Source organism: Dasypus novemcinctus, chromosome 12, assembly GCF_030445035.2.
Source record: "Dasypus novemcinctus isolate mDasNov1 chromosome 12, mDasNov1.1.hap2, whole genome shotgun sequence".
NCBI classification, from domain to species: domain Eukaryota; kingdom Metazoa; phylum Chordata; class Mammalia; order Cingulata; family Dasypodidae; genus Dasypus; species Dasypus novemcinctus.
Window position 1 is genome coordinate 36,313,739 of NC_080684.1, and position 123,793 is coordinate 36,437,531.

The 123,793-nt window shown below is 39.9% G+C and overlaps 1 protein-coding gene and 2 pseudogenes across 6 annotated transcripts; 2 read left to right on the forward strand and 1 right to left on the reverse strand.

The window, feature by feature from the left end:
* Positions 1–3,288: 3,288 nt before the first annotated feature.
* Positions 3,289–4,838, reverse strand: LOC139440102 (E3 SUMO-protein ligase KIAA1586-like; annotated as a pseudogene).
* Positions 4,839–17,613: 12,775 nt separating this feature from the next.
* LIMA1 (LIM domain and actin binding 1) lies at positions 17,614–120,701 on the forward strand. Of its 6 annotated transcripts, XM_071218899.1 has the most exons (13): positions 17,614–17,775; positions 46,308–46,439; positions 48,218–48,359; positions 65,019–65,096; positions 65,735–65,780; positions 83,459–83,908; positions 97,550–97,634; positions 98,472–98,620; positions 101,371–101,478; positions 107,031–107,088; positions 108,766–108,875; positions 116,141–116,274; positions 118,432–120,701. In XM_071218899.1, the coding sequence occupies exons 5-13, from the start codon at positions 65,763–65,765 to the stop codon at positions 119,432–119,434; spliced, it is 2,115 nt and encodes a 704-aa protein (XP_071075000.1). In that variant the 5' UTR covers positions 17,614–17,775; positions 46,308–46,439; positions 48,218–48,359; positions 65,019–65,096; positions 65,735–65,762; the 3' UTR covers positions 119,435–120,701. The 6 variants fall into 6 exon arrangements, with proteins under 6 accessions (XP_071075000.1, XP_004453712.2, XP_004453711.2 ...); XM_004453655.5 differs by lacking the exons at positions 46,308–46,439; positions 65,019–65,096 and adding an exon at positions 18,139–18,309; XM_004453653.4 differs by lacking the exon at positions 65,019–65,096 and having other exon boundaries at positions 17,650–17,775.
* On the forward strand, positions 74,220–74,674 carry LOC131280593 (SS18-like protein 2 pseudogene; annotated as a pseudogene).
* Positions 120,702–123,793: the final 3,092 nt, after the last annotated feature.

Genomic DNA, 123,793 nt, shown 5'->3' on the forward strand with positions numbered 1-123,793 from the left:
CTTGTGTGCGGCAGCACTGAGCATGGGCCAACTTACTACATGGGTGAAGAGGCCCCGGGTTTTGAACCCTGGACCTTCCATATGATAGATGGACACTCTATCAGTTGAGCCATGTCTGCTTCCCTCTATTGTAATTTTAATCTCACTAATTTTCTTCATTTCCATAAACTGTTATTTTTCTATCCAAGATTTCAAATTTTTCTTTGTGCTCACCCAGTGTCTTCTTAATATCTTTTATTTCTTTATGCATGTTGTTCTTCAAACCCCATGATTTGATTTAGGAGACTTGTATGAACCATTCCTTAGCTATTTCAAGTCCTGTGTCTCATTTGGAGCTTTGATTTCTTCCTTTGCCTGAGTCATATTGCCCTTTTTCTTAGTATGGTTTGTAATTTTTTTGCTGACATCTAGGCATTTGATTCTGATGCTGAGTTTACTCTGATGTTCTGTTTCTCTATCTTGCCTAGGGATTTCCTGTTAAATAGCTGTATGCTACCACTGTTCTTTGACTCTTGGTTCAACTCATTTTAGATATATAGGATTGACCCTGTTTTTTTGTTTTGTTTTGTTTTTAAAGATTTATTTATTTCTCTCCCTTCCCCCCCCCCCCACTCTGGTTGTCTGCTCTCTGTGTCTATTTGCTGTGTCTTCTTTGTCCGCTTCTGTTGTTGTCAGCAGCATAGGAATCTGTGTTTCTTTTTGTTGTGTCATCTTGTTGTGTCAGCTCTCCATGTGTGCGGCACCATTCCTGGGCAGGCTGTACTTTCCTTCACGCTGGGTGGCTCTCCTTACAGGGCACGCTCCTTGCGCATGGGGCTCCCCTACGCGGGACCCCCGCATGGCAGGGCACTCCTTGTGTGCATCAGCACTGTGCATGGGCCAGCTGCACACGGGTCAAGGATGCCCGGGGTTTGAACCATGGACCTCCCATGTGGTAGATGGACGCCCTAACCACTGGGCCAAGTCCGCCGCCAATTGACCCTCTTTAACCACTCAAACTAGGGCTAAGTACCCAGTAATGGATAGGAAGCAGCTGTAGCTTTCCATATATAAGGTTCTGGGTTCAATATCTGGCACCCCCTAAAACAAGGAACCAGTAATGGGGTGCAGGCCAGTTTCCAAATGCCTTGGAAAGGGGTCCAGTAAAAGCACCCCTTTTATTTACTTTATTATTTGCCTCTTTTATTTACTTTATTATTTTTTCCCTTTTTGTGCACTTTTCTGGTCTAACCAGAAGATGCCGCTCTTTGGAAGACTGCTCAATTAGACCCAGGTGCTAGAGGAGAATGCATTCAGTGTAACTCCTCCAGTGTGCAGGCAGTTGGTGCAGAAGCAATGTTCTCAAGATTGGCCAAGCCTCACAAACAATCAGAAGCTATTCTCACTTGTCCAGCCATACCCTCCCTTCCTCTACCTCCTCAGCAATCAGTCCAGGACAGTAGGGAAGGTGTTCAAGAAGGCAGATTATATTTAGTTTGCTGCCAACCCTCAGTGCAATGCCATAGCCCCACCCAGCCTGAATGTATATGACTCCTCCAATGTAGAAGACCAAGTTCATTGGTCAAAATCTGAATTTGCTGTAGGCTGGGTCCCTCCTTCTCTCCTTTCTTGGGAAAGAAGACCCTTGCAATCTCCTCAGTCCACAGTCAATGTAGTCCACAGACTATTTGCTCCAAAGGTGCAGGGATGGGTGCCCACTGCTGGTTTTGCAGCTTTACTCATGGGATTTTTCAGCCAGCTGGGACTCCTATCCTTCACCCCTCTTTTTTCTGGGTGGGATCTTGCCTTCCCCAGGTGTCCTTAGTCCCAGAGTAGCCCTCTAGTCAGTCTGTGCCTTTCCTGTAGCTATTTTTTTTCTGGGAGAAGTGATCCTCTGCCTCTCCAATCTCACGATGTTGTTTTTTACCACTGTAGCTAGGTAATATGATTTAAAGTCTGAAAGTGAGGGTCCTCCAACTTTGTTCTTCTTTTTTAAGATGTTCTGGCTATTTTGGGCCCCTTACCCTTCCAAAATAAATTTGATAATTGTGTTTTCCAACTCTTTAAAAAAAAGGCTGTTGGAATTATTTTTTTCCTCAGGATTGCATTGAATCTGTATGTCAATTTGGGTAGAACTGATTTTCTTGTGTTGAACCGCCTTTGCATGCCTGGTATAAAACCCACTTGATCATGATGAATAATTCTTTTAATGTGTTGTTGGATTTGATTAGCAAGTATTTTGTTGAGGATTTTTGCATCCACAGTCATTAGGGAAATGGGTTTCTCATTTTCTTTCTTTTTTCTTCTTCCTTTTTTTGGTTATACCTTTACCAGGCTCAATTTTTTGGAAGAATTTGAGTAAGACCGGTATTAAATATTCTTTGAATGCTTGGTTGGATTCACCAGTGGAAGCCATCTGGTCCTGGGCTTTTCATTTCTGAAAGTTGTTTGATGACTGTTTCAATCTCTTTATTTGTGATTGATTTATTGAGATCGGCTATTTCTTCTGGAGTCAGTGTAGAAATGAACTAATTCCCATTAAGAAACTGTGGTTGAAAAGGTTAAGAATGGGAAGCTGATGTGGCTCAAGTGACTGAGTTCCCACCTACCACATGGGAGGTCCCAGGTTCAGTTCCTGGTCCCTCCTGGAGAAGACAAGCAAGACAACAAGCTAGAGTGGTGAGCTGATGCAACAAGGAGACACAATAAGAGAGACAACAAAGCAGAGGTAGCTCAAGCAATGTGAGTGCCTCTCTCCCACATATGAGGTCCCAGGTTTGGTTCCCAGTGCCTCCTAAAGAGAAGACAAGCAGACACAGAGAGCACATAGCAAATGGACACAGAGAGCAGACAGTGAGCACAAACAACAAGGGGGGAGGCATTAATAAATAAAATCTTAAAAAAAAAGGTTAAGCAAGTAGTCCAAGAATACACTTGTCCAAGAAAGACAAAGGAAGCAGGGATAGAAAGTGGAACCACAACTAGCCATTATCAATTCTGCAGTAGGTAATACCAAATATTTTATATACACTCTTTTATTTGAGTTTCACATCATCCCTAAAACAGGTACAACTTATTGGTGTGCTGGTAAATAACTGGCCTTCTAGGGAAGAAAAATACGTGCATATCTATACACATATAATTTATTTAAAATTTTACTGATATAAACTAAAGGAAGTATAGCATACAACTTACAAATAATATACAATACTCTTATTTTGAAATCCATGTACCCAGTTAATTCTCACAGAATGTTTTCATTCATTTTTGGCAGAACTCTTGTATCTATAGCCTACCTATGGTTGTAATTCAACCATTATTTAACAATCCTAATCTGCTAACTTTTTCCAATAAATTTACTGTTAATAAATCTGATATGTAATTTGTTAAATTACCATTTCTCACCCTCATACGAATTACATTCATTAAACTGAAACCTCCTTCAGCTTTAGCACTACCAATAGTGTTACCTATCTTTTCAGCTTTTTGTCTAGTTGTAGGGATTGGAATGTTTGATTTTATATTACTCTATGCAAAATTCTGAAAATTAAATCAATTTCATTTTTTAAAATTTCACTTAAATGGTATGATATTTTTCCTACCAGCTATCCATGGTAAAATCAATTCATTAGGCCAAGTAGGTGATTCTAACAAATAAAATAATTAAAAATGCTTTCACAATTGTTTTGTCTAATAAAATCCATAAATTCATTATTTTCTAGTCACATTTTCCTAGGAAGAACTTTAAATTTTTTTCATTTAATGGAATGTCTTTAAACTTATCTGACTTAATCAAATATTCAGCTTGAGATTCATGCCTTCCAATACTACCCTTTAATTTCCCGAAACTTTTATAGTACATTTGACTTTTTTTGCTTTTTGGGTGCTATTTGATCTTGACTGCAATGCAATAAAAAGTAATGAAAATTCTTCAAGAATGCCAATTATTAAAGCAAGATCTTCCAAGAAATGAATGTTAGCTAATTTCTTTCAAATCATAATAAGAACAAAGAGAAAAGTGTACATATAATGCAGGATATGAATGCCATACAACAGCAGCAGCTCATTAACTACATGCCACCATCTTGATCTCAGGGCTTGACCAATTTTAACAATTTCAAGTTTTTTAGCTACAGTTTCTAGGTCAGCTTTACTTTATTAGAAGGGTGATAAACAGAATAAACTTTATCCAGAATATTCTAAACAATTACCTTGTTTTATTTCAGATACTGAATTGCAATTGATGATTTAAACAGTGCCAAATGATTTTAGGAGAGTTTTCTAACAACTTTGTAGCTACTCCACACTTCCTTCCCAGTATTGTACCAGCACTATTAAAACAATTTGCTTTAAAATATTCATTATTAAAGCCACAATCATTTACAGTAGACAATAATGTATTGGAAATATATTCTGTTCTGGCTGATGACAATTATTTTAAAGCAACAAATATTACCAGTACAGACGCTAACTTAACTATGTACTGGAGATTAATCACTAAGGGTTTTTCTTTCAAACTGTAGTTGCCTTATCAATTATGGCACATTTTTTTTTGCATTTTCTTCTATAATATTAAATATTTTCATATTAATTTATTTTGCAGTACATTCTGCTATTCTTGTTGTGCCACACCATTTATGTAAACAATTGCCTAGATCTAATTGTCTTTTTCTTTTAATTCTATTGGCCACCCTCACCATCAATAAAGACCTATTATGTTTTACTAAACTGTAAACAGTATTAAAAACGATTTTAAGAGTGTGAATATTTTTATTGTTTTGTTTCAACACCAAATTGGAAATAGAGTCAGTTGATTCTTGAAACAAATCTTGAATTAGTAAAGCTTTTAGTGATATCATGGGCGGCAGACTTGGCCCAGTGTTTAGGGCGTCTATCTACCACATGGGAGGCCCATGGTTCAAACCCTGGGCCTCCTTGACCCGTGTGGAGCTGGTCCATGCACAGTGCTGATTCGCACAAGGAGTGCCATGCCACGTAGGGGTATCCCCCGCGTAGGGGAGCCCCACGCACAAGGAGTGCGCCCCATAAGGAGAGCTGCCCAGCGCAAAAGAAAGTGCAGCCTGCCAGGAATGGCTCCGCCCACACGGAGAAGTGACACAACAAGATGACACAACAAAAAGAAACACGTGCCGCTCACAACAACAGAAGCGAACAAAGAAGACGCAGCAAACAGACACAGAGAACAGACAAACAGGGTGGGGGGTGGAGAAAGGGGAGAGAAATAAATAAATAAATAAATATTAAAAAAAAAAAAAAGAAATATCATGTTCCCTAATTTTATTGTTGTTAACAAGTTTGCCTAGTAATTTTTTTAATTTTAAAAATGTTTTTATTAGAGAAGTGATGAACTTACAAAACAATCATGCAGATGTGTGGAATTCCCATACAATGCCCCTCCACCAACACTCTACATTGTTGTGGAAAATTTCATAGATTATGAGATAATATCATCAGACTATTACCACTAACTATGAGCTATAGCATACATACCTCCCTCCTTCCCCCCCCTCCATTTTTAACACAGTACATCTTTGGCATTGATGCAAGAATAGTATAATAATGCTGGCAACTATAGACTATAGGTTTCATTAATTATGTTTTTCCCATGCTTCTCCACATTCTTACCACCTTGCAATAGTGATGTACATTTGTTATAGTTCATAGATGGACATTCTTGTATTTGTACAATTAACCACAATTCTCATCCACCTCCAGATTCACTGTTATTCAGTTCCTAGTTTATTCTCTTTCTTTCTTTATATTTTTAAAAAGGTATTTAGATTACATAAATGTTACATTAAAAATACAGGGTATTCCCATATGCCCTGCTCCCACACCACCCACATTTACCCACATTAACAACAACCTTCATTAGCATGGTACATTTGCTACAATTTGATGAACCTGCCACTCTGCTGAATTCTTTAACTAGCTCTAGTAGCTTTGGTGTAGTTCTTTGGGACTTTCTAGGTATAGGATCATATCATCTATGAATAGCTAAAGTTTTACTTCTTCCTTTCCAGTTTGGATGCCTTTTATTTCTTTTTCTTGCTTGATTGCTCTAGCTAAAACCTCTAGCACTATATTTAGCAACAGTGGTGACAGTGGGCAACATTATCTTGTTCCCAATCTCAACAGGGAATGCTTTCAGGCTTTCACCATTGAATACAATGTTCTCTGTGGGATTTTTATATATGCCCTTTGTCATGTTGGGAAAGTTTCCTTCAATTACTATCTTTTTGAGTATTTTTATTATGAAAGGATGCTGTATTTTGTTGAATGCCTTTTTTTTGTGTCAATTGAGATGATCATGTGATTTTTTTCTTTGATTTATTAATGTGTTGTATTATACGATTGATTTCCTTGTGTTGAACACTCTTACAAGCCTGTTATAAAACCCACCTAATCATGATAAATAATTATTTTAATGTATCTTTGGATTCACTGAGGATTTTTGAGGATTTTTACATCCATATTCATTAGGGAAATGGTCCTGTAATTTTTTTTTTTTTTTTTTTTGAGGTACTGGGGGCTGGAGATTGAACCTGGGACCTCGTACGTGGGAAGCCAGCACTCAACCACTGAACCACATTGGCTTCTCTGAGTTGTTTTTTTCCCCACTTGTTTAGCTTGTTGTTTGTTTTTGTTTTTTTTCAGGAGGCAACAGAAATGAACCTGAGAACTCCCATGTGGGAAGCAGGTGCTCAACTGCTTGAGCCACATCTGCTCCCTCCCTGTAATTTTCTTTTTTCATAATATCTTTAACTGACTTTGGTATTAGGGTGATATTGGCTTCATAGAATGAGTTTGGTAGCATTCCTTCTTGTTAATTTTTTTGGAATATTTTGAGTAAGATTGGTATTAAATCTTCTTTGAATGCTTGGTAGAAAGCACCTATGAAACTACCTGGCCCTGCCTTTTTATTTTTTGGGGATTTGTTTAGTAACTGTTTCAATCTCTTTACCTCTGATTGGTTTGTTGAGGTCTTCTATTTCCTCTAAGGTCGGTGTAGGCTGTTTGTACATCTTAGGAATTTTTTCATTTCATCTATATGGTCTAGTTTGTTGGCATACAATTATTAATCTTCTTGAAGAACCAATTTTTGGTTTTTTAAATTCTATTAATATATTATTTTTTGTTCTTAATTTCATTTATTTCTACTCTGGTCTTTGTTATTTCATTCCTTCTGCTTGCTTTGGGAATAATTTGCTGTTCTTTTTCTAGTTCCTCCAGCAGTATAGTCATTGATTTTAGCTCTTTTTTTTTTTAATATAAGTATTGAGGGCTATCAGTTTCCCTCTCAGCACTGCCTTCACAGCATGCCATAGGTTCTGATATGTTGTGTTCTCATTTTCATTTGTCTTGAGATATTTATTGATTCCTCTCACAATTTCTTCAATCCAGTGATTACTTAATAGTGTGTTGTTCAATCTCCATACATTTGTGAATAACACCACTATGGACATAGGTGTGCAGATGTCTATTCTGCTCTGTCACTGCTCTCAGTTCTTCTGGGTACATATATCCAGTAATGGTATTGCACGGTCACATGGAAGTCTATATTCAACTTTTTTAGGAACTGCCAAACAATCTGCCACAGTGGCTGTACCATTCTACATAGTCAGAAACAGTGAATGAGTGTTCCCATCTGTCTACATCCTCTCCAACACCGGAAGTTCTCCGCCTTTTTAATAGTGACCATTCTGATATATATGAAATGGTATCTCACTGTAGTTTTTTGGGGTTTTTTTTTTTAAAGATTATTTTATTTCTCTCTCCTTCCCCTACATTGCCTGCTCTCTGTGTCCATTTGCTGTGTGTTCTTCTGTGTCTGCTGGCATTCTTGTCATGTGGCACTGGGGAAATGTGTCGCTTTTTTTTGCTGTGTCATCTTTTTTTTTTAATTATTTATTTATTTTTTTAATTACATTATGAAAAATGCTGTGTCATCTTGTTGCGTCAGCTCTCCATGTGTGCAGCGCCACTCCTGGATGGGCTGCGTTTTTTTTTGCGCAGGGTGGCTCTCCTTATGGGGTGCACTCCTTGCACATGGGGCACTCCTACATGGAGACACCCCTGTGTGGCACAGCACTCCTTGTGCACAGCAGCACTGCACATGGGCCAGCTCACCATATGGGTCAGGAGGCCCTGGGTATTGAACCCTGGACCCTCCGTATGGTAAGTGGACACTATCAGTTGAGCCACAACCGCTTCCCCTTATTGTAGTTTTGATTTGCATTTCTCTAATCATGAGTGATGCTGAACATTTTTTTATGTTTTTTTTTTTTGTTGTTGTTGTTTGCCATTTGTATTTCTTATTTGGACAAGTGCCAAGTCTTGACCAATTATTAATTGGGTCATTTGTCTTTTTACTGTTGAGTTGTAACATCTCTTTATATATCCTAGATATTAAACCCTTATCAGACATGTGATTTCCAAATATTTTCTCCCACTGAGTCTGCTGCCTTTCCACGGTTTTGACAAAGTTCTGTGAAGTGCAAAAGTGTTTATTTTTGAGGTGGTCCCATTTATCTTTTTTCTTTTGTTGCGTGTGCTTTGGGTATAAGGTCAAAGAAACCACCACCGGGAAACGGACTTGGCCCAGTGGTTAGGGCATCCGTCTACCACATGGGAGGTGCACGGTTCAAACCCCGGGCCTCCTTGACCTGTGTGGAGCTGGCCCATGTGCAGTGCTGATGCGCACAAGGAGTGCCCTGCCATGCAGGGGTGTCCCCCACGTAGGGGAGCCCCACGCGCAAGGAGTGTGCCCCGTAAGGAGAGCCGCCCAGCGCGAAAGAAAGTGCAGCCTGCCCAGGAATGGCGCCGCCCACACTTCCTGCACCGCTGAAGACAACAGAAGCAGACAAAGAAACAAGATGCAGCAAATAGACACAGAGAACAGACAACCGGGGGAGGGGGGGAATAAATAAATAAATAAATCTTAAAAAAAAACAAACCACCACCTACTACAAGGTCTTGAGGATGTTTCCCTACATTTTCTCTAGTAGTTTTATGGTCCTGGCTTTTATATTTAGATCTTTGATCCACTTTGAGTTGATTCTTGTATAAGTAGTGAGATAGGGGTCCTCTTCCATTCTTTTCATTATAGATATCCAGTTCTACCAGGACCATTTGCTGAAGAGTCTGTTTTGTTAACATAGACTTGATAGGTTTGTCAAAAACCAGTTGACCATATAGGTGAGAGTTTATTTCTGGACTCTCAATTCTATTCCACTGACCAATTGTTCTATCTTTATGGCAGTACCATGCTGTTTTGACTATTGTAGCTTTGTAATATGTTTCAAGGTCAAGCAGTGAGATTCCTCCCATGCCATTCTTCTATTTTAGAATGCTTTTGGCTATTTGGGTGCACTTTCCCTTCCAAATAAATTTGGTAATTGTCTTTTCTAATTCTGTAAAGTAGGCTGTTGGAATTTTGATTGGTATTGCATTGAATCTATAAATCAGTTTGGGTAAAATTGACACTTTCATGATGTTTAGTCTTCCAATCCATGTTTTTCCATTTGTTCGGGTCTTCATTGATTATTTTTAGCATGGTTTTTTAGTTTTCTGCATATAGGTCCTGTACTTCTTTGGTTAAAAGTATTTGAGTCTTTTTGTTGCTATTGTAAATGGAAAATTTCCCATTTTCTTCCTCAGATTGTTCCATACTAGTGTACAAAAGCATTACTGATTTTTGCATGTTGATCTTGTATCCTGCCTCTTTGCTAAACTCACTTATTAGCTCAAGTAGCTTTGTCATGGATACTCCAGAATTTTCTAAATATAGGGTCATGTCATCTGCAAATAGTGAGTTACACTTCCATTTTTCCTATTTGGATACCTTAAATTTTTTTTGTCTAATTGCTCTAGCTAGAACATCTAATACAATATTGAATAACAATGTTGATAGTGGGCATCCTTGTCTTGTTCCCAATCTTAGAGGGAAAGCTTTCAACCTTTCCCCATTGAGTATGATGTTGGATTTGGATTTTTCATATATGCTTTTTATCATTTTTAGGAACTTTACTTCTAGTCCTATCTTTTGAAGTGTTTTTATCAAAAAAAGATGTTGGATTTTGTCGAATGCCTTTTCTGCATAGACAGATTATCATGTGCTTTTTTTCCTTCAATTTGTTAATGTGGTGTATTACATTAATTGATATTTCATGTTGAGCCAGTCTTATGTTGAGCCAGTGGGTCAAAGAAGAATTGCAAGTTAAATGGGATTTATACCAGGAATAAATTGCACTTGGTCATGACGTATTTTTTTTGATATGCTGGTGGACTCAACTTGCAAGTATTTTCTTGAGAATTTTTGCATCCATGTTCATTAGAGAGATAAGTTGGTAATTTTCTTTTCTTGTAGTATCTTTATCTGGCTTTGGTTTTAGGGTGATGTTGGCTTCATAAAATGTGTTGAGTAATTTTCCTTCCTCTTTAATTTTTTGGAAGAGTTTAAACAGAATTTGTGTTAATTCTTTCTGAAATGCTTGGTAGAATTCACCTGTGAAGCCATCTTATCCTCAACTTTTCACTGTTGGTAGATTTTTGGTGATGGATTCAATCTCTTTAAATGTGATTGGTTTGTTAAATTCTTGTATTTCTTGTAGTGTCTGTGTAGGTTGTTTGTGCATTTCTAGGAATTTGTCCATTTCATCTAGGTTGTCACATTTGTTGGCATAGAGTTTCTCATAATATCCTGTTATGATCCATTTTATTTCTGTGAGGTCATTCGTAACTTCCCCCCTTTTGTTTCTGATTGCATTTATTTGCATCTTTTTTTTCTTTGTTAGTCTAGCTAGGGGTTTGTCAACTTTATTTATCTTCTCCAAAAACCAGCTTCTGGTTTTGCTGATTTCTCTCCCCCTTTTTTTTTTTTTTGTTCTCAATTACATTTATTTCTGCTCTAATCTTTATTATTTCTTTCTTTCTGCTTACTTTGGAATTGGTTTGATGTTCTTTTTCTGGTTTCTCTAGTTGCTCATTAAATTTGCATTTAACTCTTTCTTCTTTTTTAAACATAGGCATTTAGGGCTATAAATTTTCCTCTCAAGAGCTGTATCCCAGCAGCAGACTTGGCCCAGTGGTTAGGGCGTCCGTCAATCACATGGGGCGGTCCATGGTTCAAACCACGGGCCTCCTTGACCCGTATGGAGCTGGCCTATGCACAGCACTGATGCCCGCAAGGAGTGCCCTGCCACGCAGGGATGTCCTTCGTGTAGGGGAGCCCCACGTGCAAGGAGTGCACCCCATAAGGAGAGCCACCCAGCACGAAAGAAAGTGCAGCCTGCCCAGGAATGGTGCCACACACATGGAGAGCTGGTGCAGCAAGATGATGCAACAAAAAGAAATACAGATTCCCGTGCCGCTGATAACAACAGAAGCGGACAAAGAAGACGCAGCAAATAGACACAGAGAACAGACAACGGGGGGGAGGGGGTGGGGGTGAAGGAAGGGGAGAGAAATAAATAAATCTTAAAAAAAAAAAGAGCTGTATCCCATAAATGTTGGTAAGTTTTGTTCTCATTTTCATTTGTCTGAATGTATTTACTGATTTAACTTGCAATTCTTCTTTGACCCACTGATTTTTTTTAAGAGGACAAAGGTGAATTTTATTCTTACTCATCTATTTGACCTGATATATCCAAAATAAATTTTATTCTTACTGATATACTGATATCCAAAATACTATCATTTCAGCAGGCAGTGAGCATACCAAGATTATTAATGGGAATTTTACATTCTTTTATTCATACTATGTCTTCCAAATGGACATTGAATGATAAATTAAGAATGTTGAAATAACATTATATATATATATATAGTCCTAAATACAATATATTTTTAAGATGAAATTCTTTTTAAAATTTATTTTTCTCCTTAGTATTCCAGCATGACATGATAAAAGTTCAATTATTCAATAATATATATAGCAATTTTAAACATTTATGACTATATTTTTAAAAACTAAAAAGTCATAGGATGACAGGGAAAACTAGATAGGTCTAGCTTTTAACAAAAACTTCCAATAATTGATAGATTAAGCAAACAAATTAATAAATATCTAGAAAATTGAAGTACATTGAAAATCTTGACCCATTGATTATTTAGCCTCCACAGATTTGCAAATTTACTTTTTTCCTGTTACTGATTTCCAGTTTCATTCCATTATGACCTAAGAAGGTGTTTTGTATAATTTCAATATTTTTATATTTATTGAGAGCTGCATTTTGCCCTAATATGTGAAAGATCCACAGGCACTTGAGAAGAATGTATAATCCACTGAGCTTGGATGCAGTGTTCTGTGTATGTCTGCTAGGTCTAACTCACTTATCATATTGTTCAAGTTCTGTTTCCTTATTGATCATTCTGTCTAGTTGTTCTACCTAATGATGTGAGTGTGGTGTTGAAGTCCATAACAATTATTGTTGAGATGTCTATTTCTCCCTTCAGTTTTGCAGAGTTTGTCTCATGTATTTTGGGGCACCCTGGTTAGGTGCATAGATATTTATGATTGTTTTCTCTTCCTGGTGGATTGGCCCTTTTATTAATATATAATGGCCTGGGAAGCTGATTTGGCTCAACAGATAGAGTGTCCACCAACCACATGGGAGGCCCAGGGTTCAAACTCAGGGCCTCCTGATCCATGTGGTGAGCTGGCCCACACACAGCGCTGATGTGTGCAAGGAGTGCTGTGTCATGCAGGGATGTCCCCTGTGTAGGGGAGCCACACACACAAGAGTGTGCCCCATAAGGAGAGCCGCCCTGCATGAAAAACGTGCAGCCTGCCCAGGAGTGGTGCCACCGAGAACTGACACAGCAAGATGATGCAACAAAAAGAGACAGTATTCCTGACAAGAATACAAGTGGATTGAGAAAGCAGACAATTGGGGGGATGAGGGGAGATAAATTATATATATATATAATGACCTTCTGTATCTCTAATACCTTTTTTGCATTTAAAGTCTGTTTTATCTGCTATCAGTCTAGATACCCCTGCTCTTTTTTGGTAACTATTCGCATAGAGTATCTTTTTCCAATCTTTCACTTTCAGCTGATTTGTATCCCCTAGTCTAAGGTGAGTTTCTTGTAAGCAGCATATAGATGGCTCATGTTCTTTTATCCTTCTGTCAGTCTGTATCTTTTGATTGGGGGAGTTTAATCCATTTACATTCAATGATATTACTGTAAATGCATTATTTTCTTCCACTATTTTATTCTTTGGTTTTCATGTCATATATTTTTATCTTTTTACTCTTTTGGTAATCTTTCTGCTATTCTCTCTCTCCTGTCTTTTTCTTTCAGGTTTAAGGATTTCTTTAACATTTCCTGCAAAGGTGGATTTTTTCTTTTTTGTTTTGCAAACTGTCTTAGTTTCTGTTTGTGAATATTTTATACTCATCTTCATATTTGAAGGACAGTTTTGCAGGATAAAGAATTCTCAGCTGGCAGCTTTTCTCTTTTAGTATCCTAATTGTATCATACCACTGTCTTCTGACCTCCCTGGTTTCTGATGAGAAATCTGAGCTAAGTCTTACTGGGCATCTCTTATATGTGATGGTTTTCTTCTCCCTTGCTATTCTGAGAATTTTATCTTTATCTTTGACATTTGACATTCTGAGTATTATGTGTCTTGGAGTATGTCTATTCAGATTTATTCTGATTGGGATATGGTGCACTTCTTGGACGTGTAAGTTCTTTTCTTTTGAGCAAATTGGGAAATTTTCTGCTATTATTTCCTCAAGTTCTCTTTCTCCTCCTCTTCCCTTCTATTCTCCTTCTGCAACTCTGGAACTCCCATGACATGTATATTGTTGCATTCCGTGTTGTCCTTCAACTCTCTGAGCCCCTGCTCAATTTTTCCCCTTCTTTTCTCTCTTCAATATCAGCTGTTCTGTCTTCAGTATCACTTCTTCTTTCTTCTGTAATTTTGAGTCTGCTGTTGTATGTCTCTAATTTTTTTTTTTATCTCACCTATTTTGTCTTTCATTCCCATGAGCTCTGTTACTTTTCTATTCAGGATTTCAAATTCTTCTTTGTGCTCACTCAATGTCTTCTTGATGTCATTTATCTCTTTAGCCATACTGTCTTTCTTGGAAATTTCTGTGCATCTCACTAATTAGTTCCATCAAATTGTGCATCTCTTCTGGGGATTTGAGATATTCCATTTCCTGGGCCATGTCTTCCATTTTCTTAGTACGACTTCTAATTTTTTGCTCATGTCTGGGCATCTGATTAGGATGTAGTTTACTCAGATGCTCAATTTCTTTCTCTTTTGTGGGGATTTAGTCTGCTTTTTGATTCCTGGCTTGACCTGGATCATTAAGATTGTCCCTGCTAGTTGCTTAAAACTGGGCTCTGGACCTAGTAAATGGTTGCTAACCCACTTTCTAGGGTCTTGGGGAGGGAGGCTGTAGGCTGGAAAAGGCCTCTCATTTATTTTTAATTTTCTCTTGTGCACGTCCTTGTTCTGCCAGCAGATGGCGCTCTTCAGTAGCCCTTTTGGTTCAATGCCCAGTCAGAATGTTTTTGTTGCAACACAGATGGGATCAATGTGTGTAGAGCTTCCTGCCTGGAGGCTAAGGGCTATGTAATTCAAACTTTCTCAGAGACAGTTCTCCAGCAGATTTTTGAGCCCTCAACAACCTGTCCAGGTTAGTAGAGATTGGGAGGGCCGTATATCTTGAGCCCCTTCCCAGCTCCAAGGCCAACAATGGTGTGGCCCCACGCAGCTCCTGGGACACAACAAACCAAATTTGTAAGTCAGAAGCTGAGTCGCCCTTTGGATGTGTCCCTCTCTCTCCCGTCTTGGGATCCCTGGAAGCCCCTTTACAGCTGCAGACCTAGAGTCCTGAGTATTCTAAAGTGTCTTTAGTGTAGGGGAGGGTGCAGGCAGCAGCAGTGCGAGCTTGAACTCACAGTTCTGTGGTTGTGATTCCCCTCCTTTGTCCCTCTCTCCTCTAGGCATTGTCTAGCCTTAGCCTGGTGTCCTAAACCCTAGAAGATCCTTTTCCAGGTTGTTTCATCCCGTCCTATGGCTGTTTTTCTGGAGAAGAGAGTTCATGTCTTTTTAGTCTGCCATCTTCCTGGAAGTCCCACTACTGGTTTTGATCATTCTTCTTCCAATAATATGCCACAAAATAAGACTAGGAATAAATGATTGATCACTATTTGATTCATCTAAGAAGTGATTTGCTTCACTGTCAAAGGAGTATAGTTCAAACATGAATCTTGGTTTGATACGTTCCATTAATATAATAAAATGAAAATTAAATAATGAAGAGGTACTTTGGAACTTCACTCCTTTGTCAATGACATGAGCTACTTCTTTGCTGAACTGGATAATAGTGTTTACAAACATTGGAAGAATATTTCCTCAATTTCTTGTACTATTCACAAAGTAAAGGCCACAGATGGTACTCTCAATTTTAATAGGCTTTATTAATATTTTCTTCCAACAGCCTGCCGCCTGTGTTTGTAAAACAAGTCTATTGGAACACAGTCACACCCATTTGTTTATGTACTGTCTATGGTTGCTTTTCTTCTGCAATGGAAGAGTTGGGTAGTTATGACAGAGACCTTATTTCCTGCACAGTCTAAAATATTAACTATTGGACCAATTACAGAAAAAAGTTTGCTGACAGTCTAGAAAATCATCAAAACAATATATCAAGCCCTTATTTGTGGTATTTCCCAATTTCCTTGATGTGAGTACTCCCACTTACAGCCAATTTCCTACTATCAAGATGGCAGTGGAACCTCTAAACACAGAATTGGGAAGCAATGGAAACATTATATGGTATTTCTACAACACAGATAAAATAGACATAAATAACCTCAAGAGCTAAGCTATCGGGAAAATGAAATTTTTAAAAATCATGAAGTGATGAGTTTTGAGGATTTATTATTGTTTTTAATTGTAAGTTCACATAATTGAATTTTTAATAATGGTTGTGCTTAACAAACTGGCTCACGAAATTACTGAAAATTTAGCAAATGACCCTGCAAACTGGTAAAAGCCACTGCTGAGTACTACTAGCTTTATTTTCAAAAACACATTAAGGGAGGGAAGTGGACTTGGCCCTGTGGTTAGGGCATCCGCCTACCACACGGGAGGTCCGTGGTTCAAACCCCGGGCCTCCTTGACCCGTGTGGAGCTGGTCCATGCACAGTGCTGATGCGCGCAAGGAGTGCCTTGCCATACAGGGGTGTCCCCCACGTAGGGGAGCCCCACGTGCAAGGAGAGCGCCCCGTAAGGAAAGCCACCCAGTGCCAAAGAAAGTGCAGCCTGCCCAAGAATGGCACCACACACACGGAGAGCTGACACAAGAAGACGCAACAAAAAGAAACAGATTCCCGATGCTGCTGAGGGGGATAGAAGCGGTCACAGAAGAACACAAAGCGAATGGACACAGAGAACAGACAACATAGGGGAGAAAAATAAATCTTAAAAAAAAAGGCATTAAGGGAGGCTTTGGGAGAACAAGTAATTTGCCTATTTGGTAAACGGCTGAGTCAAGATTCAAGTCTAAGTACAAAATTCTGATCCATGTTAGATTCCTTAATCTCAATGAAGAGTAGGGGCCCTATTAGCTTAAAAAAAAAATTAGGAGACATCTATTGAGGGACCTCAACACATAAGGGAAAGTGTTTTCTGGACTATCATCCTCTACTGATATTGCATGCTCTTTTACATTCTCACACTGCTGCCGGTTTTCGTAGCGTCTTGATGAGGGACATTTGGAGGAAGGGAAGAGCCAGTTGGCCTATTCATCAGCCACTGCTGGAAATTTCTTATCTCCTTAAAAATTTCCCTCAACTGTTTTAAGATGTGTAATACAGGAGTTTACCACTACCAGTCCCTTACAGTACTTACCAAGCTGCATGCACTCCGAAAAACTTCAGAAAACTTGTGATCTGAAACCTTACTATCCTTGGAGTACAGGAAAGGGAAAGGAGGTTGGCAAAGGTAACACACAGCTGCACGGCAGTGGCGCAGGATCTGGGGGCAGGATGGCTAAGTGCTAGGCCTCTCTCTCGATGTTCTCTAAACCTTTCTACAGCAAGATACAGCTCCTATTCTGAGTGTTCCCACTCAGAATATGGGTTAGAGAGGTTGGAGATTAGCTGCCCTCGTTCAATCCCTTCATTCTTATGAGGAAACTTAGATCCCGTCAAATGAAACGACTCGATGAAAATCAAATGACCAAGGCAGGATTAATGTATAGCTCTTTCCACTACACCACACTGTCTCCTCTAAAACACCTTCCCCTGCACAGAACCTACACGGAAGGCGCCAGGAACCTAACTGGGGGATGGCCTAGCTGAACTTAGAATAAACCTCCCAGTCGCTCCTGAGCCAAAATGGTGGTGTCAGAGCCAGAGTAGAGACGCACAAAGTCCGAGACTGCTGAAGTACACGGATTCTTCACAGAGTAGCTAGAGGAGAAGACAGGCCTCAAAGGAAGAACCGAGGCTCCCTGCACGCCAGCGCAGCGCTCGGCAGAGGAAAGCGACCAGCCGCAAAGCGGTCGCACGCAGCCGTCAGCGCGCACGCTCGCCGACGCCGCGTGGAGGCGGGCTGGCGTGCGCGTCCCCGCGGCGGGGGGCGGGGCCCGGGGCGGGGCCGGGAGCCGGGGCGGGGCCGGGAGCCGGGGCGGGGCCGCCGGAGCTTTAGGTGCCGCGGCTTGGGCACGACAGGTGCGCGCGGTAGAGCGCCGGGACCCGCTTCAGGGCTGGTAGCAGCGCAGAGAAACGACAGCTGTTGGCCAGGTAAGGGCCTTCTCTTTCCACAGTCTCCACAGCCGGAGAGTGCGCGGAGACCTCTTTCTCCCGCGATTTCTGGGGCCGAGGGAGTACGAGGAGCTTGCGCCCCTCCCCTCGGGAGCGGTGGGCGATGCCCCTCTGCTCTTTTCTTCACTTCTGGGCCCCGCTCTGCCTCTGGGAGGAATTGTGTAGGGCTGAGCATTTGCTGCCGAAGGGCGGGAGCTGAGGGGACTCCCTCCTTGGCCACCGGGAACGCGCCTTTCTAACTATATACTTGTGGTGTGTGGAAGGAAGGTGGCGGTTCGTCAAAATTCAAAATACCCTCCCAGAGAAATACTCTAATTGCGCCTCTCCCTTCTTCGTTTTCAGCCATTCTCTCCCTTTTCGATTTTTCTTTCCTTCCTCTCCTCCGGCTGAACTCCCACCCTTTGAGGTGTGTTGGGAACTTAGCAGTCCTTGCAGCTGGGTGTGTCATCTCCGAATCGCTGTCGTGCGTGTATCGTTGGCACTTGTCACCGCCGTACATAGTGTTAATATAAGGTAACTGTACACCCCTGGCTACACCTATTTAAGCTTGAAGTTGTAGGTCCTTGGAGTGAACCATCTGGCACCCCTCCCTTGCTTCCTTACTGGTGCTTACAACAACGTTTAACTGATCCTGGTGAGAGATATTTAAACTACTATTGTATTGCACCTAATTTCCACCTTTTAGAAGTCTGCCCTCCCCCCCTCCAAAATATAGTGTCTAAATGAAATGCTTTTCATCAGCATAAATACTTTTGCTATTTACAAATGGTAAACATTTCAAGAACCACGAAATAACACTTTCTTCTGAGGTCTGATATAGACATAAAAGAAGACCCTCAACAAACGTTTTCTAAGTTCCTTTAGCATTATAGCTTGATGAAGAATGAACAAATTTTAGTAGGTCTCCCAAAAATTACAGAGTTACAGGAGAGAAGATTAAAAAAATATGTATGTACATATATATACTTTCTTGTTTTGCATTGACAGAACAACACAAAAACATGGTACTAGATAATTACTTTAAGTATTTAATTCATTCATTGGCCAATACATTTGACTGCCTCTTGTTGTACCAATGCTCCTCTGGATTTGAAGTTCCCAACATCCTACCATTAAAAAAAGCTTAAAATCAAAGGGTAAACAAATCCATAGATAAAATTTGTAGTATTAGTGTGGTCAGTGCTGTACCAAAGTTCAGCTTAGAATGCCCTAGGAGCACAGAGAATATAGGTGTTTCCCTACACATCTCTGCTTTTCCTTAAAAATAAAAAACAAATCAACAACAAGAACAAAAAGAATAACAACAACAAGCAAAAAAAGCCTTGAGTAACTGTGAGTAGTTAGTTCTCTTAAGTCTGTGTTTTTATCACTTATATTTCTTATCTTGTCTTCTGCCAACTCAATGGTCTTTTGAAGATGGAATTGATCTTTGTTAAATTCTGAGGCTGTTCAGTAAATAGTGATGGAGCTGTTATCACAGTGATAATAGCCCAAAGCATTGTTATCAGGTAGACCTAGAAGTGTAGAGCTTCTGGGAAGAGAACAGTGTATTGACAGCATTAGCAAAGCAGTGCCATTTTGTACAGATTGCTTCATTGTGTAACTTTGTTTAGCTTGGTATTCTCAAGCTTTCTCCAGACTCTGGTTAAAGGTGAGGCCAAATTTCAACCTTCTAATAGTTTATCCTAGGCAAGAGAAAGCTTCAGAAGTGAAAACAATTCTGTTGACAGCACATCTTGCTGTTAATGGGTGACAGAGAATATGTTTTCCTGCTAAGGTGCTCTGAAAATGTCTTTTTCTTTCTATTTTTGGGAAGATGGAGTGGGCTGGAAAGGGTCGTAAATCTTTAAAGGGGAGCACATGTGGCTTGAGTGATTGAGCACCTGCTTCCCACATGGGAGGTCCAGGGTTCAATCCCAACCCCAGTACCTGAAAAAAAAAAAGTAAAATTCCTTATAGGGGTATTTTGGACTCAAGTCTACAGTAGTCTTCAGTGCTCTTTGTAAAACCGCAGGCTATTAGAGTAATTGTCTACTGTGTGCCAGATACATAGAGAGGATGAACATGACATGGCAACCTTGTATATTATTATGTTTTCATTTGTAATAGAGGTTTTGAGTTAACAATACAACAGGTAGTTGTTTCTTTTGATAATTTGAGCAATAGTATTTGAACACATTTCTATGACATTGCTTGTCTCCTTTCTTTCTGTTTATACTCCAGGGCAGTGATCTCCACCAGGAATTTTTGGAAAGGTAGCAGGTATATTTGCATGTATACAAAGATTAAGTTATTTTCTTAGAATATTTTCAAATACATTTTTTTTTTTGAGGTACCAGGGCTGGAGATTGAACCTGGGACCTTGTATGTGGGAAGCTGGCACTTAACCATGGAGTCACATTGGCTCCTCTTAGTTGGTTTTTTCATTTGCTTGTTTTTCCGTTTGTGGGGTTTTTTGTTTTTAGGAGGCACTGGGAACCGAACCTGGGATCTCCCATGTGGGAAGCAGGCACTTAACCTCTTGAACCACATCCACTCCCCTTCAAGTACAATTTTAATTACCGTTTCTCTTACTTAAGGCTTTAAATTCTTGGCTTTCTTCTGGTAGTTTTCACCAATCAACTGTAATTAACTTAAAACCTCTATACCAGAAAGGTTTATCAAAGATGTATACACATAAACATAAAAGAATATTGAGAGTGTGAGATCATTAGACATCTCTGCCATAAAAGTCCACCTAGCCATAAATTTGGAGAACTTATCATTAAGTTGATGATGAAACTATTTTTGACACATTCTAATTCCATACCCTCCTAGAGAAATGATTTTCATTTAGATTGAGATTATACCTTTTCTGCAGATGGTAAAATGGTTCCAAAGATAAGAATTTTCATTTTTTAAAAAAGACCATTTTTTTAAAAGTTGCTCTGGTCTTTCACTGAATGATTTTTGATATGAAGTTAAAGTACTTCGTTTTGCAGTATGTACAGGAATCTTCAGGTGATGTTACATTCCACAGACTCTCAAGGTTCTTTAGTAACAAATGAGTGGGTATGAATTAATTTCTCCTTCATGATTGTGGAATTGGAATTCTATGGTAAATGATACTCTTGGTAGGACCTTATTAATGTGTTTATTCTGTGGCTGGATGTGAAGTCCTTGAGACTCAGTTAAATTAATATGCTAACACAAACATCTTTTCATAAAAAGGATGAGGATTACCAAGTAAGCAAGCCATTATTTGACATGTCAAAGGATTACTATCCATACTTGAAAACATTTCTAGAGATTTCACCTGTCTACCCACAGGAAGTTAACATAGGAGACCATGGAAATTTATATTCTTATGTTCTTTTAAAGAATATTTCTTAATAATGCTACCATAACATTTTTAAAAAGATTTATTTTATTTATTTCCCCCCTCCCCTTGTTGTTTGCCCTCGCTGTCTGCTCTCTGTGTCCACCTGCTATGTACTCTGTTTGTCTTCTCTTTAGGAGGCACCAGGAACCAAACCTGGGACCTCCCATGTAGGAGAGAGGTGCTCAATTGCTTGAGCCATCTCAGTTCCCTGGTTTGTTGTGCCTCTCATTGTCTTTCCTCTTTGTGTCTCTTTGTTACGTCATCTTGTATCAGCTCATTGTGCCTGCCTTTCGCACCAGCTTGCTGTCTTGCATATCTTCTCTAGGATGCACTGGGTACCTAGGACCTCTTGTGTGGTATGTAGGAGCTCAATCACTTGAGCCACATCCACTTCCCTACCATAACATTTTAAAAACTAAAACTAAGAACGTTCAACTTTGGGGGGGAAAGATGCAACTTTTTTGTACTTTTGATAACAAGTGTGAAGCAATGCTTTTCCCTTCTTTAGTCCATAACACAGCTTATGATACAGAAAACTTAGACCCCATCAAACATGTTTAGTTTTGCAAGCCAATTTTGCCAATTTTTGTTTCATTAACCATAGATTAATCTGATATGCTTTCACTTGGTTTTACATTTCCCATACAGGTAACGTTTGCTCAGATTTGGCTTCCACCTCCAGAGCTAGGGGAAACCCATGTGTCTACGCGTAGTATCCAGTGATTTCCTATTTGCTACCTCTAAAGGACTTTTCCCTGTCCTCCTCCTCACCATATGGCAGCATTTGACCAAGTAGATGCTTTTTCTGGTACTTCTTTCATTTGACTTCCTTGACAGGACTTTACCTGGCTCTCCATCTTCCAGTCTAACCACTTACTCCTGTGTTCCTTTACTAACTCACAGTCTTTACCTTAAATGTGGACAGAGGCCCTGTCCAGTATTTTCTTCATAGTATACTCTTTCTTATGAAATCTAATCTGTTCCCATGACTTCAACTAACACCTCTGTATGAGTGACTTGCAAATTTATCTTAAAAACTTTTTTCCATGTTATGTATATAATTCTTGTTTTATTTTCATTTATACAAACACACTTATGTATACATTTTAAAAATAAGAATTGTATGTGTTTATTATAGAAAATTTGGGAAAAAATTATAAAGAAGACAAAATAATTTATAATTCCATAATCTCTAGAGAGAACTACCATTTGGTTTAATTTCCTTTCCCCGTTTTTTTCTTCTTGATATACACATACACGTAAGTAATTGTGCTCATGCTATTACAGTAGATGTAATATTATATATACTTTTTTCACTTTATATTAAATTTTCAATACCATCAAGAATTATTTGAAATAGCACCTATATGTGCAGTAGGAGAAACAGAGATTGAGAGGTGAGAATTTTCTTGTTTATTTGTGTTTTTTATTTATTATTAGTATTGAAATAATGAAAATGCTGTAATAGTGATTGAAGTGATGAATGCACAACTATGGATTATACTGAATACCACTGATTGTACATCTTGGATGAATTGTATGCTTAATTAATATGTATCAATAAAATTGATTTACTGAAAGAATTATTTGAAAACAATTTGAATGGATGTTTAATGCCTTAATATATAGATGTTTGGTAATTCAACCATACACTTAGGTTTTTATATTGTTACAACATTACTAATAAAAGAAAAAAATTGAGAACAAATTTATGTATAAATCTTTGTACAAATTGCTCATTATTCCCTTAGGTTAGATTCCTAGAAGTTGAATTACTGGGTCAAAGAGCATGAAAATTTAAAAATTACTAAACCTGTTATCAATTGATTTTCATAAAGATTAGATTAACATTCTCACCTACAGTAATTATGAGTACCCATTTTTAGTGTATCTTTGGTAATACTAAGTATTATATTTTTTAATCTCTACTACTCTGATAAGCAGAAAAGATTTGATTTGTATTTAATTACTACAGAATGAACGTTTTTCATACATTTAATTTCCTATTTCTTTTTCTGTGAATTGTCTTTTGCTTAATACCATTCCCGTTTTTATTTAGGTCTTACTCTAATAAATATGTTGTTTTGGGGGCTCTTTTGCTTATTAGGGACTTTTGAGGGGAAGTTTAATAAGTGGAGTGATAAAGTAGAAAGTGTACAAAAGATGAAATTGTGGTGGTTTTTATTTTTCATTTTATTTTACTTTTTAGCAGGCACCAGGGATTGAACCCCAGAAGCAGGCACTCAACCACTGAACTACACCCACTTCCCATAAATTGTGGTATTTTAAATGCCTGTTGTTAGGAGGGGCGAGAGCTTGGGACTGATGAAGCAGCACTGCTAAATTGAAAGGGTCCTGGCTTGAGAGTCAAGATTCCCAACTTGGTGTTATCATCAGCCCCTTAGGTGATGTTGGGCAAGTCATTCATCCTCTCCGCCTCATCTGTAAAAGGAGAAGGATGGGCTGTTGATCAACCTTTGTACTGAAAGGATGATTTTCAAGCTGCTGCTCTCTTGGGCATTCTGAGAGAATTACTTTCTGTCCAATCCCTAACCCTTCACCCATTTTAAGTAGATGGAGTCTGAAGAAAGACAGTGCATTAAAGACGATTTCCACTGGAGTAGCAAAGCTTAATGGAACAAGGGGCAATTTAACGTGTTTTTACCCTTTCCTTCTCAGGACAAGAGAAGTTGCAAAGATTGGTATTTTTTTAGGTACCCCCTAGACTGATACTTGGGAACCTAGCAAAGTCAGTCATAAGACCCCTGCTGGGCTATGCCACAGCCCCATCATCTCTAATGGACGTTATGAAGCAGGTCTTATTTTATGGCAAAAGGTTTAAGTTGCCAAGACAAGTTATTTAACAACATCCACTGTTCCATATAGTTACCAATCTGAGTCTTTTCCTTTGTAATTTGTATGAGCTTTTCATTTTTAAGAATATTAATTATTTTGTCCTGGGGTCAGATATTTAGCCAGTTGTTTACCTTTTAATTTTGTAAATGGTATGTTATTACTTAATATATACATCTTTTTCTTTGGAATTTCTTTTGTGGCTTTTATGTTTAAAAGGTCTTTGCCACCAGAGATGGGTTAAATATTCACTTTTCATTTCCTTCTATTTTTTATGGTTTTACTTTTTTTAAGATTTCCTTATTTCTTTTCTCCCCTTCCCCTCCTCCCATCCTGCTGTCTATACTGTCTTCTCTTCTCATTTTCTCTCCTCTAGGATTCACTGGGATTCGATCCTGGAGACCTTTGTTGAGGAGAGAGGTTGCCTGTGGATTGCGCCACCTCAGTTCCTGGTTTCTGCTGCGCTTCACCTTGACTCTCCCCTTGTCTCTCTTTTGATGCGTGACTCACTTGCGCCGGGTCCTGGCTCACCGTGCAGGCACTCGTGCAGGCACTGACTCACCATGCAGGCACTCACGTGGACACTGGCTTGCCATGCAGGCCCACTTTCTCTTATTTTCCACCAGGAGGCCCCAGGGATCGAACCCAGGTCCTCCCATATGGTAGGCGGAAGCTCTAGCACTTGAACCACATCCTCTTCCCTTACTTTCCATATTTAACTCTTTAACTAGTCTTGAATTTACGCTGGAGTACAAAGCCAGTAAGTTCAGTACCTTTGCATGTCTTCTATGCTACAGATACATATTTCCAACTACGTGTTAGACCATGTGGATGGTCCCTATGCACTATTCATCTGCATCCACCTCGTTTCCCTAAGGAAAAAGCTTGACATTGTTTAACCTTCAGTCGTTCTCTCCTCCTATATTTAATCAATCATCAGATTTGGTCGATTCTACTCCTACAGTAGTTAATAGCTCATTAATTAGTATTCCAAGTCATATCCTTCTTATTTGCCAGAGTCCTTAAGTAATCCTCCCAGTTGGCTTTAGTTTTCCCATTTTAGTCCAGAGTTGTGAGCTATGGTTCCTTTAACTGCCTGCATCAGAATCACCTGTCGTGTTGGTTAAAAAGGTAGTTCCCAGGTCCCACCTAGATCTACACATCAGTATATTTGGGTGTACAGTGGGGCTTGGGAATCCACAAGTACTTCAAGAGATTCATATCATGCTTAAAGTGAACCAGCATCCAAGTAAATTAAGTCCAAATTTCTCTGCATGCCATTCAAGACCCCCACACCCTGATAGCCTATTTTTCCAGGCTTATCTCCCAGGACACCACCCCACCCACTCTGCACTGTAGCCATACTATGAGTCAGTGTTTCCTGGACCCACCCTGCCCTTTCCTGCCTCTGTGCCTTTGCTCATGCAGTTCCCATAGGCTAATGCTTCTTCCCCCTTCCCCCGCACACACACTCCTGTTGAAATACTTATCCTTAAGAGCCCAAATCAAATGCTACCTTTTAAATTAAGCTTTTTCTAAGTTCTCCTGTTTGAATGAATGGCTCCCTCCCCAGTCTTCACTTAGCACTTTATTTTTACTTCATTTTTTATCTTAATGCTGTCATATTTATGAATTATTGCTTCCTTGGGAGATTATAGCCTTCATAGTCTGGGAACCATGCCGTTCCTTTTCATTTCATAGTCATTATAAGCAAGTAAATACTCTTAAAAGTATATGAAACATATCTGATCTTGCAAGCACACTATCGTATAACAATGTTTGGCTTTGCAGCACACTTAGAATGAAATTTAAATCTTTTGCTATTGCTTCTAAGTCCTTATTTAATCTGGCTGCCGCTCATCTCTATATCTTCATCTCATCACTCCCTAGCCATATCATTCCTACCACAGGGCCTTTGCTTTTACTGTTTCCTTGGCCTGGAGAACTCTTTCCCCCATCTCTTCTCTTTCCCCCATCTCTTGGCTTCTTTCCTCCTCATTATTCAGGTTTCAGGTTAAATGTCATTCCCTGACTACTACCTCAATTAGCTACCCCATTCCTACTACCTCTCCAGTATATTTGTATTTCCTTCACAGCACTAATCAAGAATGGAAGTTTCATGAGAGCAGAGGACCTGTCTGTTAACGTTATATCCTTAATACATAGAGCACTGCTTATCACATGGTAAATGCTCATAATATTTGTTGAATTAATAAAATCTTAGCGATACGGACTTCTCATTTTAACAAGTCTTGTTTTGGTTTGCAACCCAATGTTTTTTGTTTTGTTTGGGTTTTGTTTTGTTTTTGCAGTTTAAATGCATTTATTACTTGCTAATATTAATGCAGCAAAGAGGAGACAAAAAGCTCACAAATGCTTTGTAATTTCATAAGAGTCACTACAGGAAAAAGGAACTAAGAAGGAGATCAATATTCTACCGTCTTGGTGCATTCATTCTTGCAGGAAATGGACCTTGAGTTACTGGTGGAGGGGGTGTCATTCCTGGAGGGGACATGTCTGCTAGCCTCTCTTGAGCAATGGAGAGCTTTGTTGTTATTTTTTTAATGGACAAGACCTAGGGTAGTTCCTTTAAGTTTCAAATAAAACAGTCTCTGAGGGTTTCTGAAGGTAGGAGGACAAAGGTTTGGATATTGTAATAACCCGGGATTCATTTCCATTTGTGACAACCCAGGATTCATTTCCATCGGAGTGCAGGGACTCCCAGGATGCAGGCCACTATTTTACTGCTACTGATGGCATCTCTCTGCAAGTTCATTACTGTGGGGGCCATGCTAGTTTATTGGTTCTCATTACATTTTTTAAAAATTTATTTCTTTTTAAAGATTTATTATTTATTTATTTATTGCCACCACCACCCTCATTGTTTTGAGCTCGCTGTCTGCTCTGTCTGCTTATCTTCTCAAGGAACCAGACACTGAACCTGGGACCACCCATGTGAAAGACAGGTGCTCAATAGCTAGATCCACCTCAGTTCCCTGGTTTGTTGTGTCTCTCACTGTCCTTCCTCTTTGTTGCACCATCTTGTTGCATCAGCTCACCACGCAAGCTTCCCTTCTCCAGGAGGCTTTAGGAACCAGACCCAGGACCTCCCGTGTGGTAGGTGGAAGCCAAATCAGTTGAGCCATCTCTGCTTCCCTCTCATTACATTTTTAAAAACAGGAGTAGCAAAACTAGGATCCAGCTGACTTGAATCCCCAAGCAACCTGAATTTGCTTCTGCTCTTCCCTAGGAAAAATATACATAAGAAAGCCACCTAGAATCCTCAAGGAAAAATGAAATTATTTTCCTTTTACTGCACTCCCTGAAATAGGACAGTTTACTGATTAGAGAGATTTTCAGCAACAGCTTTAAACAAGGGGTTTCTTGTTAACATCTAATTGAATCAGACAATGTCGCTAATCAGCTCTAATTTCTTTCTATTTTTTCTTTATTGGGTAACCCTATTTTAAAATTCCATTACTTCCTTGAAACTGGCTTAATATTTTATAAGTAATATTAATGCTTACTTTTAATAGCAGCTTATAGTTTTCAAAATACTTATACTTTTATTCCTAATTTAATTCTCACAACCATGCCATTTTTTGAGATGAAGAAACTAAGCCCCAAAGAAGTTGGTCAGCTTTCCCATGGCAACTAAGACCAATAAATGCTTCTTAATAACTTTTTTACAGTATCACAAGTTGATGTAGTTTTAAGGATGTATGCATTAAAAATCAATAAAAACATTAGCATAAAAATGTTTGTGAATGATCTTTAAGAAATAAGATGCACAGAAGTGGTCCAGGTATGTAGCAAAATTTTATCACTTCGGCGTGACTTGGTAATTCTCTTTGTGGCCAGCCTCAGCTTTTCTTGTCCTTGATTAAAGTATTATTCTGTGTTAGCTTCTCAGATTTTTACAGCAAGGAAAGATAAGAGAACTTGGGTAGAGAAGAGTCACTTTTCAGTAAACTCATTTTAATTCTCCTGATTGAAGGGATTGGTTAAACTGATCTGAACTGGCTCTTCAGATTGAGCAAGGCTTGAAAAAAAGAAAACACATCATCTAAAATTTCAGATAAGATGAATGGAAGCCAGGCCCTTCCTGGAAATGGACATGCGTGAAACTAAGAAGCCCTGTTTTGGAGAAAAGTTCATTAATTATTAAGGACAAAGGGCTGGTATAAGAATGTTATATCTTTAAGGGAAGCAATGTTCTTAAAATAAATGTAAAAGCTGTAAAGAAGAAACTTAAATTAGCTACTTTGTCTTAATTGAGTGTGGAATTGGCCAGACCTGTGAATGTGTAATTTACAAGCAAGTACTTTAATTGGCACTTTGTTGAGATGAGGTAACTGAGCATAGAATTTTTTCATTTACATATGAGCTATCTTTTGAGCTCCAGCACTATAGCAGGTACTGATATTTAATGCCTCTAATGTTAAACTTTGGAACAGTACAGAGGTTAAAGAAGAAGGATGTTCAGAATAAATCTAAGCTTTGTGTCAAGATCTCAGTCAAGTATAAATTTTTACATTCTTTTTTCCAGTTAACTGTGTTTTTCTCTACTGTTCACTTTAAACTTCAAATTACTGACATAATTATCTGCTTTCTTACTGAAAGGGATATTCCTTACTTTGTGTAAAAAAAAAAAAAAAAGTGTGGAAAAAACCCACTCCATTGGATTATGTTTCCCCTTACAATGAGTTAATTAGCAATTGGGGGGAAAACAGGTAAATAAATAACACATTAGATTATTTGTGGACAAGTTAGCGTTAAAACAAACATGGATTAGACCTGGTAATTTTTTTACTTAAAAGATGGGAAAAAACCAAAAGATTAGAAAGTTTCTTGGGTAGTTCTTCATGACAAATTTTAGAACAAAGTCAGTTTTGTTTGTTTTTTTGAATTATTTATTTATTTTTCCTCCACCACCACCACCACCATCTCATGGTCTGTTCTCTGTGTCCATTCGGTGTGTGTTGTTCCGTGTCTGCTTTTCTTCTCTTTAGGCGGCACTGGGACTCGATCCTAGGACCTTCCAGAGTGGGAGAGAGGTGCTCTATCCCTTGCACCACCTCAGCTTCCAAATCTGCTACGTCTCTTATTGTCTCTCCTCTGTGTCTCTTTTTGTTGTGTCATCTTGCTGTGCTAGCTGTCCATGTGCACCAGCACTCTTGTGTGGGCCAGCTCGCCGTGTAGGCCAGCTCACCACACAGGCCAGCTTGCTTTCACCAGGAAGCGCCAGAAATCGAACCCTGGACCTCCTATGTTGTAGTTGGGAGCCCAATGACTTGAGCCACATCTGTTTTCCCTAAATCAGTGTTGAAAACTGTAATTGGAAATTACTCTTCTACCTGTCCAAAGATTTGTGACGATTACCACAATTATGTAGAAAATTAATTTCAGTTTCAAAAGTGCAAGAAGAAAGATATTCAAGTGAATCAATAAAGTAATGGAAACTGTGTAGGAAGTTTGTAGTTAACATCATTTTCAATTTAGACTTTTTACAGAAATATTGGTAACACCTGAAATCTGACCTTTAGAAGGTATAATCTGACAGAGATTCAGACTTTTTTGGAGCAGAGACATGGTATCAGGGTTTTGAGCAGGTCTGTTGTCCTGGCAATCACTGCCAGTTTTCAGAGATGACATTATAAATACTTGTTTTTCTAATCTCTGATTTAATGGAAATATGTTGACCCTGAAATACAGCGTACACTGGCACTGCTTTTCTGGTTTTTTCTTTCGCTTTGTTTCCAGCTCAGCCTCCTAAAATATCAATAAGAACCAACATTTACTTAACCTCTCTGGACCTCAGATTCTTCATCTGTAAAGTGAGAATAATAATAATTAATATCTACTTCTCAGTGTGATACTGTGAGGATAAATAAGTTTATATATACAGAGCAATTAAAACAGTATCTGCCACGTGGTGAACACACCATAACTGTTAGCTTTTTTTATTACCATCACTATTGTCATTTTTATTAATCCCTGAGCTAAAAGAACATTTCATTGATGATGAAACTGAGGTTTAGAGTGATTTTCCTAAGGTTACTCAGTAATTTAGGCCCAAGAGACAGCTTACCTGAGGAGCAGGCTGGGCATCTGTTCTAGCTGATACCATTTCTAGTTTAGCGACCCTTAACAGGATAAAAATGACCCAGATCACTTCTAGGTATCGGGAAGATAATAGTTTGCAGTAAATTGTTAGAGCATGGACATTAAGAGTCTTTCAGACTGTTTCAAATCCTTGGCTTTGCCACTTACTACCTGTGTGTCCTTGAGCAAGTTATTTAATCTTTCTGAGGATTAGTTTCTTCCTCTGTAAAATGAGAATAATAATATTTGCTTCATGATACGATAAAGATTAAGTGAATAAGATCAGAGGACATGAAATAACATATGAGAAGCACCTGGCATATGACCAGTGCTCCATAATCGATCCCCAGGCTTAGGCTAATGTGGCCCAAACATTTTAACTGATTCTGACACAGTCCCATCAAGATTTTGGGTGATCAGGGTCTGCCTCTGCCACCTGCTCTGGCTGGTTTTGTGTTGGAATCATAGGAGCGCCTTTTCAGAAAAATCAGGGTATTTGGACTCCACATGGTAACTTCGGATTCCATAGGTCATCCTGACATTGAAGCACCCCAGCCCAAATGAGAAGCATTAGACTGACCAATAGAGGGTAGTGGAGGAAGCAGAAGCCACAACAGCATTCTTAATGCCTGGGATGTCACGTAGTGTCTGTTAGACTTCTCAAGGCTACCCCCTGATAGGAATACTCATGAACATCAAGGGAAGGGTGCCTACAAAGGGGACCTCTGCAGTACGAAGGTCTCATCTGTACAGTTGAGCAGCACTTCTAGTTGGAAAGAATATTAATGAGATCTGGATAAGAATCAGACACCAGGAAAGGACAGCTGCTGTGAGAGGCAGTTTTAATTGTTCAAGGAGTTACACATGATATTCAGAAAGTCCATATGCAATTAAAAAATTAAGTTGTGGAGATAATAATTTATAAATGACATTTATGAGATAAATGTAGTCTCAAAAAGTAAATGTATGGAGAGGTCAATAAACATTTGAAAATATGCTCAACCCCACTCATAGTTAAAGGAATGAAAATTAAAACTATAAATGTACCATTTTTCATCTCCTGTCAGACTGAAAAAAATGAAAATGATTGTGTTAGTCAGCCAAAGGGGTGCTGATACAAAATACTGGGAATTGGTTGGTTTTTATAAAGGGTATTTATTTGGGGTAGGAACTTACAGATACCAGGCCGTAAACGTAAGTTAGTTCCTTCACCAAAGTCTATTTTCACGTGCTGGAGCAAGATGGCTGCCAGCGGCTGTGAGGGTTCAGGCTTCCTGGGCTCCTCCCTTCCAGGGTCTTGCTTCTCTCTGGGTTCAAGGTTCCTTTCTCCCAGGGGCTTGCTTCTGTTTCCTCTGTGAGCTTACTTCCCTGGGCTCCAGCTTAAGGTTTCAGCATCAAACTCCAACATCAAAACCCCAAAATCAAAAACCCTCAACTCTGTCCTTTGCCTTGTCTTTTATCTATGAGTCCCCATCCACCAAAGGATGGGGACTCAGTGCCTTAATGACGTGGCCCAATCAAAGCCCTAATCATAACTTAATCACACCCAGGTACAGACCAAATTACAGACATAACCCAATATCTGTTTTTGGAAATTATAACCATATCAAACTGCTATAATGATTACTAATCCACAATATTGACAAGGGTATGAAGAATAGGCTTCCTCACATAGATGATAGTTCAAACATAAATTGATACAAAAATATATAAGTTGAGGCAACTTTTTAAGGAGAATTTGGGGAATGTCTATTAAAAATGTAATTGAATAGGACTTTTGAACTAGAAATGCCACTTCTAGGAATTTACACCACAGATACACACCTCCATGTTGGCAGAAGTATAGAGATCCTCATTGCATTCTTGTTCATGGTAATGAAGAACCTATAGTAATCTAAAGGATCATGGACAGGGCCCTGGCTAAATAAGCTGTAGAAATTACAGTGAGATATTATGTTGTACTGAAAGGTTGATGCAGAAAGATGTCCAAGTGGAAAAAAGTAATGGCTACATAGCACATTAACATAAAACCATTGTATTTTTTCAAAATGCAAGTGTTAACATGTGATGTGTGTTAACTTTTGTGTGCCTCGGTGTCCTAGTCTGTGAAATAAGAATCCTGAGAGTGTATCTCCCTTATGTTGTGAAGATAAAATGAGATAATAGACGTAAAGTACTCAGAGCAGCAACTGATACATATCTATGTGTTTGCTGTTATTATTATCATGCATAAACACTGTAAGAAGATTTATACTCCAAACTGTGGCAGAGGTTACTTTTGGGAAGTGGAATTGGCTTGGGTGAAGGAATGGACAAGAACAGGCAAGCACTTTGATTTATTGTACTGTGTATTGCCACATAATTGTTTATAATGAGCAGACCCATTCTTTGACCAGTCACTCTCACCAGGAGGCTAGACAGTGAAGAAACTGGCAGTTCCACTTTAGAACGTTAGTTAAGACGTGAGGGGGAGAGATTTTCCCAAAGGGAAGAGGGAAAGTGAAAAAGGACAGTAGAGTGGGGTGCCGGGAACATGCTGATGGATTCCACATGGGCTGCTGAGGCTCTGTTTTGAAAAGACACTGACCTAATTAAAGATTCAAAGTTTAAAAATTCTACAAGAACCTTAGGATAGCTCAATATTTATATCTGGGCTCATTATTTCTGAGTGAAATCTACAAAAAGTAAATTGCCTAAAATCAACATATAAAAAGAGGTGAGGGGGTGGGGTATATGGGAAACCCCTATAATTTTGATGTAACATTTATGTAATCTAAAGCTTTTTTAAAAATATAATAACGGGTTGAGATGTTTAATAATTATGAAATAAAATTTTTGATGTTTTAAAGAAGCCACTCATTTCAACTATTGTTACTGTCTCCATTTTGTAATATTGAGTCATCTGTGCAATAAAAAGTCACAGTTTAAGTAAATATTTATTCCTTTTTTTTTTTTTTAAAGATTTATTTTTTATTTATTTCCCTCCCCCCTCCCATCTGCTCTCTGTGTCCTTTTGTTGCGTGTTCTTCTGTGACCGCTTCTATCCTTATCAGTGGCACTGGGAATCTGTGTTTCTTTTTGTTGCATCATCTTGCTGCGTCAGCTCTCCGTGTGTGCAGCACCATTCCTGGGCAGGCTGCACTTTCTTTCGTGCTGGGCAACTCTCCTTACGGGGCACACTCCTTGTGTGTAGGGTTCCCCTACGCTGGGGACACCCCTGTGTGGCATGGCACTCCTTGGACGCATCAGCACTGCGCATGGGCCAGCTGCACACAGGTCAAGGAGGCCTGGGGTTTGAACCACGGACCTCCCATGTGGTAGGCAGACGCCCTATCCATTGGGCCAAGTCCGCTTCCCTATATATTCCTTTTAATCAGAGGCTTATGACATGGGCCTTGTTAAGAGAGTATTGCACACAAAGTAAGCTAAACCGCATTAAGTGTTGTTAACTAGATCTTTAGAATAATGATTAATGAATGTGTCTTAAGACAGAGAGGCATATGTAGACTGATAATATCTGTCTCTGACCTCAAGTAATGTGCCAGACATTGTTTTGCATTTATTATCTCTTTTCAGATTTAAAACAACCCTGTAGATTAAGTTTATCATCCCCATTTTACACAGAAGGAAAGCCAAGTATGGAAAGGGTGTAATGTATCTGGTAAGCAATGGAATCAGAATTGGAACCGATTGGTGTTTCCATTATGTTGCCCGGCCTCCAAATACTGCATACACCTGAAACAAATCTTTATAAAAGAATATTGAGGACTTCCTGGAAGATGGCAGACTAGAAAGAAATGAGACTCCTACTCTCTCAGAAAAATATCTAGAGGAAAGGGCAGAAATGGCCTGGAAAAAAAGTCTTCTAAGGTTTAGGACACCAGGGGAAGGCTGGTTATAGCCCAGAAGAGAGAAGAACGAAGGAAAAGAATTGGTGAGGGCAAGAATGTGAGTTAAAAGCTGCAGCTGCTACTGCTGGCACCCTCCTCCACACTAAAGACACTTTTGAATATGCAGCTCTTGGGGGCAGCTACAAACAAAGAGGGCCCCAGGGATCCACCTCTCCGGGATAGGGAGAGAGAGAGCCACCAAGCTAGGCTGACTCAGCTTTTGACCCACACACTTGGTCTTGGGTCCCAGGAGCCCTTCCAGGCTCAATAGGGCTGAGCCATTGTTTGCCTTGGGAGCTGGCAAGGGGCTAAAGAGCTCCCCTCTCAATCTCCCTCTCTACTAGCTGGGACTGATTGTTGAGGATGCAGAAGGGAGTGGAATTATTTCCAATCCAGAAAGAGAGAGGGGGCTGCCAGTAAAGGTTGGAGAACTGTCTCTGAGAAAGTCTGAATTACAAGGCTCTTATTCTCCAGGCAGTAGCCTCTATCACATTGATCCAGTCCATGTTGCAGCAAACACACTCAGACCAGGCTTTGAACTGAGAGGGCTGCCAAAGTGGTCATTTGCTGGCAGAACAAGGAAGTGCACATGAGGAAATTAAAAGTAAATTAAGAGAGGATTTTTCAGCCTTTATAACCTTCCTCCTCAAGGCTCTAGGAAGCTGGTCTGCAAGCCATTACTAAGTCTAGAACCCAGTTTTTAGCAACTGACGGACAGGTTGAACCAAGAATCAAAGACCAGCAGCAACAGATAGTCTCCTACCACTAAATCCCTACGAAAGAGAGAGAAATTGAGCATCTGAGTAAATTCACCATCCTAGATGCCTAGACATCAGCAAAAAATTATGAACCAAACTAAGAAAATGGAGGACATGGCCCAAGAAAAGGAATATATCGAAGCTCCAGAAAAGACCCAGGATTGGAAACAACTAAATGAGATGCATACAAATTTCCAAAATCAGATTAATGAATTGAAAGACAATATGGGGAAGCAGTTGTGGCTCAACTGATAGAGCATCCGCCTAAAATATGGAGAATCTGCGGTTCAGTACCTCAGTCCTCCTGACCTGTGTGGTAAGCTGGTCCACGTGCAGTGCTGCCGCGCACAAGGAGTGCTGTGTCACGTAGGGGTGTCCCCTGTGTAGGAGAACCCCATGCACAAGGAGTGCGCCCTGCAAGGAGAGCCACCTGCATGAAAAAAGCACAGCCCGTGCAGGAGTGGCACTGCACACACGGAGAGTTGACGCAGCAAGATGACACAACAAAAAAGCGACAGTTTCCTGGTCCCTCATGACAAGAATGCAAGTGGACACAGAAGAACACACAGCGAATGGACACAAAGAGCAGACAACAGGGGGGAAGGGGAGAGAAATAAATAAAATAAATCTTTTTTTTAAAAAAGGAAAGACAATATGGCTAAAGAAATCAGTGACATCAAGAAGACATCAAGTGAGCACGAAGAATTCAAAAACCTGAATAGAAAAGTAACAGAGTTCATGGGAATGAAAGACAAGAAAGGTGAGATCAAAAACACATCAGGGTGGTGGACTTGGCCAGAGGTTAGGGCGTCCATCCACCACATGGGAGATCCGCGGTTCAAACCTCGGGCCTCCTTGACCCGTGTGGAGCTGGCGCATGCGCAGTGCTGATGTGCGCAAGGAGTGCCAAGCCACGCAGGGGTACCCCCGTGTAGGGGTGTCCCCCATGCAAGGAGTGCGCCCCATAAGGAGAGCCACCCAGGGCGAAAGAAAGTGCATCCTGTCCAGGAATGGTGCCGCACACACGGAGAGCTGACACAGCAAGATGATGCAACAAAAAGAAACACAGATTCCTGTGCTGCTGACAACAACAGAAGTGGACAAAGAAGACGCAGCAAATAGATGCAGAGAACAGACAACTGGGGTGGGTGAGGGAAGGGAAGAAAAATAAACAAACAAATCTTAAAGAAAAAAACACATTAGAAGCATACAACAGCAGACTGGAAATGATAGAAAAAAGAATAAGTGATAAGGAAGACAAAACAGCTAAAATCAGAGAGAATAGAGAAAAGATTTATACTTATACTTTGTATGATGCACTCTGGTATTTTCTATTACATTCTGTTATTAAAAAAACAAAAATACTGATTCTGACTAAAATTTATTTCACAACTCACTAATTATGACCTCCAATTAGAAAAATGCTAAATTATTCCAATCCCTTCATTTTATACAAGAGGCTCAGAAAGTGTGACTAATTGAGGGTCACATTGCTAATAGAGGCAGATTAAAGGTTAGAGACCAGACCTGTTGACTCCTTCCTTTACTTTGACATCTCAATAAATTATAGTTTTCTTCATATTTAGTAGATAAAGATATAATAGTTTCTGTTTAGACACAATGGTTTTAGCCTGTGTGTACTTTTCTAAAGCAGCATTTTAAAGTCAGCAACAAACCAGATGAGAGGAAAAAAAAAAAGAATTCTGTTTTATTATTTTACATTGGTCTGCACAACGAATTTGTGCAGTCTGGGCAGGGAAGTTCTAGGTGAACCTAGATGATGGGCATCAGATTAGGCAGATCAAATTTATCAGTTCAGTGTCCCAGATTCAATTTTGTCCAAACCTCAATCTACCCTTAAAGGGCAGCCATTTTTGTTACACTGCAAAATTTGAATGGAACTGAAGTGGGCAATAAAAAAATATTTTATGCTGTTGTTTGTCTAGTTTTCTTGGAATACATGTAGGCCTTAAAGCTTTTAAATTAGTGTTTTCCAATGTATGATGAGGAAACCACCTGCACTAGAATCACTTCAAGGTGCTAGTTAAAAATGTGAACTTCCTGGACCCTACACCAGACATAAAGAATCAGAATTTTGGGATGGAACCTGGAAATCAATATTTTAAGCACGCTTCCTAGGTGATACTTACACTAAAGTTTGCGACCTGTTGCATTAAGTTTTTTTCTCCTTTTTAGGTCTCATTACTCCCTTTTGATTTCTAAAATTACCATTTGGCTTTATTGCCTAAAGAGCCAAATAGTTATTCATTGGCATTTGCAAGAAAACACTTGAATTATACGAACAGGGGGAGTTAGTTAAAAAATCTGGATGGATGGGATTCAGTTTTTATTCTACTTGAATTTAGTGCGGAAAACCACTGTTTTCCCATCATTTGAAATTATTTATTTTGGAATAAACACAGCCCACTATTTTGTTTTATTTTCTTTTTCTCAAAGCATAGTCTATAAAAGCAGCCCATTCTAAAAAACTGTTTGATACCCGGGATCCCTCCCTATATTTAGCACATTTTTTAAAAAAGATTTATTTTTTATTTCTCCCTCCCCCCCACCGTGTTGTCTGCTCTCTGTGTCCATTCATTGTGTGTTCTTCTGTGTCCACTTGGATTCTTGTCAGCAGCACTGGGAATCTGTCTCTCTTTGTTGCGTCATCTTGCTGTGTCAGCTCACCATGTGTGCGGCACCACACCTGGGTAGACTGCGCTTTCTTCGCGCAGGGCAGCTCTCCTTACAGGGCGCACTCTTTGCGCGTGGTGCTTCCCTGTGCCGGGGACACTCCTGTGTGGCACGGCAGTCCTTGCACGCATCAGCACTGTGAGTAGGCCAGCTTACCCCACAGGTCAGGAGGCCCTGGGTTTGAACCCTGGACCTCCCATGTGGTAAGTGGACGCTCTATCCATTGAACCAAATCCGCTTCCCCTAGCACATGTTTGAGTGCACACCATGTGGTAGGCACTATTTTGAGAGGTAAAATACCGTGTAGTCAGTGTTAGGGAAAGGGCTAGTACTTCAGATGTTTGAGAGGAACCTCCTTGCCCAGGGAAAGAGGAAAATGACATCTAAGCTGGCACCTGTAGCATAAGGCCAGAAGGGACATTTTCAGATAGGAAGACAGCATTGTAGAGAAAACTCTAGGACCAAGAAAAATCAATTGGACCTGCCTAAATATTTGAGGAAAATCCGCACAAAGTCCACATATGAAAGAAAATAAGTGGGGATAGTGGAGAGGGATAAGAACTTACATTGATTAACAATAACAAAGATTGAGCATTTACTAGGTTCTAGGCAGTGTTGTACATACTTTATACCCAGGAACCCATTTAATTCTCCCAACTGTGCTATGAGATATTCTTTTATCTCCAGTTTATAGATGCAGAAACTGAGATAGCGCTTAATAACTTGCTGAAGATCACAGAGCAAGTAAATGATAAAAGATTAGAACAGCTAGATTCAAACTCTATAACCTGTGTTCTTATCCTCTATGCCATCCTCTCTCTATATGTGATACTGTATTAAGCATCTTGTAATGAATTTTTGACGCACTGAAGTTGATGGTAAAACCTGCAGAGAGGTGAGCAAATTTGCGTGTGGTTGCCACAACTAGAAAAAGGCAGAGTGAGAACCTGACTCCAAACCTTTCACCTATTTTGTGTCTTCCAACTTATTGTTTGATATAAGTAAAATTTCATATGCCAACTCCTCTTTGGAGAAAAATTGTGAAGGAAAAACTTAATTTGAGGAGTTAAGAGAGGAGCATGTGTCTGGTTTGGGCAGTGTCGTGTGGTGTATTTATGGGACAGATGAAGCTATACAGCATGCAGTGAAAATTCTAGGACTAGAAGCTAGGAAGTAAAGCTTATGATGCAGCTTTGAGAATCATCTGGTATAAGTGACCTTTGATGACTTGAGAGTGGTTGAGAAGTGGAGAGAAGTGGAGAGAAGAAAACTGACTCTTGAGTGATGCCTAAGAGCAGAGGTGAATGGAGGGAAAGAGAAGATTAAGTGTGAAAACTGAAAATGGTCTGAAAGACAGGAAGGGATTCACGAGAGTTCCCTTTAAGAAAAAAACAAGGGAAAACAGAATTTCAAGAGATTAATCAGCACATCAAACAGCAACAGAGAATGCTACAACTGAGACTTGTTCTTGGATTTGACAGTGAGTCAGTAAGTCGTCTTCAGCAGCACAGTGTCAGGAGGACGTTGGGAATGAAAGCCAGACCAAAGTGGGCGGAGGAATGAATGGAAGGTGAGAAAATGGAGACTGTGATTGTGAAGGTAGGAGCAAGGTGACTGTGGTAATCTGAGAGGAAAAGAAGGCTTAATATTAACAGCTTTACGAACCTGCTAAACTGGCCTAACATCTGCTCTCAACTGCAAGCCCCAAAAACACAATCCAACCCCAGGAGCGCTGACCCAGAGGCCATCACACAGACATATAAGCACACTCCCCCCCTTTATTTTTTTCTCTTCCTCAGGAATTTAGGAGTTTTCCCATTTAAAAAAGAGAGAAAGCCTCAGAGAGAAAAGGATTGTTTTTAATCCACATACACAAACTTCAGATATGTGTGTGATGTGAATATGTATGTATATGTACACATACACATGCATCAGAAACGTGAGCGTGGTTTGAGGTTGAGGGGGCAGAGTCTGAAATGGAAATGAAATGAGGCCCTGTGAAAATAGAAGGGAGTGAGCAAGCTAGCAAGCATCCACGTGGACTGTTGTGACACTTGTTTTTTCTCTGGACATAGATGAAAAGGGGGAAAGGTTATATCTGAGGGTACTTTCTTTTCTTTTTCTTTTATCCCTGGAGTGGTGAAGTGTGAATCACTAAGGGTGATTGTTTCTAAGTGCTTAGTGAAAGTGGCTCTGGATCATATATTTACATGATTCTTCCATGAGTAACCCCCAAAAGTAAAATTGCTCCTCAGCATTCTACAGCTCCTTTTCATTGCTCTTGCTCTGGATCTAGGTATTTTTCACAGCACAAAATACCCCTAAAAAGGATAAATAATGAGGTAAAAGAGAAATAGTGTTACTGAAGTGACTCTGTCCTGATGCAAACACCTACATCCTTATTGCCCCTGGGAATTCGATGAATGTTATAATTGTCCTATTGTCTGGGAGACATGTTTCTACAGATACCTGGCTGAAGCTTTCCCAAGAATAGTAGCAGTAATCATTCTAACATGCCTACAGTCTTGTCTAACACCATGTTTCTGTAAAGTGAGCCTTTTGTGCAAAGTATTTGAAATTATTTAGTGCTTCCACTTTTTTTTCATACTTTTGAGTTTATCTCAGTGTTTGAATGAGCTAAAATTAAATAATTCACAGTTCTGAAAAATAGTATGTGCTTTCTCAACTAGTCGTGGGCCTGCATAATAAGCATTTATTTTCTCTACTAATAGTGTTTTGGATGAAATGTAATTTAAAGCTTCATGCGATTTCATTGAAGAGATATTTGAGTCACTTCTGTTTAGAAAGCAATATACTAGATGTTGGGAGGACAAGAGGCAAAGAAGATCTGTCCCAACAGCAAGAAGCTTACTGGCTAGTGGGATTTGTAAAACTATGATAAGGCAGGGGAAGTGACTTAGACTGGTAGAGAATAGAGCTGGGATAATTCAGGGGATGGCTTTTTGAGGAGACAGCCTTACAGCTGAATCTTGAAAGGTGAATAGCTTGCATAGGGGATAATATTCCAGGTGGAATGACATAATGTGATGCAGTTGAGCACCCCCTTTCCATGTGGGAGGTCCCAGGTTAGGTTCCTGCAGGTGCCTCCTGAAAAAAACAAAAGCAAACAACAAGCAAAACAAACAAAAAAACCCCAACTCAGGGACGCCAGTGTGGCTCAGTGGTTGAGCACTAGCATCCCACATACAAGGTCCTGGGTTCAATCTCCGACCCTGGTACCTCAAAAAAAAAAAAAGTGATGAATCAAGGAAGGAGAAATAGATAATGTCATAATTCTGGAAATTCTAGATCTTTTTCCAGTCAAAATTCTATTTCTCAATTTCAGAGAAGGGAGTTACAAATATGCAAAGGGGAATGCTGTAGTAGAGTCAGGTCAGAAGTATCTGTATGAATTTCTGGTTTATAAAATATGGTATACACAGATAGCTAGATACATATATATGTGTAAATAGGGGTTAGCACACATACATATATTTCCTGGTTCCATCCTTAAGAGACCTTAAAAACAGTGACATCTCAGTAGCAAGTGTCCAGATCTTGGTTTCTCCAAAGAAAGAAACCAGGACTCCTTGGAGAAGTGGTTGATTCCAGGACTGGGAGAGGCCAAATACAACATGAACCTGGAACATCTTGAAGTGCTAGAAAGTAAAGAAGTGTGCCCCCCAAGAAGGGGGGTGGTTATGTTGAAAGGACATGGGACTTAAGTTGAAACAGTTCCACATGGCCAAAGCTGGAATGATTTGAGCAACAAAATAAAGATGGTATTGGATTATAATCCAGATAATAAAATAAATATCCGTAAATCCATTCTGAAATAAATAGAAGAATGAAGGGATAATTCTTCCTTATGGAAGAATTCCAATTAATAAATGTGGAAGATATAACGATATAGAAAATCACCATTAGAACACCACAGTATTAATTGCCACAGGCAAGATCTACCCATGAATGCCAAAATTAGTGGGTTATAAATTTTTGAGGCTATGATCAGGCAACTATACCACTTATACAAGTAACCATCTCAGGACCAAAAAAAAAAACAGAAATTTAATTTATAAGAACATAATTTTATTACTGACTTTATTAGGGCTGATTGTGGTAGCAGCTCATTTGCTTTTTGTCCCAGCCTGGTTTCTGGAAGACAAGTCCCTTAGTCAGGTAAGTCTATAAATGAATCTATTAGAGTAGGCTTCCTGGCTGGTATATAGGCCGCACCCTAAGCAATAAACTCCAGGAAGTAGATACCTGGGGCTAAATTTCCTAGTGCGTCATTGCCCAACCCTCAAACTTTCAAGAACTTTTGTTCCAGAGATTTTTTTTTTTTTGAGGTACCGGGGGCCAAGGATTGAACCCGGACTTTATGTGGGAAGCCACATTGGCTCCCCTGAGTTGGTTTTTTCATTTGTTTTTGCTTTATTTTTAAGAAGGTACCAGGAACCCTACCCAGGATCTCCTATGTGGGAAAGAGGCACTCAACTGCTTGAGTCACATCTGCTTCCCTGTTCTAAAGATTTTTGTCTCTACGTCTGATAGCCATAGTAGATGTGGCAGTCCCACCTCAAGCTTTATGGTGTGATAAAGATAAAAGAACAATGGACCAGGAATCAGAACTCTAACTCTAGTACTATTGGGTGACTTGGGGAAAATTATTGGACCTTTATGTGGCTCAGTTCCCTCACTGTAAAAAAGGATATTTGACTCCTTGATTTCTAAATTCTCTCTTGATATAAAAATCTGCAATATGTATCTAAAACTGAATACATCTTCCTTCTCAGCAAACAGTTCCTATGTCTAGGTATTCCATTATTGTTTGTTTTTACCACTGTTTTTCCAGTCTCTGAAGTGGAAAAATCTGTTATCCTTGTCATATCCATTCCCTTTACGTCGTATCCTTAGCATACGACTGAAGAGGATGAGTTTTGGAGTCTGAAAACACTGGATTCTACCTGGGCCAATTTAACTGTGTGACCTTAGGGAAATAACTCAAACCTTATGAAGACACAATTTTTTTTAATGGAAATAATGCTAGTTTATCTCTCAGGGCTGCTGTGAGGATTAAATTAGTTAATAGGTACCCAGTAATTGATAGCTGCTGTTATTATTGGTGTATGACAGTGGAACGGATTGGATCTTAAAATCAAATGGAGAGGGAGTAGACGTGGCTCAAGCAGTTGAGCACCCACCTCCTACATGGGAGGTCCCAGGCTTGGTTCCTGGTGCCGCCTAAAGAAAAATCAAAACAGATAATGAGCGAACATCAAGCACAAAGAAGCAAAAAACCCCACAATGAAACAACAAGCCAACAGATGAGGAAGCCATCTGGGGGAAGGTGGGGATCAAATGGAGGGAGCTGATGTGGCTCAAGCCGTTGAAAGCCTGCTTCCCACATGGGAGGTCTGGGGTTCAGTTTTTGTTGCCTCCTAAAAACAAAAACAAACAACAAACAAAGAAATCAGGGTTGCCGATGTGGCTCAGTGCTTGAGCGCTGGCTTCCCACTTATGAGGTTCTGGGTTCTGGCCCTAGTACCTGAAAAAAAAAATCAAATAAACTTCTGGAAAAAATATCTAAAGATACTGCAGCCAGACTGAACTTCTCTTTCTGGGTGGGTCTTTCCAATTGTTGATATATTCCCTTTGCACAGGATTTCCAGGATTAAGAAAAATATCCCAGAGTTTGAGATAGAACTTTCATTTGAGGGAAAGCAGGAGTAAGAGGGGAGATACCATACCCCGTGAAAGCTGAGACAGTCTTTCATAGTGGAGAGTATTTCAAGTGAGCCCAGGGGAACTTGAAGTTACTCTGAAAGCAAGAGTGATTATTTCTGATTCTCATCATTCTGGGCATATACTTGTCATTACTCTCTTACTGAAAGCCTTTGAATGGCTTTTTCAAATCATTATTCACTCTAGTGGAAAGAAAATAGGCTTTGGAATCAGACTCTGCCACTTTAATATAACTAAGTGATCTTTGTAAAGTTATTTAATCTCTCTGAACCTGTTTCTTCATCATAAAGATATTAAACCAATCTTGCAGAATGGTTGGGTAGATTAAACGAGTATGTGCTGCACATGAAGTAGGTGTTTTAAAACTAGTTTCCTTCCAGGAGTCTGATTCTTAACCTTAGCCTTGAATTTTTAGCTTCCAGTTGTATCTGTGTCACTTGGATTTTTCTTGCTGACGTACGTCTTAACATGTGCAAAATAAAACATGTCCTTCTCCTTCCTATCTTAACTCTCCCTGGTAATGGCATCAACAACATCCTCATCATTGAGGCTGATGACACCAGCTCTGATTCCTTCTGTTACCCTAAGTCCGTTTTATTCTAAGAACTTTCAGTTCTCTCACCTTACTTCATCTTTCGGTTCCCACCACTTCTACCTTAATTTGAACCAGGCTTACTGCTCACTTTGGACAGCTTTTTTAAAATATTTTTAAATTTTTTTATTGTCTTTTTTAAAAAAGATACATAGATCACACACAAAATGTTACATTAAAAAATGTAAGAGGGAAGCGGACGTGGCTCAAGTGATAGAGAGTCCGTCTACCATATGGAGGGTCCAGGATTCGATCCCCAGGGCCTCCTGACCCATGTGGAGCTGGCCCACATGCAGTGCTGCCGCATGCAAGGAGTGCCATGCCATGCAGGGGCGCCCCCGTGTAGGAGCCCCACGTGCAAGGAGTGTACCCACAAGGAGAGCCACCCACGTGAAAAAAGCACAACCCATGCAGGAGTGGCACTGCACACACGGAGAGCTGATGCAGCAAGATGATGCAACGAAAAAGAGATGCAGTTTCCCAGTTCCACTGGATAATGCAAGTGGACGCAGAAGAACACACAGTGAGTGGACACAGAGAGCAGACAACGGGGGAAGGGAGAGAAATAAATAAAATAAATCTTTTTTAAAAAAATGTGTGTGTGTGTATATATATATATATATATATGTGTATATATATATATATATATATATATATAAAAGAGGTTCCCATATACCCCACTCCCCACCCATCACTTGGAAAGTTTTAAGAGCTGCCTGAGGGAAGCGGATGTGCCTCAAGCGATTCTACCAGATAGGAAGTCGAGGGTTTGATACCTGGGGCCTCCTGGTAAAGGCAAGCTAGCCTGAGTGGAGAACTGGCCCACCTAGAGTGCTGGCCCAAGCATGAGTGCTTGCACAGCAAGAAGGCGCAACAAAAAGAGACGTAGAGGAGGGACAATAAAGAGACACAGCAGACCAGGGACCTGAGGTAGTGCAAAATAATGAGCACTTCTCTCCCCTTCTGGAAGGTCCTAGGAGCTGCCTAATGAGAATACAAGCAGACACAGAAGAATACCCAGGAAATGGACACAGAGCAGACAGCAGGGAGGTGGGGGAGGCCTGGGGGGGGGGGGGGGAGGGAATAAACAAATCTTTAAAAAAAAAACATCTGCTTAACTAGCTATTCTGACTCCAGTCTTTTCCCCTCTTAACAAATTACACACCACTGCAGAATAAACTTTAATTATTTATTTTTAAATGACTTCACTATTTTTTTTTTTAGATTTACTTTTTTAATTTATTTCTCTCCCCTTTTCCCCCGCCCCCCAGTTGTTCTACCCTCATCAGCGGCACGGGAATCTGTGTTTCTGTTTGTTGTGTCATCTTGCTGCGTCAGCTCTCCGTGTGTGCGGCGCCATTCCTGGGCAGGCTGCACTTTCCTTCGCACTGGGCGGCTCTCCTTACTGAACACGCTCCTTGCGCGCGGGGCTCCCCTATGCAGGGGACACCCCTGTGTGGCAGGGCAGTCCTTGTGGGCATCAACACTGCGCATGGGCCAGCTCCACACGGGTCAAGGAGGCCCGGGGTTTGAACCGCGGACCTCCCATGTGGTAGACGGACGCCCTAACCACTGGGCCAAAGTCCGTTTCCCCAGAATAAACTTTAAAACACTGCTCTAGCCATTCTTATTTCAGAAACTTTTTGTCTTCTACCACACAGGATGTGGACAATTTACTACAGAACTCTTATCTTAAAGGTGTAGATTTTTAAATTTGCCAGGGAGGTCAAGGTTGCACAGGCACATTAAGACTAGACTTCATCTCTGCTCACTCACAGGTCAGTTCTTTCCTTTATTGGAATATGACGTGGTTTTCAAGGCTCTTCCCAGTCTGGCCCCATTCTGCCTTTCACTTTTTTATCTTCACCTTCTCTTGCACACTAGAGTCTAACTCCATTGAGCTATCCTATCCTATTTCAACTGTCTAACAGTGCTAATGCTGCTTTCTCTGCCTGAGATGCACTTTCCTCTTCCTGCCCCCACTTGTTGAAATTCTGCCTGTTTTGTAAGTCCAAGTCAAATCCTGATATTTCTTCTCTTCCCTCCCACCAAGCCAGAAAATCAGGTCCCATGCTACTAAACCATCCATGCTCTCACCACTTTCTGCCTTGGGTTATATTTTATGTATTTGTTGGCAAGTCAACAGATTACGCACACCACTTGGACGGGGACCTCGCCCTACATCCTTTAGGAAGTAGGTGCTCAGTAATCTAGTACCAGAACCTATCAAATATCATGTACTGATTCTTACCTTTTTCTGTTTCATAGAGTTCTGATAACATTGCTAAAACACATACACACAACACAGCATGCTTCTGTGAAGAGCAGTGTGGTCAGGGTATGAGCTGTCTTATTCCTAGACTAGAAGATATGCTTACAGGAGCCTGTACCAAGGTGTTTTGGCTTTCCTTGGCTTCCTGGATGAGAGTAATCAAACCTTGGAATTAACTCTTTTTTTCTTTATCACAGTCAGTCCCTCAATTAATCAAATGTTTTTCCTTTTATATGAACAGATTTGAGAATATATCTTGCATGGTTTTTTCACCACTTTGATCCAGAATTGATCCCTGTAGAAGAACTGACAACATTTACACCCATACTTACATTGGAAGCATAATTGTACCAAATGATGTCTGAAAGTGTTGGTCAGTATTTCCTAAATTTGGCTTACACAGTCGCTGTTGTGGTTTTACAAAACTAAGTTTAGCTGTACTATTTGCTGCTTCCATGTCTTTTTCTTTTGCGGGAAAGGGCTGACAATGTTTGGTGGATCTGTCCTTTTTAAACTGGAAAGCAGAGAGGTAGATAGGTATATTATTTGGTACATTCAGTTTTATTTCAAAGAATCTACATAGAATTAAGGTTATTTTATTCATGAATAAGAGACAATATTTTTTACAAAACACTAACACTAACATTGACTGCTTACTTATTCTGCACAAGGGTCTTTTCTTATTTATTCCTCATAGTCCTCATAAGCATACTGTGAAGTAAATAGTAGTATCATGGATATGAAATCTAAGTTTTAGGGAAGGACACGGAGCTTTCGTGGTGGGGCAGCACTTGCGCTGGGGCTGGCCTCCGCTTCCGACACCTGGGATCCTCACCATCAGGGGTTACTACGCTGCCGTCCCACATGGGATTCAAACAAAGCAACAAAACTAGTATTCTTGTCAGAAAAGGCTTTAGTTGGAAGAACAAGTACTCCATATGGAAAAGTAGTGTGATCTTTTAGGGTTTCTCTCTCCCTTATTTGCCTCATAGGACTAAAATTTCAAAGAGCGAAGTGGCAGCCTGGGTGGCTTGATCAAGCACCTCGAGTGTTCTGATGTTGTCAGGGAGCTGGAAGCAATACTTGCTACATTCTACCAGATCAGTTATGCTCTGCGGTTGTCAAGAGAGCTGCGAGCAGAACTTTAATCTATATTTTTCACTCTTCAAATAAGGAAACTAATGACTCATTTCTAATCTCACTTATTCTGGACAAAGGTTGGAACTCCTTTGGTAATTACTGGAGAAAAAACAAACAATCCAGGTTAATGGGTAGAGACTAGTCGATGTAGAGGGTAATCAGGCTTTGTGTCTCTTTGACTTGAAGGGTTTATAGAAAAGATTTTAAATGTCAAAGCTTTATCCCCTGAATTTAAAATACATTATGCTTCCACCAATTGTTAAAAGGCTTTAAAATAATAAGAATTTTAAGAAGAGCCAATACTAATATATTAGATTTAAAATACTCTTAATAGTACTGAAGCGTACCCACTATTTTAAATATATTATCTCCTTTATTCCACAACAAACCCAACGGGGTAAGTATTATCCTCATTTTTCAGCTGAAGAAACAAACTGAAAAGATTACATAATGTGTTTGAGTTTACGATTTCAACCAAAGTCTGTCTGGCCTCAAAAGCCCTCCCTCTTTCTTTTACACCGTGCCGTGTCCCTAGCTCTCTCCCTAACACCGAGTGGTCAGTCCTGCAGAGTTTGCAGAGAGATGGCTGCCCAGAGGAACTTGTATGTAAGTAGGGCCTAATTTGACCCTAACTCTCCTGAGATGCTGAATGTGCCCTCCCTGGGGTGTAAGTCAGAAGAGGGGAGCATTTCACTCCAATGTGACTTTGGCACAGACTTAAGGTCAGGGAGAGGCCAGTCGATATTTGCACAGTAGAGTCAGTCACAGAACGATGAACCTGGAAGGGACTGTAGAGATCATCTAGTTTAACCTTCTCGTTTTACAGGAAGCTACAACTCAAAGATACTGAGTCATGTGACCAAAGCTGCACAGCGTTTGGGAGAACTGGGGGAGGATTGTGGTCTGCTCATCTAGGGCTCTCTCTCTCATTGAGACACCACAGTGTTTCCAGTTCTTAGATGCTGGGAGTTCTTTTCTGTGTCTGATCTTCTGACCTTCTTTATTGTGCAGGTATTTCACGATCTGTAGACAAGATGGAATCAACTCCATTTAACAGACGGCACTGGACTTCACTGTCATTGAGAGTAACTGCCAAAGAACTTTCTCTGGTTAACAAGAACAAGTCATCGACTATTGTAGAAATATTCTCCAAGTAAGTGCTGATCCTGGTCCAGAGGACCATCTGTCTTGACCAAACATTACCATCTGGCAGGAATATTGGCAAAGGAAGTACATGGTGTAAAATGTCTTTATTGAGCACCTCCTGGATTTTCAGCACCATACAAGGCACTGTGGAGAAGGAGGAGGATAATAATAATCAGAAGACACATTCTTTGTCCTTGAATTTTTGTTTAGTTGGAGAAAGAAAAAGTTACAAACACTAAAATAATTATAAAACACGTAATTATAAAGTAAAATGTCAGCAAGTCCAAAATGAATATGGGTGAGGACTGGATACAGAGTAGAAGAGGTGACTAATGGGCAGGAGCTTGTCAGGAACACTGTCTGGTTGAGATAAGCTTTAAGGCAAGCTTTGATGTGGTTGAAGGGAGTGTTAGGGATACTCTCTACCTGCACTGTCCAGTGTGATAGCCACTCTACATGGCTATGTAAAATTATTTTTTACTTTTTAATTTTATTTTTTAAAGACACTTAGATTATACAAATGTCATATAAAAAGTATACGGGGAAGCGGACTAGGCCCAATGGATAGGGCATCCGCCTACCACATGGGAGGTCCAGGGTTCAAACTCCGGGCCTCCTTGATCCGTGTGGAGCTGGCCCATGTGCAGTGCTGATACACGCAAGGAGTGCCGTGCCACGCAGGGGTGTCCCCCACATAGGGGAGCCCCATGCGCAAGGAAAGCACCACTTAAGGGAACCGCCCAGGGTGAAAGAACGTGCAGCCTGCCCAAGAATGGCGCTGCACACACAGAAAACTGACACAACAAGTGATGCAACAAAAAGAAACACAGATTCCCAGTGCCACTGATAAGGATAGAAGCAGTCACAGAAGAACACACAGCGAATGGACACAGAGAGCAGACAACTATAGGGGGAAAGGGAGAGAAATAAAAAAAATAAATAAATCTTAAAAAAAAAATTCCTGTATACCCCATTCCCCACACCTCCCACATATTCCCACATTAACAATATCCTTCCTTAGTGAGGTACAGTCATTGCAATTGATGAACACATTTTGAAGCATTGCCACTAAGTGTGGATTAAAGTTTACATTGTAGTTTACACTCTTATCTCCCACCTATTTTTTTAAAGATTTATTTTCATTTATTTCTCCCTACCCTCTCATTGTTTGCAATTGCTTTATCTGTTTGTCTTCCTTGTTTCTTTAGGAATCACAGGGAACTGAACCCGGGACCTCTGATGTGGGAGGGAGGTGTCTAATTGCTTAAGCCACCTCTACTCCCTATGTAAATTTTAATTAATTAAAGTTAAATAACATAAACTCAGTTCCTGAGCTCCAGGAGTCACATTTCAAGCACCCACTAGCTACATATAGCTAGTGGTTACCATATAGGACAACATAGAAACATTTCATCATTGCATAAAGCTCTGTTGGACAGTGCAAACTATGGCCTACTGGCTGCCTGTTTCAGTAAATAAAGGTTTGTTGGAACAGCCTTGCCCATTTGTGTATTGTCTGTGGCTGCCTTCCTGCCACACAGCAGAGCTGGATAGTTGTGACAGAGACTGTATTGTCCATAAAGCCTAAATTATTTACTCTGCAGTCCTTAAAGAAAAAGTTTTGCTGATCTCTTCTCTAGACTATAAGTTCTCTATATGAGGTCCACTTTTTTGCTTATTTTGTATCCGTAGTGTGCAGCATAGTGACTGGAATATTCTAGGCATTCAACAATTGTTAAAGGAATGGTATATGTAAATGATATCCGAGGGATGGCACACACATTGAGTGCACTCAAACAGAGATGCCATCCTGGGGAATATCGAGAGAGGAGCTATCTCAGCTTGCCACGGGGTTGCCAGGGCAAAGTACCAGAAATGGGTTGGCTTTTGTACTGGGAATTTATTTAGGGTAAAATCTTACAGTTACAAGGCATGAAATGTTGAAATCAAGGCATCAGCTGAGATGCTGTCTCAGGGTCCTGTCATGTGATGATGCAAGATGGCGGCTGCTCTCTGCCAAGGTCCCTCCTTTCCCCTCCAGACTCTGCCATCTCCTGGAGCTCAGCTGTGGGCAGCCAGCATAGGGCCTTTCTCTTACTGGGCTTCCTCTGTCTCACTTGCTCCGCTTTCTTCTCAAGATCAGTTGTGAACTATCAGGCATATGGCTTGTCTCCCCTTGAGCTTCTCCATGGGCCCAGGTCCTTGGGGATCCTTTTCTGTGCTTCCATGCTCTGCTGGTTCCAGATTCTGAGACCTTTCTCAGCCTCTCAGGGCTTCTCTGTTTTCCTGTAGTCCTCTCTTTCACATGGCAGCATCAACATAATACGGCAGCTTCCTTTTCCTCTGTGTAGTTTGTATCAGTCACAGCAAGAGGGCGGAGACTCAACCTGAATCACACCTCACTGATGTAGTCCAGTTGAAAGGGTCTCACACCCACAGGGATGGATTCATTCAAAAACATAATCTCTTTCTTTTTGGGATTCATGAAAGAACTTCCACTATCACAGGAGCATAGGGTGATTGCTGGATTTACCTCATTAGTAGAGTTTGTTAATTAATGGGGAGCTACTGCTTCAAATGAAAATTTGAAGAAAGTGATTCTGGCAACTCCAAGGTGGATTAGTGCGACAGAGTCTGATAGATACCTATAGGAGGTTTCTCAAATCTACAGTGTTGCCTTTTCTCCAGTAACTAATTCACTGAGCATCTGCTATGTGGAAAATACTTCACTCCCAAACCCTCAACCTTGGTTATTGCTCAGTGTGTATTGGAGGTGGGGCTGAGGCTGCAGAACCCTTCTACATTATACATTTCACATTGTCGTAATTTTATGTCAAACATGCATTATTCTTAAGAAAAAAGAAAATTAATAAAGACATTTCCGAGAAAAGGGGTGGATAGATGGAAAGCAATCAAGGCTTAATCCCTGACCTCAAGGAATTTAACAGTATAGGTTAGGTTCCCCAATTTCCCTGATCTTAAAAGTCAGCTGGGGTACTTGTTAATAATATGGTGCTCCAGCTGTCTATCGCTACGTGAAAAACCATCTCCAAAATTTAGTGCATATATTTTGCCTTTGAATCTCCAGTTTGGTCAGTGCTTAATGGGGAAAGCTTGTCTCTGCTCACTCAGCATCAGAAACTGGGGGCCACGGTCCTCTAGAGGCTCACTTGCTCACAGATACGACAATTGGTTCTGGCCACCATCCATGGTCTCAGCTGGGGTCATGGCTCCAGCACCCATTCAGGGCCTTTCCCTGTGGATGCCTGGTTTCCTCGCAGCATAGTGGCTGGCTTCCAAGAAGAGCATGAAGGAAAGAGGGAGGAAGGAAGGGAGAGAGAGAGGGTGGATGGAGTCAGAAGTTGTATTTCCTTTTATGACCTAGCCTTGTAAGTCACATGGAATTACTTTTCTGTTATATTCTCTTCATTAGAAGCAAGTCACGATTGCTAGCTTATATTCAGGGGGGAGGGGAATTTGTTAAAGATTTTGTGGACATGTTTTAAAATCAACTTATAGAGCTTCCCAGGCCCCTCCCCTAAAGATTCTGATTAGATATGTCTGTGATGGGGCTTAGGAATTTGTGGTTTTAGCAAGTGTCCTGGATGATTTTTACCTTCAGGGAAGTTTAATAAGCAACCGGTAGTGAAGGAGAAGACTGGTAAGTTTGAACATAAAACAGAATAAATAAGGGGAAGTGGATGTGGCTCAAGCAATTGAGCTCCCACTTTCTACATGGGAGGTCCCTGGTTCAGTTCCTGATGCCTCCTAAAGAAGACAGTGAGCTGGCACGACAGGCAGGCATGGCAAGCTGACACCACAAGATGAAGCAACAAGAAATACAAGAAGAAAAACGTAATGAGAGCACAAAAAAGCAGAGAATTGGGTTGGCTCAAGCAACTAGGCACCTCCCTCCCACACGGGAGGTCCTGGGTTCAGTTCCCAGTGCCTCCTAAAGAAACAAGGAAAATGAATAGACACAGCAAGTGCAAACAACGAGGGGGTGGGGAAAAATAAATAAAATAAAAATCTTTAAAAAAAAAACAAATAAGGTTTATGATAGGAAGTTCAAGTGAAGGATTATGGAAGCTGAACATGAATAAAGGGACTAGGAAAGCAAGCAGTGTGGCATGGAGAAATACAGGAGAAATACATGGAGAAATACAGGAGAAATACATGGAGAAATACAAATGATACAGCTCATTTGGGGCCACATGGTGCTATGCTATGTTTAAAGGATTTAAACAATGGAAGCAATTGAAGCTCTTCATGCAGGGAAGTGGACATGACTAGACTTGTATTTTAGAAGATGCTCTGGTAACAGTGCACAAGATAGATTGGAAAGATAAGAAATTGATATCGTGGAGAATAATTATGAGGCTCTCTTGGGAGCCCAAGTGAAAGCCATTGAGGGTGGGGGCTGCTGGAGTGGAAAGCAGGGGAAGGATTTGAGACAGTGCTGAGATATGATTAATAGGACTTGGAAACTCCCTGTTCTTTTACAGAGAAACTTATCCACATTCTTACCCTTTTCACCCTTCCTACCCCCAATTCCCTTTGACTGCATTCAGCTTTTCCCATAACATACATTCTCCCTGTGTAGCAGCTCCCTGCCCTTTTGCAATATTCTGGCACCAGAAGTCAGAGTTGTTACTCTTCTACACCTCCACTATTATTTCCTGTCCATGTGTTTCGTGCCTTGTTCTGAAGTTCTAAACCCATGCTTTGAGTGTCTCGCCGTCTAACTCTGCCACACTCTTCTCGTTCCCCTCTTCATTGCAGTGGTGTGTCAGCCTCCTGACCAGGTCCCTGCCTTCACTGGGGATTCTGGGACATGGCTTCAAGCCCTCCTCTCCTCCAGCTTCATTTTCTTTTCTGTGTTTCTCAGCGGGGAGCCATTGGCATTTTGGGTGAGGCATATCTTCCTTGTGCTGTAGTCATTGAGACGTGTCATTGAGACAATCAGAAAAGAAAAATAGGCCGTGGAGAAAACCCAACCAACAAGATTCCCACATATTTCCAAATGTCCCCTGGGGCCTATCATGCTCCTAGTAAAGAATCACTGGTCCACATAAATGACCTGCTAATACTTTGAGCTCGTGTTTGTTGATCTTCCCTTCTTTTTTTAGCCTGTCTTTTGTCTCCCATGCCACTGCCTCCAGCCCTAACCTTATCATCACCCAGATTCCATCTCTGAAATTGTACGTTTGGAAAACCTATGCTCTGAGTAGAGCCTCCTGTTCTTCCACCTGTCCCACTCTCTTACTCCCACTAACCCTGCTCTTTGATGTCACCAGGACACCCAGGACCTGGATGGCAGTTCACTTCATTCTCTGCCTAACTCAAATCACTTCAGTGGAACTCTCACCCCTTCCTCCTCCTTTTTCACGCTCTTATTCTGTCATTGTCCAGTGCAGCCTGTTCTCAAGCTAGAGGATTTGATGGCCATTAGGAAAAGGGTAAGAGCTATTCTTTTTAGGAGACCTCTAAATCTTGCAAAAATACAAGGGGACCTCAGAGGTCATCTTCTCATAGTATCGTGGGTTGACTGTCTTTTCTCCTTGAAGTTATAAGGGCAAATGGCTGTTATGCAGAACTGTAAATCTTGAACCTATTAATTAGAATCAGTGTACTAGGTACAATGTGAAACACTCAGTATATATTATTTCTACTCCTAACAAAAGCTCAGAAGAGAAGGGGGCATCATTCCTTTTTTATAATTGAGAAAACTGAGTATAGAGAATAACCTGTCTGAGTTAATGTTTTTGTTTGTTCTGGTCTAGTATTTTTCTTCTGATGCATCTATTTCAACATTTTGAACTGGTTTTTGAAAGACAAATAAGATGTTTCTTGGTAGACTGGGCTGCCTGATGGAAGAAAGTCCAGAGGAAGGAGAAAAACGAGAGAGAGATACGGAAGTGAGACTGGGGCATAATGTGTACTTAAGACATTGAAAACTAAAGAATTGGCCTGGGTTTCTTCTCCAGGTTTCATACTTACTGGGCACACGTTGCTATTATTGCGTTAGGTTTTTAGGGTTCACTCACTGAAGGAAACTAGAGCAAATTGCTGGACTTTTGTACCAAGCATATACTAATTTTTGTTTCTAACACCTAGTGACTTGATTTTCTCTTACTTTGAAAGGCTCTCTGGTATGAGGTTAGGAATTAGTAAGTCCTTTACAAACCTAATTAAAAGACTGTAGGGAAACTTAGAAGATTTCTGATCAGAGACTAATATAAAAGTGGTTTTGAGGTAGTTTAATTTGGCAGTTGTTTGCAGGATTTGGTACAGGAATTGAACCCGGGACCTCATATGTGAGAAACAGGTGCTCAACTACTTAACTACACCTGCTCCCAAAAGGTTGTCATGAAGAGGTCTGTAACTTTATGTTTGTTTTTAGGAGGTACTGGGGATTGAACCCAAGACCTTGTATATGGGAAGCAGGCACTCAAGCACTGAGCTACATCTATTCCCTATTTTCTAATTTTAACTATGTATTTTAAATTTATATGTACAAAAAAGTAATTTTTCTAGCATTAGAGCCTATGCCTCATGGGTATTTTATAGTTCCAGTCTTCTTTTGGCTTTTAAAGTATTAAATTTGAGGTGAAGAACATTCCACAGTGGGTTAATTTGAATAGTTACCTTTGGTTTTGCTCCCCACTGACTTCAGTATAACTTGATCCTTTACTTAATAAAATTTGGCTCATTAAGTGGAATTTAGTCTCTTTGCAGAAAGTTCCTCTTTGATTCCTATATCTTTGGAATTAAGGGAATCTAGTAGTTTTCAGACTATGTTAGTTGAGGTCTTCCGAGGAACCTCAGGAGCCAGTTCTGGGAAGGGAAGGTTTGAAGGATGAGCCTGGTGCCTTCCACCCCAGCTTCTACCAGAGGAGTCCTGCTTGTGATCCCTTTTCTATATTAGGCTCTGAATAAGATATTTGGAAAGAGCATTCTGCAGGTAAAAGTTTGAAAGCCACTGATACGGCGAATCTTCATCCCCTTCTTCATGCCCACATCCCACGATAAGGAACGTGATGTCCAGCAGTCACGGCTGCAGATCACACACCGGCTAGTGGCAGAGCTGGGTAACCCAGCACCCAGATGCCTCAGGCCTTCTATTCTTGTCCTCTCCTCCCTACTCTTATTATAACTTTACCCCTTCAGTAGTCCCAAGAAAGAAGAGGGTTCGTGTTTAGTTTTCTGTGACTGTTCTTCCTCTCTTAAGAAAAAAAAGACCTTCGTCTCTTCCTAGTTAACTTCCTCTTTTTTTTAACTTCTCTGTAACTTTTTCGTGGTGAAATTGTTCCAGAAGGAAATATATTGCCTAAACCTTGGGAGTTGCCGTTTTCTCTTTTTTTTGGCTCTGTGTTGCCTTTGCTCTGTTTGAGGGCAAGAGTCATGGCTCAGGAACTCTGTTTTCTGGCCTCAGAAAAGTTTGAGACATTGTTATTGCTCCCCAGATAATTCTAGCATCCTCCCTCAGCTGCCTGTCTCACCCCTAAGCATTAGTGGGCAGTTGCAAGGTTAAGTCCTGTACATGAGGAAAAGGAGGCTGAAAAACGGAAAATCTGGGAAGGGAGAGTGATACTTGGGAAGAGGGATGCGATTTTAATTGAAGAAACTCCATTGCACATACTGTTTTCCCTCACATTTGGATCTTCAGAATGCCCCCTTTAACTCTCTATCAGTGACCTTTACATTTGGTGTCAGAATAATGCTAGTTGCTCTAAGTGCTTTGAGGCTTGAATCCTGGTTTAATGTTGAATTCACAAGTATTGAGCGTCAGAGTCTCCTCTTAAAATTCTGAGAGTACAAAATGTACTCCAATTCCAAGAGCCTGTCATAGAAGAAAGCAGTGATATAGAGCCTTCTCTCTGTTTATCTACTTTTTAGTAAGTACCTCATTACAAATAAAGGGTGAGGATATTTGAGTGGGAGTTTCAAAATACAGGTCAAGACAGGCATTGGTGTATAAACCTGTATCTTCAGATACCTTGTTATTAAAAAGACAGGACTGAAAATGAAAGCTGTTTTTTTTTTTTGGTTTTGTTTTTTTTTAATCTATTTCTGTTAAGACAATAAAGGAAGGGAACCTCTGGGCTTATTTACCCAAAGAACCACAGTGTAAATACCTTGCCTTGGAGAAAAATTGACTAAATACAAACCCATCTGCTGATTGGCTCTAGCTTTCATATATTGTACTATTGCTGTAATATACTGTAGATGATTATCCAAGGAATGTGGTAATATACAGGTTCAAGGTCAGTTCTTAGTTCCTTTCTTTTTAAAAAAATTTTTTTAAAGATTTATTTATTTTCCCCACCCACTCATTGTTTGCACTTGCTGTGTCCCTTTGTCTTCCTTTTTCCTTAGAAAAAATTGGGAACCAAACCCAGGACCTCCGATGTGGGAGGGAGACGCTTACTTGCTTGAGCCACCTCTGCTCCCTGCTTTGTTGTGTCTTTTATTAAGTTTTCCTCGGGGAAGTGGACTTGGCCCAGTGGATAGGGCATCCATGTACCACATGGGAGGTCCGTGGTTCAAACCCCAGGCCTCCTTGACCCATGTGGAGCTGGCCCATTCGCAGTGCTGATGCGCATAAGGAGTGCCCTGCACGCAGGGGTGTTCCTCACATAGGGGAGCCCCACGCGCAAGGAGTGCGCCCCGTAAGGAGAGCCACCCAGCGCGAAAGAAAGTGCAGCCTGCCCAGGAATGGCGCCGCACACAGGGAGAACTGACACAGCAAGATGACACAACAAAAAGAAACACAGATTCCCGTGCCACTAACAACAACAGAAGCAGACAAAGAAGACCCAGCAAACAGACACAGAGAACAGACAAGCGGGGCGAGGGGGGGAAGAGAAATAAATAAATAAACAAATCTTTAACAAAAAAAAAAAGTTTTCCTCATGTCTCTTGTTGCATCATCTTGTTGCATCAGCTCTCACCATGCCTGCCCATCATGCCAGCTCGCTGTCTTCTATAGGAGGCACCAGGAACCAAACCAGGCATTTCCCATGTGGTGGGCTGGAGCCCAATTGCTTAAGTCACATCCACTTCCCCCAAATTTCTCTCTAGATGTAATTCACTATGTTTTTGTATTCCTACTTTAAATAATCTCTCATATAGATATATTTTAAAATGTATGTACAAGGACATTCATCAAATTGCTATTTGAAATAGTAAAGAACTAGAAGCAATCCAGATGTCCAACAAGAGGAGTATGGGTGAATTAATCATATTTATAATAGATGAGGATTGCCAGGGCTACCAAAGACTTCTGTGTTGCTAGATCCCGGGGATGCTTCTTACTTAGCCTTTATCTTATATGCCCTTGCACTACTTCTTCCTTTCCCAGTTTCTTATATCTCTTCTTCTTCTACAGACTTCCAAATATTATTAGAGTCACCAGAGCTGAATTCTGGGCCTCTTCTTTTTCTTTTTTTTTTTTTTAAAGATTTATTTATTTATTTAATTCCCCCCCCCCTCCCCTGGTTGTCTGTTCTTGGTGTCTATTTGCTGCGTCTTATTTCTTTGTCCGCTTCTGTTGTCGTCAGCGGCACGGGAAGTGTGGGCGGCGCCATTCCTGGGCAGGCTGCTCTTTCTTTTCACGCTGGGCGGCTTTCCTCACAGGCGCACTCCTTGCGTGTGGGGCTCCCCCACGCGGGGGACACCCTTGCGTGGCACGGCACTCCTTGCACGCATCAGCACTGCGCATGGCCAGCTCCACACGGGTCAAGGAGGCCCGGGGTTTGAACCGCGGATCTCCCATATGGTAGACGGACGCCCTAATCACTGGGCCAAAGTCCGTTTCCCATGGGCCTCTTCTTGTACTACACTCTCTTTGTAGATGGTATTATCTTCTCTCCTGGCCTTAATACCATATATGGACAGACAAGTCCTAAATTTACGTTACTAGCTCAGACCTCCCTTTTGAGCTTGAGATGCATGTGTCTAATCACTGCCACTACCAAATGGATGTTTTCGTTAATGTGGCTTACACTGAACTCTTGATCTTCCCCCTCCCCAAGTTTGCTCCTTCTTCAGAATTTCCCCTCCTAGTAAACAGTACTTCCAGCCACTCATGTGGGAGATTATCCTTGACTTCTCACCTTTCCCTTCCTTACCAATCTTTATAGTTCTACCTCTGAAATGTATCTCAAATCCATTCACTTTTATCTTCAATGCCATTACTTTAGCCCAAGCCAGCATCAGCTCTCACCAGAGCTGCCATTATTCTCAGCCCCCTGCTGTCCATCCTCCGCTCAACATCCACAGTGGTCCTTTCAAAACATGAATTGGGGAAATGGATGTGGCTCAGGCAGTTGGGCTCCCTTCTACCATATGGGAGGTCCCGGGTTCAATGCCCAGGGCCCCCTGGTGAAGGCAAGCTGGCCCGAGTGGCGAGCTGGCCCACGTAGACTTGCTGGCCCATGTGGGAGTGCCACCCCACATGGGAGTGTAGCCCCACGCAGGAGTGCCGTCCCGCACAGGAGTGCCGGCTGATGCAGACAGCTAGCGCAGCAAGGTGACGCAACAAGAGATACACAGAGGAGAGGCAATAAGAAACACAGCAGAACAGGGAGCTGAGGTGGCATAAGAGAATGATCACCTCTCTCCCACTCCTGAAGGTCCCAGGATCAGAGAATACAGGTGGACACAGAAGAACACATAGTGAATGGACACAGAGAACAGACAACGGGGGGGGAGGGGGAGAATAAATAAAATCTTTAAAAAAAATTTTTTTTAATTAAAAAACACATAAATTGTGGGGAGCAGGTGTAGCTCAGTGGCTGAGCACCTGCTTCCCAAGTACAAGGTCAAAAAAAAAAAAAAGGAATTGCATCATATCACTCAAAAGCCTTCAATGATCACACATTTTTCCTAGGAGTAAATTAAAAACCTCAGCATGTCCTATAAAACCCTGCCTGATCTCTGGCCCCTGCCTCCCAGCCTCATCTCCCTCCTTCTCCCTTTCTCAGTGTGCGTGAGCCACACTGGAGTTCTTTGTGTACTTTATACACGAGATACTTTCTTGCCCTGGGGCTTTTCCTTTGCTGTTTGCCTGGAATGCTTTTCTCCCTTTTCTTTTCTTTTTTCTTTCCTTTTTTTTTTTTTTTTAAGGTACTGGTGGCCAAGGATAAGCCAGAGCTCAACTACTGAGCCACATCAGCTCCCTTGAGTTGGTTTTTTGTTGGTTTCTTTAGCCTGTTGTTGGTTTTTGTTTTTTTTTTTTAGGAGGCTCTGGGCACCAAACCAGACCAAGCAGATGCTCAACCACTTAAGCCACATCTGCTCCCCATTCCTCCCTCTTTTTTGCCTGACTCCTGGTCCAACTTCAGATCTCAGCCTAAAGGTCACTTCCTAACCCCACTCCCTTCTAAATTTGATTCCCTTGTACCTATTTAATAATACTCTGTTCTTCTTCAGATGACTGCCTACCTACCCGCTACATCTCTATCATCTGTCTATCTCTCTATCTCTTTGTTCAGTTTAATGTCTAAGCTGTAAATTTGCTAGCAGCAGGAACAATGCCTCTTTTGGTTATTTCTTTCACTACTTTCTTTCCAGGGCTTGGACTATAGTAGACACCAATAGTTATTTCCTGAATGAAAACTTGAGCTATTCTAACGTGGAGAAAGGGAGCTATAGAATAGTTTGTAAATGCAATGCCACTTTTGTTATTTAAAAACATTTGCACTAATTCTTTGTAGGAGAAATGTTTTCATACACACAGAAAAATTTCTAAAAAGATACACACCAAACCGTTGATGTTGGTTATCTCTAGGGAATAGGAGGCAGTGGTGAGAGGGAAAATTTACACTTTTCACTTTATACAAATCTTACGAAAAGCTTATATTAACTTTGCAATTTAAAAAAGACTTTGTAACAATCTCATACAAAGAGAGTAGCAAAATAAGGAGCTGGTATGTTAAACTCTCTTCTTTCCTTGAGCACAGGGAAAGTTCCATGTATGATTTTTCAGGTTCTCTTTATAACTGTCATCTTTTTGTTGCTGTTGTTAAGATTTATTTTTTATTTATTTTTTCTCCCCACCCCCTCATTTTGTGTTCATCATCTTTTTAGGAGGCATCAGGAACCAAACCTGGGACCTCCCGTGTGGGAGGGAGGTACCTAATTGCTACCTCCACTCCCTGTTTTGGTTGAAAACTCATTATGTTTTCCGTCTTGTGTCTCTTGTTGCATCATCTTGTTGCGTCAGCTCACCGCATCAGTTTGCTGTCTTGCTCGTGTTCTTTAGGAGGTACCAGGAACGGAGCCCAGGAGCTCTACACTTGAGCCACATCCACTTCCCTGTAACTGTGCTCTAGAGGTTGTGTTCCTCAAGTCAATTACTTGTGACCTCCAAATCTAAGATGCTCTCAGTGTTATGCTATCCCAGATGGACAGTGGTCTTTGAAGTAACAGATAAGATTTTTCCTATTAGAATTTGGGTAGAATTTGGGTGAGGAACTATGAGTAGTTATTTTTTTTTCTTTTCTCTTTGGTTTAATTTTTGAATGGGTAATACATTCACATAGCTTAAAATGCAAAAGGTACAAAAGGACATATAGCAAAAAGTCTCCCTCCCAGCCCCAGCCGCCTAATTATTTTTTTCCCCTAGAAACAAAATTTTTCCACTTCTTATGTTTCCTTTAAAAAAAATCTCAGTGCATATTCAGTTTTATTTTTGTGTTTAACAATATATCTGGGAGAGCTTGTAAATTCATACATAAAGAGCTTCTTTGTCCTTTTTATAGCTACACGGGTACCCCATTATATGAGTGTTATAATTTATTTACCAGTCCTCTGCTGAATGACTTTCAGGTTGTTTACAGTCTTTTGCTCTTATAATTAATGCTACAGTGAATACCCTATATAAAAATCATTTTGCTTGTGTGTGAGTCTATCTGTAGAGCAAATTCTGGAAGCAGAATTGATGTATCAAAGTGTCTGTGCTTTTGTAATTTTGACAGATGTTGGCAAAATGGCTTCCATTGTAAATATTCCATTTTACGTCCTACCAGCGATGCAAGATAGAGCCTGTTTTTCCACACCCTCACCAATGCAATACGTTACCTTTTTTATCTTTGCCTGCTTAATAGGTAAAAAATGTTCTCTGAAAATTTTCAGGTTGAATATCTTTTTGTTTGTTTAAGAGCCATTTGGTGTTTGTTTCTGTGAACTGTATATTTATATCCATGCCCATTTTCTATTGAGTTGTTTGTCTTTTCCAACTGATTTGTAGGGAATCTCTGTATTGGGAAAATTAGCCTTTTTGTCTATAATATAAGTTGCAAATATCTTTCCAGCTGGTCACTTAAATCATAGCAGTTTTAATCCCATTTTCTTCCTATTCATAGTCATTAAAGTACCAGAAAGGCACAGTACCCAGCCTAGTGAATGGCATACTTATTAATATCTGCTTATTAAAATTAAACAGTGACAGGACTGGAAGAGACCTTAGAAATCCTCTCACATAGTCACTTAATTTTGCAGATGAGGCTCAAATAAATGAAGTGATATAACCCAGGTTATATAGTAGGTAAGCAGTGGTGCCAGGTCTAAGATTTTTCCCTGGCTTCCATTTTGGCTAAAGTTACTCTGTATAATTTATACACTAAGAAAAATTCTGAGCTTATGAAGGTATTTATGACTTGAAAGTTGGTTTTGTGGCAAAGAAATGGGCTGTTTCCCATTTGCTTTTTTTCCCCTCACCTTCCTCTTCTTCCCCAAATGCCTTGTGAATTCTGAAATTCTACCTTAAGACAGAACAATTGGCCCTTTGAGCTCGCTCTTTTCTAAGATTGGTTTGGTACTAACTGGGTTGTGGATGTGTAGGCTCAAGAAGAGGCACATAGTGAGGATTCTCCAGGTGGTGTTGCTGCCATTTATTTATTTATTTATTTTTAGGTGCTGGGGGCCATGGGATTTGAACCCAGGACCTCATGTGTGGAAAGCAAGGGCTCAACCACTAAGCACATTGGCTCCCCTGAGTTGTTCGTTTATTTATTTATTTTTTGCTTGTTTGGTTTTTTTTAGGAGGTACCCGGAACCAAACCCGGGACCTCCCCATGTGGGAAGCAAACATCTTAACCACTGGAGCCACTTCTGCTCCCCTGCCCTTGATTCTTGACTCACAGGCCCTGAGGACGCCAGGTTAAAGCTGTTCTGGGTGTCTTTTTTTTTTTTTTTTTTTTTTTGCTTTCTTACAGCACGGACCTCCAGGCTTCCTTTGTCTTTAAATGGAGAAAACCTAACCACTACCCCCACCACCCCAATATCCTTGGAACTTTGTCAAAAATCTTTTGATCCAAGTAATAAAAAAGATAAAATAAAATGATGAAAGTAATAGTAAAAATTAAAATAGTAATATTTTCTATACCAATTTACCAAATATAAGATGGCATTGGCTATAGCATTATTTTATGCACCACTAAGAAAAAATGCTGCTAATTAAATTAATCAGTGTTTACTTATCATATAGACTTTTCTCATGTATTCTTTTTTTTTTAACCAATATTCTTCCAAGTATTATTTATAGTTTTAAAAGCATAGGAAGTAAGCTAATGCATAAAGAAACTATGATGCTTATTTACCGGGAGTATTCTGTAAATGTTCTCAATTATACTTACAAAGGAGGTCTGATAATGTGGGCAGCGTCTTTATGATCACCTTGTTTAGTAAAAGGGTATAAATGGAACAGTGACGACTATGGTGTAAAGATAGACCAAATTGTGAACAAAATTTTCAAATATGTATCCGGAATGCTCTAACCACACATGCAGCTAGTGTAAAATAGCCAGATTCTTGTAACTACACAAAGACCTTCCACAGACTCGGTAGCTAAAATGCACGCTGCATTTGTTTCCACGAGCGGTGGTGCTATAGGTTATGTGCTTTTCCTAAATCATAAACAATCTTAGTAAAACTGTGAGTCAAAGTTCAATTTTCTCTCAATTTACTGGGTAGACTGTATTCCTGGGCAATTCTGTATGTAATAAACCTGCTCTAAATATAGTTTGTGCTTTTAAAGAGCTTGGCCTAGAGCATAGCTGCTCCACGTACTCTTTTTTTCAACATAAAATAAATGAGGAAGCGTTCGAATTTATTTACCAATGGGATTCAGGAGGATTCTTTGCTGTGGAGGCCTGCCCTACTGAACACCTGGCATCCCCAGCCCACTCGTTAAACTCTGGCACCGTCCCCAATTTTTGTAACACACAAAAACCTGTGTGTGCGTGTGGTGTTTCTGAGCTTGCCAGGCACCTCTGGGTTAGGGCTGGAGCAGGTGTTGGCAGCCACAGGGCACGTGACCGAGGCCAGCAGTGCTCTGGGTGCCATGTGGACCTGGGTCTGCAGCCTGCAGCAGAGTTGGCGTGGGCTAGACAGGCACGTGAGGAAGCTGAGGAATGCAGTACGGAGTGACCAGACCCATGGTCAGCCGTCCTAGTGGAAGTACGCCTTCTGAACAAGGAGCCCACACCCTGCACATGCCAGCCACCCCGATTCCCACCAGATGACCACAGAGGTGGTCACCTGCCCGCGGGCACCGCTGTTTCTGCACAGTTCCTCTTACTTAATGATGTACAGGTGCCTCCGAGGACTTGCACTTCTTATTTGATTTGTGAAGAGCCCCAAGGTCACTATTTTCTAAAGAGTTGGGAGGAGCATGGTGGACTCTGTGGAGCCAAGAGGCTCCGCACTCAGACACAGTCATTGCCAGGACCGTAACATGTGCTACTGGACACCAAAAAGTCACCTTAGTGTTGGATTCTTATATTCACACAGATAGGGTCTGAAGCAGGTCAGCATTCAAAAAGTATGTGTTGAAGAATTAAACCAAACAAACCTGGAAGGTCCTAGGCCATAAAATATACAGTTCAGACACATAAAACCAGGCAGAAACACAATCAGCAGATTTTTATCCAGCCCCCACACAAAAATCTTCCAGTATAATGACCAGAATCCCCCACACTGAGGTCACTCTGAATGCTTTCCTCTACAAGGAAGAGGAGGAAATAATACCTGCATGCCTTCATCCAAACGCCAGAGGCTGGATAATCCTTATTTTCTGTGGGACCCCCTCTGAGGCTGAAACCGCTCTGCACACACAATTCCTGCTGGAAGTTCACTTTCCATTCTTGTGCGTGCATACAGAGTAAAATAATTTTTCTTTAAATGCCAAATCAGGGAGTAATCTTTTTAAGGATCTTTTAAGTGGCAATAAAAACCTGTGTAATACTATCAAATATATTTAACTGAGCTGAAGTGACAACAATACCTATAACTTAGACAAAATTCTCACCTGTTCAGGCAGTGTGACCACCACTCAGGCATTTGGCTGACATGGTTTTAAGATTTCAGAGGCACTAAATGTGGGGGGAATTGTGCATCTTAGACATACGGCAGTGCTGTATGTACCTGACTAATTGCAAAGCACTTTCACACTCGTGATCTCATTTAATCTCCCCAGCAACCTTGAGAGTAGATATGTAAAGTCATTTCTTAGATAAGAAAACTGAGGCTTAGAGAGGTTCAGTGACTTGCTGGAGATCATGGTTAATACGTGTAGAAACTTGAACTCCAGACTTTGTGCTGCAAGAGTTTTTTCCCAGCATTCTACCTTACCCTCTCGGACCTTTCTGTATTATCACAGCAGACACTGGAACAGCTTCAGGAAGTGAAGCCTGCTCTGACTCTGCTTGAATTCCCTGTAACTTTCATTCTGAGACAGGTGATTAAAGACAACTGCTGGGAAGTCCTGTGGTCAAACCAGAATGCAGGTTACTTGGCGGGGGGGGGGGGGGGGGGGGGGGGGGGGGGCTGCGATGAGGGTAAGGATTGGGGAGCTAATGCTTTAATTGATACCAAATTGCTGTTTGGGATGATAGAAACGTTTTGGTAATGGTTGTGGTGATGGTAGCACAACACTGTGAATGTAATGATACCACTGAATTGTATTTTGAATGTGGTTAAAAGAGGAAATTTTAGGTTGTATATATATATTACTAGAAAAAAATTAAACAACAACAACATAGGACCGTATAATACAAACAGTGAACCCTAATGTAAACTGTGGGCTATAGTTAATAGTACAGTTGTAATAATATTATTTTATCAATGGTAACAAAGCTACCACACTAATGCAAAGTGATAATAATAAGTGGGGTGGTAGGTATGGGAACTCTGTTTTCCCCATAATTTTCCTATAAACCTAAAACGTCTTTAATTTTAAAAAAATATTTAAAAAGCAACAACAAAAAGGACAACTGGTGATAGAAATAGGTATGCAAAGTGGTTTTCTTAATGATTGAGAAAATGAAAATATAAGTTTAATTTAAAGACATTCTCTTTTTTCACCCTGCTCTGAAGGTACCAGAAGGCAGCTGAAGAAGCAAGCATGGAAAAGAAGAGAAGTGTGAGTATCCTGAAGCCCGTGGCACGTGACACTTCATGAGCAGAGCCTGTGTGGCCAAGCCACCTGCAGCCCTGTGGGCTTGGGCTGCATGTCAGCTGAGCTGGCCATTCATGCCAGCTGGTCTGATTTGCGAGCCCTTTGCTCAGGAGAACTTGGCTCAGGTACAGGGAATCTTAATTTTTCACTGAGGTTCTGCTTTTGACTGCTTTTTCTTTCCTGAGTTGAGTGATGTTCAGAAAGCCAAGTGCTTTCCCTGAGGTTAGTACGGTGTCTTACTGGTTCTGCTCAAATTAGAACACAGGGTTTCCTAGGCTATCATCCTTTTTTCCAAATCAAACAACCAGAACTCTCTATCTATACATTTAAATGGTAGCAGCTGCACAGCTGATGTCATCCTCTGGGTTCTTTGTTCAAAGCAAACTTCTTGACCCATGCCAGTTAGCAAGTTTCCTAGCTGTGGGATCCATCAAAGGCAAAACCTTTGGAACAAGCTCCATGTTAGTGCCCATTCTCTACTGTGCCAGCTTGCTAACTTCCAGCTGGGCTGGGTAATGCAATTTCTTTTTGAAATCTTACTTGATTTAATCTTGTGTGTGTGTGGCATCCTCTTTATTGTTTATTTTTTTGAAATGTTTTTTTAATTTTTAAAGAAGCTTTAGTTTACATAAATGCTACATCACAAATATAGGGGAGTCCCATATGCCCCTCCTCCTCCCCCTCCCACACTTTCCCACATTAACATCTTTCATTAGTGTGGTACACTTGTTACAACTGGTAAGCATTGCTACTAATCATAGTTTACAGTATAGTTTACATTCTGCCCTGCACCATATTATAGGTTTTGACAAATGTGTAGTGGCATATATCCATCACTGAAGTGTTATGCAGGACAATTCCAATGTCCCGAAAATGCCCCCGTTAACACCTGTTCTTCCCTCTCCTTTCCCTCAGAACCTCTGATGGCCACTGCCTTTATATCAATGATACAAGTTCTTCCATTGCTAGATAATAATAAGTCTATAATAGAATAATAATAAGTCTATTTTAGTCCATTGCTCATTCCCCAATCCTGAGGATTTGGGGATGGTGATGCCCACTTTGTTTCTCATTGAGAGGGCAGATGGATGGAACTACCTTGCTTTCAGTTACAGACCCTCTCTGTTCCTTGGGATGGGTATTGTCATCATTATCTCCTTATTAGTTGTCCTGGGTGAGTCCAATGAACTAGAGAGTAAGTGTTGGAACACTGCTGAGATTCGGGGCTCAACCAGCACATGAGCAGACCAAGGATTTAAGTCTCTGGGACATATATTTTAATACGTATATTGCTAATGGCAGGTTCAAATAAAAGTGGCTGAAGAGCCATGTATAGGGAAACTATAAATGAGTCTAACTCTGTTACATTGGGGAGCATAAATTCTAAAGTGAGGCCCAAATTCCTGAACCTGTCTGCCCTGCTTATAGTGTCTAAATGTCTCTAGAGCCCTCAGGAGCCAGGCTGTTTGAGGCACTGTTTATTGTGGCAGTCAATGAGATCCTGCTGACATGTACATAAGCATAATGTCTGGAATGACCCCAGACTCACTTTGAAATCTCTTAGCCAAAAAAATGCATTTGTATTTAATATTTCCCCCTTTTGATTAAGGTCTTTTTCCAAATGCCTTGTTAGCTGGCACTTGGTAATAATCCTTCGGCGCCAGGGAGGCTTATCCCCAAGAGTCATGCCCCATACCAGGGGGAAGGTCGTGCGTTTATTTGCTAAGTTTGGCTTAAAGAGAGGCCACATTTGAGCAACAAGGAGGCTTTCAGGAGGTAACTCTTAAGCAACATATAAAAATAGGCTAAGTTTCAATTTCACAAGAAAAAGTTCATTTGTACAATCATCAATACCAAGGCCCTGGCATAATGGTCTGTCTTCCTTCACTAGGCACTACCCATATGCTCGGGGGGTTCTTGCCATTCTATTAAAGAATGTAGCAGGACTAGCCAGAATGGGAATTTAATATTCTTTTGGTTTTTGTGTGTGTCTCCACCCACCAAGATAACATCCCATGAGCACTTGCACATATTCATATGCCTTAGTGGTATGCCCCAGGTGCACCCCTCCGCACACATCCCCCCATCACTGACACCCTGCACCAGTGATCCTGCCCTACCCCAGTTGTGATCCTTCTGTGATCCAAAACCTCCCTAAAAATTAAGACAAAAACACACACACACACACAAAATTAGTAAGAAAATAAAACAATAATTTTTAAAATAACAAATGAAATAGAAAAATAAATTTTTTATACATTGTCTTTCATCATTGTAAGATCTGTTATCTTATATGTACGGTGACAGTTTCTTCCATATGTTCCCCCAGTATCTTTTCAATTCATCTTCAAAGAAGCTTTAGGTTACAGAAAAGTCACATAGAAAATATAGAGGATTCCCATATGCCCAATGCCCTCCCCCCTTTCTACTCTCTCCTATTAATAACATTTTACATGTGGATGGTATATTTGTTACAATTGATATATAAATATTGAAGTATTGCTACTAAGCATGGTCAGTGGTTTACATTATGGTTTACATTTTGCACCATACACTTTTATAGGTTTTGATGAAATTTAAAATGGCCTGTATCCATTTTTACAAGATCATGCAGAACAATTCTAATGCCCTAAAAATGCCCTATGTTCCATCCATTCTATTCTTCCCCCCACTCAGAAAAAAAAATTGAGAGGGGGCTTAGATCCCATGGGGAAGATGGATGGAATTTTTAAATTTTTGAACAATGAGTTTCAATTTTTGAACAATAAAGTTCATAGTTACTTGTGATAATATTGAGGCCTTGACCTCAATATGGTCTGTTTTCTTTTATTAGGCACTGCTTATGTTCTACTTTCTTATCCCTCTAATTGAGGGATAAGATGGGAATTTAATATTTTCTTTATTGTGTGGGTCTCCACCCACTGAGATAACACTATGACAAGAACACTTACATATTCCATAGAGGCATGCCCTATCCCGCATATCTTCTCACACCTGATGCCCTATACCAGTAATTGTCCTCTGCGGTATTTGCCAAAACAACACTCACACCATTGTAGTTTTAACCACAGACCTGCAAATCCCCAGAGGTCACCTATTCCTTTCTCCAACCCTCCTCTCAGTTTGATAGATAGTCCAACCCAAGCCCCCACCCCACACCCCTTATGGACCAGCACCACCAAACCCAATCATACCACTGCACCACTCTCACCACCATCCACCACACCCTTCCACCTTATCATAGATTTTGCCCATATGGGCATTGGCTCATCACCCTCTACTCCCTTTCTGTATTCAAAAAGTATGCATTGAAGAATTAAACCAAACAAACCAGGAAGGTCCTAAGCCATAAAATGTACAGTTCAGACACATAAAACCAGGCATAAACAAAATCTTCCAGACTGTAGCTCTGTGAGTCTGCTCAATTTCCTCAAGTCATATCAGTGAGGTCATGTAATATTTGTCCTTCAGTGACTGGCTTACTATATTCAACATAAAAGTCTTCAAGATTCATTCATGTTGTCCCATGTGTTAATACTGCATTCCTTCTTACAGCTGAGTATTAGTCCATTGTATATATACATACCACAATTTACTTATCCATTCATCTGTTGATGGAGACTTGGGTTGCTTCCAACTTTTGGCAATTGTGAATGATGCCACTATGAACATTGGTGTACATGTGTCTGCTCATGTCCCTGCTTTCAGTTCTTCTGGGTATATACTCAGCAGTGGGATTGCTGGATCATGTGGCAGTTCTATAGTTAGCTTCCTGAGGAAACACCAAACTGTCCACAATGGCTGCACCATTCTGCATTCCCACCAGCAGTGGATAAATGTTCCCTTTTCTCCACATCCTCTCCAACACTTGTAGTCCTCTCTTTTTTTAATAGCTGCCAGTCTAATAGGTGTGAGATGATATCTCATTGTAGTTTTGATTTGCATTTCCCTAATAGTTAGTGATGTTGAGCATCTTTTCATGTGCTTTTTAGCCGTTTGTATTTCTTCTTTGGAGAAGTGTCTATTCAAATCTCTTACCCATTTTAAAAATGGGTTATTTGTCTTTTTATTTTTGAGATGTAGGATTTCTTTATATATGCTGCATAAGAGGCCCTTATCAGATAGATGGTTACCAAATATTTTCTCCCATTAACTAGGCTGCTTTTTCACTTTCTTGACAAACTCCTTTGAAGCATGAAGGTTTTTAATTTTGAGGAGGTCCCATTTATCTATTTGTTCTTTTGTTGCTTGTGCTTTGGGTGTAAAGTTATGAAACCATTTCCTACTACAAAATCTCATAAATGCTTCCCTACATTATCTTCTAGGAGCTTTATGATCTTGGCTTTATATTTAGATCTTTGATCCAACTTGAGTTAATTTTTGTATAGAATATGAAATGGTGATCCTCTCTCATTTTTTTGAATGTGGATATCCAGTTCTCCAAGCACCATTTGTTGAAGAGGCCATTCTCTCTGAGTTGAGTGGGCTTGGTGGTCTTGTCAAGTATCAGTTGACCATATATGTGAGGATCTATATCAAAACTCTCAATTCTGTCCCATTGGTCAGTATGTCTACCCTTGTGCCAAAACCATGCAATTTTGACCATTGTAGTTTTGTAGTTTGTTTTAAAGTCAGGGCGTGTGATTCCTCCAATTTTTTCTTTTTCAGTATGTCTTTGGCTATTTGGGGCCTCTTGTCCTTCCAAATAAATCTCATAATTAGCTTTTTCAATTTAGTGAAAAATGCTGTGATAATTTTTATTGGGATTGTATTAAATCTGTAAATCAGTTTGTGTAGGAAGATTAATGATATTTAATCTTCCTGTCCATGAACAGAGAATATTATTCCATTTATTTAGGTCTTCTTTGACTTTCTTTAACAATGTTGTATAATTTTCTGTGTACAAGTCCTTTACATCTTTAGCTAGGTTTATTCCTAGGTATTTGATTCTTTTAGTGCTTTGTATATGGAGTTTCTTTCTTGATTTCTTTCTCAGATTGCTCATTATTGGTGTACAGAAATGCTACTGATTTTTGCATGTTGATCTTATATCCTGCCACTTTACTGAACTCATTTATCAGCTCTAGAAGCTATGTTGTAGATTTCTCAGGGCTTTGTATGTATAGGATCATGTCGTCTACAAATAGGGATATTTTTACTTCTTCCATTCCAATTTGGATACCTTTTATATCTTTTTCTTGCCTAAGTGCTCAAGCAAGTACTTCTAACACAATGTTAAGTAAGAGCAGTGACAGTGGGCATCTTTGTCTTGTTCCAGATCTTAGAGAGAAAGCCTTTAATATTTCACAATTTTGATTTAATCTTATGAGGGAAAAAAATACAACTCACATATTTGGGCAAGAATTCTTCAATTTGGTTGGCATCACAAAAACATCCAACTGGCAGTTTTCAGTACCTAACCTGTTTAAATTAGTAAAAAACACGTCCATGTCAGTTTGTTCTAAGAGGGTATTATTAATTGGATCTTTGGCTTAAGTTTCTTGTAATTCAAAAATGGATCCTCCCTGGTGCATTTATAACAAAAAGCTACCATGATTTTACTCATCTGCTGGTTTATTTTCTTCCCGCCTTCTTTCCTTTCTACCTGCATTTTTTTCTTATCTTCTCCTCTTTCCCTACTTTGACCCTTTCATTCAGAACATATTTATAGAGCATCTACTACATGCCAGTATTGTTTTAGACACTGAGAATACAAACTTTATCTCTGCCTTCGTGGAGTTTACCTTCCATTGGAAGACAGCCTTGAGCAGAGCTCTTATGGTGTGATCCAGGGGAGGAACGACTGGGGCACAAGGAAGAGCCTATTCAAAAGCCCTGAGGCAGGAACATTCTAAGTATATTTGAGGGGTAGGAGGATCAAGGTCTTATAGGGTACCAGGAGGACCTTGGCATTAACTCTGATTAAGATGGGATGCTTTGGAGGGTTTTATATGCAAAGAAGTGATATGATCTAACTTAAAATTTAAAAGAGGAGGAGGAGACTATATGGGGAACAATGGCAGAAGCTTGGAAACCAATTAAGAGACGATTGCAAAAACGAAAAAAAGAGACAATTGCAATAATTTAGGCAAGAGATGATAATGGAATGGTCTGGGGTAGAAGATATATTTGGAGAGAAGTGCTCAGGATTTATACTGAAGCTGGAGCAGCTAGGGTTTGCTCATGGGCATGAGGTATAAGAGAAAAAGAAGAATCAAGGGTGGCTACAATGATTTTGGCCTGAATACCTGGAAACATGTCATTAACTGAGATGGGGAAGACTGCAGTAAAAGCAAGTATGAGGATGGGGAGATAGTAGAAGCTCAGTTTTGGACAGTTAAATGTGAAATGCCTTCTTAAGACATTCCAGTGGAGATGTCACATAGAAACTAAACTGTTGTAAATCTAGAATCGGCAGAGATCTGGACTGGAGATAAAAGGTGCATGTGTCAAAGTATCCGTGATATTTAAAGCTGTGAGATGCATGATAGCACGTAGGGAGTGAGTTCAGATAGAAGTGTTCTGAAGACTGAGCTCAAGAGCACCTTGGTGTTTAGAGATTGGAGAGATGAGAAGGAACCATCAAAGGAAGCAGTTGGTGAAATAACAGTAGAAACAAGAGAAATGGGGTGCCAGAAACCTGTGAAGAAAGTGGTTCTAGAAGAGACAGCCTGTCAAACATACAGATGAGTTGAGGATTGGCCGTTGGATTTGGCAACATAAAGGTCATAGGTCACCTGGTGCTGTCTGAGAGTGGTGGGATTAAGGCCTGATTGGAGTAGGATCAAGACAGAGTAGGAAGACAGAAGTTGTTATCACAAGGATAGACTTAACATTTGTGGAGCACAGAGAGGAATAAGATGTGGTCCCATCCTTCAAAAGAAGTTATAATACAGACGTGTTAAGGACCATACCAAAGAAATATTCAGGGTGGGGGAGTAGAGTTTAGGAGAGATCCATAACCACAATAGACTATGCCTTGCCAAGGCAGTCTTCCCAGAAGAGTTGGTGCCTGACAGAGCCCTAAGGAGAAATGGAATTAGGTAAGGGAAGGGGGCAAGGGTGTGGCAGAGGAGTTGTATTCAGACAGAAGAAATAATACATGCAAAGCATGGAGACATAAGAAGACAGGCTCATTTGGCAGCCAGAAAAATGGTTGTCACATTCCCCAAGATTCAGGAAAAGAAACATTAACAAGTTAAAGGTTAAGGAGTGAATGAAGTAGGAAGAAGACTGCACTGTTACATTAGGTTGAGTTTAAGATGCCTGTAAGGCGTTCCAGGTAGAACTGGTATATGAGGGAAGGTATTTGGATTTTAGGCTTAGGAGAGGACGCTGGCTAGAGTTGTTGGGTATGAGTCATAAACATATATTAATAGTTGGTGGGTGAAACCAGGGACCAGATGACATCATCTACAGAGGACATATAAAGAGAGTAAAGATGACCTAAGAACTTTGAGGGGATCCCACCATATAAAGAAGGGACTGAGAAGGAGAAACCTGTGAAGAAAACTGGGGGGTGGCAGAGAAATGGAAAGAAATCTAGGAAAGAGAGGGGTCACAGAAACCATAAAAGGAAATAATTTTTAAAAGGGGGAGTGGTCAGAATGCCATATGTTATAAAGAGATCAAGTCAAATAAGGACAGAAGTATCCATTGCAATTAGCAGTTGAGGTAAGAAAATATGAGCAGGTAATTAAATATAAAAGGCCAATAAACATGAAAATATGTTATTAAAATAACAATGAGATGTAAATTGTAATCTAATTAGATGGCAAAGGTTTGTTTTTTGTTGTTGTTTTTTTAAATGGATAATATCCAGTATTTGAGAAAATAAGAACTTTTATACATGTTAGTGGGAGGTCAGTTGGGCAATATCTATTAAAATGTTAAATGTATTTTATATCCTCCAATCCAGCAATTCCACCTCTAAAAACTACTGAGAAAAACTCACAAGTGAGAACCAATGAAGTGTAAAAGGATATTTACAGCAATAGTCTCTGTAACACTGAAAAAAAAATTTTTTTAAGATTTATTTATTGATTTCTCTCCACTTCCCCCCCCACCCCACCCCCGCCCCGGTTGTCTGTTCTCTGTGTCTATTTGCTGTGTATTTCTTCTTTGTCCGCTTCTGTTATTGTCAGTGGCACGGGAATCTGTGTTTCTTTTTTTGTTGTTGCATCATCTTGTTGTCAGTTCTCCATGTGGGCAGTGCCATTCTTAGGCAGGCTGCACTTTCTTTCGTACTGGGCGGCTCTCCTTATAGGGCGCACTCCTTGCGCATGGGCCAAGTCCGCTTCCCAACACTGAAAATTTTGAAACAATGCAGATATCCAGCAGTTGGAGAATGATAAATTATGTTACATGCACATAATATTCTATGATTATTAAGATTTTATGAAAGGTTGGCGCCTGCGGAGAGCGCGCTGGTGGCCGGGCAGGGAGCCGCGGTCTCCAGGCTCCCCGGATGTCGCTGGCCTTTGTACCAGACTGGCTGCGGGGCAAGGCTAAAGTCAACCAAGAGACTATCCAGCGGCTCCTGGAGGAGAACGACCAGCTGATCCGCTGTATCGTGGAGTATCAGAACAAGGGCTGGGCGAACGAGTGCGTCCAGTACCAGCATGTGTTACACAGAAATCTCATTTTTTTTGGCTACCATCGCAGATGCCAGCCCCACCAGCACTTCAAAACCGATGGAATAATCTTCCAGCTGGCTATTTCGAGGTGTAATTGAATATAATCCATCTCCTGTGCAGTGTAGACAGGATCTTTACCAACTCAGCTGCTTCAAATGTGAATGAAACCTCTGTGACTTTGTAAAATGTGAAAATGTGAAGAAAGCTACTAAATGAACTGTATACTCACTGCAAGTATTTATTTTAATAGTTTAGCAGATCTGTCAATAGTGTCCTCTTTCCTGAAATTGAACTGTTTAAGTAACAAAGACATCACAGTCCCCTTCAATCCTACCGTCTTAGTTTTCACCTGAAAAGACCACCAAGTGGGTGGTGGGCAATCAGGAGGAATGGGTGAGATTTTCAGCTGAGACTTGGCAATTAGACCTGAAACTGAGGCTCCCTCCACCTAGATCATAGCTGTGGTCCTTCTCGCTGCTCTTTTCAGGCTGCTCAGAAATAAAGCTTACCTTCCCACAAAAGATGGATGTGGAAGAGTCGAACTTTCCATGGAATAAGCGTTCCTAAATGCAAGGACCTTGAATGTATGTAAGAAAAATACCATTATCATACCTAACGAAATTAATAATTATCTCACACCATCTGATACTAATAGATGTTCAGTTTTCCTCACTTGTCTCAAAATGTCCTTTTGTTGATTTGTCTGAATTAAGATTCAAACAAGATTCACACATTGCATTTACTTGATAATATCTCTTAAAATTTCTGTAAGGGGAAGGGGTATATCTTAGTGGTTGAGCACCTGCTTCCCATGTACGCATCCCTGTCAACTCCTTAAAATTCTTATAAGGAAAAAAAAAAAAAAAAAGATTTTATGAAAATGGAAAGATATCAGAAGCACATTAAATGATTAAAGCAAGGTACAGAATGGTAAGTACAGTATGATTATATAGAAAATATATATATATAGAAAGAGAGAATATAAAAAATAGAAAAAAAAATTTAAAGAATATACACCAAACTGTTGGCAGTAGATAATCTTGGTTGGGAGAGAGAGGGAAGTAGAATAGGGAAAATCATAGCATTTGTATATTGATTGCGGCTTTTTTTCCTAGTAAGGTTTTATTATTTTTCTAATTGGAAAAATAAATATAAAATAAGATAAATGAAGGAAGTGGACTTGGCCCAGTGGATAGGGCATCCGCCTACCATATGGGAGGTCCGCGGTTCGAACCCCAGGCCTCCTTGACCCATGTGGAGCTGGCCCATGCGCAGTGCTGATGCGCACAAGGAGTGCCGTGCCACACAGGGGTGTCCCCTGCATAGGGGAGCCCCACACGCAAGGAGTGCGCCCCGTTAGGAGAGCTGCCCAGCACGAAAGAAAATGCAGCCTGCCCAGTAATGGCACCACACACACGGAGAGCTGACACAAGAAGATGACGCAACAAAAAGAAACACAGATTTCTGGTGCTGCTGATAAGGATAGAAGCAGTCACAGAAGAACACACTGTGAATGGACACTGAGAGCAGACAACTGGGGCGGGGGGGAAATTTTTTTAAAAAGATAAATGAAAAATATAGAGAGAGAAATGGTTATTTTGGTTGGAGCTAATTAAGAAGTGCTTTGGTAGTAGAATTGAAGAGTGAATGGAAAGTAATTAATGAAATAGCAACTACAAACTTCTTTCAAGACCCTTAAAAGGAAATGCAAGAGACAGCAGTAGTTAGAGAGGCATAAAGTTGGAGGAGGGTTACTTTTTTTTAATACAATCTTTTAATTTTGAAATAATTTTGAATTTGCAGGAGTGTTATATAGATAGTACACAGAGTTCCCATGTAAATTTCACCCAGCTTCCCCTAATGTTAACATCTTACATAACTATGGAACATTTCTCAAAACGGAGAAATTAACACTGGTACAATGCTATTAACTAAACTGCATACTTTTATCAGAATTTACCTGTTTTCCACTAATGAGGAAGGATTCCTTTTTTTAAAAAAGATTTATTTATTTCTCTCCCCCCCACCCCCACCCCCATTGTCTGCTCTCTGTGTCCATTCACTGTGTGTTCTTCTGTGTCCATTTTGGATTCTTGTCAGCGGCACCCAGAATCTGTGTCTTGTTTTGTTGCGTCATCTTGCTGTATCAGCTCTCCGTGTGTGTGCGGCACAATTTCTGGGCAGGCTGCTCTTTTTTCTCACTGGGCTGTTCTCCTTATGGGGTGCACTCCTTGAGTGTGGGGCTCCCCTATGCGGGGGACACCCCTGCGTGGCACGGCACTGCGCATGGGCCAGCTGCACATGGGTCAAGGAGGCCCGGGGCTTGAACTGCGGGCCTCCCATGTGGTAGGCGGACGCCCTATCCGTTGGGCCAAATCTGCTTCCCCCCCTTTTTTTTCAAACAAACCAATTTTATTGATGCGTATTAATAAAGTATACAACTCATCCAAAGTGTACAATCAATGGTATTTGGTATAATCACATAACTGTGCATTCTTCACTTCAATCATTGTGAGAGCGTTTTCATTATTTTAATAATAATAAACAAAAATAGACAAGAAAATTATTTACCTTTCAATCTGTCTATGCTATACATAGCTGCTATTTCTGGCTACTTTTGCACAATTATTCACTTATTAAGCGGTCTCATTGTGATATATTCACATACCGTATGATCTATCCAAAATGTATAATCACTGGCTTTTAGTATAATCACAGTGTTGTGCTTTCATTACCACAAAAAATTTTAGAACAATTTTATTATTCCAAAAAGAAAAACTCCACACCCCTTAGCAGTCCTTCCCCAGCCCTACATAACCACTAATCTAGTTTCATCTTTATAAATTGATTTATATTTACATTTTATATAAGTGGAATCATACAATACGTAGTACTTTGTGTCTGGTTTCTTTCACTTAGCTTAAGGTGTTGGCTTTTTTTTTGTCTGATATTAACATCTTGTAGTATTAATATACGTTTGTTCAATTTCAAAGGAAAACAGTCTTATGTATGTAATTTTATCCGTATTCATATTTCACATGTAGTTTTACTATGCTATACAGTCTCATATTACATATTTTAGCTTTCCTTGTAGTAATATACATGATCTTAGACTTTCTCTTTAATACCGGCACAATAATACTGCTAGTTAGAGATACTATGTTGGGCTTTCACCTTTTCTATTCATTTCCAAAGATAAACACACATCCTTTTTACCAATTCTGCACAAGTTAACGCTCAGCTTTCCATTCTCTAACCTCATTCTATTCTCTAACCTCACCAGGAATGGTGATCCATATTCAAATTATTAACTCTATGAGAGTTCATAGTAGCACGATCATACAGTATTTGTCCTTTTGTGTCTGGCTTGCTTCACTCAACATGATATCCTCCAGGTTCATCCATGCTGTCATATGCTTTACGACTCCATTTCTTCCTAACTGCTACATAATATTCCACAGTGTGAATATACCAGTTTGTTTATCCATTCATCTGTTGATGGATACCAGGGTTGTTTCCAACTTTTGGCAATCATGAATAACACTGCTATATGAATGTTGGTGTACAGATGTCTGTTTGTGTCACTGCTCTCAGTTCTGCTGGGTATATGCCCAGTAGTGGTATTGCCAGGTTATATGGAAAATCTACATTCAACTCCTTTAGGGACTGCCAAATGGTCCTCCACAAGTGGCTGTACCATTCTGCATTCCCACTAGCAGTGAATAAGTATTACTTTCTCTCCACATCCTCTCTAACACTTGTAGTTCTCTGTCTTTTTAGTAAAGGATATTCCAATAGATGCGAAATGATATCTCAATTATAGTTTTGATTTGCATTTCCCCTAAGTTGAACATTTTTTCATGTGATTTTTGTTTGTTTTGTTTTTTGTTGTTTTGCTGTGTGTTTTTGTTTTTTGTGTTTTTTTTTGCTATTTGTATTTCTTCTTTGGACAAATGTCTATTCAGGTCTTTCTGCCCATTTTTCAATTGGGCCGTTCACTTTTTTATTGTTGAGTTGTAGCATCTCTTTATATGTCATAGATATTAAACCCTTATTGGGTATGTGATTTCCAGATATTTCTCCAGTTGAATCAGCTGCCTTTTCACCCCTTTGACAAAGTCCTGTGAGTTACAAAAGTATTTAATTTTGAGGAGTTCCCATTTATCTACTTTTTTTCTTTTGTTGCTTGTGCTTTGGATGTAAGGTCCAAGAAACCACAACCTATGACAAGATCTTTAAGTTGTTTTCCTATATTTTCTTCTAGTAGTTTTATGATCCTGGCTTTTTTATATTTAGGTCTTTGATTCATTTTGAGTTGATTCTTGTATAAGTAGTGAGATAGGGATCCTCTTTTATTTTTTGGTTATGAATATTCAATTCTCCAAGCACCATTTGTTGAAAAGACTATTTTGCCCCATTACATGTTTTTGACCACTGTAGTTTTGTAATATATTTCAAAGTCTTGCAGTGCAATGGAAGGATTACTTTTAAGCTCCACTAGACTTGTAAGAGTCTAAATTGTCTCCTTCTGAAGGACAGAGGGAAATGTCCTCAGAAATTTATAGATGTGTCTGACCAGGTGAAAGAGCACCCACATCTTACCATGGAAAGCATGTTAGGGAAATATTCTGCAACAAATGGGTAAATTTTCTCTTTAAGCAAGTAGTGGGGGATTATCTATGTGATAGCCTGGATTCCCCAAAATTTACTCTTCCTTTACCCTCCTCCTCCCACTTGAACCTTTGATACAGAAACAGATCATTCATACCACCATCACTTATGTTTTCAGGTTCCTTTCAAGCATGGAGTATGCCACTTCTTAAAATCTGTGCCACCTGTACATCTGTGCACTAAACCCCATGACTGGTTACTACTTTTCTGAGAAATTCTCACCCTAGGAATTTCTTCCCTTTCTTGGAGGCTGTACATCCAGGCAGTACATGTTTCCAATACTACTGCTATAGCCTCCTGCTTTCAAGACAAATATTTGTTCACCAAGATTTCAACATTAAAAGTCATTTGAGGTGGGGAGCGAGGCATGTGGGAACCCCCTGTATATTTTTCCCCTTCCCTCTCCCCCACCCCCGCCCTGCTGTTTTTGCTCTTTGTGTTCATTCACTGTGTGATCTTCTGTATCTATTTCTCTTTTTGTCTTCTCATCTTTCTCCTCTAGGATTCACCAGGATTCGATCCTGGGACCTCTGATGTGGAGAGAGGTTCCTTGTCAATTGCGCCACCTCACTTCCTGGTCTCTCCTGTGCTTCACCTTGACTCTCCCCTTCGTATCTCTTTTGTTGCATCATCATCTTGCTGCGTGACTGACTTGTGCAGGCACTGACTTGCCACGTGGGCACGCTTTTTTTTTTTTACCAGCAGCCCCAGGAATCAAGCCCGGGTCCTCCCATGTGGTAGGTGGAAGCCCAGTCACTTGAGACACATCTGCTTCCCAAGGAATCCTCTATATTTGTTATGTAACACTTGTATAATCTAAGTATCTTTTTAAAAATTAAAAATTAATTTTTTAAAAGCATCATTGCAGCAACTGTTTTAAAACAAAAGAAAAGTAACTTTAGTAAAAAGTCATTTGAGGGGGAACAGATGTGGCTCAAGCAGTTGAGCACCTGCTTCCCACATGGGAGGTCCCAGGTTCTGTCCCGCTGCCTCCTAAAAGCAAAAAGCAATAAGCAAACAAAGAAAAAACCTACTCAGGGGAGATGATGTAGTTCAAGTGGTTGAGCACCTGCACCCCATATACGAAGTCTTGGGTTTGATTGAGCCCTGGTACCTCCTAAAACAAACAAACAAATGAAAAAACCAACTTCGAGGAGCCAGTGTAGCTCAGTGGTTGACGGCCAGCTTCCCACATATGAGGTCCTGAGTTTAATCCCCAGTACCTAAAAAGAAAAAGTCATTTGACCCAGCCTCTTCATTTTTCAGGTGGAATTACAGAACCAAAGAGGGGAAGGGACTTGTCCAAGGTCACCCATCTATCTTGTAGTGACATAGTGACAGAGCTGGGACTCATTCCAAGTCAATTTGATCCTGCAGGATACTGTGTTGCTTCTCCTGGGTGTCCCTGATCTGGATTCAGGTAGTCATTTACCGTCTAGAGGCAGCACCTGCCAGGATCCTTGGGAACAATGAGCAGTGTCCTGCATGTCACTCTGAAAATGGAGGCTGTGGTAGTGGCCCTTGAAAACTTTCAGTCTTCCTAACTTCCTATTGCCTTATTCTAGGAAAATAATTAGGAAAAAATGAAAATCTTTTTTTTTTTTAATTTATTTCTCTCCCCTCCTCCCCCCACCCCAGTTGTCTGTTCTCCGCGTCTGTTTGCTGTGTCTTCTGCGTCTTCTTTGTCCGCTTCTGTTGTCAGCAGCACAGGAGTCTGTGTCTCTTTTTGTTGCGTCATCTTGTGTCAGCTCTCCATGTGGGCGGCACCATTCCTGGGCAGGCTGCACTTTCTTTCATGCTGGGCGGCTCTCCTTACAGGGCACACTCCTTGCACTGGGGCTCCCCTGTGCAGGGACACCCCTGCATGGCAGGGCACTTCTTGCGCGCACCAGCACTGCGCATGGGCCAGCACCACACGGGTCAAGGAGGCCCGGGGTTTGAACTGTGGACCTCCCATGTGGTAGACGGAAGCCCTAACCACTGGGCCAAGTCCGCCGCCAAAAAATTAAAATCTTAATAACAAATATCTTCAACCAGAATTCCATTTTATTCTTACGCCACCACCCAGCCTGGAACAGTAGAGAATCTGTAGAGACTGTAACCTAAGTTTAGGATATGGGAGGTGCCCAAGTACTGTGGGTGCCCAGAGGGATGAGGGTGGGGGTCCTTTAATGATGCCCGACCACCAGCGCTGCTTTTCTCCTTCTTGCCCCACAGCGATACTTGTGAACTTCTAAAGGGCACCTTTTAGTAAAAGAGCACAACTCCTCCCGAAAGAGCCCCCAAGAGATAGGCTTCTCCTTGGCCCTTTGTTTGGGACACAGCTGGCAGTCCACCACCCAAATCCCTGTCTCTGCCTGGTCATCCCTGATAAAGTAAAAGTGACAGTTCTCAAACTACTTACAGTAACATCAAAATTACTTAATATTCAGTAGAAGCTTTCTTGTGATTTTATTTTTGTATTCATTTTTATTACTCAATGAATATATATTTATTGTTAAAAAAAAAAAACAACAAACAACCAAAAGAACACAAGTGCTTATAATCCTTCATCCAAAGATAACCCGTTAACACACGGACGTCTGTTCTTCCAGCCCACTTTTCTACTTATATTTACAATATACTATGTATAATAAAATGGGAGCATGCTTTTTTCAGTTGAAAGTATCTTATGGGCATCTTTCCAATCAGTAAATATGCTTCAATCACAGATAATGTAGCTGAGGAAAATAGTGTCCAATTACCAAGGCAAAATGCCACTTTGATTCTCAGGGCTCCTGCACGGGCAGGGCAGGTGAAATCACAGACCTAGATGACTCATTATGTGCCACCAGGTAGTACAAAGCCAAGAGGTCCACTGGTGGTTAAGGTAGCACCAGCTTCTGAAGCTGTTTTTTAATTCCCTCTTTTCCTAAAAGAAAAATTTGTATGCTTCTTATACCTCTCATCCATTCATACCTCCCCCAATAAATTATCTTGTCAGCTAAGATTTAAAACACTAAAACAGTTCTCCTGTAACTTTTTTTTTTTACCTCCAAGCCTTGGCTCTGGTTGATGAAATGCCTCTCAGAATGTATTTAGAAAAGTAATAGGGTGAGAGACTTAATTCCCAATATAGCTGCTAATCCTGTTTAATTCCCGGAGGTCTTTCAGTCCTAGGTTGTTTGTCCTTTCTTTCTTGGTTGAAAGACGGGTGAGTCACAGACCACTGGAATGGAGAGCAAGAAGGTATTGGAGCCCCTGGTTTGTTGGGGAGGTGATGCTGCCCAAGTGATTTAGAAGGAATACTTTCAGAGTATAGGGCATTTTATACAACAAGCATGTTTCCTCTATTTTTATGGTACACTGACGATTTCCAGATTGTCTTTAATCTGTTTTATAAGTTATAAATTAATTCCATTTTTGACCCAAATGAAAGTGAAATCTCTATGGTATGTAGATATGGCCTTCAGTCAACAGAGTGGGTTTTATAGTTGTGGTTGTTTGGTTGTGCATGTGTGTGTTTTGAATGAAACCTAGGTATTTAAGTTCAACCTAAGGAGCTATAAAGTAAATTTTTTGATAACTAGAATTTACACATGGCCAAATATGTAGAGAAGAGCAGGAAAAAGAAAAGAGGGTCATGTTCTTAAAAGTAAAATTTGTTTAAATGCATGTAAATTATATCTGATATGACCAATTATCATTTATGCAAATATATGTAAAAGTATGGTGCCTTCTTTAAGTTTTTACAAATAATGTTTCAATCCCTGATGCTATTATCCATAGTTACTGATATTGCCTAGTTTCAGAATTTAGTCTTTTTTTTTTTAAGGAGGTACCAGGGATTGAACCCAACACTCATACATGGGAAGTAGGCACTCAACCACTGAGCTACATCTGCTCCCCTTTGTTTTGTTTAAGAGGAAAAACCAGCAGTATTCACCACATCGTTTTGTGGCGTGTAATGATGAACTTTTATTAATGCATATCTACAGTGTTTAAAGTTTCTGGTATCTTGCTTTTACTTTCTTGTTTTCCCCATTCATTTTTGGATTAAAAAAAAAATCTCTTGCCTCCAGATCCGTAGGTCTGGATTTTCCTTTCTTCTCATTTTGTCCTTATAAGGCTATCCTGTTTTATCACTTCCTGCTTCAGCTCATGACTTTTTCTCTCTTCCCCTCTCCCGGGGTGGATGCTTTCTCCATGTGGCTGGGCTGTAACTATTCGCAGCTGTCTCTGAAACAGTAGTAGACCAGGAGCAGTTTGGAGTTTTAACTTTCAGTTTACAAAGAACAGCATTTTGAATGTTTCGGCAGGCAAGTTATAACTGGCACTTACTTGTTGTTCTTCTAGAACACTGAAAATCTCCCCCAGCACTTTACCAGGGGAATCCTGACCGTGTTAAAGAAGAAGTGGGAGAACCCACTGCTGGGAGTGGAGTCTCACCCAGACTCCCTACGACACAGCAGCGCTGAGATTAGGCACAGAGTCGACCGTCCTCCCGCTGAAGTGGGAAGCAAGGCTGCTTCTGGAGGCGAAGCTGACCGAGAGGAAAGAGTCCATTCCAGACCTAAAGTGGGATCACCTCCTGAAGCCCTGGTTCAGTATCGGGATCCCCGCCTGGAGGACTGTGAGGATCTGAAAGACCACTCAGCAGAAAGTAAGAAGATGGAAAATTGCCTGGGAGAATCCAGGCATGAAATTGAAGAAAACACAGAAGCTACAGGCAAAATAGAGAAATATAATGTTCCACTGAATAGGCTTAAGATGATGTTTGAGAAAGGTGAATCAACTCAAACCAAGGTAAGGATGGGGCAGGTTTGAAACTTTAGACAGCCAATTCATGTGACTAAACAAAACTTTTAAAAATCTAGACAGTTTGAATGGAGGTGTAGATGTGGTATTTCATTCAAGTTAGATGAGTTAAAAGAAAAAAAATCAAATGAATTATCTACATAGATGCTTGGTTAGATTTGTGAGTTCCGGACCCAATTTCTTATTAAATCAAACTCACCCTGGGATTCAAGTTGATATCTAGAAATGTAACAGAATTGATACTGGTTGGATTTTGTGTTTTTGTACACTCGCCCTTTTCATTTGTCCTCCTCTGCTGTTTCTCACTTGTAGCTTTGGGAGGGCGAAATTACTGTCGAATCTCTCTCTCCGTTTGGACACAGCTGCAGACTGGAGTGTTAAGCCAGAGTTTAACATCAAGACTGAAGCTTAGTTGTCTCTTGCTAGCTGAATCCCTTCTCTTCTCAATTTCCTCATTTGTGCCTTCCAACAAAAGTTTTCTATCAACTAAAATCCTCTCCCAGGAAAAATCAATGAAGATAGCCAGACGAGCTGTAGACTTCAGGAGTTTTTGACTTGCAAATTGCACAGGGTTGCATTTTCCTACAACTGCTAATGAAATGTGATCCTTCTTGTGGATTGCAGGCTGGGTCCCCAGAGGGAATTACTTAACTAGAAAATGAGTTACATATGCTGGTGACTTACAACACAACCCAGGGGCTGCAGAGCTGGTAAATTTTTCCAGTTTTCTCATACTTTCCTACATATCTGGCTTTGTACATACTTTGTACATACAACAGTCATTATAATGAAATAAACAGATCTGACAGAGAGCAAAACCATCGTTTATTCTAGATTCCATCTAGATGGGAAAGCTGATTTGGAGGGAAACTAAAGATTTGGCCCCAAATCCAGACCTTGTGAAGTAATTTATAAAATTAGATAACTTGTCCTCTAGGCCTCAGTTATGTTAGGTGTGATTTTTGTCGATTCCTTTTCGGAAGTTGCTGTGCCTGTCAGCTTTCCTGCCTAGAGGAGTTCTTGAGTGTTTGGGGATCATCTATTTGAGGATAGGAAGAATTTGTAAAGGTTTGCAAGGCTAAAACCTTATTCTGCGCATGAGTTTTTAGATATACTTTTAACACTGAAACCGTTGGGCAAGAGCTGTAACCACAAAGCAGTTTTATGACTTTTCTTCCCTCTCAATTTTTAGTCCTCCTAGGCCTGCCAGTCCCCTCTTTCCCCTTTATTGTCTTCATAAAATTTTTTTCTTTTAAATGGAAGGAAAAACGTCAGAAATCTTACATAGAGAGGAAGGGGCTTTGTTGTGACTCAAAGCACCATTGTAATGTCTCCTCACAGACCCTGTTAGGGGCAGGGCAGCTGATGTCATTCCAACACACACAGTGTGATTCAGTGCAAAAGGCCAGTGCATGTCAAAACTGGCCTAAGGTAGGAAATGACTGGGATTGAAGCAAACAAAAATGCTGATTATGTGTAAGGATCTGGTAAGAGACTTTTTTTTCTCGTAAATGCCTAGTGAGAGATGGGTCAGAACAAGCCTGTCTCTTTATGCCTGGACAGTGTGTGGAGAAAAGCCCCTCCTGTAAAGATCCTACTAGATATCCTACGAGTAGCCTGATTGTTCAAGGTACAGGAAGAGGGAGGGCTTCTAGGATTGACCTAGACCTTTAGTTTTTTTGGTGTCTTTTTTTTTTTTTAACATCCTGATTAATCATTTATCATTTACTGGACTGCTTAGGAAGCAGAAAGCACAGCTGCCCTTAGTTTTGTAACTGTTTCTAAATTATGCGTGTTGAAAATAGGTCTAGTTTACTTTTTAAAGTTTTTGTCTAATATCTCAATAAAACTACTAGAAAATTATCTACTTTATATTAAGAAAAAACTGGTCGTTGGAAACTAGATTACGGTTATCATTGACATAGTAATAATTTCAACTCTATGATGGAAAGGTTTTTATCAGGAAGTTATATATTTGGATTTTTAGAAGGAAGTTCTGAGAAATATGGTAGGGACACTAGAAATCCTTTTAAGGTCAAGAGTGTATAAGTAAGAATGTATACTTCAGAACTACAAGTAAGAATATATGCTTCAGTGAGGTGAATGAATATTTTGGGTGCAAATTGTGTGATTCTTTAGTTCCATAACTTGATTTCAGAGAACTGACTGAACTTCAGTTATCTTGCTAAGCGGGGTAGGGGAAACGTAGATAATGGAGATATATGGTCTAATGTCTTGTCCTCCTAAATATATTTTTTTTAATTATATATTTTTTTTATTGGAGAAGTTGTGAGTTGGCTAAACATTTATGCAAAACGTGCAGAATTCCCATACCTCATAAATCTCTTTATCGGTGTTGTTTGCAGGAAGCAAGGTTAACTGGCTTTTGTTCTACTTTTCTTAGTCTCTCTTGTTCCCTTTGTCTTGAGATGGCTTCTGTTCTTGTCCTTCTCTTTCCTTATTTTCCTGATCTCTTCTGCCTTCTTTTTCCTCTCTCCCTGTGTAAGCTCATCTGTTTCCATGACTCCGGGAGATGGATCTCAAAGCTAGCTTCTAATCCAGAACTCTTACCCAGGTTTCAGCCCCATCTTTCGGATTGTCTGCCATAATCCATCATCTTCTCAACCAAGACTCGCCCTAGTGCTGGTTCCCTCAGTCCATCACCAGTCGCCCAGCCCCCTGGTCTGCAAATCTTGGAATCAATTCTTCCTCTGCCTCCCGCCTTATCCCTAGTCAGTCACTTCCTAAGCCCTCTAAAGACATCTGCTCTCTAAACATCTCTCACGAATGGGCCATTCCAGTCCTACATCTAGTTCCATGGTTTAGCCTTATCACATGTAGTTAATAGTTGACTTCCTCCAGTTAACTTCTCATTTCTTTCTTCCTATCCATCCTCCACATTGCTGCTATTTATTTTTCTAAACACAGTTGTAAATTGTTATTACTCCCTTGATCATAAACTTCTTTTTTTTAAAGGTTTGTTTGTTTATTTATTTCTCCCCCCCCCCCCAGCTGTCTGTTCTCTGTGTCTGTTCGCTGCATCTTCTTCGTCCGCATCTGTTGTTGTCAGCGGCACGGGAATCTGTGTTTCTTTTTGTTGCGTCATCTTGCTGTATCAGCTCTCTGTGTGTGTGGCGCCATTCCTGGGCAGGCTGCACTTTCTTTCGCGCTGGGCGGCTCTCCTTATGGGGCACACTCCTTGCGCGTGGGGCTCCCCTACGCAGGGGACAACCCTGTGTGGCAGGGCACTCCTTGCACGCATGAGCACTGCACATGGGCCAGCTCCACACGGGTCATGGAGGCCTGGTGTTTGAACCGTGGACCTCCCATGTGGTAGATGGACGCCCTAACCACTGGGCCAAGTCCACTTCCCAGAAACTTCTTATGCTACAAAATTAATCCAGGGAGTGGATGTGGCTCAAGCGGATGAATGCCTGCTTCCCACATGGGAGGTCCTAGGTTCCCAGTGGTGCCTGTAAACAAAACAAACAAAAAGCAAACAAATGGGAAAACCAATTCAGGGGAGCCCATGTGGTTCAGTGGTTGAGCAACAGCTTCCCACATACCAAGTCCTGGGTTCAATTCCTGGCCCTAGTACCTCAACAACAACAAAGTTAGTCCATATTTATTATTCAGGTCTTCCACAATCTCAGCTCATCCTACCGTTCAGTATGAATCTGTATACTTCCCAGTCTATACTTTCTTTGAAAGTGAAAATGTTTTTGTCCCCCAGTGGTCAGCATAATGACTTGGCTCTTTTTTGTTTAAAAAAAAAAAAAAAAAAGCTTAGAACTTGAATAATTTCTAAATAATGACTATTAAAGGTCATTCTTCACTTTTCTCTGCCTTCAGTGAATGGATATGTTATTTAGGTCAGATAATTTAGTTGAACCTGATGGTTCTAATTCCTATGAGCAAATGAGTGATGGCTGGATTAATGTAACCTATAACCATTACTAGGAAAAAGGAATGCCCCAGGGACATACACTGAGTGTGATTTAGTCGCCTTAACTACATGTGTATATCAATCTGGGTTTCATAGAGTACAGACTTTGTATGTCTGAGGTAGACTTCAACTACCTTGGGCATGCTTTTATGAAAAAGATAACTGATCAACTACAATAACTAATGTCTAGCTATCATCATCTTGACATTTAGCTGCCAGGTTCCTAAAAACTGATGTACCTCTTCTTCCTTCCCCAGGAATGACCAAACAATGTAGGGAGAATATGACAGGCTCCTCATCAAGCCCCAGTTCTTTCTGGGTTTTATTTTTCCTAAACTTATTTGATCCACAGAAATCCTTGGGTAAGAGAATAAAGACCAAATATTTGGGTGGTATATTTCTGTCTTCATAGCCTCTTTACATATTGCCTTTTCTTTGAGTCAAGATTTGACCAATAGGTGTAATACAAGGAAATAAAACTGGACTATGGTCACTCCTTGATTCTTTTACACAGATATCGGCCACTATTTCTTCCATCCAGTGTTCCCCTTCTCTAGGAGAGGAGTTAGATTAAGAAGCGAAGGAAGGAGAAAAAAGAGAATGCCTCCTCACCAAAAATCCCTATTCTATAAAACATAATTACTCTTTGGAATGGGAGGTAGTAGTGAGAAGGTAATGATAAATTTGTCCATAAATGACAAGAATTTAAATGAATTAAAAAAATTTTTTTTCTTCACCACCTTTTTCTTTTTTCTGTACCTTATAATATATTTTAATGCTCCCAGTTTGTATTATTTTAATTGGTTTTAACTTGTTTCATATTACAAAGGTAAAACAGTATATTCAGATAAATAGAAGTATCTAAAGTAAAAAGTGGAAGTTTCTCCTGTCCTATTCCCTTTTTCATTTTCCCCTTAGACCTTCAGTTCCTTCACATTTATAGTACCTCTTATCACCAGGATCTTTTTATATAAAGTAGCATCAGAACTCCAGCAAAAGCTGCATTTGTTAGTATGAAAATAAAGTCATCCTTTTTTTCAAACAGGCCAACATTTTTGTGGTTTTTCTTCTGTAAGTTCCTGGAAGTGACACTTGGTATGTTGTTTAGCTTTACATGACACCTAGTAGTACATAGCAGTGTATTTGTGTTGATGTAGGAGATCAAGCCCTTGAGGAAATATGACAACCAAACTAAAGTCTGATCTGAGTTCACTGGACTTTTTATCCATAGCCAACCAATCTATAATCTGCATCAAAGATACAGTTTTTATATGCCTTCTTGAAGAATGGATAGGTGTCCATAGAGAATCCCCAGATTGTTGCAAAATTTATCCATGTTATATGTTTCTTTTCCCCTCTCTTGGTTAATAATTGCACGTCTTCCCTTATCTACTTAATGTTATCTTAATAAAATTTTCTTCTTTCTTAATATGTCTTAATTAAATTATTTGGAATTACTGTGTGAGAAGAATAAAATTCTGAGGATTTCATCACTGGTATTAATTGCATATTTTTCTGTTTCATTTTAAGTTCATGGCAGCATGGCTAAGAGTTAAGGGTAGGCATGTAGAAGAGAGGGATTTGAATAACTGTCAGCCTAACTGTGGGGTCTAATACAGTCCATCCTAGTGTAGGGGAAAATAGCTTTAATTTGCTTCTCAGTGAATCATAAATCTTAGGTTGACCTACATTTAACCTCCAATAGATATATTGCTAGCGCTTTAAATTTGGGTAACTGATTTTGCATATTATTATTGCTAAATACACACAAGAATTATCTTTGTTTTTCTATCAATGCCCTCTTTCACATATATCCTATAAAACTAACTCTTTGCTGAATTAGTATATCACCTCTAGTATATAGCTTGATATCCTGTCTTCTATAATTTTAACATGTAAATACGACTACTTCCAGCGTTATTTTAATTGACATTTCCCTATAGTGGTACATTTCTCATAAAGATCCACATACCAGTATAAATTAAGTTTCATTTACTCTTAAGTATTAAGTCTGTGAAATTCTTTGGTCTTTTGTGATGGTATAATAATGGACCCAGGTTTAAGGATGCCATTCGAGGGGTTCTGATCTTTCTCAATGTTCACTGCCCTAAATGGCTGTTCCTTGTGTGTTAATCAGAAGCTAGTCATTTCTTCTCTGCTTATTTTCATGCCAATTGCTTAATGATTTCTAGACAGTTTCATTACAGAAAAACATGTTGAAAAATCAATGTCAGGAGACTGGAACATTCTCTGAGAAGCAATGTCATCTGCCCCTCAAATATCACCATCTTTGCCTTCCAGCTATTGGAATTACTCCTGGATTAGACAGCAGAGGTGTGCATCCAGATAGATATATAAAGAGTCATTTCCTCTAGCCTTCTAACTCATCGATGAATTATAATGAGTGAGAATTTTCCATGAAGATCGTTGACATATAGATGCTAGAATTTATAAGGAACTGCTCTCAAGTAGTTAGGGTATTACAATCCTTATTTAACAGATGGAAACAACTGAGGTCAGAGAAGTTAAATGATACACCTCATGTCATGTGGCTCATTATTCTCAGCACATGGGCTGAAATTGTGTAATACCCTTTCTATCCTATAACACTATCTTCATGGCTATTATAATAATATAACTGTGTGTTGAATAAAAACAACTGGCCAGGCCCTACTCATCTTTGAAATCTAAGGAAATCAGGAAAAATTGTAAACATGTCAACAGCTGAATTCCCAAAAACTTTAACACTCACTTTCCCCTAAATTTTCTCACATTTTATAGTCTCTTTTAACTGAATGAAAAACATCAGGAAAAAATACAGAGAGATGTGTACTAAAACTCTTGAGATAGAAACTTGTGGGTTTGGGAGGATTGTTTTATTGTTATCATGTAAACTGAATAGTCTTCTAAACAGTAAAACACAGAAGCAGGTAAATCAGAAAGGAAAAGCAAGGTGTAAACTAGGGGGAAAAAGTAATCTTCACCAATGGTGTACAAGACTCTTGATCCTTTTTTGTCCTTATCATTACATAACTGTTTTGTGTGTGTGTGTGTTTTGTGTGTGGATGAATCTTTTTTTGTGTTTTTTATTATTATTTTTAAAGATATTTAGATTACATAAAAAATATAGGGGATTCCCATATGCCCCACTCCCTACCCCTCCCACATCTTCCCACATTAACAGCATCTTTCATTAGTGTGGTACATTTGTAACAATTGATGAACACATTTTGAAGCATTGCCGTTAAGCGTGGATTATAGTTTACATTGCAGTTTACACCCTTTCCTGCACAGTTTTGTAAGTTATGGCAAGATGTATATTGGCCTATATTTGTCATTGCAATGTCATTCAGGACAAGTCCCAAGTCCCCAAAATATCCCCATGTTACACCTGTTTTTCCCTTTCCCTCCCCTCAGAACCTCCAGTAGCCACCGCCTCCACAAAGTTCTTCCATTGCTAGACTCACAATATGTCTGTAGTAGAATACCAGTAAGTCTACTCTAGTCCATTGTTCATTCCCCAATCCTGAGGATTCTAGGATGGTGATGCCCACTCCACCTCTAATTGAGAGGGGGCAGAGATCCCATGGGGCAGGTTGACGGAACTATCGTGCTTGCAGTTGTAGACTCTCTGTTCTTGGGATGGTCGTTGTCCATCATCATCTCCTTGTTAGTTGTCCTGGGCGAGTCCAATGTACTGGAGAGTAGGTGTTGTAACTCTGACGTAACTTGTTTTTACAGGTTTTAGTAACTAAGTGCTCACTATTTTATGTTATTCCTTTTTGTTTGGTCTTTTTTATATATAGACCTTCCTAAATATCTTCCTAGTTCATGTGATTAGCCTTTCATGGCAGTATGATATTTCATTATACTACTTAATCGTCCCCTAAGTATTAGACTGTTTTCTAGCCTAATAGAAATGCTCATAGTATTTTGTCAGAAATACTTTTTTGTCTAGTTTTAGTTATTTTCTTTGGCCGTATTACTGACATGATATTGTCATGGCCAAAAGATTCAATTATTAAGCATTTTTCTTACATATATTCAGCTGTTTTCTCAAAGATTATACCGTTTTAATCACCACTAGCACAATGTAAGGATATGTTTGATTCCCCAGAGCCTCATTTTATTATTTTTATTTAATTGTATTAACTTAATATGAAGCATTACCTCTCCTTTTCTTTTTTTCTAATTATAGGAGTTATACATGGTTTTTGTAAAAAGCTTAGAAATACAGGAAGTATAGAGAAACCCTACCACTTGGAGTTAAACATTCCTGTGTGTATTGTTCTCCTTACATGAGCTCTTTTTTTCTAAGAGAGTCCCTGTTGAGAAGGAAATGTTTATCTCTTAATACTTTGAGAAATTAAGGCCAAATTTCATTCCCCCGCTAACCCCACCCCCACCTCCATCAACCCCCTTCCCCAAGTTCATCAAAGTCTTTCTTTTCCCAGAAAGCCACCCTTCCTCCACCCTTGATTTTGTAGGGACTAAATAGTCCGAAGGAAAGTCAAAGTAGAAAGGCTGAAGGAAAGCATGTGGCTGAGAGAGGGAAGAGGCTTTCAATGCCAATTTTTTTCCTTTTTTTTTTTTTTCTAGGAGGTACTGGGGATTGAACCCAGGACCTCGTACATGGGAAGTGGGCGCTTAACCTCTTGAGCTACATCCACTCCCCTCTGGTCATTTTTTTTAAATAAAATTTTATTGAAGTATATCATTCATACATTAACATACATAAACAGTAAGTGTAAAGTAAAGGTTGTGAACTTACAAAACAATCATGCTCATCATCATACAGGGCTCCCATGCATCACCCCCCCAACAACACCTTGCATTGTTGTGAAACTTTTGTTACAAACTATGAAATAATCGTCAAAATATTACTACTAACTGTAGCCCATATCTTACATTTGGTGTGTTTTCCCCCAACCCACCCAGTTAACCCTGTGTTAGCATTACATACAGTTGTTACAGTTCATGAGAGAACGTTCTCATATTCTGTTACCCACAGTCTGTGTTGCACCACTGGCTTCCCTGTGCTGTACATTCCCATGCTTTCTATAATCCTTTTGAAGTGTACACTCAGTTAGCCTCTGGTAATTTAAAGTGTTGAAAATTAGCTTAAGGGAAGCGGACTTGGCGCAGTGGTTAGGGCATCCCGCCTACCACATGGGAGGTCCAGGGTTCAAACCCCGGGCCTCCTTGACCCGTATGCACCTGGCCCACGTGCAGTGCTGATGCGCGCAAGGAGTGCCCTGCCACTCAGTGGTGTCCCCTGTGTAGGGGAGCTCCACGTGCAAGGAGTGTGCCTCATAAGGAGAGCCGCCCAGCGTGAAAGAAAGTGCAGCCTGCCTAAGAATGGCGCTGCACACACGCAGAGCTGACACAACAAGATGACACAACAAAAAGAAATACAGATTCCCATGCTGCTGAAAACAACAGAAGCAGACAAAGAAGACTCAGCAAATAGACACAGAGAACAGACAACCGGGGCGGGGAGGGGAAGGGGAGAGAAATAAATAAATAAATCTTTAAAAAAGAAAAGAAAAGAAAAGAAAATTAGCTTAAGAGACTTCTTCCAGAAATTAGAAGTAGAAAGGCACTTTTTATACTTGGGACTATTTGGGAACTAATTTACTTTATTTCTGAACAAGTTTTTAGGGGGAAAAAAAAGTACAGACAACTGGCTAAAAGCTCCAAAGTCTCATCTGTTCATGTTGGTGAAGTTTTTAGTGGATCACAAAGAATATTTAAGGGGTGCTCACGCCAATGAGAGTTAAGTCAGCTGACTGGAAGGCGGATTTGTGGGGTGGGGTAAAGCCAAGCCTTAGGAAATTCCAGAAAGTCTTAAAGTGTCTTGTCTCTTCTCTGCCCCCCCTTAATAGATTAGGATGATTAAGGCTCCCACAGTGTCTGAATAAAAAGTACTGAAACTTGATAATTAGGTATCAGAATTCCTGTTTTTCTTCTTTCTGTGCTTCTTTACTTATTCAAGAATTATTGAAGGAAACTCCTTCTTCTTGTACTTCAGGTTACCACTGGTAAAATGAAGATCATAAAATTCATCTTAAATGCATTTGAGATCTTATTATTTTTAATATTTGATTGTTTTGGAGGTGAAAGCTATTGAAAGAAGTGCTCAGTGCTTTACCTGGGATTTCATTAAAAGCCATCTCATATCAGAACTGTATTCCTCCTCAAAATATTGTCAGAATAACTTTGATTTGAGACATTTCTCTCTTTACATCTTTTTAATGAGACCAAAGGCTTTGTACACTCATTTTTTAAAAGTAATTCAAAGAAAGAAAATAATTCAGAGCTTTGATAGCTGTGGACCAGAAAACTTCTTTTTTTTTTTTTTCCTTAATAACCCTTATTTTTTTACCCAGGGGTCTACATAAAAAGCTATAAGAGATGAAAAATTCAGGGCATTTTGTAAGCATCTAAAACCAAAGAAAGCCCCTGACCCCAGAAGGGCTCTAAATGGGTGTGCTCCCATCAACACCAGTATAGGACCTTGTTTGAAGCAGAGAGGGATGTATGACAAGAAGTAGAGTGATAACTGAAGTCTCTGCACGTTGCAACATGTTGGTACATACTCTTAGAATTGTGCTTGAACTTTACCTTTGATGGAAAGTAAATGTTTGAAATATTGCTCCAGTATTAAAAATGCAGAATCCATCCATTCCCTTTTAGTTTAAAAAAAAAAAAAAAAAAAAAAAAGTTTATTTCCAGGCTTTCTTCTTTTTTGAGTCCTGGAAATTCTTATTTTTATAGTGCAGCAGCCTTTGGAATAAATCTTTGGAATTTCCTTTATTTTAATGATCAGTAAATGAAAAATTTGTTGGAAAAAATACAAGAAAAATGTGGATGGAGAGTGTCCTGCCAAACCTATCCTTTTCCCTTGGCCAGCGAGCATCTTTTCCAGTCGGGGGCCTGCCCCTGGAGCAGGACTTGAGTCATATGGATGTGGTTGATGTTAGGGCAGCTGAGCTGGGTATCATGTCAAGGTTAGAGTGGCTACAGATTAATTTTTATTATTAAAAGTAGATTCATTAATATGTAAGTATTAATAGCAAAGCTAACGGGAGGTATATTTTGTTAATTCTATATTGAATTTGTAAGGAACTATTCTTCCTGGTGTGGTACAAACAAACCAGTCCTTGTCTCTGATGTCTGAAGTGGCAGGTTTTCTATCTCCAAGGTGGGAGAGGAAGGAATGTAAAAAAGACTTGTAGGGAAATGGACGTGGCTTAACCAATTGGGCTTCCGTCTACCATATAGGGGGTCCAGGGTTCAATGCCTTTGTGCTCACAAAAAAAAAAAAAGACTTGTAAAAGTGAGAGTTTTACCTTCTTAAATTTAACTGTTATTACGTTGGTTGTCTATTGATCTTAAAGTTTAATAACTATTTACTGATGTTAAATTCAAAAGCCTGTTTTTTTTTAAGATTTATTTTATTTATTTCTCCCCCCATTCCCCCCATTGTCTGTTCTGTATCTGTTTGCTGTGTGTTCTTCTGTGTCTGCTTGTATTCTCATTAGGTGGCTCCAGGAACCGATCTTGGGACCTTCGGAGTGGGAGAGAGGCAGTAGATTACTCTCTTGCGCCACTTCAGCTCCCTGTTTTGCTTCGTCTTCTTATTTTTTCTCCTCTGTGTCTCTCTTTGTTTTTTTTAAAGATTTATTTATTTATTTATTTCTCTTCCCTCCCCCCCCCACCCGCCCCGGTTGTCTGTTCTCTGTGTCTATCTGCTGTGTCGTCTTCTTTGTCCACTTCTGTTGTTGTCAGTGGCACGGGAATCTGTGTTTCTTTTTGTTGCGTCATCTTTTAGTAACAATTTGTTGTTGTTGTTGTTGCGTCATCTTGTGTCACCTCTCCGTGTGGACAGCGCCATTCTTAGGCAGGCTGCACTTTTTTACGCGCTGAGCGGCTCTCCTTACGAGGCACACTCGTTGCGTGTGGGGCTCCCCTCCGCAGAGGACACCCCTGCATGGCAGGGCACTCCTTGCGCACATCAGCACTGCGCATGGGCCAGCTCCACACGGGTCAAGGAGGCCCGGGGTTTGAACCGCGGACCTCCCATTTGGTAGGCAGACGCCCTAACCACTGGGCCAAGTCTGCTTCCCTCCTGTGTCTCTTGTTGCGTTATCTTGCTGCACCAGCTCTCTGCGTCAGCTGGCACTCCTGTGCAGGGCGGCTTTCCTGCTCTGGATGGCATTCCCATGCAGGGAGGCACTCCTGCATGGGGCTGCATTCCCGCGTGGGCCAGCACTCCGCTTAGGTCAGCTCATTGAGTGGGCCAGCTTGCCCTCACCAAGAGGCACTGGGCATCGAATCCTGGACCTCCTATATGATAGACAGGAGCCCAATTGGTTGAGCCACATCCGTTTCCCAAAAACATGTTATTTTACTTGTATCTGCTGTTATATAGGATTTCAATCTTTCCTACTTAAGATTATCTGGAAATAAATTGAGATTTGAATGATAGGATCTGGTTGAAGGTTCTCATTACAAACTGAACAAATATGACATACTCCCAGTGTACTAGGTCTGGGAACATTCTGTGACTCTAAGCGCTTTCTCTTAAGTTACTTTTCCAGTAGTAAAAATTATAATTGGCCACAATTGGAGATCTGCCCTTGATATGAGAGCAATAAAGGGAGTGACTTAAGGACATCACAAAGCACTTTGTTTTAAACATCTGTACCATCCACTTTGCTGTCCTTGCAGCCATTCTCTGGACGAAAAGGCATGGCTTCTGCTGTCAGTGAGTCTGCAGTCCAGGGCAGGAGCAGTCCCAGCATTTTGATGAGCATTGTAATGGAAGTGTGACTGGGTACTTACAGGAACAGAGGAAGGATTACCTAAATTTAGGTAGGGCAGGCTTCCAGTGGGGATGTCACTTAAACGGAGGCTTGAGGAAACAGTTTATTTGCAAGACAACAGGATGGAAGGGTGCCAGGTGCAGGAACCTCATTTACGAGAGCATGGACCTCACGTGCTCTTGTAAGTGAGAATGCCCAGAGAGGCCGGATAGGTAGGGACCAGATCTGGAAAGGAACTTCTGTGCATACTAAGCACTTCGGATTTAACTCTAGAAGTGATAAGTCGCCCTTAAAGAATTTTTGAACAGTAGAGTAACATCATCACATTTGCATTTTGGGATGATTACCTTTGCAGCAGCAAAGAGACGGGACTGGAAAGTGATGAAGAACCAATTACCATAGTTAATGCAGTAGTTCAGGAAAAAGACGCTGAAGACATGATCCAAGGCGGCAGCAGCAGCAGGGGATAACGAGGATAGAGAAGGGAAACAGCAGGTACTGCCGTCAGTGCTTGGCAATTTAGAGGAATGTGTCTGTCATCTGGGACGTGAGGATTCCTCTCCAGTGACTGTGTAAATTACTAGACTTGCTGGTTAAGCTGGTTAGGTGGTGATCCCCAGCAGACAGCATTACCTATATAGAGTTATTTATTTTTCCCTGGGCACCTGTGAATATGTAATGTTTAACATGTATAATAGCAAAACTATTCTGTGGGATATAAAAACTGTTATAAAATCGAATCTCCTCTGGGTTTTGTTTATAAAGGAAATTTACAAATCTCCTTTTTGAACATTTGCATCAAGCCTTTCCCATCTTCCCTGCAAAGCTTATTGTTGGGTTTTGTTTTCCAAACAGATTCTTCAGCCTCAGAGCCGAAGTGCAGGTGGAAGGAGGATTTCTGAAAACAGCTTTTCTCTGGATGACTTGGAAATAGGCTCAGGTAAGCAGAGAGTTCATGTGTGTGAAGTCCTTTCGGGAAGTACTAATTACTAAGAATACCTTTTGGCCTCAAGGCCAATACTTTTCAAGGAAGAGTGGCAGAAATTAACAGGAAATCTGTCTGTCAGATATAAGCCGTTACCCAAATCACATTGCTCTCTATGAATAGCTTCTCTGTCCTTATAATCTATCCTTGTCAGTGGTGACCTGTGGTAACCAAAGGGTAAGGATTTCCAGGGAAATGCTCCAGTTTTGGCTCCACAGCCATCTATCAAGATTGGTTATCCTGTAATGTCCAATAATATAACTTGAGAGCAGAATTGCTATGTTTAGAAAAGGGCCTACACAGGCACTTCGCAAAAGAAGTACAAACATAGGAAAATCATCAGTCCCTAGTAATGTAAGAAATGCAAATTAAAACTACATTAAGATCTCATTTTTTCATGTTGTATTAGGAGGTACTGGGGATTGAATCCAGGACCTTGTACATGGGAAGCAGGCACTCAGCCACTGAGCTACATCCCTTCCCCAATGAGAGCTCGCTTTTTTTTCCCATTTGGTTGTTTTGTTTGTTTTTAGGAAGTGCGGGAGATCAAACCCAGGACCTTGTACATGGGAAGCAGATGCTCAACCACTTGAGCTACATCCGCTCCACTAGCCAGAATTTTAAAACGTGATCAGGATTCTCCTTTTAATGTTAGGAAAGCGAGTGACTTTTACCTTATAAATGACAATTATATTCTTTATTTCTTTCTTTACTTTAATAGAAGAAATTGGCCATTAGGTTGCAATAGCCTATTTTGTCTTCTCATAAAGCATGTTATTTGCATATTTCCAGATCATTTGTCATCTTCTGCATTCAACTCCGATAAAAGTGAGAGTAGAAGAAATCTGGAGCTCCCTCGCCTGTCAGAAACCTCCATTAAGGATCGAATGGCCAAGTATCAGGCAGCTGTGTCCAAACAAAGCCATTCCGCCAGCTTTACAGTATGTGTTCTGCATCATTCATTCATTCTATCATGTATTAAATCATCATTGAGCACCGGAGCCATGAAATGTCTCCCAGATCTGTACCTTTGAGCGCCAGCTATCTCCTTTGTCCCTTGGCCATTCTCTTTTCATATAATTCCTACCCATTTGGAATCCCTACCATGTTCTAATCCTGATTTTGCTTTCCTTGGCCTCATTCCCACCCCACTTGTTTTTTTGTGATATTACCATCCAATAATACAATTTTTTTTCCTGGTTCTTATATGTCTTCATAATCTTTGTAGTTGCTGTTGTTAAAGAAGTAGTACTTTATTAGGTTTGTTTTTTTTTTAAAGGAGGTACTGGGGATTGAACCAAGGACCTTGTACATGGGAAGCTGGAGCTCAACCACTGAGCTACACCTGCTCCCCAATTTTAGTAGTTTTAACAGAAACACACTTACTGTATTTTGGTTTTTAAGGAGAGAGAGAGACTATTGAAGAGAAGTATTGAACGTGTTGAACATCAATGTGGGATTTGAGGGCAGTTTTATAATTGAGCTATATTTTACATAACATTTTAAAGTTTACAGTTCAGTGGTTTTTAGTATATTCACAAGACTGTTCAACAATCACCACTATCTAATTTCAGAACATTTCCACCACACCCCCACACACATACACACACACAGAAAACCTTATACATATTAGCAGCCAATCCCAATTCCTACCTTCCCACATTCCTTGACGCCATTAATCTACTTTCTGTCTTTATGGACTTGCCTATTCCAGACATTTCCTATAAATGGAATTACACAATGTAGGATCTACTTAATCTTTAATCCTTATGATGTAACGATTTTCTGAAGAGGTAGAATAGTGGATAAGCAAAAGGGAAAGAAATGATGGGACTGTCACATGTTTAGAAGCACAAAAATTTGGAATTCTAAATAGAATGGAGGGTCTCTGCATTTTAAATTTTCTTAGGCTTAACTAGCAGGCTGACATTATGGAACGGCTTAATTGAAGGTACCTTTAAAATGCCATTTATCCGTCCATACACACACATAAGTACACACACATACATGTAGGTGTATCTTTCAAACGTTTGGTCTTTCTAACATTTCAAATTACAAACCACTAATTTTTTAACAAAGTTCCAAGAATAGCTTTGAATTTTACTTGTTCCCAAGCCAACTGAAACTTTTGCATATTGGAAATCATAACGTGTATTCCAGGAGTTAGGCCTTCTTTTCTCTACAGTACTACGTATGCATTCTTCTGCAGCATTGGTAGACTAATTCTCCAGGCAGTGAATAATTTCATCTTGATTTTTCACTGTGGTTTTAAGAAGAGATGATATGTAAATCAAGAGTGAAGTGGCACATCACAGGTTCATTATTCTTTGTGAGTGGGAAAAATGAGCTCCATTAGGCTTCTGTAAGAAGGCAAGTCAGGAGAAACAGTGACTAGGTGATCTATGAAGCATAATTCCCTCCTGCTACAGGATTTTGCTGCTTCTTGGTGGCCTCCTGCTGCAGACATTCTGACCAGGTAACACACTAAGTGGAAAAACCTGTTCCGTGAATGTTGTTTTGTTTTGTTTTTTAACGCTTAATAGAGTTTCTGCATTGCCGTTCTTGTGCTCTGTCGATTTTAAGAGTTGAAAATTCCTTGGGAATTCTTATAAAAAGTACATTTTATCTCATCCCCAAAGAATTCCTTAGGCCCCTTATAGAATGTGGTTGAAACAAGGCACATACTCTCCGGCAGTCGTTCTGGAGGCTGGACTTTGAGTTAGGGTCAGGAATGAGTTGTTAGGCTGTGATGTGTACCTCACTGCCTGCTTCCAGCTGCTCGTCATAGGTGTACCCCAGCAGCCGTGTGCCTTAATCCAAGTACCTCACCAAGGGAGCTGGTTACACTCACACTCCCTTCATTGGCCTTGAGGCCATAAATTGCTTAATTTCCTCCTCATGCCTAAAGAAGCATAGAGAACAGAAAAGTACTAGATTACTAAATTACTAGAGGAAGAAAGGTAAGAAATGTCCATATTCATCCACCCATATGTTGATTTTTGCATCTAGTATAAGTTAAGTTTAATATTCTGCCCCAAGTATCCTCTGCCAGGAAAATATACTCCTTATGGCAGTATTAATGAATGCATTTTTAGATCAAGGCTCCGTTATGAGCCTTTAGTACGGTGTATGAATTTTGTGTGAAAAGTAAGTTTTAAAAGTCTCACAAGAAAGGTGGTTTTATGATCTCATTAAAAAATAATTTGTTTTTTATGTGTCTACATCATCCCTGTCTCTCTTTCCAGGCCGGGCATTTATACATATGGTCAGTATATTTTCTTAATTATTGGCACTTGGCATTTCCTTTCCCCTGCTCCAGAATGGTCTTTTCTGATAAAAGTCACCAGCTTTGCATTCCCACAAGCTCTGCTGCTAGAAGAGTGAATCACAAGAACGTTGTATGCGGGGGTCTACATGTGTGCCTGCATTGGTTGCCTGTATCCTAATGAGCATCCAGTTATAGACCAGGGCACAAACATTTAACTCTGAAATCAGTGTCCACAAAGCTGCTTTTGTCATTTCACTAGTGTGTGGGTTTTGCTTGTGAGAGTTAGGGGGTTTATTTGACCTGAGACCTCTTCAAAGAGTTTTTTTTTTTTTTAATATCCCAAGCTTCTTTAATAGATGTGCTATGAAGAGAATGGAATGGTGAGAATTTTTTGTAAATTTACAGATTATTTTTATTTTGCAGAGTGAGTCAAGACCCAGTGGTGGTGAAATCAAAACTCATAAAGTGGAATACAAGGAAAATGTGCCCCCAGGTCCTGAGGTCTGCAACTCCCATCAGGATGGAGAAAAGGTAGGTTGAAAAGTCTGGTGTGCAGTTGCCAGAGAAGCATGTGTTCTAAATTAGATGTTTAAAATTAGAAACAATCCTAACTCCAGAGCTGTAGAGTGTCTGGGAATTTGGTAACAGCTGCCAGGACAGATTGTCATTTTTGCAGGTCACATAATTTTGGTTTGGGAACTCTGAAACTTACAGCTGACCAAATAATGAGCCTTCATCGGAAAATTCTTTTGCTCAGCAGATGCTCAGAAGGTGGAGAGCTAAATGATTTTTTAAAAATGTGTTGTGATTAGAGATATTATCTTCAAAGCACTTATATATTTTATATTTAAGTATATATTTAATACATTTATGCAAGAAAAAAAATCTCATTATTTCCAAGTATTTTGTCATACAGTCCTAATGATTTTTTTAAATTTTATTTTATTCTGGTAACATATATACAACCTTTCCTCTTTTAACCACATTCAAATATATAATTAGTCCTGTTAATTAAATTCACAACATTGTGCTACCTTCACTGCACTTCTTACCAAAATTTTCCATTACCCAAAGAGAAATGCTATACAATTTAAGCGTTAATGCATATTCTCTACCCATGCTATGTCCCCTGGTAGTTTATATTCCAGTTTCTGACTCTATGAATTTGCTTATTCTAATTATTTCATAATAGTGAGATCATACAATATTTGTCCTTTTGTTTCTGGTTTATTTCACTCAACATGATGTCTTCAAGGTTCATCCATGTTATCACATGTATCGGAACTTCATCCATTTTTATAATTGAATATTTGTCTGTGTTGTGTATGTACCACATTTTGTTTATCCATTAATCAGTTGATGGACACTAGGATTTCTTCCATCTTTTGACAGTTGTGAATAATGCACTATGAACATTGATGTGCATGCAAATATCTGTTCAAGACGTTGCTTTCAATTCTTTGGGATATATACCTAAGTAGTGAGATTGCCAGGTCAATCTGAGGAACCACTTTCTCATTCAGAGTATTTTGAAAACTAGGCACTATGCTAAACATGGGAAATGCTAAGCTTAAAAACAGCAAAAACCAAACCATTCCATGTGGTCTTTTTCTACAAGGAAGCTTACAATTAGAGAGGAGACAGATTGTAGAATCAATGCAGGTTAGCCATCATCAGCAGTGAGGCAAGAGCTGTGAGAGGGCTATGCAGGGCCAAGGAAGTCCAGACAAGGACATTTAACTGTGGAAACTCTGTCAAAAGATAATTAGCCTTTCTCAAGATGATGATGTCTGAACTGAGTCTTGAAGAATATGTGGGAAAAGCAAAGGTCAAATGAGTAAGAAGAATAAATAATAAAAGGGAAAAAAAGACATTCCAGGCAGATACAACATATACAGAGATTTTGGAACAAGAGATCATGGCTTGCTTAGGAACTTCAGGTTAGTTGGCTTGGCTGGAGCATGAGGTATATACAGGCAGGGGTGAGAGATAGGTGGAGGGAGAGGGCCAGAGTAAGGTCCTGAAAAGTTTCAAATGCCACCCTTAAGAGTTTGGATGTAATCCTGCAGCAGTGGAAAAACACTGAAGGAGTCTAAGCAAATCAATTTGTGTTTTATGCATTAATCATGAGATGAATGGTTCAGTTTGAGTAAATAACAGTATTTATGTTAGGTGAATTTATCGTTTTCTCTGCCAGCCCATCATTACCCAATCTTTTGGTCTTTCTGTCAATGTGATAATCAAATGTTAAATGAGATGAGGAGAAAGGGCTTTCAAATAAATCCATTGCAGTGATTAATCTTCAGAAGAAAAAACATTGCTGCTGTTAGAGATATTGACAACCTTGATGATGTTCTTCAAAAAGATGAGATAATTAAAATGGGTCAAGAGCAATAATAGCTCTTTAACTTACTTAACTATAACACACTTTTAAAAGTATGGTATATTGACTGAATACATTGTATCATGGGATACACTACACACTTGGATCAAAGTAGGCACACAGAAAAATGGTTTCAATTAATGGCTTGAAAATAAAATTTTTACTTCATAGAATAGAAAATAAAATAATAGAAAAATTAAATCACTTTATTATATAAAAATACTATCACAAATGTATGTTTAAATAATACAAAATACTTGGCAATCGTGTACTACATGATCACGTAATCACCAAATAAATCACATACCTCCTTGCAACAGTAGGTTTATACATTAGTCCATGGATCACATGTTGTGCATCAAGTGAACTTTCTCATTAGACTGCCTGGTTTTTCCATTTTTTAAAATTGGAAATTACTTAAGAATAACTAAGTAAATATGTTTGGTATTTTTCTTCTGTTCTGCAAAAAAATAAATACATTTTAAGAGGAAAATATTCCCAGCATTGAAATTCTCCCATCTACCCCAAGAGCTTAATTTGGGAAATTCATCTGGAAAATAATGCTTGGATTGTTCCTCTATCTAATTTCACATTTCCTTCTTGATTGTCTTCATGCTGATTTGAAACTGGAACTCTGAGCCGAATTGAAGGATCAGAATATTTTAATTACAGCCTAAAAGGGCATCACTGCAACTCTATCACGAATTGGGGAATGGGTGGCAAAGAAAGGGGATAAAGATAGATATTCTTTAAGCACATTCTGCAGGTTTATAAACCCTTGGTGACCTTAAAATTGACAAGATTTTTTCCATCTCAGCTATCCTTTTGGCTGTTTGCCTAGCTTTTGTTAACCAGTACCTAAGCACTATTTGAACTTTGGCTTGTCACAAAAGGACATTAATTCTAGGGTAAACTTACTTGAAAGGGAATATTTTGTCAAGGTATTGTTCCTCCCTTTTTCCTCTTGTGAATAAATTTGTGCTTTCCTTTAGTGAAATGTTTGAGCAAATCCTCACATGCTCTCACCTGGCTATTCCTGCAGTGAAGTCATCTGTTTGGGAATGTGCAATGATGTCATGACTGGCATTAAATTTACCCTGCAGGTTCAAGGTGACCAAATTAGAAGTGAGAGAACAACATCCTGCAGTGGATGCATCCTAATCAGCAAGAATTGAAGAGCTTTTTATGGCCATGCAAAATTTGTAGAAAATTTATTTCATACCATTAAATGAGATAATGCATGTAAGGTGATCAGTCCATTGTAAACACTCAATAAATGATACATTGGTTTGTTTTATGCCGCATTAGAATTCCTGTCATGAAAAGAGGGTAGCTGAAAAAAACAACCATGCTGAAATTCATGTGCAGTCAGCCAAGAATTTAATCTCCACTGTAAGTTTATTCACTACATTAGACATCCTGATATTAGAACTCAACAGAGCCCTAAAATCCCTGGCGTTTGAATTAAAGAATATTACATGAAGGGTCCGCATTGGTTCACCCATTGACCCTTTGTAATTTGAGGGGTGGAGAAATATACCAGGTAGGCTTAGGGGCCAGTAGAAAGGCAGGAGATAGCCAGTAGAAAGTGCTTTTATTTAAATTTAATAGCTTCTGGGGGAAAAAAACCCACTAATACACAAGATCTGCCATCTTAAATACTGCAATTTTAAGACTGGGGTTAAAACGGAAACTATCCTTTAAGATAATAGTAGAGATTGGTTTTAGGTAAGTTTGTTTTGTAGCTATCAAAAGGTCTTCTTTCTGATGGAGTGGGTGTAGCTCAGTGGGTCAGTGCCTGCTTCATGTGTACGAGGTCCTGGGTTCAATCTCCAGTACCTCCTTAAAGTAAAAAAAAAAATGCTAAAAGTTCTTCTGACTTGCACGTCAATGTGCAGGCATTATTCACAATAGCCAAAAGTTGAGGGGGGATAAAGTTGGAAACACTCTAGGTTATCTATCAGCAGATGAATGGATTAACAGAGTGTGATCTATAACATACAATGGAATATTTTTCAGCCATAAAAAGGAATGAAATAAAAATATAAAAAACAAAAGAACAAAAAACAAAAAGAAATGAAGTTCTAATACATACTACAACATGGATGAACCTTGAAAACTATGTGCTAAGGGAAAAGGACAAATATTGTATGATTCTACTCATAGGAAAGGCCAATAATAAATTCATAGAGACAGAAAGTAGATTAGAGATTACTGGGAGGTAGGGGTAGGGTAGGAAATAGGGAGTTATTGATTAATGGATACAGAGTTTATGTTTGAGTTGATGAAAAAGTTTTGGTAATAGATGATGGTAGCACAACATTATAAATGTAATTAATGCCACTGGTTTGTACTCTTAAAAGTGGTTTAAGTGACAAATTCTGTGTTATATATGTTGCCACAATAAAAAATTTTTAAAAATGGACATAGCAAAAGTAAGATGACAGCAAAGCTTGAAGAATTAGGGCTTAGCATTCAGGAAGAAATTCTAGTTATCTAGGCTATTGCCAATGGAGAAAGTAAAGGAAGTAATTAAAATAATTTTATAAGAGTAAAGCTTGACCATGAGGTGCAGCGGTACTCAGAGATGTATTCACCAAATGCAATGAATGTCTCATGATGATGGAGGAGATTGTTGTTATGGGGGGAGGAGTGGGGTGAGGGGTATAGGGAGTATATGGGGACCTCATATTTTTTTAATGTAATATTAAAAAAAAAAAAAAAGAGTAAAGGCCCCCATATTTGTGGATTAGTTTGGACCCAACTGTTCTTGGATATAAGGGAAAGAGTATGTTATGTCCGGAAGTTTGTTTTAGGCTCATTATTCCACCATTCTCATCAAAATGTGAGTTTTGACCTCTGTAACACAGTGAACCCTAATGTAAACTATGGACTGTTGTTAATAATATAAATATAATAATATTGTTTCATCAATTGTAACAAAGGTACTACACTAATTCAAAGTACTAGTAATAATAGGGAAAACTATTGGGTGAATATATGGGAACTCTGTGTTTTCTGCATGATTTTTCTGTAAACCTACAACTTCTCCAATAATAATAATAAATAAAATAAAGGACTCTCAACTATTCATGCAACTTAAAATTGATTTTTGTGAAAACATACGTAAAATTAAAAGTTCATATTCAAGGAAAAAGATAATTTTTAAATAAAATATGAACTGGATCCCCCCCTCCCCCCAAAAAAAGGTCTTCTGTCAGCTTCTTTCAGCAGGATGTATTTGTTGGGTATTAGGTTGGGAAATAAGGAATTAGGAAAAATTTTAAAAAGAATAGTTCCTATATTTAAAGACTCTATCTTGCGTTGGCATGAGTTATGGTTACATGGTGAGGAGCTTTGCTCTCCCTGACAGAGGATTTTTTATTTGTTTTGTTAATTTTGAGAGTGAAAAGAGATGGTTTAGAAGTTCTTTTAAAAAGGGAGATGATCCACACTTTTGGCAGTTGAGTGCAGGCTGTTTCTTGCTTTACTCTATAATTGAGAGGCATGTTAATATCCTCATAAAAGACATTTTGCCGCCTCTTGTTTAATGCCTCTCATTTAATGCTCAGCTGTTCTGGTGCCCGTTATCTCCCCCAGGCAGCCAGTGACTGACTGAAGTCAGCAGGTTTTTATGGCATCAACAGCAGTTTGTTCTTTTATTTTTAATGTGATTCTTAATCCCCCTCTTTCTTTGTAGGTTTCTGCAACTGAGACTAGCTTGGCGTTCCATTCCAGCCCTGCTGAAGATGATTCCCGTAAGCATTTGTTCTTAGGTCTACAGGATGACGTCCTTGCTCTCGAGCCTTATTTGTTTCAGGAGTGTCCTCATTACCATCAGTACTAAGAAAGTAACATTAAGTCTAGTAGTTTAGCTGATCACATCTTTCACTCACTTTTTAAGGACTGATGCTTGAATACGCTTCACACATTTCGTGATTTAGGGGGGAGTTAAATTGAATTAAATATGATTAACTTGGGGCAAACTGAATACTTTTGATGCTTCTCTCATTGAGCTTATCCTACCTTTTGTTTCAAACTCTTTCAGGGTTAAAACTGTATAAACTAATTTTGAAGTTTAATTTTAATAAAAGTCTAGCCAAGAAGGATTTTGTTCATTTAGGGATAAGTGTTGGTATTTGAGTAACCTTTTTAAAATGTTTTCCCTCCTCCTTTAAATGCATAGTCTATCTCCCAGTCAGATTCTAGGAATTTTCCACAGCACAATACTGTGCTGAATTTTGTTGCTTTTTCATTCTATTTTGGAATCATTCTGAGCCTTACTTCTCCCAAAGACCAAAATCCTTGGCATTTACTTTACTATGTGCACTTTTGATTCTGATTTTCAGTGTATTATTTAGAAAAATATATGGATTTCTACCCTCTCCTAGGCTAGTTTACTAGACACTTCACTCTGCAACTAAATTAACAGTATGAGGTAAACAGGTCGCTAGTAAACCCAACCTTAAAATTTCAGAGGGAAACTCTTGCCTGCTTGAATCCAGGAACATTCTTTTTGCAATCATTTTGCTTGGACTAGAAATGTTTCTGAATTTTGACTAGGTTTCCAAAACATTTTTTAAAAATAAGCCTTAATCTTTTTAATACTTTGTTGATTCAACTCTAAGTTTTAAGGAATTTTTTTTTTTTTTAGTTTAGTTTTAAGGAATTCTTTTATGGTTCTTCAGTGGCTATTTATATGACTTTTCTAAGTTCCATGGGATGAATGCAAGTAGCCTTTCATGATTATGAAGAAAACCTCATGGAGCGCTTTCCTGTAATCTTCATCCATGAAAACTTGCTTTGGGCTGACCAAAAAGCGTGGCCACACAGACACACAATATGAAATTCCTCACATTCCCTCACTTATCCGACTGCAATTGTAGCACCTCAGAAGTAGTGATATAAGTTTAGGTCTTAGATCTAAGACATCTAAGTTTATTAACAGCCTTTGAAAAATGACAGTTGGGGGAGCAGATGTGGCTCAGTCTTTTGGGCACTCACCTCTCACGTGGCAGGTCCCGGCTTTGGTTTCTAGTACCTCCTGGAGAAGGAGAACAATCAATGAGCAGGCAGATGATCAACATCTAGGGGAAAGGGGGGATAAGTAAATTAAAAAAAGAAAGTAAATTTAAAAACATAAGTCTAAAAATCTACAATTGCTACAGGGCAGATAGGTCTTTACACAGGGTGGTTTGGATTTCTCTTGTGTGTGGCAAAAGGTGAGAAAGTCTCCTAGCTGAGAACCTGATTTGTGAGAGGATCTGAAAGAACCTTGAGGAGCATAGTTTTTGTGTTAGAATATTCTTCAGCAGTAAAGCAGTGTTTTCCAGGTGCTGAAAGGACCTGTCACCATGAAATGTCAAAACTTTGTTTTTGGAAGGAACCCTTTCTGAAACGTCACATGAGATGCTCTCATTTTGTAATTCAACCAGGTAACTCACAGGTTAAGGGTGAGGTCCAGCAGCCTGTCCACCCCAAGCAGCTAAGTCCGGATGCCAGAACCTCCAGCCTTTCTGAAAATTCTGCACCCAAAGCAGTGAAGGTAGGTACGATGGCAGTTTATCTCTGAGCCTTTAACCATTGATTTACTAGTACAGTTCAGTGCACCTTTTATCAGTTTGTCGCTTTCCTGGAGGTGATAATGCCAAATAAAGTCACACTTAACTTGTCCTGGAAATCTAGCTGCTGCTTGTGTCAGAAGCGGGGAAGCTCACTAATGTCTCTCTTTTGAAATCTGGAAAACTTTTAAGAAAACCTGAAGTTAAAGAAAATAACCTAAAGTTTCCTGTTCTGAAAAACATCCAAGGTCATAAATCTGTGAATGGGTGAAAGACACACAAGAAATCTGCTAACCTAAAATCAGCCCATCAGGCTGTCACCTAGTGACTCCCTGGCCTAATGGACTGAACCACAACCTGACTGGTTGTCAGCATATTTAAAGAAAGAATGATTCCATCAAAATGGGGACTGGCCAGCCCATTTTCTGTAAAAAATGGGTATTCAAGTGACACTTCTCTAGAATATGAGATTTTAAAGAATTTGCAAATGTTGCATTCTAAGGAAATTTTACCAGCCTACTCAATCTATGGTTTCCTTTTATTCCCCGTTTTTAAAGACACTCTTTTCTTTTTTACTAAAAGCATCATATACTCCCAAAAGTAAACAAAAAAGGTTAAAAAGGAAAAAAAGCCAAAATTTATTTTAGGCCTGTTAACTGACTTGTTAATTGAATGCTTTGATGTTATTTACTGGTGTTAATTTACCTATTTGGATTAACAGCCAAACATACCCAAGCTTCTTCAATGTCTTTCTCCTCTGCTGCTCTATTAAGTAACCAGGTATTATTTTTAAAGTTTTGGGTTTTGAGAGAAATTCAATGGGTAGAAATAGTTTTAAGGCAGTTTGCTCTGCCCCAACATCATGCACGTATCTGCCAAGTTTATATCACTCAACTGTATGCGTGCTTCACCCTTTGATCAAAGTTTTAAGGCACAAAAAGATGAAAAGAAGAGAATGTAGGTGAAGGTTTGGAACAAAAGGAAAAAAGGGAAAAATTCAGGATTTAAAATGTAGATTAAAAGGGGGGAAGAAAATAAATAAGAAAACAGTAAAGGAAACAGCTATGAAGAGAATAAGCTTTATTAAAAAGGAACATACTATATAACTGCCTTCCTATGAACTAAATATATTGTGTAACATCGTATTATTCCATTTATATAAAATGTAAATATAAATTTATAAAGATGGGGGAAAAGGAACAAAATGATGAGAATAGTAGCAAGATAAAGCAAGTAAAAGGAGAAAGAACCAAGTTAAAGTGATTAAATCTGCAAAATCTGCACATAAACCTCTGTCCTTTCTGGCCTCTAAGATACGCTTTTGGGGTCAATCGTCTGTGCTTTTTTTTCCCTCCGCATCTGGAATCCAACAAAGTAGCAGATGCCACAGGGTTGGTTTTCCTCTCCAACAGCAACCCTGTGCAGATGTGAGTCTGAGGGTTGTGGTTTTGGGTCAAGAATAGCCAGCAAATCTGACTTGGCCATGGATTCTGTATGACTGAGGGGCCTGGGAATTTCTGTGGCTAATCTAAAACCTAGAATCTGTCCTTGGGTATACTTGAGTTCCTTTCCCGGTCTTGCTTTCTTCCAGCTGCTGCTAGGCTAGACCTCCTGGTACTGGGTTGGATCTTTGAGGTCCCTCCTGAGTCACATAAAATCCAGAGCCTGAAACTGGTAGAAGTCAGTGTAGCTCAAGTGGTTGGGTGCTGGCATACCACATACGAGGCCCTGGGTTCAATCCCGGGGCCTGGTACCTATAAAAAAAAAGAAAGAAAGATGGGAAACGGACTTTGGCCCAGTGGTTAGGGCGTCCGTCTACCATATGGGAGGTCCACGGTTCAAACCCCGGGCCTCCTTGACCTGTGTGGAGCTGGCCCATGTGCAGTGCTGATGCACGCAAGGAGTGCCCTGCCACGCAGGGGTGTCCCCGCGCAGGGGAGCCCCACGCGCAAGGAGTGCACCCGTGAGGAAAGCCGCCCAGCGTGAAAAGAAAGAGCAGCCTGCCCAGGAATGGTGCCGCCCACACTTCCCGTGCCGCTGACGACAACAGAAGCGGACAAAGAAACAAGACGCAGCAAATAGACACCAAGAACAGACAACCAGGGGAGGGGGGGGAATTAAATAAATAAATCTTTTTAAAAAAAAAAGAAAGAAAGGGACTGATGAAAGATGAACCAAGGGCACACCTCAGTTGGGTCTTCCCTGGCATGCGGGAGGAAGGAGACAGCAAAGCTGCCTCTTCACCTGCCCCCGGCCCACACCTAGTCCTTTGGCCCCAGTCACTCAGCAGTAGGATGGAGACAGACCTGCCCACAAGACAGACATCTCAGGTTTTGAACGTTAAGTCTGGAGTAAACTGGCTGGCTGGGCTCCTTATGTTCGTGCCTGTGATCCAAAACTCAAAAAGGCGGCAGGGTGGGGGGTCAGAGGTGGCTCAAGCAATCGGGCACCCACCAACCACCTGGGAGGTCCCGGATTTGGTTCCCCATGCCTCCTAAAAAGAAGACAAGCACACAGCAAATGGACACAGAGAGCAGACAGCGAGGGGAGAGGAATAAATAAAAGAAAGAAAGAAATATATATATATCTAAAGTCATGGTGTACAGAGCTGGGGCAGAACCCAGTCACATCCCCACTTGTATTTCAGGGCAGTTTTTCCCTTCCTCGTAGTTTCCCTTTACATTCTGTAGGCAAGTATGTGGATACCTTAGTAAATATTTATAGGAAGATCTGCCAACATAACTGGTCTCATGGCTGTAGACCACGCAACAAAAGTTGCTTCTCCACTTGGGGAAATTGCATACATAGAACTAAGAATAAACACTCCTTGCTTGGATCCCATACTTCCTGAAAAAAACTGTTCCTTAGTGCCTATTATTGAAAATATGGCATCTACAGGTAAGACTCAATTCATGTCAAATTTTAGCTGAATTTGGGAAAAAAATGTCTTTAAGAGTAAGAATTTTAAATATTTTGAACCTGTATCTTCAACTTCCTTAGCATTAAGCCTTGTCAACTGAGCTGTCTGGCCAGTTTTCAGTCTCAGAACCCAGAGCATGAGAAGGATCAGACCTTTTCCGCTTTGAGACTCAGTGGTCTCTTAAAAAGAAGTCATCCCCTAAATACTCCCCAAGCGGAAGACAGGAGAGGAAAAGGCAAAGAGATGTGACTGGCCCGAGGGAGCACCCACTTGCCTCAACAGAGTCCAGGCCAACTGTGGTCCAGCTGATGGATGTAGAGAGAAAGCTTGGCCAACCGCAGAGAAGACACACATTACAGCATCTCTGTGCCCTGCCAGCTGTCCCTTCTATTAGGGACAGGGCGGGAGGTTTTATGCTGTCTTACAGAGCTTTCAGAATTGTGCTAGAAGGGCATCTATAATCTTTTCTGACAATCTACTTTATTACTGCTTTCCCAGAGCACTGGCCTTTCCTTTGTGCAGTCTAAGATGTGAATGTCCCCCAAAATGGTTTCAAAAATAGTTTCACAGGAAAACCTGGGGAACAGTTAAGGCTGTATAGAGCCAGCCCCACCATTTATTGTTTGGTAAAGAATTTCGGTTTTATTGTCTAGATATTTTGCACAAATTGGAAGGAGGGAATTAAAGGGATTTTGTGGTGGTCATTTTCAGGAATGGAAGCCTGATATCAATGCAGAATTTTCTTCTTGTTTCACTATGTCTAAGGGCTGGTTAACTTCACTGCCTGTTGCCAGCTGCATGCATGCCCCTCCGCAACCACACACACATACACACCCCAACTGGACACTTCATTAGACTCAAAAATATACATAGGAAAATAGGGTGCAAGAATGTAAATGGAGCCATACAAATTTTTTTGGAAAAAAAAGCTTTAAGCAGATGCTGATCAGTGAGGCCTTGTAATATCCGTCATGTGGGAAAAACATGACATTGTTTATAAATATCAGTTATTTTTATATTACTTCATTCCTGAATATCCTGAAGAGATTTTCTGTGCATTTTAATTTGTAACCAAGTGAAAACCGTAGTTTATTCAAAGTGCTATCAGGAGATTATTTTCATTTGGGCTTGCATCTGCTCTCCTCCCCAGAGAGTTTCCTTTAGTTATGGAAATTAACATTCCAGGATAATTGAGGAAATAGACTAATCATTTGTGAGTCGGTAGTTCTGAGTTTTAATCCTAATTCTGCTTACCAACTGTGTGAACTTTGACAAAACATATTTAGTTTCTACACGTGAGAAATGGGGGTGTGGGTGGGGAAAAATCTTACTGAAAAAAAATGTAAAGATAAAATATTGTCCAACATTATAATATTGGCAATGCTTTAAACGTGACTGTGCCAAGTCAGGGCATGCCTTGAAGGCTTGGGCAGGATGTACGCCAGGCCTACCATAATGGTAGAGAGTTTTGGGCACTGACTATGTTTCCTGTTGTCTGAATAGACATAGGGGCAATTACAGAAAAATGGCTGAGAGCCCAGGACAGAGAAAATAAAAGGCACAGCCGCAGCCACCATGACTTGGCATGTTTCCAGGTTGGGATCTCTTGTCTTTATGAAACTACAGGGACCCTTGGGCAGCTGCTGCATAAATCTTAATATTGAAAGGGATTTATATGAGAAATGAATGGGAATAAAGGGAATCTGGTAGGTCTGGCTAGTTACAAGCTAGTGGTCGATCTCTGTTTGAGCTAACAGTCTAGAGAGTTGGCGTTGAAGAGGAGAAATGACTTGTCACTCAAGTGGGTGAAGGCCCCAGTAAAGAGAACCATTGTGGGTCAGGTGTGGGAGGTAATAAGACACCAAAGAATTGTTAATGTGACACTCCCTGTGTGGCCCATAAAAGCTCTGTCTCCTGGACGAAGATATGTTCCAGCCTCAGGTAGATATGAGCAAGGCTGATTTTGCCACAATTAACACTTACTTAAAAAAGAAAGAAAGGAAATGTGGTCTTGGGTCTGAACCTATAACTCAGTTTCAGCTCAGCTGCACTGAAGCACTCCAAGGTTCGCCAAATGCTGTGTATTCATTGAAGCTTCCTGTTTGTCTCTTCCAGCTTCTGCTTCCTGCTCCCGGTACCTAATTTCTGCTCCTGCCTTCTACTTTCCTCCTAATGTGAGCTCGACTTTCAGCTTTCTCTCAGGTTCTCCTTTCTATTCACTGGGCTGTACCTTTCTCCTACTATATGTTCTCTTTGTTTCTTTTGTAAGGGAGAGATTCTCTGTGTCCCTCCATTCCCTTTTAGCAGAATAATATGCACTTCCTCTTATATGTGTGAAATTTCTGTCTCCTGCTCTGTCGCCACTGACTAGAATGAGTACTTACTCTCCTAAGTCTATTTCAAATATTAAAAATACAGAGTCTGCCCTGAGGCTGAAAAGATTTTCATTCTGATAAATAAATAACATTTATCCCATTACTTTTATGGAATTACGTGTATTGTACAGGTTCTTTCTAATGGCTCCAATGGCTTCAATTGTACTATTTTACCCAAATTTTATTCTGTATTTTAATATCCTTCCTCCTTGCTAAACAAAGACCTAGTCCTTTTAAAGAAAGCCTAATCAAAGCTATGCAAAGACATCTCCATATAGAGCCTATCTTGTTAGAAGTGTCCATATAAAACCCCCAAAAAACAGCTCCAAATAATGCCTTAATTACTTCCAACAATATGAAATGCGATGACATTTGGCCCATTTAAATACCTCCCTTTAATGTTTGGTAAACTAGGTTTTAGCCTGTGGTCTTTCATTCTTTACGTTTTTCTTATTACTCTACACCTAGAATGAAGGGGGGCTGGTAAGCTTGTAACAGAACACAGAGTTCTGTTCCTTCATTCTTCAATCTCGTGGGTGCTATTTGGGAGTTTACCACTAATTTTATTGAGCTCCCTTTGATCTGTTCCTTAACTTCCATTTTATACTCATTTTCTACTCTCATTTCCTGCCCAATTCTATTTGGAAAGCCGTTCCTATTTTTATGGGTCTGTTTTTGTTATTTGTTTGTTTATTCGAAATTTTATCTTGCCCATAACCTGGTTTATTTTAGGCTTAACTGTTCAGGTTATGGGCCTTGGGACAAATTTACATAGTGCCCTGCATCTCTGGGGAGAGCCCACATTGGCTTGGCAGCAGGGGGCCTGCCTTGGTACCTGTGAGAGCTTCCTGGCCGCCACAATCTAAGCTGCTTCCTGTGTCGCCTGGTTGAGGTGTTTGTACTGGGAAAAGTCAAGGCTTAGTCAATCACACCTAGGGAATCCTTCCTCCCTCGTCCATCTACCCTACCCCTTAGTAGCCAAATAACCATTTCTTATCATGTAAAAGCTTGTAATAGTATTTTTGGGATTCTGGCTTTTTCATATCTAGTAATTTATCTTCTTTAGAAATGGGTTCACCAAGCAGAACAGCTGCGCCCACCCATAGTAAAAATTTACGAACAGGTCATGAATTCCCAGTCTATTATGATCTCCCACTCTCCATTGTATTAGTTTTAGTCTCCATTGATCTTTTTTAACTAATCAGTTTTACTGATACATATTAATAAAGCATATATCTATCCAAAGTGTACAATTCAGTGGTATACAGTATAATCACATAGTTGTGCTCTCCATTGATTTTTTAAATATTATGAAAGCTATTACTTTATTGGACTTACTAGAGTCCTAATGATTTGTGTCTCTTAAAATTGTTCTGTTTGTATGTCGATTTTGATTCCTTTAAAAATACTTCTTCTAGTTGATTGAGCAAATCAAGATTATAAATAGAAGAGGGAAATAAAAGATGCTTTATCAAAATGTCTTCCTGATTCCCAAAGCCAAATGCTGTTCCACTCTTTAAAAATTATCCCTTTCACATACTGTTCTTTATAATAATTTGTCCTGCTTTTACTTGACTCAAACTTCTTTCTTCTGTATGTGATGACATTTTCTCCTAATTCTTCCCACCCCCTCTCCCAACATTTTATGTGCACTTTTTGTGAGTATATGGTGGCTTGTTTAAGCCTTTCTCTGAAATCCAGCCCTAGTTCCACCTGTCCTCACCGGCTGCTACACTAGGGCAGCCAGACAGTTTGAGAAAGGAATTCAGGAGAGCCTCTTGGCTTTAAAGAGTCAGCCAATAAAACTGTAGCAGGCTTTGCAATCCTATGAGAATTAACAAACCACCAGCAAGGGACACATTAGACTACAAAGTAAATCCTAGGGCCCATCTCAGCAGAGCATTAACTCATCACTGCCTATGCCAAATTAAAATCGTTCTTTTCCTTTTCCCAGAAGTTTCAGGCACCTGCAAAAGAAACCTGTGTGGAATGTCAGAAGACAGTCTACCCAATGGAGCGTCTCTTGGCCAATCAGCAGGTGTTTCACATCAGCTGCTTCCGTTGCTTCTACTGCAACAACAAACTTAGGTAAGCCAGACCCAAACAAATCATCTCTCTGTATCGTTGGACCTCCAAAGGGAGTCTGGCTTTTAGAGCACAGGTACTAAAACCTGTTGTGCTAATACTGTGCTTTTGAAGACCCTTGGAAAAAAATGAAAAAGCACTATTTAGTGACAGGAACTTTGTATCAAATGATAGTAGCATTTGGAACTTCTTGGTGTGCCGATATATTTATTTGCATATTAAGACTGACGTTTAAATAATATAGATTGCAAGTAAAACCTCCTGTGACCTAATGTAGTAGAATGCTTTCTCTTGGTATCTTAGAATCATAAAGTTAGGAAATCTCAAGAAATTACTTGTCTAAGTTCTTACTTCAAAATGTCCTAAACTCTGTATAAGTGGTAAGAGTAACATTAATAATAATCCCCCCAAAAAAGCATGTATTTTTCTGTATTCCTTCATTTTAATTGTGAGAAAATTATATATCATTTCTTCCAAGTAACTTAAAACACAGATATAGTGACAAATTAGGGAAATATTCTATAGTAACTCATTTTAATCATAGAGTCTTAGAGAAGGAAGTAACCAAGATATTACTTCTTCCAGCTTTCCTCCCAGAGTAAGGAATCCCTTTTAAAATACTCTTGAAAGACTTGCATGACATTTCTGGGGGTGGATATCTCACTACACTACTTTCAGTATTAGATAGTTGTAGCTTATATTACATTGAAATGTGCTTCTGAGCTTCTACTTATTTTTTGCCACTATATTAATCTTTTCTCCAAGCACATTTTTTTCTTAGCTTTTGAGTGTTTATATTTCTTATGTGGAAATGCTGTTGCTTTTATACCCCCTTTAAAATTTGTTACACTGCAAGAGATGCCAAATCTCCAAAAGGCCTGTCCAACACTGACATTAGGGAAGACTTACTTCCCAGGTACTGCACACCTTTCTATTAACAATAGCTTCATTTTATTCAATCAGTAGCATTTATTGAGTACCAGCCATTTGCATAGCATGATACCCATTGATTTTAACAAATCAATTTTATTGATACATATTAATAAAGCATAAATTCATCCAAAGTGTACAATCAGTATAGTCAGTGTAATCACATATTTGTGCATTCATCATTTCAGTCATTCTTAGAGAACTTTCATTATTCCAATAATAATAATAGTAAACAAAACTCCTCACCTCTCAATCTCTCTATACTTCCTCTGCCGTTCAAAGGTGCTATTCTTTTTCCTTCTCTCCAATATATTTGTATTTATATTTTGTAAGAACAGTTTTATATATGCAGTAACACCCATATTAATGTTTTACATGAGGTTTTACTATCTTGTATAGTCCCATGTTAGTTTTTAGCTTCCTTCTAGTAACATACATGACCTTAGACTTTCCCTTTCAACCACAGTCATACCCATACAATAGCACTGCTAGTTACAAACCCCGTGATATGCTTTAACCATTTCTATTCATTTTCAAGGAATTACAAACAATCTTTTTACCAATTCTGCTCAGATTAAGAGGTAGTCTTTTAAATTATAGCACAAAGGGAAAATTAGGAGGGGAAACTTAAAACTTTACAAAGCACTGTCATTATAAGTAATTATGGTTCTAAATATTGAGGAAATGTTTGAGTGATCAGAGCTAGGTAGGGTTGCCTAGGGAAGACTTCTAGAGGTAATTTTTCAACAGTTTTGGCAGAGTGGAGTGAAATCATGTGAAAATGAGGATCACATACTAGGTGGAAGGATGACTTATGAAAGTTCAGAACTGGAAGTGAGCATGATTTATGTAAGGATAAGAAAACAAGTTTGCTTAAAAGAGGTAGAGGGGAGTGAATGTAGCTCAAGTGGTTGAGCACTTGCTTCCCATGTACAAGATCTTGGGTTCAATCCCCAGCACCTTCTAAAAAAAAAAAAGTAAAGAATCCTGGTGATGAGTGTTGCTATGCCTTTTTTTTTTTAAAGAGTTATTGGGGATTGAACCTAGGACCTCATATATAGGAAGCAGGTGCTCAACCACTAAGATAGATTTGCTACCCCATGATGTGCTTTTAAAGATATTTTTCTCACTGAACATCTTCTGAAAATACTGGAATTGCCAGATTTTAGTCTGCTGGTATAAATAAGAATATGCAGGTTGCTAACTTTGTTATTTGTCTTTTAATGGTAGTCTAGGAACATATGCATCTTTACATGGAAGAATCTATTGCAAGCCTCACTTCAATCAACTCTTTAAATCTAAAGGCAATTATGATGAAGGCTTTGGGCACAAACCATACAAGGATCTGTGGGCAAGCAAAAATGAAAATGAAGAGACTTTGGAGAGACCAGCCCAGCTTTCAAATGCAGGAGAGTCCCCTCACAGCTCAGGGGTGGAAGATGCCCCCATTGCTAAGGTGGGTGTGCTGGCTGCAAGTATGGAAGCCAAGGCCTCTTCTCAGCGAGAGAAAGAAGACAAGCCAGCTGAAACCAAGAAGCTGAGGATTGCCTGGCCACCCCCAACTGAGCTTGGTAGTTCAGGAAGTGCCTTAGCTGAGGAAGGGATCAAAGTGTCTAAGCCCAAATGGCCTCCTGAGGATGAAATCAACAAGCCTGAAGCCCCTGAGGATGTAGATCTGGATCTGAAGAAGCTAAGACGATCTTCTTCACTGAAGGAAAGAAGCCGCCCATTCACTGTAGCAGCTTCATTTCGAACCACTTCTGTCAAGAGCCCAAGAAGTTTGGCCCCACCTATGAGGAAAGGCTGGAGCATGTCAGAGCAAGATGGGGAGTTTGTAGGAGAATTAGCAGCAGAAAGGAAACAAATGGAAAATGCCAAGACCCCAGAGAAGAGTGGGAGTGTGGGAAAAACAACCTGGCAAAACAAGGAATCTAAGGGAGGAGAGACAGGGAGGAAAAGCAAGGAAGTTCATAGTTTTGAGATGGGTAGTGAGAATCTTGTAGAAAATGGTGCAAACTTAGATGAAGATGATGGAAACCTCATCAAACAGCTGGAACCCAAGTCTCCAAATTGGTCCAGCTTTGCAGATAAGACCTCCCCTAAAGAATTTACTACTCAGGATCAGAAATCCCAGGATATGGGATTCTGGGAGGGAGAAGTAGTTCAAGAGCTGTCTGTGGAAGAACAGATAAAGAGAAATCGGTATTATGATGAAGATGAGGATGAGGAATGACAAACTGCAATGGTGCTTGGCCTTAAATTAGTGTTAGTGAGTTGCTGCCCTTTATCAAAGTGATGCCCATGAACAGGTATCTTAGTGTGAACTGTAATTTATGTGCAGATAACTTCGGAAAAGAATTCCTGCTTCAAAAAAAAAAATCCCATACTGCCACTTAAATGAACCAATTCTAAATGCTAGAGACAAGATTACTTAAACCTTCCATTTTAACAGCGATGATGTGCATAAAGTGCTTTAAGGTGTTATAAATACCAAGGGGGCTATAGTCCAACTGATAGAGTCAGGATCCCTGTAAGGCAATATAAAAATAGATAGATGTTAGTAGTACACTGTCACATTACAAATACTATTTAGGGAACATGCAGAAGGGATTTAGGGTCCTAAACACTATGACTCAATGCACTTTAGTATAAAGGGCACAGTTTGTATATTTTTAATGAATACCAATTTCATTGTTTAGTATTCATCTGCTAAGAGATAAAATATTTAGTCTTTTTTAAAATTTTAGGTTAATTTTCTTACTCTGACATGTGGGGGGAATTTATTGCTTTACATCCTGCTCTCTAAACCACACCATGAACTGGATTATTGAGGTATAGCACAGCCTTCTTTGCAGAGCGCCTGCTGTTGAGGGAATTGAAGAACCAGCCCACATGCTTTCATGTTTGGAGATACCCTCACTGCCTTCCAAATAAGCGTGGTATTTGCTGATGAATTGGACTACACCCTCAGTGATCGCTTTCTTTGGTGCTAGCCATGTCTCTCATAGTTCACTGAAAGCGACAATATTTTGCAAGACCTTTTGGATCACTCTTCACTATTTGAGCAAAGTGAGGAATTTTAAGGTGTAACAGCCTAGAAAACTGCCTTAAATCACTTGTGCTCACACCCCCAAACTTTTTTTTCCATTTGTGATGTCTCCTTTCTGAGGCACCAGTTTTTTAATACTTATCAGCTCTGAAATGTATTGATTTTTATGGCAGACAGTATATTTCCAGGGTAAAATTAAACCAACAATAGGCCTTTTTCTTGGGATAGCTTTGGAACATTATAAACTTGAATACATTTCTTATTCATAATTAATATTCCAAATCATATGTGTGGTGGGGAGAGATGTTTTAAGCTGTAGGCTTTTCTTTGTTACTACATTTATAGAGATTTTGCTCTAATATTTTTTAGGGATGTAAAATATTCTGCTTTCTTACAGTCTTGCTTAGTCTGAAACATTGTTATTCAATAAAGCTTTTAATTTACATTTGAACTTTTCAGTGTTCCTTTGTCATTCTCTTTTGCAATGTCTCAGTCCCTCAGGGACCTTCTTTTATTTTTTACCTTAGCAGTTTGGGAGTCAAGGACTGTTAAATTGAGGTGAAGAGAAGCGCTGTGAATACGTCTGACCACTAGGTGGTAGTGTTGGTCTGATCGTTCATCCTCCCAGAAGGAAGCCAAATCTAGAACACTGAAAGCAACTTGGCAAAAGAATTAATGTGTACATTCAAAATGATGTTTACCAATTCAAAATCCAGTGGTGGGTTTTATTGTTTATTATACTCAACATTTAATAATTCACCTTACAATTATGCTTAGCATGCTAAATGGAATTCCCAAATGCCTCTACTGAAAATGGACTTTTCTACTCCAGACAGAGGCATAATTTGTTGCTTGATTTCCTTGCCTGTAGAGGCAGTTGCCCCAATTGTTAAGGCTTTAAGAAAAAAAAATTTTTAATTTTTTTATGGTAGGTTAAGGAGATGGATTTCCTTTGGAGTAGGCACATTTTTGAGTCATCTGTTACATTTTGAAAGGTCATCGTGTGTTCCAGGGCTTTGCCTGGACTTCTGAGTAGATTGGCAGGGTACTACTTTCTGCTCTTGTGCCCACCACAGGCAGAAGTCATTTAGAAATCCCTGCTCGCTGAACAGTTAGTCCAGAAGTCCCTGCTGACAATAAAATATCCAATCCTAGCTTGTCAGTTACTCACTTTTTGCCCCTTTAACCCACCCATACAATACTCATATGCACTGACTTTATACAGAAACCTCTGGGTATCTATACTCAGCATTTATGGATATCAATTGTTATATCCTCATCTATCAGGTACTTTATTTTTTTAAATTTCTCTCCCCTTCTCTCCCTCCCCCCCAGTTGTCTGCTCTCTGTGTCCTTTTGCTGTGTGTTCTTCTGTGATCGCTTCTATCCTTATCAGTGGCACCAGGAATCTGTGTTCCTTTTTGTTGTGTCATCTTGCTGTGTCAGCTCTCCATGTGTGCGGCGCCATCCTTGGGCAGGCAGCACTTTCGTTCGTGCTGGGAGGCTCTCCTTACGGGGTGCACTCCTTGTGCGTGGGGCGCCCCTATGCGGGGGACATCCCTGCATGGCAGGGCACTCTTTGTGCACATCAGCACTGCGCATGGGCCAGCTCCACACGGGTCAAAGGTTTGAACCGCGAACCTCCCATGTGGTAGCCGGACGCCCTATCCATTGGGCCAAGTCCGCTTCCCTATCAGGTACTTCAGAAGAACCCCTTTCTATAACTTTCAAGAACTAAGATAAGACCCTATAGATAACAGAGAGTAGAAATAAAGATTAGTGTCATAATATAAGTAAAGGGAAATCCTTGTCAAGGGAATAACCAGATAACCCTAAACATTCTTGGAAGATTAAAAAAAAAAGATTTAGCCATACGAAAGGGGTTAATCATTTATTCTTTTCTTAGCTCTCTAAATGAAGCCAATCTTGTTTGGACTTTGTATGTCACTGGTGGCAGTCAGATAATGTGTTCTTCTGTGAAGCAGGAAAAGCCAGTTGAGACTTGAGATAGTTCAGGAGGTTAATGACTGCTACAAAGCCAGCTTCCAGGAGCTTGCTGGTGGGATCACTTCTGCCCAAGGTTAAGCTGTACCAAGTCAGTTTCTGTCGCATATATGAGGAGCAATCTGCTTTCTCATAACCAAGATGTTGAGAAATAGTACAAATGTGTTTTTCTGGAGACAGGTTTGTGAATAGGGTCTGATATTAAGATTATCGTTCACTGGTTACTGCATGCCAAATTAGCATATTTTTTATTCCTTGACGCACTCATTTCTATTCCTATAGGGCCAGTGGAAATTTTATTTTTCAAATGTTGGGAAACAGATGTGGCTCAAGAAGTTGGGCACCTGCCTACCACAAGGGAGGTCCCAGTTTCGGTTCCTGGAGCCTCCTAAAAAAGATGAGCAAGACAGCGAGCTGACACAACAAGATGACACAACAAAGAGACAATAAGCAAGAGCTGGGGTGGCTCAAACCATTGGTCACCTCCCTCCCACATGGGAGGTCTGGGATTCAGTTCCTGGTGCCTCATAAAAAGAAGACAAACACAATGAACAGACACAGAAAGCAGACAGTGAGCACAAACAACGGCGGGGAGAGGAGATAAATAAAAATCTTAAAAATATATATATATCTTGAATATAGGGTAGTTACCATTAAGGTATAACTGAGTTTGGATGAAAAGGGCTTCAGGCAGTGGTACTCAGACCAGTAGCAGTAACATCTAACCCTTGAAATGAGAAATGCAAATCCGGGAATCCTATCCTTAACCTACTGAATCATAATCTCTGGAAAGAAAAAAAAGTTTCAACAAACTCTCCACATGATAATGCAGGCTACAGTTTGAGAACCACTATGTTAATGCTCCTTCAGTCTTCTTAGGATGGCTTCTCAGTTTTTTTCTCCTTTTCCTCTCCCTCTGAAATCCTTGTGTTAACATGCCTTTCTAGTTGTAAAGTTACCTCATGGGTCCTTGGGCAAAGGGAGAGCTGTATTTCCGTTAACCTTTTTTGAGGTCATTCCAGTTAGCCTCAGTTAATTAACCTTGTAGCCTGACTTTGACAGCTCCCAACCCACATACCCCAATCAGGATTCTCTGGCAGTTGAGGGACAATTTAAGATTTACTTTTTTAAAAAATGAAACAATAAAAATAAAATAGTTTACCCTAATGAAGGTGCCTAGTCTAAGGCTTCCCTCCCTGTTTGTTTACATACATGAAAAATTAAAATTAAGGTGGTTTATAGGAAAAGAATTCAGGGTTCTGGAGTCTTTAACACTTTCTGGCTCAGAAGCCGAGGTGTACAAGTCTTGGCATGCCGCTTGACCTCTCCGGGTCTCAGTTTACTCGTCCATAAAATACTGGGGATAACTTCATAGGGTGCAATGAAATAAGCCTGAGACTTGCTGGCACACAGCAAGTCTCAAGTGAACGTTAGCCATCCTTTTTTTCTTTTGCCTTTATATTTTCCTTGGGTGTCTTCCTCTCTTCGTTGCTTTTCTTCCATTTCCTCTTCCTCACAAGAAGAATGAAAGGATTTAAA

Excerpts from the sequence above, each read along its gene's own strand:
- LIMA1 (XM_004453653.4), top strand. Across the intron at positions 98,621-101,370 it reads GCCATTCCGCCAGCTTTACA|AGTGAGTCAAGACCCAGTGG; the intron begins GTATGTGTTCTG and ends TTTATTTTGCAG. Across the intron at positions 116,275-118,431 it reads TACTGCAACAACAAACTTAG|TCTAGGAACATATGCATCTT; the intron begins GTAAGCCAGACC and ends TTTTAATGGTAG.